At 46.9% G+C, this 108,949-nt stretch overlaps 1 protein-coding gene and 1 non-coding gene across 4 annotated transcripts; both read left to right on the top strand.

Moving 5' to 3' along the window:
- The first annotated feature begins 1,327 nt into the window (after positions 1-1,327).
- Positions 1,328-103,552, top strand: DENND2A (DENN domain containing 2A). Of its 3 annotated transcripts, XM_060108420.1 has the most exons (20): positions 1,328-1,400; positions 27,716-27,817; positions 30,815-31,978; positions 47,631-47,758; positions 49,390-49,511; positions 60,873-61,073; positions 67,294-67,387; positions 67,854-67,904; positions 69,134-69,321; positions 74,038-74,147; positions 75,097-75,166; positions 76,299-76,376; positions 80,224-80,364; positions 81,741-81,889; positions 93,781-93,958; positions 95,576-95,617; positions 99,904-100,021; positions 100,418-100,663; positions 102,295-102,381; positions 103,288-103,552. In XM_060108420.1, exons 2-20 carry the CDS (start codon positions 27,744-27,746, stop codon positions 103,317-103,319), a joined length of 3,273 nt encoding a protein of 1,090 aa, XP_059964403.1. In that variant the 5' UTR covers positions 1,328-1,400; positions 27,716-27,743; the 3' UTR covers positions 103,320-103,552. The 3 variants fall into 3 exon arrangements, with proteins under 3 accessions (XP_059964403.1, XP_059964405.1, XP_059964404.1); XM_060108422.1 differs by lacking the exon at positions 27,716-27,817; XM_060108421.1 differs by lacking the exon at positions 102,295-102,381.
- On the top strand, positions 53,834-53,906 carry TRNAR-CCG (transfer RNA arginine (anticodon CCG)). The gene has a single exon. It is a non-coding gene; the product is annotated as a tRNA-Arg (tRNA).
- Positions 103,553-108,949: the final 5,397 nt, after the last annotated feature.

Genomic DNA, 108,949 nt, shown 5'->3' with positions numbered 1-108,949 from the left:
GGGGAGGCCACAACAGTGAGAGGCCCGCATACCGCAAAAAAAAAAAAAAAAAAAAAAAGAAAGATCTTGTAGGATGAGCAAACCCCTCAGCAAAGAAGATGGAGCTTTTCTGTCTTTGTGCCTTTGATATCTGAATAAGCCCCTCAGAGCTCAGGCTCCCAGTCTGCAGGAACTGCCTAGGCAGTATCTAATGTTCCCCAGGCTCTGCAATCCTTTATTTTCTCTTTCCCCTCCCTCCTGCACACCCCTTTTCTGAATTTGTAGGCTAAGCCTCTCTCTCCCCTTTTCACCCCTTGCCTAGGCTGTAGGTCCCTCCTTCTAGGAGCCTCGTGGGCGCAAGACAAGAATGACTTTCCCGGGGGTGTAGACACGGGCCTGGAGCCTTCCCCCAACACTCATCCATCACCACTGCCAGCTCCATCTCCCTTTCAGCAGGGCACTCCTCTGCTCAAAAACTTTCCATGGTCCCCAGCTGCCCTCAGCATCAACTGCCCACAGCATTTTCACGTGTACTTTGGCAGTCCTAAATCATGCCGATCTGTGTTCCTTGATCCTTTGTCCTACGCAAGTGGGGGCAGCAGGCACCATAAAGTCACTTCTCCTCTGGGAAGCTTTTCCTGACCCCCGCCCGGTTTGGGAGTCTTGTGCCCCGCGCTCAGGGCCCCTGGGCTTTCACTGATAGTGCCAGGGTGTTGGCATCCCAGCCAGACTTGGAGATGCAAGGGGCAAGGGTGGTGGCTGCTGACTCGTTGCCTAGGGTGTCCCAGCCCCCAGCCCTGCGCCTGAGCCCTAGTAGGTGCCTCATAAACGCGTTAAAAGACTGGAGTGAATTGAGGGCCGGGAGTGTCGCCGCCACTCCGGTGCATCTATCTCAAGGTCTCAGTCGCCGGCTGAGCGCGTCGCGCGGATAAACCCCGGGCCCGGCGGAGACGGAGCCTGCCACTCGGTGGTCTCCAGCAAAAAAAGGGTTAAGCCGCCATCTCCCCACCCCCCAAAAAGGGCGAAGGGAAGAGTCCGGCAGAAGGTCCTGTTTACTGGAGCCGCTCGAGTCCGCGCGGCCCTGGGAGAGGCGTTGTCGTGGCAACGGGCCGGGCGCCCGCCAGCTGCGGATGAGCTCACTGAGCGGCGGCGGGCGGGGGCCGGCGGGGCGAGCGGCCCGGCTCAGAGCCGCCGCGCCACCGGGAGAGGAAGGGGCCGCCGGCCGAGCCCGCCCTCCACTCGCCCACAGCGGCGGCCGGGCGGCGGGGACGCGAGCGGAGGGCGCCGGGAGAGGCCCGGCCGACACGAGCGCGGGGGGCTGCGGGCCATGGCGCCCCGGGCCCTCGCCGCCCGCCGCCCCCGCCCGCCCGGGCGCCCCCGAGCTGCGCCTCGGAGCCCACGGAGCGTCGGCGCGCCAGGAGGTAGGGCCGAGCCGGGGGACCGAGGAGGGGACGCGCGGGGGAGACCGAGGAGTGGACGCGCGGGGGTGTGGGTAAGAGAGGAGACGGCCGGAGCTGCCCCAACCCGGAGCTGGGAAGTGGCTCTTTGCAGACCAAAGACTGGGTTTCCCGTGTGCGGACGTGGGGACCGAGGCGCTTGAGCCCGACCTGTGGGACTGGAGCAAAGTGCTGTCCGGACGTCCTTCCGGGAACTCGGGAGGCCGTGGTCCCGCGCCTGGGAAACCTGCAGAAACCGGGCAGAGCCCCCGCCTTGCGCCGTGCTTGTCCCAGGGGCGCGGGAGAGAGAGAGAGAGTGTGTGTGTGTGTGTGTGTGTTTACCGAAAGAAATTTGCAGTGTTGAGAAAACAGGGAGGTAAAGATGACTGCATGATCTTATTTCTCCCACTTTCCCCTCAGGATGGAGTTGGGACCAGATGGAGCCCAGGGGTAGTCTCTTAACACAGGATATAATGATATTTAGGAGGGTCAGAGGGAACTGGCTTCAATCCACTGAGGAGAGGTGGACCTCAGCGGGAGGAATCCTGTCCTTGAGGGTATCGGGTGGGAAAGCCGGACATTGCCTCCAGGGGCAGAGACTGGGATAAGGGAAGTGCACTGACTTTGTTTTTAGCCAGCTGGTGCTGGGGAAGGAGCAGACGAAGTTCTAGCTGGTGTTGAGATGCGCTTCAGGAATGCAACTTCTCTAGTGTTCTGAATGACAGAGTAATAACAGCCCCAGGGTTATAATAGGCACTCTGCAGTAATTTTGCTATTAAACTCTTACACCTGCAGTGGTTACTACATAAAAGAAAAGAACAGGGCTTTCCTGGTGGCGCAGTGGTTGGGAGTCCGCCTGCCGATGCAGGGGACGCGGGTTCGTGCCCCGGTCCGGGAGGATCCCGCATGCCGCGGAGCGGCTGGGCGCGTGAGCCATGGCCGCTGGGCCTGCGCATCCGGAGCCTGTGCTCCGCAACGGGAGAGGCCACAGCGGTGAGGGGCCCGCGTACCGCAAAAAAAAAAAAAGAAAAGAACAAAATCCTTTCGGCTTGCACCATCAAGTATCAAACACACCAAAGGAGTGGAGTTGACCCTCTTTGGGATGGGCCGCCTAGGATGAGCAGAAGTCTACAAGAAGTCAAGCGCAAACAGTAACTGTTCTCAGGAAGGGCAGTGTAAAGCCTGGCCTTCAGTCCTCCTATTCCGGAAGAGGTGAACCCTGCCTGTGTCGTGCATTCATTCACTTAACGGTTCTACAGATAGACTTGCTAGGCGTTAGGGACAGAGAGATGAATAAGATATCTCCCTTCCTTCCAGGCACTCACCATCCTTGCTGGGCAGTCAAACAAAAAATTAACTACCGTCTGCATCTGGCCTGGCCATCCATGCGTGCTGTGTGCTAGGGGAAACCAGAGCAGGGCTGCCCAGCTCAAGGGAAACCCACAGAATAGGTAAGGTCAGGCTGAGCCCTGAAAACCTTTTCACCAAGACAGCAAAGCAGAGAAGGTTGTTTCAGGCTGAGGGGAACAGCGTGTGCAAAATCACCAAGCGGGAGGGAGGAGGACAGGCGAGTGTGGGGAGAATTCATGGTTGCAGTTCCCAGAGGGAAGAAGGCTCTCGCTGAAGCAGGGGCCATGGGATTGGGCTGTATCCTAGAAAGCTCACTCTGCTTGCTGGGTGGAGGCTCAGAGGAGCATGAGACCAAGGCCTTGCAGCACCCAGGCTGTAGTTACTGACGCGCAGGATGACGGCAGTGGTGACGTGGGATGGAAAGAGCCAAGAGATAGGGAGGTGGGACCTGGTGACAGACTTGGGCACAGGGTCAGATAACTTAGAACTAAATGCAGAAAGGCTCAGGAGAAAGCAAAGCAAAGCAAAAGGAATGAATATTTTGAATGGCCTGAATTTAGCAGATTACAACACTTGGACAATGAATTTGGCTATAAGTTTTCTGGCAGCTTAGAGACAAACAAAAATACACTAGATTGCACAGTTTTGGATTTTAGACAAGAGAAAGCACACAAATTCAACACAAATTTTTTCCTGGAATTGAACACAACTGGGAATTTGTCATGTGGAAGTTTGTGTAAAGACTAAAGAGTGACATAGAAAAAGAAACTTCATGGTCAGTGTTACAAAAGATGGGAAGATAAAATTCCACATGACTCTCTTCCTATATCATCTTCCTGTTATGACTTGGGGACATACTGCATTTCTGTGGGGGGCTGAGTGCCAGCTCAGGCCTGTGGGCCGTCGTGATGCAGGGCAGTGAGGGCCTGGGGAATCCTATATGGAGGAGCCCATGGGCTCTCACGTGTAGGAAGAGGTGATACCTACTTTGATGAATGTGGAGAGCACAGCACCCCGGGTGCCCACCATGAAGGGGGAAGCAGGCACATCCTAGTATAGCCCACAGACAGGTGGGCTGAGACTGGTCTGGAGCAGGGGTCTGGTAAGGCAGAGTATTGGGAGGGTTGCCATCGGAAATCCTGACTAAAGAGAAACAGAGAATGGGAAGAGCATTTCAGGATTCCATTCAGCTGGGTGGGTCCACTTCCCCTAGTGGTCCAGGTCTTTCTGCCCTCAGACGTGATGTTAAGGCTGCTTCTAGGGGTGGGGAAAGGGTGGGACTCAAGACACCAGAGATCCATTCTACTGAGGTCAGGGAGGGTGGGAAACTTCTTCGCTGCAACGTAAGGAATGTTGCAGGAGAACCGGGAGTGAGGGCTGGGAGGTAAGGTTCTACACTCAGTCGCACATCTCCTGACCAGGCCCTTCCCATTGGTTTCTGCAGAAGGGTGAATCTGCAGAGTCTATGTCAATGCATTTCTTTTTTTTTTTAAAGGAGTTTTTAAAAATAAATTTATTTATTTATGTATTTATTTATTTTTGGCTGCATTGGGTCTTCGTTGTTGCACGCGGGCTTTCTCTAGTTGTGTCGAGCAGGGGCCGCTTCTCGCCGCGCTGCACAGGCTTCTCACTGCGGCGGCCTCTCCCGTTGTGGAGCACGGGCTCCAGGTGCGCGGGCCTCAGCAGTTGTGGCGTGCGGGCTTAGCAGTTGTGGCTCGCGGGCTTGGTTGCTCCGAGGCATGTGGGATCTTCCTGGACCAGGGCTCGAACCCGTGTCCCCTGCATTGGCAGGCGGGTTCCTAACCACTGTGCCACCAGGGAAGCCCTATGTCAATGCATTTCTGATGTGCCCTCTGAAGTTTAAACCACTTCTTGCCAGCTGTAGAAGTCTTAACACTGAATAGTTGTGATAATCTACCCCATGATGCCTCCACATCACAGTTCTTAGCATTTTAAACCCAGAGAACACATTATACATTTAAATGCTGGGGTCAGGGGGCATTTTTTAAACAAGTGATGCCTGGGCTCTGCCCCAGGCCAAGTAAATCAAAATCTCTGAGAAAGGGCCCTGGGCGTCAGTATTTTTATAAGGTGCCAGGTGATTTTAAGGTACAGCCAAGATTGAGAGCAGCTGCTTTAACAATCACCTAGAGGGCTCATTACAGCAGGGGGCAGAAACCTCAGATTCCAAAAGCAAAGACCCCATAGAATTTAAAATTTGGAAGCCTGTTACAATGAAATCAATTGGCTAGTCAGCCTTCAACATTAAGATCTAAAGCCGTCTTGAGCAGATACTGATAAGGAGGCTAGTAACAAGCACATTTATGTGAAGTTTTGTGTGTATGTGTATGAAGCACTTTTTTTGAACAGAAATTCTAAAAGCATAATTACAAGCCTTCTACAGTTAGATCTGTCTGGTCTAATACTATCATACGCAGTGCTGCACCATAGCCAAAACTGAAGAGCCTCAGAACCTTTCTCTTTTTGCCTAGGACCCACATAGGTCTATCTTCTTTGAGCGCTGAGCCTCTGAGTTTTCTTTCTACTTCCCTCCTGATAGTCAAGTGTATGTGTTCTCTGACCTCTGTCTTCCCGATTGGAAAGAAGCCGGGAGAATTCATTTGCAATTTAACTTGCCTAAAGTCTCAGTCAAAAGGAGTGAATCTCTAAGAGTTGAATTTCAGTAACTCTGACAGGATAACAGGGGAAATATTTTGAGGCTCCATGGCTTTCCCAACAACCCTCAAATATACCTCGCGGGCAGTTACTTCTTTGGCTGTGGGCAAAGTTGACTCATCCTCCCCCACTATCTCTGGAATCCAGCCCCCTTATTTTGCTTCCTGAGGGTCTGGAATGTCTGACAGTTACTCCCGAGTGACAAAGACCCCTGCTGTGCCTCATGTCACTCCCAGTTTCCTGTGTCCCCAGGGATGGTCCCTTCTTCCTTCACCAGAACCCGTCACAGGTACCCTGGGCTCTCTTTGAAACCCCTGCACTGGCCACCCAACAGAGGGACTCACAGGCACCACTGCCCATTTAATGATAGGAGGCGAGTCAGTGGCTGGAACTGAGGTGAGTGATTCTCTACATTTGACATCCAAAAGACAACAATACGTCGGGAAGCCAAAGCCGGACCATCTTTTCCCCTCGTGATAAAATCATTGTCTGATTTGGGCAAAATTTATCCAAACTCAGTTTGGCTAGAAGTTAAGCCCCTGCCAGCTGGAGCCCAGAATTGCTTTCTCTTTGGCTTCTCTTTGACACGTTCATCCTTGGCCTGTGGTTGGTTGAAAAAGGGATGAGCCCGAGACCCCCTTTTCCAACTGGCTAAACTACTAAAAGCCAAGTTATGGTTTCCCCCGCCCCCAGCCTTAGGGCAAGAAGGGGTGAGTCACCCTCGCAGCAAGCTTAGGGAAGAGGTTAGCTTCCCTCTGTATTGGGGAACCAGGAGGTTCCATGCTTCCCTTCAGAAGGAAATGAGAGCAGGATTGAGCTGGAGAATGGGGACAGGACAGGAAGCTGTGACCGTGACCGTGACCGTGACCGTGACCGTGACTGTTCTTCCATGGTACCCAGGCCTTCCAAGGGCTGCGTGTCTTATCAGGAGGGCTGTCAGACCAGTTCAAGCAGAGTATCAAACACATTTCCTTTTGTTTTGTTTTCTTTAAAAGTGTGCTTTAAAATTTTAAGATTACTTTTATATACATACTTTTATATACACATATATATTTATATGTAAATATGAAAGTTATCCTTGTTATAAAACATTTGAACAATACATAAAAAGAACACAATGAAAAATGAAAGTTTTCCCCATACTGACTCCCTCCTCAGAGGCCATCACTGTTCGGTGTATGTACCAAATCCCCCTAGACTTCTTTTCTTTACATGTAACATGTTTGTTTGTTTGCTTGTTACAAAAATGGAAGCATGCTATCATAACTGAACAGTATTTTGTGAGAATAATTCTATGTGGGACATACATAGTTCTCTCCTTTCTAACAGCTGCCTTGTCTTCCTTTGTATGGATCGATTTCATTTGTTTAACACATTATTTATTGATGAGCAATTAGTTGTTTCTGATTTTAGCCACTGCTAAGGCTCCCCAGCACTCGTTCCAACATTTCTATCAGATGAATTCCCGGAAGTGGAATTGCTAGGTTAAAAGATTTCAAAGCCAAATGCATATTGAATATATCTGTGCCCAGTAACGGATTTTTTTTTTTTTTTTTCTTTTTGCGGTATGCGGGCCTCTCACTGTTGTGGCCTCTCCCGTTGCGGAGCACAGGCTCCGGATGCGCAGGCCCAGCGGCCATGGCTCACGGGCCCAGCCGCTCCGCGGCATATGGGATCCTCCCAGACCGGGGCACGAACCCGTATCCCCTGCATCGGCAGGCGGACTCTCAACCACTGCGCCACCAGGGAGGCCCTAACGGATGTTTTAAAAATGAGATTCTGATACTCAGTCTTAAAAAAATTGTAAAATATTATTACTTCTCTCTCCCCTAACCCAAGTGTCCCCACCCTAGTTCCCCACTGAATTTACTATGAATTTCTATTTAAGATGATATGAAAATTAAAATTCATAGTGTGGTAATTCATAGAGACAATCTATTATTTTGAGTTTTGTTAAATTTAAAAAGGCAACATATTAAAACTAGAGCTTCTAAGAAATTTTTTATGGTTTATAGATTGTCATCCAACAAACTGTCCCAATATTGTCTCTTGCTGTTGGTTTCGTGTACCCAAAATCTTGATCCCATGTAACCACGCTTTCACATAAGTGTGTAGGCTGAAACCTGGGATCAGTGGGCTGGGTTATACACAAGAGCCAACCCAGGGAAATAATCCAAAGTGTCTCCCTCTTTCTCCCTCTTTCTTCCTCACTTTTCAGAAGGGAAGATGTCATAGGGTTGAATTTGATTTAGCCCTAAGTTCTCTGCAAATCCACTGCGGATAATGGATAGGGTAACCATATATACAAAGTGCGACACTTGTAAAGTAAAAAGGGAGCATGAAAGGTAATTGATATACAGCAGGCCTCTCCTGGGACTGTTCCTGCAAACTGCCACCTGGTGAAGCATTGGACATGCCCATCCATTGTCCCTGCTGGTCCAGGTGCATTGACCTAGGGACATGGCTCTGTGCCATCCCTCTGACCCCAGCCTTTCTTAGCCCCCCAAAGTAGAGGTCTGAGTACAGGGAAGGAGGAGGGGGCCAGGTGGCTAAGCCAGTGCTGTGTGTCAACTCATTCCCACTAAACGAGTCAGAGGAGACAGGCCCCACTTCCCTGCTCCCCGCAGCTCTCCTTGGGAAAAGTAACAACTGCCTTTCCCCAGCAAACTGAAACCATTAAAGCAGGACATTTCTATAATTTCATTTGTGCTTCTCACGTCCCTGGGAAATACAGGCGCCACCGCCCCAGATGACTGAGCAGAGGTATTTGTATGGAATCACACCGCAAATCAGGATTAAAACTGACCTTGCGTGGTCAGGAGAGATGTTAGCTGGGGGAGAAGCCATAGAGCACGAATTTGGTCACTGGGCAGGAGCAATGGGACAGCGTGAGACACAGAACTTGCATCCCCTACAGCTGGAGTGGGACCAGTTTCTCAGCCACAGACTTGGTCAGGGGGTGGCTGGGAAGACACGGTGGAGCTTCCCACCAAAGCAGCTTGCCGGTGCACTGGGCTTCTGCCAGGGCAACGTCTCTAGCTCACTGGGGGCTCAGAGGGATTTCTCCATTTGATACTCTGAGCTGGAGGTGAGAGTTGTTCAGATGTGAAATGAAGTGTGTGGTCATCCAACCCCAAGTATATCTCCCTGGCAGCCTGACATCCTTTACATCTGGTCCATTTCATTATCTGCGTTTGTGACAATCAACAAACATACACAAGCTCCCAGGACATCAAAAAGGGACCAGTGTTCTGTTTACCCACCAGCCAAACTGATGCATATAATGGGATAGAAAAACATCAGAGAGGAGAGGCTCCTTGATGCCTCCCAAAACGATAAGACTTGGAGATTCCGGCACTGCAGAGTCAAGAGAGGCTCCTGTTCCAGGCTCTCCTTTCACCTGAAGACAGGTCAGTCAAGATCCTTGGCCTAGGACAGGGGGAAGAGCAACAGGGAAAAGAGTCAGAGGCTGCTTCCAGGCACACACACAGCCCAGGTTCAGGCTGCCTGTTGACTGGAGGGCAAGAGAAGGGGAATGCTGCTTTCAGGACGGGGAGACGGAGCACCTTCAAGAGCTCCTGGGGCAGGTCCACAAGCTCCTCTTCACATCCCTGAGGTCTGGCCTCCATCCCTAACCATCTGTGGAGACTCTATCCCATTACTCATGATGCAGTCATTGAATAGCTAGTTTGCTGTTCTCACTGTTTTTGAGCTTCCCAATCTATGCAACTCTCCTGACCCGGGTCACAGTCGATATAAAACTGGTATGGTGACACATCTATGCCACTTGTCAAAATGCTGAAATGCTTCTCTACTGGTTGGTTAATAGTCACTCCCAGTGTCCCACAATCCTGGGAGCCCCTAGACCAGATCCAGCCATTAAAGGGTCAACAGTAAGGCCACTGCAATTGGCTGGTGTCCGAGCCCCACCTTTGTGAAGTGATTTGAAGAATCTCCTCCCCTGAGACACCACACCACCTGGGTTGTCCTAATTGTCTTTGGAAAAGGAGATCTTCACTGATTTTCTTTTCTTCTTCTCATTCAACAAGCATTCATACCACACCCACGATAGACCACGATCTGATCTAGACATTGCAGAGGAATAAAAGGAAGCCCAATGCAGGTGTTCTGCCATCAGACCTCCCTGTTCGGTTGGAAGGCCTGAATGAAGAAACATTAAAAAGAACTGAGTCAAGAGCTGGGTAACAGGGGCAAAGTGAGAGTCACCCCTACACCTCAATTCTTCACTCTCTTCTTTTGCTTCACTTCCTCAAGAGAGCTCGTTCACGCTTACTGGTTCTTCAGCTGTGTCCCCAGTTTACACCTCCAGGGTTGTGCTTTCGCCAGACTCTTAGATCTCTACCTCTGACTGCCTGCTTTACACGTTTCCTCTTTTTTTTTTAAAGGTCTATTTTAAAGATTATTTTTATTTATTAGTTTTTTTAAATTATTTATTTATTTGTTTGTTTATTTATTTAGGTTGCGCTGGGTCTTAGTTGCGGCTCGAGGGCTCCTTAGTTGCGGCACGTATGCGGGATCTAGTTCCCCAACCAGGGATCGAACCTGGGCCCGCTGCATTAGGAGCTCGGAGGCTTACCCACTGGACCACCAGGGAAGTCCCTACACATTCCCTCTTGAATGTACAAAAAGAACACGTATGTTCAACACGTCTCCTCTCTATGTTCCACGGAGAGCCAACCTTACCTCCTCTTTCTGATTCCAGAACGTCTCCAAGTCTCATCCGCCAGCCCCTTCCATCCTCCTCTCCGTGTTTCCCCATCACACGTCCCAGAGTGGCTGTCCCGCCATCAGTCTTGTCTGGGGCAGAGTGCATCGTCTCCTTTTCCTCATGCCCTGGCCTCGCCTAAACACTCTCCCAGCTGTCGGAACCCAGTCTATCAAAGGGCCACCAGATTCTACCTCTTCTCTGAAGCAGTCCACGACTCCTGACTTTCGTTGCCCGCCTCTAAATTCCTCCAGTTCTATTTACTTCATAACATTTACCACTGTAGTTTGAATTTAGTCCCTAAGCCACTTTCACATTGTGGTTTTTGTTAAACGTGTTGTCAGGCATTCCCTGGACTGCTCTTGTCTTTTCGTCTTGAACAGTTGTAGTGGTTGATCGGGTTTGCATCTTTTATCCCTGGCTCTAGGGCAGGGACCATTGTATGTATTGTGAATTTCCCAGCAGCACCTCACACTGAGTACTCAGCTCCTTGATTAATCTTACTAATTAATTTCAAATCCATCCATGCTGGCTCAGATTAGCTAAATAAAATCATAGGGGAAAGACCATTGCCCATATCTCAAAGCTTAGCTAAATAAAACCGAGCACATTCCCAGGCGTTGTGAAACTTCTAAGTATAAAACACCAAGCACAGATAGTAAACAAACAGAAACAGGGCCTCAGCTTATAAGAAGCCAAAAAACAGGGTGGGAGGGAAGAGGAGTCAGGGCGAGCAGGCCCTGCGGATTGGTGTGGGCCCCTCCTCCCGTTCACGTCTGGCCTCAAGGCTGAGCACTGACTCTACTGAAAAGGGAAGAGGGTCAGCTCCTTATCCGATTTCAAAACCGACTTTTACAGATTACATTGTAACAGTAATGATATGTTTGAGAGGTCTTACAGCTGTACCACACTTGCAAACAATTGAAGCTGGGTAAGCAGCCTTGCAGACGAGTTGAGCAGGTGGATGATGATGATTATAACAAAGTCCTGTATTTTTACTTGGATTATTTGGCAGAGTTAAGTTCGGTTCATAATAACAGAAGCCGTGTTGAGCACTTCTTACAGGACACGCACTGTGCCGGAAGTTTTACAGCTGCGATCTCCTATAAGCCTTTCAAAGCGAGCCTTTCTCGCTTCTGTCACCGTTTTACAGAGGCGAGAACTAAGGCTTAGCAAAGTAACTTGCCCAAGGTCCCACGGCTCGCAGGCTTCAGAGCTGGAATTTGCATCTGGGTCTGTCTGCTTCCAAACCCTTTGCTTTTCACGCCCACGATGTGCCATCTCTCAAGCTCGTTCCCAGAACTGGGAGCAGGGCGGGAATGGCCGCAGCCCCCTGCTCCCTCTCTGGGCTCGGGGAGCCACGGTGCTGGCCCCGGGAAAGGGGATGGGAGATGACGTCTCCCTCCAAGACTGCTGCCTTTTGTCCAAATGTGCTGGCCGGGAGCCAGGCTGGAAACTCTCTGCTCATGGAAAGAAAGAGAACAGAAGCCAGCAAAAGAGGGTGGGAAAGGGTCTGAGGGGGAGGAAGGGAAGAGGAGGGCAGGAAGGCGAGGGGAGCGGAGGTGGAGAGTGAGGACTTTGGGGCGGCACAGCTGGAGCCAGGGAGGGCTGCCGGGAAGCAAATACAGTACGGCCTTCAGGTGCATCCCCTGCAAGTGGCTGCTTCTGGTGTGCTGTGAGCTTCCAGGTGTCCGGAGGCCAGGACCCAGGACAGATGCCACAGGGGACCTTTCTCCCCCTCCTCAGTACTACCTGTCAGTGAGGCCAGGTTAAAAGAACATGAGGAAACCCTTCAGGGGGAAAAACAAACCCCAAAATGGCAGCCCAAGGGCTGCCTCTGGAAATGGAGGGCTGGCCAGGTGGTGCCCTGGTGCCACGGTGTGCCTGGAGAGGAGGGAGGGGGTGAATAAAACCCAATTGTAACAACTCCCCGAGTAGCTAGACTGTATCTGGGAGGGGAAGGCCCCTTGCCTTGCCCCCAAGGCACTCAACTTGGCATTAGGCACCTGGACTTGAATCTGACCACCTGGATTCATTCAGCATCCATGTGGCCTTGGGACAAGTTCATCTCTCCAGGCCTTGCTTTCCACATCTGTAAAGGGGAGGCAATTGTAGGCTTGGTGTGAGGACTCAGTGACACAATCTGTGTAGAATCTGGCCTAGAAAATATTAAGTGTTCGATAAATGTTAATCATTCGTTCATTGTTGCAGTTTAATTTGAGGTGTCAAACATAACTATGTGAAATCTTGGGACTTCCCTGATGGCGCAGTGGTTAAGAATCCGCCTGCCAATGCAGAGGACATGGGTTCAATCCCTGGTCTGGGAAGATCCCACATGCCGCGGAGCAACTAAGCCCGTGCGCCACAACTACTGAGCCCATGTGCCACAACTACTGAAGCCCACGCACCTAGAGCCCGTGCTTCACAACAAGAGAAGCCACCGCAATGAGAAGCCCATGCGCCGCAATGAAGAGTAGCCCCTGCTCGCCACAACTAGAGAAAAGCCTGTGTGCAGCAATGAAGACCCAACACAGCCAAAAATAAATAAATTTTAAAAATTAAAAAAATAACTATGTGAAATCTTAAATAAATAACATATAAATAACAATCAAAGCCAACCATGAAAGAGATACCACATGGTTATGCACATTTAGTAGGACTACCAAATGTAGATAAGTTAAAAATATCCGGAGAAATTCAGAAGGGAGAGGAAGAACTTCAGTTTGGGGTGGCCAGGGCTAACCTCAGAATTCTCTCCAGGTTTCTGAAAAGGTGGGCTCCTATCTGACAGAAAGGAAGAAAAGGGAAGAAAAGAAGAATATGTAATTAGTGGACCCAGGTTCTCCTGGGATAGCTTCTCCATAGAAACGTCCATCTCGGGCTTCCCTGGTGGCGCAGTGGTTGAGAGTCCGCCTGCCGATGCAGGGGACACGAGTTCGTGCCCCGGTCCGTGAAGATCCCACATGCTGCGGAGCGGCTGGGCCCGTGAGCCATGGCCGCTGAGCCTGTGTGTCCGGAGCCTGTGCTCCGCAAGGGGAGAGGCCACAACAGTGAGAGGCCCGCGTAACAAAAACAAAAAACAAACAAAAAAAGAAACGTCCATCTCTATATTTCTAGGGAGAGGAAATGAGTGTAGAGGAGGTGAATGAGCCTTGGGTCGACAGATGGGGTGACAGGAACCTTGGTTCCTGCTCCTGCCTCTGCCACCCCCCCAGACAGGTGACCGAAGCTAGGTGAGCCACAAAATCCTGGGCCACAGTGTGGTCATTTCCAGCTCTGACTTCCTCCCTGCTACCTTTGCCTGTTCATATTTGGGAGCTTCTCCATGCCAGGGGCTTTTCTAGCTTCATTATGTACCTTTTTTTCCCCCTTTCCTCTTTGAATTTCCACAATAGACTGGGGACTCTAAGAAGCACCATCGTTTACAGGCTGGCTTCCCATTGACTGACGGGGGTCAAGAGGGGAGAGCTGCCGAGGCCAGGAGGAGGATGTGGAAGGCTGGGTCAGCCAGCGCAGGCGTCACTCCCAACAGGGTCCTGGGAGAAGGGGCTCAGCATTTCCTGAAGGGAAATGACTCCCATAAATAGACAGAGGGATGGGAAAAGGATTCGTCCATCCCTTTCCTACTGTCAACTCAGCTCTTCTTCTGGTGTTCAGACAATGCAACCTCTTGTAAATGTTTTTTTTTATTCAAATGTGTCCCTGCTAGTGTATGTGGGAGAGATGCGAGATCTGCTTTCTCGTATATTGTAGATCCAAATAAGAGCTGAAGAAGGCAGACATTCCTTTATTTGTTCATTTACCCACAGTAACCTCTCATTGTAAGAGGCCCAGTGTAAGGCCACAGTTTTCTCAGGGAGATTTTATTGGGAAGGAAGGAAAGAAACTGTACACCTTCTGATACCATGTCCTATTTAAGTTCATCCAAGAGTTCAGCGGATCTTCCTGTACTAACGCTTATAATATGCTGTTCAGGTCCTTAGATAGATTAGGTCTCATGACATGGCTTTACTAAGACTTCACATGTTCCCAGCACCTCCAGTGTCATGATGACTCTCCCCAGAAAGGGAAAGGGACTTCTCAATAGGGTAATAGGAATGATTAGATCACAGACAACCTTCTGTGCCACGCTGGAGGCGAACCTAATGGGGGTTTGGTTTCCTTAGTAGCTGCAGTTGGCTCAGCTTCAGCCATATGGGTGCAGATTCATGTTTAAAACTCACACGCACACTAGCTTTCTTTTTTTGTTTTGGGAAAGTAGTTGAACATAGATTGAACATGACACTGTGTTAGTGGGGATTCTTTTGGTTGCTTAAGCAAACAAGGGTCTAAAGATATCTCGTGGAACCCGCGGGCAGGAATGCAGCCTGGCCTTAAGCGTGGATTGGACTGAGGGAGTGCAGAGCCCTCTTTCCGCCGGCGTCACTCTTCTCCCCCACAGCCCAGCTCCCTCTGTTCCTTCGTCCACAGGCGTCCACAGGCGTCCACAGGCGTCCACAGGCGTCCACAGGCTAGAAATGGCAGCCTCATAGCGCCATGTTTCCGTGTTCCAGCCACACTACCTGGAAGCAGAACCTGATTGGCCCGACTTGAGTTAGGCCTCCTCTAGAGCCAATCAGCTGTGGCTGGGGGTGGGATCCTCATTCCAACATGGCTGCCCGGGTCTCTGTGGCCTCCGTGGAGGAGGGAAGGGGCAGGTTTCAGGAAAGGGACCCTTTTGTGAGGTAGGCAAGCCCTGGATAGTGCCTGTCAGATCTACTACCTGTTATGTTTCTGTAACCGTTATGTGTTCATTTGTCTTAACCACGGTATTCATAAGAATCCTGGTTCCTCAGATTCACTCGCTACTTTGCTAGAGATAGTGCTTGTGAAGGAGGTAATGGCGTACTAGAGCGAGGGCTTTGGGGCTACACACATCTCTTAAAATCCCAGGGGTACTATTGTAACTTCCAAATATGTACCTGGTACATGCTGCCAGATGCTTAGGCTGTCTCCCTCCCTCCCTCCCTCTCTGTCTCTTCTACCCCTCTCCTTCCTGTCCCCCCTCCTTCTCCCTCCCTCCCTTCCTTCCTTCTCTCCTTCCTCCCTCCCTCCTCCCTCCCTCCCTCCTCCCTCCCTCCCTTCCTTCCTTCCTCCCTCCCCCTCCCTCCCTCCCTTCCTCCCTCCCTTCCTCCCTCCCTCCCTCCCTTCCTCCCTCCCTTCCTTCCTTCCTTCCCTCCTCCCTCCTCCCTTCCTCCCTCCCTTCCTCCCTCCCTCCCTTCCTCCCTCCCTTCCTCCCTCCCTTCCTTCCTTCCTCCCTCCCTTCCTTCCCTCCTCTCTCCCTCCCTCCCTTCCTTTTTTTGTAACAGTTTTATTGAGGTATAATTCGCATACCAAAAAAATTCATCCATTTAAAGCATACAGTTTAATGGTTTTTAGTATATTCACAGAGTGTGCAGCCGTCACCAATTTTAGAACATTTTCATCACACGGCAAAAGAAACCCACACCCCTTAGCCATCACCCCCAACGCCCACTCCATCTCCTCCAGCACTAAGCAATCATCAGTCTACTTTCTGTCCTGTAGATATCCCTGTTCCAGACATTTCATATAAATGGCCTTATACAATATGTGGCCTTTTGTGACTGGCTTCTATTCGTTTAGCATAATGTCTTCAAGGCTCAGCCATGTTGTAGCATGTGTCATCATTCCTTTGATGGCTGAATATTATTTCATTGTATGGGTATACCACATTTTGTTTATTCATCAGTCGATGGCATTTGGACTGTTTCCACTGTATGACCATCAAGAGTAATGTGCTCTGAATGTTAGTATACAAGAACATATGTGGATATATGTCTTCATTTCTCTTGGGAGATGCGTTATTTCTAAGATTATGTTGGTAAAGTGCTTAATACAGTGCCTAACAGGTCATAGGATGTAACAGTGTTCATTTCCTTACCCTGGCCTTTCCAAAGGTTATGAATGAAAGCTATTTCCTGCTTGCTGCCCTTGGAAGAAAGGGGGTCAGGCCTTCAGGTTACTGTCCCCAGGGGTACTGGCATCACTGAGTAGCAGATTCTTGCATCAGGCTTGTGAGAGGTGTTGATCGGGTGGTTCTGGTTGAAGGTACTAAGAGAACAGATAACAAGGTTTGGGGGCGAAATATAGAATTCGGAGTAGAAAGATACAAATCATAAGATTCCCTATTCTGCTCCTTAAACACTGTGATCCTGGGCAAGTCTCTGAACCTTAATCTTCTCTTCAAAAATAAGCATAACAAGAATTACATCTGGAAACTGGCAGGAGGCAGGGGGCTTACATACGTTATAATGTGTGTATGATGCGGAAATCAGGTGCTGTACCAACGTGTGATAAGCTCTAGGGCTGCCATAGGGGGGAAAATCAGAATTTTGAAATTGCGTTCAAAGCACAGCAGGTTCAGAGGGCATTTGAAGCTCTTTAGGGGATATGGCAGATACTGGTCAGGGGCTACTGTCAACCCCTCAGGGCTGCAGCCCCTCTGTGGAGCTGGTTCTTGCCTGCGGCTGGTTTTCTGTCTCTGAGAAAGACCCAAGTCATTCTCAGTTCACCAGGGCTGCAGGCACATCAGATTCACAGTGTGATCTTACTTGAACATCTTGGGGCTATTCAGTTATTCCAGCACCATTTATTAAAAAGTCCGTCTTTTCCCTAGTGATTTAAGACGCCACCTTCATCATATATAAAGTTCTATGAGTACTTAGGCCTATGTCTAGACTTTCTATTCTATCAGTCTATTTATCTATTGTGGCAGTACCACACTGTTTTAATTATAGAGGCTTTATAGTATGTTTGAATATCTGGTAGGGGCAGTCACCTCTGCCCCCCAGCTTTTTTTTATTGTTCTGTGTTTTCCTAGCTCTTACACGTTTGGTAATCTGGTTTTAAAGTGTTCTGTGTCCTCCTGGGAGGTCCTGGTGGAGGGTCAGGAGTGGGTTGGGGCTGAGTTGTCTTTTGGACCTGGGTGTGCTTACTTACTTCACTAAACTGGTTTTGTAAGACTCTATTTTCTTTTAGATTCATGAGCACTGAAGGCTTCTAGTGGCTGGATAGCACTCATTTTCCCTGAAGCTCCAAAAGCATTTTAGAATACTCTTTAATTGTGAGAGAATATTAAAACGTGGTGAATGTAGTTAAAGAGTATATGAGTTTTCTGTACTGTTCTCGCGACTGTTCTATAAACTTGAAATTATTTTGAAATTAAAAAATTTAAGGTCGCCATGCTTCTGGTAACATCTTGGTAAAAGCTTTCAGCAGTCTATACAAGTTGTGTTCAGATTCTGTCTTAGTTCACATCTTGATTGACTCCTGCAAGGAAATCCAGCAAATCAGTTGGGTGTAATTCCTTACAGAATCAGTGCTGCTTTTCATTCAGTGGTTTGTCCTTCCTTAAGCATTTAGCCATTTTGAGATTATGCAAACATCTATGCCTTTCACCCATACACCCCAAAGGAAATTCAGCCCACCTTTGAGCCCAGATCCGCAAAGGAATCTTCTGTCACCTGTTCTGCTTATCATATTGTGTTGTGTATTAAAGACATTTGTTTGCATCCCTCAGCTTTATTGAGATATAATTGACATATAACATTGTGTGAGTTTAAGGTGTACACGTGATGATTTGATATACATTTATATTGTGACATGATTACCATATACCGTTAGTGAACACATCCATCACCTCACACAGTTAACTTTTTTTTGTTTGTGTGGTGAAAACATTTAAGATCTACTCTCTTAGCAACTTCCAAGTATATAATACGGTACTGTTGTGCGCATCTTATTTTCTGTATGAGAATGAAAACTCTCAGAGGGCAAGTAAATGATTTAGTTTACATTTCTCCCAGCTTCACTCAGTTCCCTGTGTGATGTAGACACAATTATTAGTTGGAAGAATGAATTACATGACTATTTCCCTGTTAGCCATAGGTCCCCATATAATCTCTCTTTGAACCCATGGGAACATCTGTACTGGGAAGTGGTTACTGGAGACCAGGATCCAAGCCTTGGTGGTCACTAAGGGAAAGGAGGAAATGAGAATAAAGTATCACTTACCCTTTCGTTCAGGAGATACTGTGGCAAAGCCCAACAAGTAGTGGAGTGACGGGCTTAGCCGACCCGATACCCTGCAGCTGTCGTTGTAGCTGCAGAGCGACCATGTGGCCTGTTGGGGGCGCCACAGGGCAGACCCTGACTCCCGCAGGTAACAGCTGAGTTTATATTTTCCCGTTATTTGTGATAGTAATAATAATGCATGCTTATTACAAAAAAATTGGAAATCTATTTTTTGTTGTTGAAAATATAGATAAGTAGAACAGAAAAAAATAATTCCAAGATTCTTACTCGATGACAGCTACTGTTAATCCTTTGTTACATTTCCTTCCAGTCATTTTCTTATGTGTGAGATTTTGAGTAGGAATAGATTCATTCCCCCTGCCCCCTTTAAAAACATGTTTTACTCATACAGTATGCAAGCTTTTGGATCCTGTTCCTTTTGGCTAACATTACAACATGAGCATTTTTTCCATTTAGTAATAGTCTTTTTTTTTTTTTTTTTTTTTTTTGCTGTGCCGCACGCATACAAACCAGGGATCGAACCCGTGCCCCCTGCAGTGGAAGCTCAGTCTTAACCCCTGGACCGCCAGGGAAGTTCCAATAGTCTCTTTTTTTTAGCTTGACTTTTTAATTTACTTTTTAAAAATAACAGCTTTATTGAGATATAATTCACATATAGGACAATTCACCCATTTAAAGTGTACAGTTTAATGGTTTTTAGTGTATTCACAGGGTTGTTCGACCATCACCACAATCACTTTTAGAAATTTTCATCACTCCAGAAAGAAACCGCATACTCATTAGCAGTCACTCCCCATTTTCCCCACCTACCCACTTCCAACCTAGACAACCACTAATCTACTTTCTATCTCAATAGAATTGTAGTAGTCTTAAACATAATTTAATTTGCTATATATTTCACTGAAAGCTGTATTATAGTTTATATTACCGTTATATTGCTTGACATTTGAGTTATTTGTAATTTTCCGTATGATAAATAATATAGCTATGAACATTTATGTATACATTTTTCCATATTTAGGATTATTCTTTAGGATAGACTCTCAAAGTAGAGAACTGTTTAATCACAGAACCATAAAAAGAGAGACCCACAAAAAAACCTTCAGTCTCCCTCCCAGCTCACTCAATTAGCAAGTGTTTATGAAATTCAGCATGGTGTAAAAGAATAAAACAATTGCTGATCTTGAAGAGCTGAACAGCACTAAAAATAATCAGCTAGAGTCTAGTTCTCGTCTAGATTAGAAAATGTAATATGAAGCCACAGTGATACTGTATAAGGAGCACCAGGCTTGAGCTCAAAACATAGACTCATTCCTGGCTCTACCACTTAAGAGTTGTTATATGTACTTAGACAAGTGACTTAACTTCCCTTGGTTTGATTTCCTCATCAGAAGAATGGTAGGAGCATTGACATTGACTTCTGCAGAGGTTAGAAATAAGAAGTGGCTTCTGCAATCCCACTACTGGGCATATACCCTGAGAAAACCATAATTCAAAAAGAGACATGTACCAAAATGTTCATAGCAGCCCTATTTACAATAGCCCGGAGATGGAAACAACCTAAGTGTCCATCATCAGATGAATGGGTAAAGAAGATGTGGCACATGTATACAATGGAATATTACTCAGCCATAAAAAGAAATGAAATTGAGCTATTTGTAATGAGGTGGATGGACCTAGAGTCTGTCATACAGAGTGAAGTAAGTCAGAAAGAGAAAGACAAATACTGTATGCTGACACATATATATGGAATTTAAGAAAAAAAAATGTCATGAAGAACGTAGGGGTAAGACAGGAATAAAGGCACAGCCCTACTAGAGAATGGACTTGAGGATATGGGGAGGGGGAAGGGTAAGCTGTGACAAAGTGAAAGAGCGGCATGGACATATATACACTACCAAACGTAAGGTAGATAGCTAGTGGGAAGCAGCCGCAGAGCACAGGGAGATCAGCTTGGTGCTTTGTGACCGCCTTGAGGGGTGGGATAGGGAGGGTGGGAGGGAGACGCAAAAGGGAGGGGATATGGGAACATACGTATATGTATAACTGATTAAATTTGTTCTAAAGGAAAAAATAAAAAATAAAAAAATGCAAAAAAAAAAAAAAAAAAAAGTGGCTTCTGGCCTAGCCAAGAACAGAGAGAAGGAGGAGTAAGTTTAAATGTTTGAGAGTTGAAAGAAGTTAGAACCTGACTCCTCCAAGTTTGGTGACCTGTAATACCTAAAAGAAACAGAAGGAAGTGTACTTCTTTACTTAAAAGAAATATTTACCTGAATTCAGATTTTTAAACCATATTTTGGCAGTATTAGCATATTTCTTACCTCTCATAACTCCTTTCATGATTTATGGCAAACTCATGGTAACTTTTTCCAGAGAGGTGACTCTAGTAGTTACCAAGCATTAACGTGGGAGGCTGACACCACTAAAACCTTACACACACAGTAGTTTAGTGTTCACGTGCCAGATGGCCACCTAATTGTACTTTCTTGCTTTTTATCCTCCACAAAATGGTGAACCGAAAGGCAACATATGGAAGTATTTCCACACTGCAAGTGAGTGAGGGGAAACACATGACTTGCGAATATTGTCAAGGGAAAAATGTGTTTCCATCCTACGAAGGTGGCCAAATACATCTCTCTATGTAGGATTGTTCTGCAGGTGTGAAAAAATCCTTCCTGGGTATACGAAAAGTGAGAATAATAAAAATCTTTCTCTGTCTCTGGCCTCAGGAGCATCAAAAAGTGTGGTCCAGTCTACAGCCTCAGGCTGCTCAAGCCACAGATTCCCAGTGGCTTCATTTGTCAGACCACTGACAGGTGTAGGTCAAGAAAATACTGATCAAGTTGTTCAAAGAAACTATTATTGTCAGTAAGTGGGTATTCATACTCACAGAAAGTCTTAAAATGACTCAGATTATGCTCTCGGTCTTGAGGCCACTCCTTAGAGTGAAAACGAGTCTTGCTGTTGAAGCCTGCCTGTGTAGGGACGATCTATGCAACAGCATCTTGGAGCATTTACACCTGAGCTTGAGGGACAGGAGCAACCCACTGTGTGCTAATAACACCTCCATCGGATGTCAGAGATGCTCTGAAACATAGGAACAAAGAGACACACTGGAGTAAAAGACTGCCTTACAAAGGAAGAGGGCAAAGGAGAGTAGACCGGTTGCTGACTGACAATACCAGTGACAGGAAAATAAACTCTAGGGTTCAACTCTAAGCCTATGAATTCCCGGGGGAACTTATAAATGCAGATTCATAGGCCCTCTTCTAGCAGTCTGATTCACTCAGTCTGGGGTGGGGCCAGCACTTTTAGCAGCTGTCCCTGCTGATTAAAAAATAATAATAATAACAGGGGACTTCCCTGGTGGCAAACTGGTTAAGACTCCATGTTCCCAAGGCAGGGGACCTGGGTTCGATCCCTGGTCAGGGAACTAGATCCCCCATGCATGCCACAACTAAGAGTTCACATGCTACAACTAAGGAGCCCGCCTGTGCAACTAAGACCCGGTGCAAGCAGCTAAATAAATAAATAAGTAAATATTTAAAAAATAACAGCATTATTGAGATATAATTCACATACCATAAAATTCACCCCTTTAAAATATACAGTTTTTAGTGTTTTTAGCATATCAACTATAAGTGTTTTTAGCCTATTAACTATTTTGTGCAACTATCACCACTAATTTTAGAACATTTTCATCACTCTCCTCCCCTGGAAAATCCATACCTATTAGCAGTCACTCCCCACTCCCCGTCACACAGCCCCTGGCAACACTGATCTATCAATACTTTCCATCTCTATGGATTTATCTATTCTGCACATTTCATGTAGATGGAGTCATGCTATATTTCTTTTGTCTGGGCTTTTTTCCACTTAGTATTTTTTTATGGTTCATCATGTTGTAGCATGCAATAGTCCTTCATTTTTTAAAATGGCTGAATAATATTCCATTTGTATGTCTAGACCACATTTTGTTTATCCAGTCATCTGTTGAGTATAAGAAAATGGTATATGTGTTCGCTTATTCAACAAACATCTCTTTTCTTTTTTTTTTAATATTTTTTTAAATTTATTTTTGGCGCGGGCTTTTCTCTAGTTGCAGCGAGCAGGTGCTACTCTTCTTTGCGGTGCGCGGGCTTCTCATTGCGGTGGCTTCTCTTCTGGAGCACCGGCCCTAGGTGCTCGGGCTTCAGTAGTTGTGGCACACGGGCTCAGTAGTTGTGGCTCGCAGGCTCTAGAGCTAAGACTCAGTAGTTGTGGCGCGTGGGCTTAGTTTCTCTGCAGCATGTGGGATCTTCCCGGACCAGGGCTTAAACCCGTGTCCCCTGCATTGGAAGGAGGGTTTTTTTTTTTTTTTTTTTTTTTTTTTGCGGTACGCGGGCCTCTCACTGTTGTGGCCTCTCCCCTTGTGGAGCACAGGCTCCGGACGCGCAGGCTCAGCAGCCATGGCTCACGGGCCCAGCCGCTCCGTGGCATGTGGGATCTTCCCGGACCGGGGCACGAACCTGTGTCCCCTGCATCGGCAGGCGGACTCTCAACCACTGCGCCCCCAGGGAAGCCCTGGAAGGCGGATTCTTAACCACTGTGCCGCCAGGGAAGCCCCAACAAACATTCCTTGAACACGCTTATTTGAAGGGGGAATCTTCTGGGCTTAAAGCAGAACTCCTAGAAATAGGAAGACTTTGGTTATTACCAGAAAAGCCATTAACTTGGCTCTGCCACAGGCTTTACCTGGCGTGTGTACTGAGGACCTGGGGTCTGGTCGTGGTGTGCAGGCATGTGCAAGCACTGTTTAAGCATTTGGTCTGAGAGTGCAGGCTGTGATTTTGCCAAATATGGCCCCCGGGTGTGGTTCTGAGGCAGCATGTAGCCTTTGGCTTCCGTTGTTACTCACCTGCTTCAGGATCCCCCATCGTCTTCCAAATGTGAAAATATTGCTGTTTTTGTGAAAATAGTCCACCCAAAAAGCTGTTATGTAAAGAACTAGAGTGGCCTGTTTTAATTTTAAAAATTATTTTTGTTTGAAGATAATGAAAATGAAGCATCAAGAGGCTCAGGAAAGAGCTTCACTAAGCAGTTAGATGCAGCAAGAGTTGTGTTATGTGATGGTGCACTGTTTTGTTTTGTTTTTTCCTTCTCAACATATTTTCTGAAAACAAACACCTTCTGGGTATGCTTGCTAATAAGAAGAATGCTTAGGGAATTCCCTGGTGGCCTAGTGGTTAGGATTCTGGGCTTTCACTGCTGTGGCCCAGGTTCAATCCCTGGTCAGGGAACTGAGATCCTGCAAGTAGTGCAGCCAAAAAAAAAAAAAATGCTCAGTTGAGAAAATAACTATTTTTGTTCTACCATAATTGTTATAGTTTCTTCTCAGTTTTGTTGCCTGCTCTTTACAAGCTGATAAAACTAAGCTATTAGAATCATTAAAGCTGAAAAGCTTGTAGTTTTTTTGTTTTTTTAATTAATTAATTTATTTTTTAAAATAAATAAAAATTTATTTTATTTTATTTATTATTTTTGACTGCGTTGGGTCTTCGTTGCTGCATGCAGGCTTTCTCTAGTTGCAGTGAGCAGGGGCTACTCTTCGTTGCAGTGCACGGGCTTCTCACTACAGTGGCTTCTCGTTGTGGAGCATGGCCTCTAGGTGTGCGGGCTTCAGTAGTTGTGACACGTGGGCTCAGTAGTTGTGGCTCGCGGGCTCTAGAGCACAGGCTCAGTAGTTGTGGCTCATGGGCTTAGTTGCTCTGTAGCACATGGGATCTTTCCTGACCAGGGCTCAAACCCGTGTCCCCTGCATTGGCAGGTGGATTCTTAACCACTGCGCCACCAGGGAAGCCCTTGTAGTTTTATTTGCAACACAAATAAAAACCACTCAAAGTTTAATTTTATTAGTATGTAATCATTTATGATCTAAACTGTATTTTTCATTCAGTATTTCAAGTCTGACCATTTTATGAATCAAGTTATGTATCATATACATTTACCTATATTTCAGAACTAACATACTAGCCTCAGAACACTAAAGGGCACTGGAAAATTATAGTTATGTATTCCTCACTCCACCTCCTCCTCTGCCCAAATTTCATTGAATATACTTATATTGTATTTTCAGTTGAGATGCAATTCACATAAGATTCACCATTTAAAAGTGCACAATTGGGCTTCCCGGGTGGCACAGTGGTTAAGAATCCACCTGCCAATGCAGGGGACACAGGTTCAAGCCCTGGTCCAGGAAGATCCCACATGACACAGAGCAACTAAGCCCGTGAGCCACAACTACTGAAGCCCGAGCACCTAGAGCTGGTGCTCCAGAACAAGAGAAGCCACCGCAATGAGAGTAGCCCCCGCTCGCCGCAACTAGAGAAAAGCCCGCGCGCAGCAACGAAGACCCAATGCAGCACCCCCCCCCAAAAAAGTGCACAATTTAGGGACTTGTAATGTATTCACTATGTTGTGCAGCTATCATCACTATCTAATTCCAGAACATTTCTGTCATCCCCCAAAGAAACCTTTACCTGTTAGTAATCATCCCAGTGCCCCTTCCCTCTATGGATTTACCTATTCCGGACATTTCATATAAATACAATCATACAATATTCCTTTTGTATTTGGCTTTTTTCACGTAGTGTGTTTTCAAGGTTCAGCCATGCTGTAGCATGTAATGGTCCTTTATTCCTTTTTAAGATGGAGTTGAATAACATTATACTATATGGCTAGACCACATTTTGTTTGTTTATCCATTCATCCGTTGATCGACATTTCCAGATTTCATTTTTCATTTAAATCACTGTTTTTGTTTTAAGATTTCGGGAAAATCAGTTCTTCTTCCTCCCACCCCCACCACGTCCTGTGGCTTAAACATGTCCAGGGTTTTTTTATAGCAGCCCCTAAACCAGTACTATCCAAACTTCTTCTTGTAAGTGACCTTGATTGCAAAATTTCTGTAGACCATGTATCACTTCCCTGTTTGCAACGTAAAAACCCCACCAGAGCTAATAGGAAGAAGGTTATTACTGTTGGTGATAACAACAATCAATGGCATCCTACGTATATATATATATATATTTTTTTTTTTTTTGCGGTACGCGGGCCTCTCACTGCTGTGGCCTCTCCCGTTGCGGGGCACAGGCTCTGGACGTGCAGGCTCAGCGGCCATGGCTCACGGGGCCAGCCGCTCCGCGGCATGTGGGATCTTCCCGGACCGGGGCACGAACCCGTGTCCCCTGCATCGGCAGGCAGACTCTCAACCACTGTGCCACCAGGGAAGCCCCTCCCACCATTTCTTAACTTCACCTGATCCCTCCAATCAACTTGACATTGATGCCCAAAGAGCACCTTTGAGTCAAGAACAGATTTTACAGTATTCACTTTAGCAAGAAGGAAAACAAAACTTGATTATGGACTAGACTGATGAACATAATAAGCTATAGATATCAGCATTTTAAAAATATCTTCTTCAATTTGTAAGAGTTTAAAAAACTTACGGGAATGTTCGAATATTCAAAAAACATATGAACTTTCATGGACCACACTTTGGGAAACAGCTCCATCTTGTATTCCCAGACCTATAAAGTGATAGAGAAGTTTATCTTGGTAATTTAAGTCACAGAGTTCTCCCACCTAGCAAATTAGGCTAGGCTTGTCACCTAATTAATGACCTTTAAACATCAGAGACAAAAGGGAAGTGTCCATGTTTTGTGGGAGCAGCATTTTCCATTCTTCTGTGAATTTAGAAATGTTGGTGAGCTGATTGCTGAGTGTGCCTCCGGTTCTATGCCCCCTCAGTTCCAGCCCCTTAAGCCCACTTGAACTTTCTTCTCAGACTGTGGTATCAGCAGTTTCTCTAGAGACTGTGGTTTTCGGACTGGAAGTTATTACTGCCTGATGGGAATCAAGTTCACTTAAGTGCCGTGTTGTTTAAGTGCTTCTCGGGATCTTTAACCTCAGAGTTCATACATGGTTCTCTGTGCAGTAGACACAGTGCGCTTTGTGCTTTTTGAAAAAGCTATGGCTTCCTAGGAAGTATAAGGAAACCGTTCCCTTGAGGAGAGAGGGGGTTATGGGGCTGATCGTGACCCAAGCACGGTCCCGGTGCTCTCCCCGGGGGCAGACACCATGTCTTACTCATCCTTGAGTGCCCAGAGCATCCTGCACAGGGCCTGGCACCTATTCACAGAGCCAGTGGAAGAGGATGCCAGCTCGAAAGAAGAGGGTGAGTGGGGAGAGTTGCGGAGCAAGGCTGCATCACTGTGGGCTCGGTCTGTGTGGAGGCGGAGTGCAGACGTGCGGAGGGCAGCGGGGAGTGGCTGCTACCCTTGAGTCCCATGGGGCCTCTGCCAGACGCAGGACAGAAGAGCAGTGTCTGTCAGCCCAGCCGCACAGAGAGGCTCCAGAAGCTTCACTGAGTTTAGGAGAGGGGCAGTGAGTTCCTTCCTGTCCCTGAAAGGCCTTTCAGGGCCCTTTTCCCTAATGGAGGGGAGAGACCTGGGGCCTGGCTTCTTTAAAGAACTGGGCTTGCTTTCAACACTGACATACCCCAGAATGAAGGGTGCTGCTCACTGGAAAGGGGGACACCTGGGTTCCGTGAGCAGTCCCAAGCTCCGTCCTCCTCCCACAGTTTCTCTAGAGGTTTTTTCAGCTTGCCGTTTCCTAACCTCCCTCTTCTCTAATTCATTGCCCATGTTCACTCCTCTCTTTTTCTTTCTCCCTGTAGCCTCCCTCTGCTTGTCCCCAAGAGGTACACGCATGTCTTAAAGCCTAGCCCTGCGATTTCTTGGGGGGAGGGGTTGCCTAGGCCAAGAAACGATAATTAAAATACCTGCACATCCTCGTAGTTAGAAAAACTACTAGGCAGGTAAACCTTCCTGAGCGAGGGGATAGGAATCCTGGAAGCTTGAGGAGGAGGTGGGAGAGGGATTCCTGGGAGGTTCGGTGGAAAAGACGTGAATCTCTGTGCAGGGCTCCAAAGACAGTGTGGGTTTACACCCAGCATGGGGGCAGCAGAAGAATAGAGTAGCTCTGGGTAGGTATTTCCACTTTAGCAGGTGGTTTATTTCTTGTTTCAAATAAAGTAATAGCTCTTCTCTTCTTTAGGGGCTGTTAGCTCATCACAGGTTCTTACAGAGCCTTGAAAAAGTGTCAAGTTGTGCTGGTATTTATGTTTTACTTTCAAAGGTTATACGTTTTCTTAAAAATTTTGGTTACCTTATCTAAAAGACACACACACACACACACACACACACACACGAGAAGTGCTGGCATGGGGTCTGAATCTGGGTGGACCTCAGGATTCTGTGCCTTTGACCCAACCCCTTGCTGGGTCAAGGATCCTGTATGGTGCATCTCTGTCACCCCCTACTCCTAGGTGGAATCCACCAGAGATAAACAGTTTGGGGTGTGGGCCCTAGAGTTGCTGCCACGGCTCACTGAGTGTGCATCCCTGTTCCCCCAGGCGACTTGGAGCTCCTCTTGGCGCTGACATGATGACAGTGTGCAGGCCAGCCAAGGGCAGCCACAGCCAGACTGAAAACCTGGGCCACAAACTGGCTGACAAGTAAGAACTTTTCTCCCCCAGGAATGCAGAAGCTGGCCCGGATTCTCAGTCTCCTTCCTTTTTCTACTGCCTTTCCCTCCTCACTAACCCTGCCTCCCTGAAGTAAGGAGGCATTCTTTTCCAAGTCTTAGTGGTGAGCCTCCTGTAAATCATCTCCATGCACTGCGTCCAGTCAGCAACCCAAGACCAGAGTGGTCAAGGAAAGGGCTTCCTGGTGCCCAGTGTCCACTTCAGGCCCTACCCCCATGTATGCCTTCCAGTCCAGGGATTATTTGTCTAACTACTAGGATGCGCAGGTATTTCAATTATCGTTGAGCCCTAAAGCTTTGCAGCTGCATCTGTCCACATAGCGTGCTTTATATTAGCAGGGTTGTTTTCTCCCCAGATGGAGCCCTTTCCTCTGATACCCTCTCTCACATTCTGCAATGGAATTAGCAATTGCTGAGCTATTCACAGATCACTGAGCTGTTCACAACTATGCATCCCAGTCCAGAGCCCCTTCTGGGGCCACAGAAGCCTGGAAACAGGAACTCGAGAACTTCTTGGGTGCAGCGACCATGTGGAGAAGGCACTCTGCCCCTGGTTCCATCATCCTGGCCGCTCTTGCTTGAGCTTTGTAATTCCAGCGTGGTTTTCTAGCAAGCTAGCCTTTCTCCTCTTCAGCTTTTAGATGGGGCCTCAGTGATTGTGAAGCCGCTCCAGATGTCTGGGATCTTAGACAATAACTACAATCATTATAATAACACTAGTTACCATTTATTGCCATCAAGACTTACCATGTGTGCTGTGCTCTGGGCACATTACATATATTAACACAACCATTCATTCATTGACTACCTACTATGTTCTGGTCACAGCAAACAAGATAAATTTGGCCTCCACACCAATAAAATCCAGTGTTCTCATTTTAAAGTGAAAAAAAATGAAGCCAAGGTCCACACCCAGGTCCCTCTAACTCTAAAGCCATATATTTATCTACTGTCAATATTTTTTAACAGTACATAGGATATTTATGATTACATATTATGTCATCAATTCTCACTAAGTGTGAACTAACCTGAATTGTGTTTTTATGTGTCCTGTCTCTTCATCTTGCCTCTAGCACAATGAGAGCAAGGACTTAAATTTCTGTCCTTTGAACTCTCCATAAAATAACAAACTGATTCCGACTGATTCTGACTAAAATTTGAATTCATGCTAATGTCCTCAGTGGTGACAGGACCATTACAAAAGGGTTTCTTTTTTGTAAGCGCTCTGTTATGAATGCTAATTGATTATTTAAATAAGGAATTCTGCTTTGATAGCCATATTTAACATATGAAAATTTGTTTGCAATTTCACAAGCTTCTGGTTTATGCTGAGCAACCAAGAGCAACAACATAGTTTACATGTTAATGTCCCAATCTGGGGAGAAGTCTTTACATAAATAACCGTTAGTCTCTGGAATAGAAAGCTAGCTAGTAACAGTATGCATGAAATTGCTAATTATTCATCCCTCATGTGAACCTTAACTGGAGTTTCCATATAGTCAGATCTATATATTCAGAAAACATGCACCATGAAGTCAGTCCCTGTGTGTTTGCTAATCTTGGCACATTTAAGGTCCCTGTGCTCCATCATGACCTTTGCTGGTGGACGAATGCTTTGCACTTCAAAACACAGATACTCCCATTCTCATTAGAATAGCTTCAAATGTTCTGTTTTTCTTTCAAAATAATTTTTAACATCTTCGTGGCACTAACTCATCTCCTAAAGTCACGTATGGAGGCCTATATCCCCACACGTATGTGCTAGGCCAGAACTTTCTGCAATGATGGAAATGTTCTTCTGCATCCAATACAGTGACCGTTAGCCACACATGGCTACTGCGTACTTGACATATGGCTGCTGCAGCTGAGGAAGAGAAGCTTTAATTTAATTTGATCTTAGTTCAGATAGCCACGTGTGGCTAGTGGCTACTATATTGGACAGTGCAGTTCCAGGCTACGCGAGAAATCTGAATCTGCTTGTTTACTCACTTATTCATGCAACAAATATTTATTGACCACCTACTCTGCCGGATGTTGTTCTGGGTGCTAGAGATGTAGCAGTAGCCAAAACAGGCCACAGTTCAAAACAAAACAAAACACTCCCTGTCCTCACGGAGAGACCAGTCTAGTAGGGCTCACATTCTAGAGGAGGTTCCATTCAAATGCAGCCAATCATTGTGGCTTTACCCACTCAGATCAGGACAATTTATCAAGCCCAGTATTAGGAAAAACTTCATGACTTGTGGCATTGTTTTATATAGTCATTCCAAAGGATCATCTGTCGGTATAATCTTCTATCTTGTGAAACTTCTCTTGTTTTCATCAGGGGAAAAAGCAAATATGGGACTTCTCTAGTGGTCCAGTGGTTAAGGCTCCACGGTCCCAATGCAGGGGGCCCAGATTCGATCCCTGGTCCGGGAACTAGATCCCACATGCCGCAACTAAGAGCCCACATGCTGCAGCGAAGATCCTGCACGTGGCAACTAAGACCCGGTGCAGCCAAATAAATAAATAAATACATAACTAAATAAATAAAATACTAAAAAAAAGCTAATAGTAATGACAACTACCATTTACTGTACACTCACACCATACTAGATGCTTTATATGAGCTAGCTTATTAAATGTTTACAGCCACCCTGTTAGATATGTTTATTATTCCCATTTCACAGATGAGGAAACTGAGGTTTAGAGAAGTTAAGCAACTTACCCAAGGTCAGACAGCTGGTCGGTGGTTGAATTAGGATTTAAACCCAAGTCTATTGGACTCCACAATCCAATAGCTCCTTTCATTTCACCATGCAGTCTCCCCAAGAAAAACATAAAGTGATTTTTTTAATGGTGGTTTCAATGTGTGTGGCTTGCAACTAGTATGTAACATTTATATCTAAGTTCTAGCAAATCTGAATGACTAGTTAAGGACAATAATCAAGAATTCCTGCACTCAGTGTTTGTCTTTCTTGTTCAGGGTCAAGGTGGAAGGTGCAAAGGCTGGGGAAGACCCTCAAAGGCAGCCGTTTAGGTCCTGCATTCCTTTCCTAGAGACTGAGGAGGACTCACCTTTCCGAAGAAGCCCACTGGAGAGCCTCTATAACCTGATGCTAGAGCCAAGAGTGGACTGTTTTCAGCAGAACATGTTCAGCTCAAATATGATCATCAGCGACCCAGCTTCAGATCTCGGCACTAAAGGAGCCAGCAGGGCCGGCAAGAGGCAGCTAAGCAGCGTTCAGAACCCCTGCCCTCCTGCCCGAGGCGGGGCCTGGCACAAGTCCCCCAGCATAAAGGACAAGATATCAGAATGGGAAGGGAAAAAGGAGTTGCCCACTCCTGCCCCCGGCAGGAAAGCAGATGGGCAAGAGGATTACGTGACGTCATGTGTGACGGAGAGGAGAAGCAGCGATGGTTCGAGGACTCGGGTCGCAGAGGCTCAGAACGGAACAAGGCTGGACGCAGAGAGTAGAGAGGATGAGAGGAATAAAGGGGTAATGAAAGTTGGGGCACAGGATGCAGAGCAGAGGCAGGACCTGAGCCAGCCAGCCCGGGAGCTGGCTCCTAGCTTGGGAAGAGGCCGGGAGCCCAGGCTTGGCAAACAGCGCTTTCAGAATGATAGCCTCTCTGTGCTGAAGCAGGTGGAGAAACTTGAGCAGGCTCTGAAGGATGGGTCTGCAGGGTTGGATCCCCAGCTCCCTGGCACCTGTTATTCCCCACACTGCCTGCCGGACAAGGCCGAGGAGGGGCCCACCCTTCCTGAGAACCGTGGGGGCGGGAGCGTCTCGGAATTCAGGGCCCACCGCTTGGACCTGGAAGGCAGGGAGCCCGCCCCTGAGGCCGCAGAGGAAAGGAAGGGCTTGTGTGGGAGGCCCTGCGACCAGAGGCTGGAGAGTGTGTACAGGGGCTCGGAGGACTCCCCCGCAAGACCCTTCATCAGCCCCCCGCCCAAACCCCGGAGAACTTTCAAACATGATGGCGAAGGGGACAAGGATGGGAACCCAGGCATCAGCTTCCGGAAAGATAAAAGGAACCTGCCTCCTCTGCCCTCTCTGCCTGCCCCGCCCCTGCCCTCCTCTCCCCCGCCTTCCTCTGTGAACAGGAGACTGTGGAGTGGGAGACCGAAGGCCAGTGCTGACCACAGGTAGGTGACTGGTGGCTGTCAGCTGGAGCCCTTTAGGCCGCACTGCAACTGTCTGTTCTTAGCCTAATTATTTATTTTATTAAACCGTTGGATCTTGTAGTTAGTTGAGACTGTTCATAGCTTAAGATGGTTCACTGGGCTTCCCTGGTGGCGCAGTGGTTGAGAGTCCGCCTGCCGATGCAGGGGACACGGGTTCGTGCCCCGGTCCAGGAAGATCCCACATGCCGCGGAGCGGCTGGGCCCCTGAGCCTGCGCGTCTGGAGCCTGCGTGTCCGGAGCCTGTGCTCCGCAACGGGAGAGGCCACAACAGGGAGAAGCCCGCGTACTGAAAAAAAGATGGTTCACTGATTAAACCTGAAAACGTGGTAACTGATACAGGTGTTTTGTGTTAGTTCCTTGTCTTCAAAAAAGAGTATTGGCCTTGAAAAATCACCCTTTGGATGTGATGAGTGCTTGTAATTCAGACAGTAACCAAGAGTTAAATGAGAACTTGTATTGACCCTGGCCATCTACTAATTGGTGCTAACTGATGCTCATTCTGCTACTACCATCCCCACCTGGTGCGTGATGCTCGGAGTCTTTCCCGGCTCTTCCTTTCATGTTTTTTCGTGGTATGGGCTCTAGAAACACACTGCCTGGCCTACCCTGGCCCTATCATGGTCTATCTAAGTGACTTTGAACAAGTTACTTAACCTCTCGAGGCCTCAGTTTTCTCATTTATGCGTATAGATGCACACACGGTAAATACTTTATAATATTAAAATAATACCTTAGATAATAAAACATGTGAATGCTTGAAGGTAAAATCTGTGCTTTGGAAACAATTTCTTTTCTGTTTTGAAACCTAATTTCTTGTCTATTTCTGTAATGTGCTAATTGGTTTGATACCTGCTAATCTGGAAACCAGCTACTGAGAAAAACTCCTCAGAACAGTTGCCTGTACCTACTGTCACCACTTCTTCCCCTCCTGTGTTTATCTTGACTCACTGCAGTTGGGCTTTTGCCACTTAAACGCTGGAACTGCTCTAGGCCGAGTCACCTACGACCTCCATCTTGCTAAATCCAGTTGCCAGTTCTCTGTTCTTTTCTTGATTGACCTCTCTTAGCATTTGAGAACCAACTTGACTCGCACCACCTTGAAATACTATGTTCACTAGGCTTCTAGGCCACCAGCTTTCCTGATAGCCCTGCTTCATTGGCTGCTCCTCCTCAGCTCCATCTTCCTCTCCCTCTACATGTCGGAATAACACCCCCCAACCCATCTACACACTATCCCGGGATCACATCACCTCTCCTCCATTTACACTCACTCCCTTAAATGATCTCACCCAGTCCCATGGTTTTAAGTGTCAGTTACATGCTTATGATTCTCAGATATATATCTCCAGCCCTGACTCTCCCCCAGCCTCAGGTTTGTATAGTCCTCTCATGCTTGGGTCTCCATTTGGTTATCTAATAGCTTGGACTTAACATGTCTAAACCTAAATTCTCAATCCAGGCCACTACTAACGGTCTCCTCCCAAAATAGATGCTATCTTATTAAATGGTATCACCCTTTATTTTGCTTACGCCAAAAACCTAAGAGTCATGTATGATTTCTCTCTTTTTCACATGCCCCCAATCTAATTCATCAGCAAGTTCTTCGGTTCTAGTTTTAAACATTTTCTTAAAGCTGACTACATCTCCTCCACTGCCACCACCTTAGTTATTTTGTATCCACTCCCAGTGTTCTCCTCCTCAGCAGCCTGAGGAGTTTTCTAGAAATATAGATTTGATCATGTCAGTCCCCTACTCAACATGGTCTATTAGGTAGTATTCTTTGGGTGCCAGAAACGTAATGTCTTATGTTCTCTTACAGGGGAAAAAAAGTTTGGGTGTTCTAGAATTTCTAAACACACACACACATATATATTATATCCTTTATAAAATGAAATCATGCTCTATATCGACTGTTTTTTACTTAAGATCTCATTGAGATAGTTCAGTGGTTCCACTTTCCTTTTTTTTTTCACCTACTTTTTTAACTGCCATCTTTACAGCACGTGGCTAAACCATATTTTATTTAGCCATTCCCCTAGTGATTTACACCTAGGTTGTTTCCAGTTTACAGATAACGCTGTGATGAACACAATGTGGCATCAGAGAAGACTCTAGAGCCAGAGAACTTACTAGCTCTGCACCTTACTAGTTGTGTGACATTGGACAAGCTCCTAAATTTGTCTGAGCCTCATTTTACTGAGTTGTAGAATGGAGATGTATAATTATCTCCATGTGACCACTTCATAGCTTTGTTGTGAAGACTGGATGAGTAAATATTTGTAAACATAAGTTAAAACAGAGCCTGGCATATAGTAAATGATCAATAAATGTTCGCTGTTATTTTTTTCTCACTCTATTCTGTTTAATTAATCAGGGTACCTATTTCTTTTCTAGGACCAAACTGTTTTAATTATTTTAACCTCATAATCTGTTTTATTTATTTATTTTAATTAATTTTTTTAAAAAAATTTTTGGCTGCATTGGGTCTTCATTGCTGCACGCAGGCTTTGTCTAATTGCGGCGAGCAGGGGTTACTCTGTTGCAGTGTGCGGGCTTCTCATTGCAGTGGCTTCTCGTTGCAGAGCACGGGCTTTAGGCGCACGGGCTTCAGTAGCTGTGGTGCGTGGGCTCTAGAGCGCAGGCTCAGTAGTTGTGGCACATGGACTTAGTTGCTCTGCGGCATGGGAGATCTTCCCAGACCAGGGATCGAACCCGTGTCCCCTGCATTGGCAGGTGGCTTCTTAACCACTGCGCCACCAGGGAAGTCCCTGTTTGGGTATAGAATTCTTAATTGACAATATTTTTCTTTTAGCCTTTTGAATATGTGATCCCAATACCTTCTGGCCTCCATAGTTTCTATTAGAAATCAAATAATCTTTTTTTTTTTTTTTGCGGTATGCAGGCCTCTCACTGTTGTGGCCTCTCCCGTTGCGGAGCACAGGCTCTGGACGCGCAGGCTCAGGGGCCATGGCTCACGGGCCCAGCCGCTCTGCAGCATGTGGGATCTTCCCAGACTGGGGCACGAACCCGTGTCCTCTGCATAGGCAGGCGGACTCTCAACCAGTGCGCCACCAGGGAAGCCCCAAATAATCTTATTGAAGATCACTTGTATATGAGGAGTTAGGGCCTTCAGTAGTTGTGGCATGTGGGCTCAGTAGTTGTGGCTTGTGGGCTCTAGAGCGCGGGCTCAGTAGTTGTGGCGCACAGGCTTAGTTGCTCCGTGACATGTGGGGTCTTCCCGGAGCAGGGCTCGAACCTGTGTCCCTGCGTTGGCAGGCAGATTCTTAACCACTGTGCCACCAGGGAAGTCCCCTCATAATCTGTTTTAATATCTAGTAGAGCTTACAGAAATTTCTTATTGTTGCTAATAATTAGTGGATTCTTTTGGACATGCTACATATACTATCATGTAATACACACACAAATGATTATTTGGTCTCCTTTTTAATAATTATAAACCTCTTATTTATTTCCTAATTATTCTCCTTATTCAAAAAATGTCTTGAATATTCTGATGTCTTTTCCTAAATGGTCTATATTATCACTATCAAATTTCACACACACACGAAATATGTCAGCTTTTAATTGGGATTCTATACATTTGCTAAGTTTATTCCTAAGTATTTTATTCTTTTGTTGCCATTGTTAATGTAATGTTTTTTCTCATTATATGGTCTTTGTATTTAAGAAAACTTTATTTTTATATATTATTCATTTAAAAGACTTCTTAAAGAAATTTCTTATTGTTTCTAATTGTTTGTCAATTGTTTCTCTTGGACTTTCTGCGTATATAATCATATTGTCTGCAAAGAATTATCATTTTATGTTTTTCATTTTGATTTACATCTCCAAATTCTTTCTCTTACTAAAGTGCACTGACTAATATTTTCATAACAGTGTGAAATAATAGTGCTGATAGCACTGGGCAGCTTTATCTCACCCCTAACTTTAGTGGTAATGCTTCTGGTGTTACTCTCAGGCCCTCTTGTTGGAGTTATGTTTTCATGCTATCAAGGTAGTGTTCATTGGTAATCCTTTTTTTACTAAGAGTTTAAAAAATTAGGGTTGGGTTTTGTCAAATTACTTTTCAGAAACTTTATATGATTGTGTGATTCTTCTCCTTTGATCTATTAATAGTGAATTTATATTGTACTATTTGGGGGATGAACTCCCACTTTGTTCTGGTTCATTATTCTTTTAATGCACAACTGAATTCTATTTGCTAATATTCTATTTAAGATTTTTTTAAGATTTATTATATTTTATTTATTTAATTAATTTATTTTTGGCTGTATTGGGTCTTAGTTGCGGCACATGGGATCTTTTATTGCGGCGCGCAGGCTTCTTTCTAGTTGTGGCGTGCAGGTTTTCTCTCTCTAGTTGTGGCGTGTGGGCTCCAGGGTGCGTGGGCTCTAGTTTGTGGCATGTGGGCTGTAGTTGAGGTGCACGAGCTCAGTAGTTGTGGCGTGCAGGCCTGGTTGCCCTGCGGCATGTGGGATCCCAGTTCCCTCACCAGGGATCAAACCTGCATCCCCTGCATTGGAAGGTGATTCTTTACCACTGGACCACCAGGGAAGCCCCCTATTTAAGATTTTTGTACCAGTATTCTATAAATGGGACTGGTCTATACTAACTTTACCAGGCTTTGGTATCAGCGTTATGTGATATCTACAGAAGAATTTACAGGCTTCCTTCTTTATGCGCTGAGAAGGTTTGAATCCACCTCCAGTTCTAAACCCTTTCCCAAACCAGTGCCAGCCTCAGGGCCCTGAGTGCCCTCGTGACTTTTCTGCTCCTGTCCCCAGTGCTTATCCAGAGTAGCCCTTCCGTGCCCTTTCCGGGCTATTCCTCCGAAGAGGCCCACTCTCCCAGGGGCAGCTTCGTTCTGGGAAATTGGAATCTTTCAGCCGTGTCATCCCTGGGCAGACAGATCAACCTGGTGAACAGTTATTCCTATTATCTCTTCTCTCTTAGCTATCATCTGCTCTTTTCAGTCTTCCAGCATTTTCTTTAAAACCAGCTAAAGTTACTTAGTTTCAGTCCAAAGATGTAATTTTTCTTGGCCAGTTTGAATATGGTTGCATCAACTGTGTTTTAAGAATTTTGGCTTTGGATTTTTCGTTTTGTTTAAAATGGTACAACGGAGGTGATTAGGGCAAGATGTTCGCTTTCTACTCTTAACAAACAAAGTATGCTCTTTATTGTGGTCCTATCGCTTAAGAAAAAAAGAAAAGACCCAACTCTGAATTTGGCAGGCTTCCTGTCCTCTCTGAGGCAGGAAAGCCAAGCCAAGGTTGAAGAAAGAAATGATTAAGGATTTTGAGGTTATGAGGGTTTAGAATTACACGGCCAGGCTGCGCGCTCCCGAGAACGTATTCAGCTTATTTTCATAGGCCGTTAGTCCACCTCAGCAAGAGCCAAACCAACGGATTCAGATTCTCGGTTTGAGAAAATGTCTTTTTCTTTTTCTTCTCTTTCTCTCCTTCTATTTTTCCCTGCTCTTTTTTCTTTTTTCCTCTTTTCTCTTCTCTTCCTCCTTCCTTCTGTCTTTTCTCTCTTCTTGCTTCATTTCTCTAAAGCCCCAGGAAATTAACTGCAAGGACTTATGCCTTCAACCCTAAAATGGAAAATGAGAAACCCTCAAATGTCAGGAAATTCCAAAGATAAGGTTCCTACAGCAGCATTAACTTGGTTATGTATATTTTATGGCATACGTTTAACAACTTTGGCAGGAATGCCTTAAGGCTGACATTTAACAAGAAAAGTTATTATTTTTTAAGTGTTAGCAGCATCCTGAATTCACATGGGTCTGTATATCTAAAGTGTTTTCATTCAAATTCAGATTTTTTATTTTAGTTTAATTTGATCACATGACAGAGCTTTTAGATCTTTATGAAACTAAATAACTATGTTGACCAAAATTTCAACTTTTCAACTGATGATTTTGGCATCACATAGATTCAGCCTTTCCTTGGGGCTTTAGTGTAAGACTTTCAGAACTTTCTGAGGACATGAAACCTCAGTCATTATATGGCTGCCAAATCATACGGCACTGTTATTGATTCCATAATTTCCATCTACTCTAGGACTGATAGGGATCCCCACAGAAGTCTGGCTGGGCAGCAGCCCTCAGCTATCATGGGTTTAGTCGTTAAAGTTAATGTACCAGCTACGCTGTGGTCTGTCTCTGTCACTATGAGTCTGTCTCAGTCACCATGGCATCCATGAGGCAACTCTAGCTACCACGTCTAAAAACTGAATGTTTAAAATCTTCAAAGGGGCAAATTGTTTGATTAATTTGAGATTTAGAGCAAAAGTAACTTTGAAAGCAGCTGAGAAGCTTGACTTTGTAAATTCATTTATTTCGATAGTAGTTGCATTGGAAGACAAAGAGATGAGAGTAGAGAGGGTAGTTGTCATTCTACATTAGAATAGTGATTGTCATGTCTTATTTCTCATGAGAAGGTGGAAATGGTTGGATTTTAGATACAGTGGTGGCTAAGGATAGTTTTTCTTCTGACATTTCTATTTTTGCATCCAGGATAGAGATAAGTGGAAACCCAACATGCATAGTCATAGCACTGGACAGAGGAGATACCCAGTAGCAGAGTGAGAGCTAAGAGCTGACATAAACATTCTCTCATTTAGCCCCCGACTCTGATCACCTGGTGGTGAGACAGGCTGGGACCTGGGACTCTTTGCTGCAGTGCTGCAATGCTTGCACCTGGACAAACATCTCCTTGAGCAGCAAAATACAAAGAAACTATAAGGGACTAAAAATAACTGCATGCATGTGCAGTTGGGGCACATTCTGGACAAAAGATACAAAGAGACCAAAAAAACCCAACTGCCACTTTTGAAGAGCCGGCAGGGAGAAAAAGTAGGGTACTGCGCATGTCCCCTGCATACAACACCACCTAAGGGGTGGGAAACCCACCTAAGCCATCCCTCTGGCCCGACCCCTGGACACACCCCTACCCTCACCCCATATAAGGAACCAGCTCGCAGCCCCTTGAGCAAATGAGCAAGTAAGGGAACCTGTTGTTTGTTCTCGCTCCCCACTGCTGCAGCAGGGGCCCCAATAAAGTCTTGCCTGAATTTCTTGTCTGGCCTCTGATCAATTTCTATTGATTAAGGAGGCCAAGAACCCTGATCAGGAACAGTGGTATGAATGCCCTTCCCAAGGAGAAGAGCTGCCCCTGATCACCGGGATGGAGGAAAGAAGAGAGTCTCTGGCAGCTGGAGGTGGATGAGGGAATCAGAGCAAGGCATCCCCGGTTTCTAGCTCATCTGAATGGTGTTTTAGGTGGGTGCTGGGTCTCAGGCTGTCCAAGCAAATTTAAATACAGCTGAAAATAATTCTGGGGGAACTGTGTTCAAACAATTGACTAAAAATTAGCTCTCAGAATGCAGGTAAAATATTTCTTTACCTCAAAATAGGGATAAATTATAAGCAGTAAAGGTGGCCATTAAAACCAGCTTTTAAAATATTCACTCACTTACTCAACCAACAAATATTTACTATACCTATGTAGTATTATGCTATAGCAATGAATAAGACAGACTCAGACCCTGCCCTCATGAAACTTACGTACTAGTAATAGTCAGAACTATTCAACTGGTTATGTAACTAAGCGCTCTCAGGGCCATGAGGAAGCCCGTGGTGCTGTGGGAATGTTCAGCAGGGGTAGCTAGCCTGTCGTGGAAGCCGGGCCAGCTCAGAGAGGAAGTGACACTCGTGCAAGGCCTGAGGTTCCCAGGCAAGGGGGGTGGGCTGGGAACTGGGGTGTGAGTGTGTGCAGTTTGAGTGGACAAACAAGCAGAGGCCCTGGGGCAAGAAGGAATTTAGCACGCTGGAGGACTGAAAGGCAGGGGGTGGGCCAGAGGTGTAGGAAGAGTGTGAGCTGCGGCCCAGAAGCCCTCTGGAGTCAGCTCTGGAAGAGCCTTGGAGCCCAGGCGAGGGTTTTGGCCTGTTACCGAAGAGGAATGGGACGCATCTGGAAGTTTCTAAAAAGGGGAGAGACACAATCCGATTTGCGTTCCTAAGAGGTTGCCCCACCCCGCAGCTGCGGGGAGACTGGAAGGGGCACCAGTGGACAGGGTGGGTAGTTGGGGCGGGTGGGAGGGAGATCAAGGAGGTTTGGGGGTTACCCTGTGGTATAACTGCAGTGGGGATTGAGAGAAGTGGGTGGATCCCAGGGATACTTTGCAGGTAGAACTCGTTCATTGGTTAGATGTGGGCAGTGATGGAGAGGGAAGGTCGCACAGGACTTCCAGGGTTAAGGCGTAAACACTTGGACGGATGGTGATGGCCTTTGCCGAGATGGCGGCACTGGAGAGGGAGCTGGTCCTTATGAGGGAGTGGGGAATGGTGGCATGAGTTCAGGTTCGGATTTGTTCATTTTGAGCTTCTCTTGCATCCTCTAAACAGAGATGTGGGATGAGCTCTTATGTTAGTACTTCGTTTACAAAAATATGGAAAAGTCACAAATAACATTCAAAATGCTATTTGAAACTACGCTATTTTGCCGGGGGACACCACACAGCTTGCGGGATCTTAGTTCCCCAACCAGGGATCCAACCTGCGCCCCCTGCAGTGGAAGCGCAGAGTCCCAGTCACTGGACCTCGAGGAAACACATTCCCAGGGACTTCTTACCCGTGCATCACCAGCTGTGAGCTCAATTCCACCCTTTAGGAAGGTGCTTATTAAACATGCAGCTGGATGTGGAACAAACATGGAAATGTTTAAATGAGAGAGAAGCCAATTTGGATGTGGTTATCATTAACCTTTCAAGATTTCCTTTCAAAGTTAATATGTAAATAACGGTATTAAAACCTTTTTTTCAGTTAAATAATATTTTCATGGAAAATACTTAGCTAAATGATTGGATGATTAGTTTAATCATATTTCTCCTCTTTGGGACCCTAATCACCTACTTGAACCTCAGAACCAAAGGACTGCAGTCCTTGGTGGTATTTATGCAGATTATAGAAATAGTGCTGAGGAGGAACCAACCACTTAATAAAGCTAATGCTTGCAAACATGTCACCAACACAGAACAATGAGAAATCAAACTTCGTGATTGGGATTTTGTTTTCCCGCTGCCTCTAGAAGCTGGGCATGTAAGGATTTCTGGTTTCTTCTTGATCTTGGATGGACAGTAGCTTCACGTTGATTTAAAGTTTGTCTTTCAGGCTTCCTGTATAAGAATTAGCCAGCTAAAACCCGACATTTTAATACAGAAATGGAACTACTATTTAAGAAATCCTGTGATGAATTCTTTTGCAAATTAAATAAGAGTTTTGCACTGTGAATAACCATCCTCTAATCAGCTTTTTTTTTTATTAATGGAAGTTTGTAACATTTTAAAAGTGGGCTTTTCTGATACTGTTTAGACTGATGGTACCTTTGATGTGTTGGGAATCAAATGCAAAATATAGCTGATATCTTGTTTTAGCATCTCTTCTTAGAAATATGGAAGGATCATAAAAAAACATTCAAACTATAGCTTGAAATCCCAGGGTATCTGACAGCAACCATTTGGATTACAGGCTAATCCCATCCTAACAAACCCCAACAGATGATCCAGATTCTTGATTGTGCCACATATGCTCTAAATAAGTGAGCCATCATAAAAATAAATAAATAAATAAATAAATAAATAAATAAGTGAGCCATCTGCTGGGACTTGGAGAGCCTTTAGCATACAAACATCTTTATTGTTAGGGCATTTATTATTAAAACATTTGAACTATTCAGATATTATTTCATAAATATTTTATAATAATTTTATTATTTTAAAATTTGACCTATACAAATATTGCTTCACTGGTACCTCAAATGATATTTCAAAAAATAGATAATGGGGCTTCCCCAGTGGCGCAGTAGTTGAGAATCTGCCTGCTAATGCAGGGGACACGGGTTTGATCCCTGGCCTGGGAAGATCCCACATGCCGCAGAGGAACTAAGCTCGTGTGCCACAACTACTGAGCCTGTGCTCTAGAGCCCATGAGCCACAACTACTGAGCCTGCGTGCCGCAACTACTGAAGCCTGCGCGCCTAGAGCCCATGCTTCACAAGGAGGGAAGGCACTGCAATGAGAAGCCCGCGCACCACAACAAAGAGTAGCCCCCACTCGCCGCAACTAGAGAAAGCCCACGTGCAGCAACAAAGACCCAACACAGCCAAAAATAAATAAATAAATAAATAAAAATTTAAAAAATAAAAATAAATAATGATAGGGCTTCCCTGGTGGCGCAGTGGTTAAGAATCCACCTGCCAATGCAGGGGACACTGGTTCAAGCCCTGGCCCAGGAAGATCCCACATGCTGTGGAGCAACTAAACCCATGCGCCACAACTACTGAGCCTGTGCTCTAGAGCCCACGAGCCACAACTACTGAAGCCTGCGCACCTAGAGCCCGTGCTCCGCAACAAGAGAAGCCACTACAATGTGAAGCCTGCGCACCGCATGAAGAGTAGCCCCCACTTGCCTCAACTAGAGAAAGCCCGCGCGCAGCAACAAAGTCCCAACGCAGCCATAAATAAATAAATAAAATTTTAAAAATAAGTAACGATAGGGCTTCCCTCTTGGCGCAGTGGTTAAGAATCCACCTGCCAATGCAGCAGACACGGTTTCGATCCCTGGTCCGGGAAGATCCCACATGCCGTGGAGCAACTGAGCCCGTGCAGCACAACTACTGAGACTGCGCTCTATAGCCCGCAAGCCACAACTACTGAAGCCCGCGCGCCTAGAGCCCGTGCTCCACAACAAGAGAAGCCACCGCAATGAGAAGCCCATGTACCGCAGCGAAGAGTAACCCCCGTTCACCGCAACTAGAGAAAGCACGCACTCAGCAATGAAGACTCAACGCAGCCAAAAATAAATAAATAAATAAATAAATAAATTTATAATAAATAAATAAATAAATCATGATAGAGCTCTCTCCATGGCAAAGCAAGGCACAGCTGCCGCCCCTTTCTGCAATCAAAGAAAAGGCCCACCTTAGCCAAGGTCATGCTGGAATCCCAGGCAGTCAAGGCTTTAGCTGTAGGCTGTGGCCACCACCCTCTCCCTCTGCTGCTGGGAGTGGAGCTTCCCGCTATTGTGGCAGAAACTGCTCAGCTGCCAGTGAAGTGACTCCCCACCTGTCCCCTCTTTTCCCTGTGAGGGTTCATAGCATCTCTTTATCGGATAGTTTAGTTACATTATGGGAAATAGAGGGCTTGCCTGGGCAATGCTCAGTAATGTGTAATATGGTTTTATAGAGAAAATTAGTTTGGGAATTCCCTGGCGGTCCAGTGGTTAGGACTCCGTACTCTCACCGCCGAGAGCCCCTGGTTCAGTCCCTGATTGGGGAACTAAGATCCCACAAGCCGCACAGCCAAAAACAAAAACAAAAAAATAGTTCAAGTTCCTAACAATAAACTTTGGAAACTCGACCTGTTTTAATCTGGGGACTGTGACTGCAGCTTTCCTCCTGCCTTGCCTTACTTGTGTGCTCTGCATAATGCCTGTCGTTTTTTTTTTTTTTTAATTTATGTATTTTTGGCTACGTTGGGTCTTCCTTGCTGAGCATGGGCTTTCTCTAGTTGCAATGCACGGGCTTCTCATTGTGGTGGCTTCTCTTGTTGCGGAGCACAGGCTCTAGGCACATGGGCTTCAGTAGTTGTGGCACGCAGGCTCAGTAGTTGTGGCTCGTGGGTTCTAGAGCGCAGGCTCAGTAGTTGTGGAGCACAGGCTTAGTTGCTTCGCGGCATGTGGGATCTTCCCCGCCCAAGGCTTGGACCTGTGTCCCCTGCACTGGCAGGCGGATTCTTAACCACTGTGCCACCAGGGAAGTCCAGTGCCTGTCTTTTTAAGAGCACCAATCTCCAACCAGATTTCCTGGGTTCTCCCAAAGTGGCTTTCACCAATTTACCTTATGGCTCTATACCTGTTTTCTCACGCATAACATGTGCATAATAATAGTAATCTTTCACAAGGTTGTCGTAAAGTTTGAAAGTGCTGATCCAAGACAAGCACTTGGTCAGTACACAGTAAGTACTGAATGAATGATTCTGTGGTGTCTGAACAGTTTGCGTTTTCCCTACCATGTAGCGTACATGCTGAGGACTAGCTAATGTAACGTGGTTTGCTCAGCAGGGGAAACCCAGGAGTTCTGGCCCACTCCAGGCCAGTTACCTCACTCTGCTCTGGGCCACACCTCCAGCCCCAATCAGCTTGCCTGGCTGATGCCAGCCTGGGCTAATGGAAACTGGACTAGGAAATGTTCAGAGTGGGGTCACAGCACAACCCATTCCCATCTTAGAGAAAACGGCTCAGACCTGCTTTCCCCCAGGTCCCATCTGCAAAAGTGCTGAAGCTCAGTCCTTCCTCTCCCCGCTGGACACCATCTTTGTGCTCCTGTCCTAAGTGCCGCGTTCAAGTTCATAAAGGAATGAGGGTGGGGTGGAGATAAGGGGTGATGAATTCAGTTGTGTAGACATTAAAGTATAGAACCTAATGAATTCCCCGGTTGTCCAGTGGTTAGGACTCGGCACTTTCACTGCTGTGGCCCCAGGTTCATTCCCGGGTTGGGGAACTAAGATCCCGCAAGCCGTGCAGTGCGGCCAAAAAAAGAAAGTATAGAGCCTAAAGAGAAGCTTTGGGAAACACCTACAGCCCAGAAAGAGGACGAGGTAGAGAGCTGCCAAGCCCAGAAAGAGGACGAGGTAGAGAGCTGCCAGCGCAAGCCCAGGAGGAGTGGTCTGACAGGGCAAGTAGAGATAGGGCAGCCCTGCACCCGCCTCCTCAAACCGTCAGGGGGCGCTGGTTTGCAGGTGTTTCCAACCCTTTGCCAAACGATACTTTTGTAAAATATAATAAAAAAAAGAATTACCAGAGGAATGTAATGAAAAAAGACGTCAGTATACAAACCTCAGTTTTTTGTGTGTTTTTTTGTAAGTTCATTCTGTCAAATTGTTTGAAAAGTTTCTAAACGCTTTCTCTCAGTTTCTGTACTTATCTTGTCAAGGACTGGAAACGGCACCCCAGCTCTGGCCCACAGATTGCACTTTGAGCACTGCTACCTTATGCTGTAGAAACCAAGTCGTGTCCTGTAATGAAAGGACTGAGAAAGTTGTTAGGTTCTACCAGAAACTCACTAGTGACCTTTAGGAGGAATTTCAGAAAAGGGATGCACACGGACAGGTTGAGAGGGGAAGGGAAAGGAAAACGAGTGAACTATGGTAAACTAAAAGAGGAATCTCCGCTCCTCCTCCCCTCCCCCAGTTAGAAAGGTTGGCAAGGGCTTCCCTGGTGGCGCAGTGGTTGAGAGTCCGCCTGCCGATGCAGGGGACACGGGTTCGTGCCCCAGTCCGGGAAGATCCCACATGCCGTGGAATGGCTGGGCCCGTGGGCCATGGCCGCTGAACCTGCGCGTCCGGAGCCTGTGCTCCGCAACGGGAGAGGCCGCGGCAGTGAGAGGCCCGCGTACCAAAAACAAACAAACAAAAAATGTTGGCAAGGATGGTGAGAAATAGCAGAACCACAAAGGTCATTGCTCCAAATGAAAGATTTTTAAGACAGAGGAAACCTGCGCATGTTTAAAGAAGGAGAGAAAGAAGCTAGTGGAGAGGGACAGATTTAAACTGCAAGAAATCCCCAAAGCTTGGACAGCAGGCAAATGGCCTCCGCTTGGTTCCGCTGTCTCATTGCCTGGCACTCTCCACCCTGTCCCCTGCAGCCCAGCCATGCTGTCCGTCTGTCTGCCGTTTCCTGAAATGCATCGAGCTCTCTCTGTAGACTCAGGACTTTCCCACATGCTTTTCCCTCTTTTTGGAATGCTCTTCCCCCGACTAAGTTCTTTTTATCCTTCAAGGCTCAGCTTCAATGAGTGACTTTCTCATAGAGGCCTCCCTTGATGCATCCCACCACCTACATTGAGCCTTCCTCGATATCCTCGCAGCCTGTGCTTTTCCATCACTGAACTTAACCCAGTTTATAACTCTGTTTATCTGTGTGTGAGCTGGGTGAACATCTGTCTTCCTCCCTAGAATGTAAGCTCTTTGAGGCAGGGACTCTGGCTGTTTTAGTCCTTATTTTTCAAACCCTGAGCACAGTGCCTCCCACACAGTAAATGTTCTTATAAAGCACTGGCTGCATAAATAACTAATAGCACCACGACAGATAATAATAGCTAACATTTGTTGAGGGCTTATTAGGTGCCAAGGACTTTACAAACGTCCTCTGTTCTATGGACAGTTCTAAGAGGTAATTACTGTTTTACAAATCAGGACACTGAGTTTGAGCTCAGGTAGTTTATCCAAGTTGAAAAGACTTGTGAATGAGGGATTCGGGATCTGTGTCCAGATTTGTTTAATCCTAGAGCCACCAGAGGGGCACTTTCTCCCGGGGCTGGAAGTATGGATGAGGAAGCAAGGACACTCTGCATTTTGCAGCCGTTAGCTGCAATGTGCCATCTGGCATGCACAGAACACTGTGCTAGACACATGAACACAGTGAGAGAGAAGAGCAGTGATTCCTGAGCCAGAGGAGGCTTGTGAGCATCTGGACCCTGTACCAGAAGGAGTGAGGGGCCAGGACCAAGTCAGCTCAGGATGTGCCCTGTTTAACGTGGGTGGACTGCACGTTCACCTAAAGTCCATTCACAGAAGGCCCAGGTGTGTTCAGCAGAAATTCCTGATAAATCTGCGTGGGGGTAGAAGAAGGTGAGCCTCTGGAGCCTGAGTGGGCAGGACTGTTCTGCTCCAACAGGGAGAAGTTGTGGGTTACTTTGGAGAAGGCTAGGGAGAGAGAGAAGAAAAAGGGGGGAGGTGGAGTGAACCTGTGAGATGGGTGATGTTTTGTATGTTTCATAATATGACCCACCTCATGATCTCCCAAGTGTTCCATAGAGTTACAAAAGATCATAGAAACTCAAGGTGAGTGGCCGTGTGTGTGTGTGTGTGTGTGTGTGAGCTGGAGAAGGGGCTACATTTCACAGTAGAGTCAGTACCAGCAGAACAGGGACAGCCCGTGTGGATGTAAGATGGGGGGAGGGTGGTGGTGAGCCAGGCCCCAGACAGAGCCCCAGGCACATTTGCACAGATCTCAGGGTGGGGTGGGGTGCCTCAGCTGGCCCTTGGGTTTCTGATAACCACTTGGGTGAGAGAAGGAGGAGGTGCTCAGGCTTCTTGTCTGCTCTGAATTGGCCATTACTACTCCTTTGTGTTTATTAATGTGTGCTCTGTAAACACACGAACATTTGAAAAATTCAGAAAAGTGAAAGTGAAGAGAAGACACCAGTCATCCCTCAGTCCTGAGAGAGCAGCTGTATGTTTCACTTCTCTTCTTTTTATCTTCTATGTATATGTTTGCTTACAAAGTTGGGATTGTATTTTACATGTGTACTTTACTATCTTTAGCTGGCATAATAGCATAAACATTCTCACAAGTTAAAAACCACATCTCATATTTGAGGATTTTCACACTTTCTTATAAAAAACAGAGTTGATTTCAGTATTGGAAATCTTTGCAAGAAAAAAAAAACCATTTTGGCATGTATTCTCTGAACCAGCCTAATTTGATTTGAGTTCTCGGTTTTTTTTCTTCCCACCTTGTACAACCCAGAAAGTCCTATGAGTTTGAAGACTTACTGCAGTCTTCCTCTGAGAACAGCAGGGTGGACTGGTACGCACAGACTAAGCTGGGGCTCACACGCACTTTATCGGAGGAGAACGTCTATGAGGACATTCTAGGTAAGAGGCCAAAATGTTTGAGTGAGTCTGTCTATGAGAAGGAAGAGGGAGGAAATGGGGCTGGCTGCTTGAAATACACACACACACACACACACACACACACACACAGTCACACTCAAAGGCAAACATGTACTCGAATGAGAGATCAGGTAGGTGGGTGGAAGAGTGACCCATGTTGAAATACGTGAGAGAAAAATGGGCTGGAGTGGGGAGGAAGGGCTGGCGATGAACGGCCAAGGAGGCAGAGCCTGACACAGCGGGAAACACACGAGACCTGGAGCCTCAATATCCGTGACTGAATCTTGGCTTTGCTACTTGTTAGCTGTGTGACATTGAGCTGGTGACTTAACATCTCTGAACTTCAATTCTCTCATCTCTGTACTAAGGAAGATGACAGCTACCTTACAGGGTTGTTTGAGGGCTGAAGAAAATGGTATGTAAAATACCTGGTTTATAACAGACTCTCAGTGAATTGTAGGGATTACTGAATGAAAGAAAACCAAAGACCACCGTACTCTTTCCAAACCTGTAGGAATGTGGCAGTAACGATGTCACAATTCAGACTGAAATGAATGTCTTCTTTTTAAAAAGTAACTTTGGCCTTGCTCGAAAGAATTCTCTGATTCCAAAATGGGACTCAGATTCACAGAGCTTTTGTGCATTTAGATTTGGTGAGCTAAATAATCTCCAGGGAGGATCACAGTTTCAGGAAGGTGTAAACTCAGACCATGTCTGCATATGTTGAGGGTGGCAGTGGGGGAAGAAATGAGCTGAGGAAGAGACCGTTCTGTGTCCCTGTGCAAGGGGCAGAGCAGGCAGATATACACGTACTTACACGCAGGCAGTCATCAACGCCAGAAGAAACTCCATGGTAGGAGGAAACATGAGACTTAAGGAAGGGCGTATACTAAGCCGAGCTATTTGACTTGCTGTGTCCAAGCTGCCAGAGATGGGTTCCTGCCAAAGCAGTAGGCCTCCCAAATCCAAAGTGGGTATGAGATCTAGACTTCTCTTAGCAGTGTGTACCTGACAGAGAAGCTTTCAGCTACAAGGAACAGAAAACCCAGCTGAAACAACAGAGGGAGTTTGGTGGCTCATGTGACCAGAACTGGCTTTTTCTTCCTCATTTCTTATCTCTCATGTTAGCTCCATTCGCAGCAGGTTTCCCACGATCCTCATGATGGCTGCCATTGGCTCCCCAGAATCTGTGCCTTGCAGCGAGAAAGGAAAGCCTGTGTCCTGCAAGTCCCAACAAACATCCTGAGGTTCACTCTGATGAGACTGATTTAGGTCCCTTGTTCACCTTCAGAGCCCAGGAACGCCATGCAGCAATTGGCTTAGGCTTGGAATATGAGCCCTTCCCAGAGCTGGTCACTGAGGCAGGGATTCGGGATACTCAGATTGGCTTAAACCCTGAAACTGGGAGTGGAGTTAATCTCACATTTCTAAGAATGGGGAGTCAGGGAGTTACCCCAGTGAAAACCAAGGTCTGTTACCAAGAGGAAGGCTAAATGGATAGCAAGACAACAGACGTCCCCACAAGGAGAGACCTGTTAAGGTGTTGGATCAAGATCTGATAAGGAGAATTTCCTTAGTGTTCCCAGTTTCTAATCCGTTGCCTTTGACTGCAGATCCACCAATGAAGGAAAACCCTTATGAGGACGTTGAGTTACATGGTCGATGCCTCGGGAAGAAGTGTGTCTTGAACTTTCCAGGTTCTCCCACCTCTTCCATCCCTGACACACCCACCAAGGTATGAGCCCCCAGAGGAGCAGTGGGGGAGAGGGGTCCCCAGCACCATGGCCTTGAGCAGGCTGCAGTTCTGGGTTACACTGGAATGCCAGGCCACCTTCACTGCCAGGCTCCTGGATTTACACTCCGGCAGCCTGCGTCCTCTTCCTGCCTCTAGTTCTCTTGGAACCCATCTGCTCAACAAGGCTTTCTAAAGTATCAGTTTAGCTTCTAGGTCAGAATTCTCCCCAGCTGAGTAAATAAGATAGCACATCCATGTTATACAGCTATAAATAAGAATGTCCTGACATAAAACAAACTCATATATGTTTGTGAATGTATAAGAATATCTCTGTAAGGGTCCCTAAGAATGAGTAAGTGGGTACCTCTGTGGAGCTGTCTGAGTGTCTGAGTATCTGGAGGTCAGGAAAGAAGACTGACATTTTCACAGAATATCTTTTTGAACCTTTTGCAGTTTTGTACTATGTGCATACAGATAATATTACTATATTCACATACATGATAACTTCAGCACATTGCCTACAGAGCTGAGTTCATATTCTTTTTTTTTTTTTTGCACGTGTAGTTTTATTTATAATGGTCCCAACTGGAAACAACCCCAATATCCTTCAGTGGGTGAACGGTTACGTATAGTATAGTACATTCATAGGATGGAATACTATTCGTCAATAAAAAGGAATAAGCTATTGATGTATACAACAACCTGGATAAATCTCCAGAGAATGATGGCAAATGAAAAAAGCCACTCCCTTGGGGTTACATGCTACATGGTTCCGTTTATGTAGTATTTTTGAAAGGACAAAATTGTAGGAACAGAGGACAGATTAGTATGAATTCATATTCTTTAGCATAGCATTAAGCTTCCTTTATAATTGATCCCTGGTTACCATTTCCCGCAGTTTCTACGTACAAAATCTTGTCTCCAGCCAAAGCCTACTAACTGCCCCTCTGATATTGTAGCCCCAGGATCAGCAAACTTTTTCTCTAAAGAACCAGAGATCTGGTCATACACGATGATATGTGATCTCTGTTGTAGCTACTCAGCGCTGCCATTGCAGTGCAGAGCAGCCACAGACTCTATGCAAACCAGTAAGCGAAGCTGTGTTCCAGTAAAACTTTATTTATGGACACGGAAATTAGATTTTATATAATTTTCATGTGTCATGAAATATATATATATTTTTTAGCCATTTAAAAGTGAAAATATTCTTGGTTCGTGGCCTGTACAAAAACAGGTGGCGGGCCAGATGTGGCCCATAGGCCGTAATTTGCCCACCCCTGTGCTAGGTCATTTCTACCTCTGCCCTTGGCTCTTGCCTGGACCTCTCCCTTCCCATCCTTTAAGGCCCAGTTCAATCATGCCTCCTTCAGGAAGGTTCCAGGTCATCCCACTCCCTGGGACTTGTTCCCCCTGTGCTTCCCTGTAACAGTCAGTGGGCTAAGCATTCGTTTCACACCAAACTATATATACTGTCTTATGATATCTCTTACTTTGATGATTTGAATTCTGATTTAGGTCATGTAAAATATCTTAAAAACATCTCCCCAACTAGATTGTAAATTCTTCAAGGTCAGAAAGTATATATTTGGTTTCTTTGTGTCTCCCATAAGTAGCTGTTATACAATGGTTTAGTTGTTGAAGAAATTAAATAAAGGAAGACCAAATCCAGGCTGCAAGTGTCCGTTTAAATCCCATTGAAAGGATCTGTTTCCAGCCTAAGAAAAGAAGCCATCTTCCTCTCTGGGCTCCACTCGAGGTCCGGATTTGCTGGCGGGCAGGGGGGTATACACATGAGACATGATAGTCACAAAGGGAACCTTCTTCAAGAGGGTGGAAGGTAGAACTTTTCATGAAGGATGGATCTTACCCACCCAAGTCGATTGCTGCAATACTTGCCAAAACCAATTAACTGCTGCTTTCTCCTCCTATGGAAAAGAGTGTCATCATGAATAATCCATGACAACCAGTAATTAGCAAATACTTTCTACTTGCCTTTGAAATGTGTTGTTTGTATTTTCATTGGAATGTGGATATCTTCAACATTTAGGGAATCCTTCATTTCCCACAGTGGATAAGTCTGGCTTAGAAGAAGAAGACTGTCTGTAGACTTTTCGATGGTGTCCATTCTGACCGGTGTGAGGTGATACTTCATTGTAGTTTTGATTTGCATTTCTCTAATAATTAGTGATTTTGAGCATCTTTTCATGTGCCACTTGGCCATCTGTAGGTCTTCTTTGGAGAAATGTCTACAAACAATAAATGCTGAAGAGAGTATGGAGAAAAGGGAACCCTCCTATACTCTGTTGGTGGGAATGTAAATTGTTACAACCATTGTGGAAAACAGTACGGTGGTTCCTTAAAAAGCTAAAAATAGAGCTATCATATGATCCAGCAACCCCACTCCTGGGAATATACCTGGAGGAAACCATAATTTGAAAAGATGCATGCACCCCACTATGCATGACAGCTCTGTTTACAATAGCCAGGACATGGGAGCAACCTAAATGTCCATCGACAGAGGAATGGATAAGGAAGATGTGGTACATATATACAATGGAATATTAGCCATAAAAAAGAACAAAATAATGCCATTTGCAGCGACATGGATTCACCTAGAGATTGTCATACTGAGGGAAATAAGTCAGACAGAGAAAGACAAATATCATATGATATCACTTTTATGTGGAATCTAAAAAAAATGGAACAAATGAACTTATTTACAAAACAAATAGAGTCACAGATGTAGAAAATAATTTTATGGTTACCGGGGGAATGGTGGGGGGGGCATAGGGATAAATTGGGAGGTTAGGATTGACATATACACACTAGTATATATAAAATAGATAACTAATAAGGACCTATTGTATATAGCACAGGGAATTCTACTCAGTACTCTGTAATGACCTATATGGGAAAAGAATCTAAAAAAGAGTGGATATGTGTATATGTATAACTGATTGACTTTGCTGTACAGCAGAAACTTAACACAACAGTGTAAATCAACTATACGCCAATAAAAATTAAAAAAAAGAAGAAGAAGGCGGCTGTCATACCCAGTCTGCCCCCTTCGTGTCTTACTCAGTTCTACCCCACTTCATGCAGGGAGTGAACTGCATGGCCTCTTAGGAACAATGGAAAACATCTGCCCAAAGCAGCTCTGCCTGCAGAACTTGGTGCTCCTCCCTCGTACCAGAAAGTAAAGGCTTAGCAGCCCTTTTCTTCCCCTTCCTGCCAGGCTAGAGAAAACCTAGGTCCCCTGTCCCCAAAACAGTAAAACACAGTAGGTAATCATGTCAGTGAGAACTTGAAGTCCAGAGGCAGCTATCCTGCAGAAAGAGAATCCAGTTGCCCAATGCACATGTCCGATTGCCACAGATACTTGCAGGCATTTTGAGCCTTTGCAAGTCTTTAGCAAGACTCTAATGTGTCATGCTCAGTTCTCTGCCTTCCTACATCTGGGTGTCTGGTTTGTGTCCCCGTTCTGGGGGACAGCTGCAGACTTCTCCACCTCCTCCATTTAGCTCATCCATATTCATGGAGCATCTGCCACATCTGGGCTGCATCTGGGACTGAGAACTTACTGAAGCAGTCTTTCCGTGACAACCTCCTCTACCAGCCACAGAAAAGTCCTAAAACATCTTTGAGGATTTTTATTTAATTAGATTGTGCCTAGTCCCAGTAGAGAAGTAAGGGTCAACTGGACAGATTTTCCTCAACAAGGAGAGACGTGCAGCTGGGGGCAGATGCTGACACTTAGAAACACACAATGCAAGCTCCTGAGAAGGGGCAAGCTCCTGAGAAGGGGCCGTTTTCTTTTCTTGCTATGTGTCACCCACCATTCCCACACGTAGAATAGCACAGTGAATATGGTAGGAACTATTTTTTGTAATAAAGGAAATCTAGGCTAATAAGAGATACTCTTTCTTATGTATTGACACCTAAGTGGGAAAAGTCACTAATGGCATTCTCTGGTTGCCTGGGTAGCTCACCGACACCATCTGCCACCAACAAATCATCTGTTACTTAGCTGCAGCTACGTAGAGACCGTATCTGGTCAGGTGTGCAGGTTCTGTAGCCTGACTGCCTCCATTCAAAACTTACCTAGACCACTTGCTAGTTCTGTGACTTTGGGCAGATAATCTTATCTCTGTACATCTGTATGTCATTGGTAAAAATACGGAATGATAATTGTACACTCCTCTTAGGGGGTCTTATGAAGATTAATCAGATTAATTCTTGTAAACCACTTAGATTAGTGCCTGCAACATAACTACTATTTATGTGTGTTTGCTAAATAGATAGAATTATGCTTTTCCGGGACTTCCCTGGTGGTCCAGTGGCTAAGACTCTGCACTCCGAATGCAGGGAGTCCAGGTTCGATCCCTGGTCAGGGAACTAGATCCCACATACTGCAACTAAGAGCTCACATACTACAACTGAGACCCGGAGTGGCCAAATAAATAAGTAAATAAATTTAAAAAAATTTTTTTAATTAAAAAAAAAAGAATTATGCTTTTCAATATGTGTTTTTTTTTTAAATTTGGTTGCACCAGGTCTTAGTTGCAACACGTGGGCTCCTTAGTTGTGGCTCCTGGGCTCCTTAGTTGCAGCTCGCCAGCTCCTTAGTTGCGGCATGTGAACTCTTAGTTGCAGCATGTATGTGGGATCTAGTTCCCTGACCAGGGATCAAACCCAGGCCCCCTGCATTGGGAGCATGGACTCTTATCCACTGCACCCCCAGGGAAGTCCCTCAATAACGTGTTCTTTATAAAATAACCTCATTTTCTAAAAACAGAACATTCTCATTATAAAATTCTTTTTAAATACCAAGAAGTGTAATTTTAAAAAAACTCATCTGTAATTGGGAATTTTAATTTATTCTTTGTACTCACCTATATTTTTTTCTGTAATAGATTGTTATTATGTGTGTGTGTGTGTTTTTAAAGTATTTTTATAAATTGCATGTAATCCCAGCACCCAGAGAAAACCACTGTTAACACTTTGGTTTACTTCCTTCCAGACCATGTCACACTGTACATGTATGTGTGTGTGTGTTTGTGTGTGTGTACATAAAAAAAAAAAGATTTGGGATGATATTGTATATACATTTTTGCTGCTCTTTTACATTTATCATGAGTGTTTCCCCATGTCATTACTTTCTTTTTAAAAACAATTTGTATTGCCTGCATGGTATGCCATCATTTAATATAATGCCATTACTTTACATTAGTGTAATGTCCCAAGTGTTGGAACGTGTGTGTATGCTTTCCTGTGTATCTCTATGTATGTATCGTTAAGGGAGCTTCTATGTATTCGTGTGAATATGTGTACCTGCGGGCATATGTGAACAAATGCGTATGCGTGTGCGAATGGCATCTGACTACTTCCTGGGGGAGGCCTCTGTAGAAGAGAGTAGGAGTCAGGTTGAGATAGGTGAAAGAGGAGATGGGATATTTTATATCAAGGACCCTTTCAGTCTCCTGCAGTCAGTCTCCTGAGGCAGTAGGTAGGGACATTCGAGGACTGGAAGGAGTTAAGCCATCAGCCACCATTCACAGACAAGAAGGGTGAATGAACTCTGGCTGAGTCCAGGTCGGCTCCCTCTTCGAGGCACAAGGCACGTAGCTTCCTTGTTGCCCCCTCCTCGCGGTGGATGCTCCCTGGCCAGGGCGCATCATACTGTCTCCTGAAATAAGAGGTTTCAACAGAGGGTTCTTGTCTGCTTTTCCCTTTTGGACACTACAGATCTTTGGGTGAGTCCATTGCGAATGGAATGTTTCTAAGGTTAGGGAGACTCTGGGGGCTGCTGCAGCAGAGCTAGGCTCCTCCATAGAGATTACTCCATAGAGACACCATAGGACGGGTCTGTTATCATCAGGGCTTGTCGGCCTGAGGTGCTCTGATCAAAAGCTGGGATCTTCTCTGGACCATAGTCACACAATCATTCCTAGGGTCCTGTAGTGACTTTCCTTTTATACTAGTTCAAGTTCGGCAAACTGCTGTTGGTTGCCTGATTTTGTAAATAAAGTTTTATTGGAACACAGCCAAGCTCATTTGTTTACATATTGTCTATGGCTGTTTTTGCACTACAGTGGCAGCGTTGAGTAGTTGTGACAGAGACAGTATAGGCCACAAAGCATAATATATTTACTGTCTGGCCTTTTAGAAAAAGCTTGCTGATTCCTGCTGGCTTCATATCCTCACTTTCAAAGGCCTTCTACAGACAATTCTGTCTTCATTGTTGACCATCTTTCCATCTGTTTCACTGCACTGGCTGTAAACCCCGAAGATTCTCTTAGTTTTATTTGCTCTTCCTCGCCTCTATTCCTGTTCTCAGATTGTGCTTGTTATACATGATAATACTCTCTCCGACAGCCCACTAAGCCTTTTTATCAGTTAAGAAGCTAATGAGGGCTTCCCTGGTGGCGCAGTGGTCGAGAATCCGCCTGCCAATGCAGGGGACACGGGTTTGAGCCCTGGTCCAGGAAGATCCCACATGCCGCGAAGCAACTGAGCCCGTGAGCCACAACTACTGAGCCTGTGCTCTAGAGGCTGTGTGCCACAACTACTGAACCCACGTGCCACAACGACTGAAGCCTGTGCGCCTAGAGCCCGTGCTCCGCAACAAGAGAAGCCACCGCAATGAGAAGCCTGCGCACCACAACGAAGAGTAGCCCCCGCTCGCCACAATTAGAGAAAGCCCGTGTGCAGCAGCGAAGACCCAACGCAGCCAAAAATAAAAAATAAATAAAATAAATAAATGTTTTTTAAAAAGAAGAAGCTAATGAAATTCCACCCCCTCATGAAAACTCCCTGGACATTTGGTGGCTTCCTCTGGGTGCTCTGGGACACACCAGGCCCCCTCTCCAGCAGCATGACCCCTGGAAGATGCAACCCCTACACAGCCTCCACCAGGTCTCTTCACACCCTTTAGAAAGTCATGTGCCTTGTTTTCCTTCCTTTCTGTTTTCTTTGTTCTCAGCCCTTTTCATAGGTCAAAACTTCTTTGAACAAACTCTATCACAATCTAAATCTCTAATAAAAACAGATAACCTGCTTTTTGCCAACAATTTGGTATGAGATTCCAATGCAGTGAAAGAACTGGGGCCATTTCCTTGGATTTCATTGCAGATGGAGTTTGGTCTTGAAGAAAGCTTCTCATTATTCCTTCTTCTGTGCTGCTTTAATTATTAAGAAGCCCATAGAGGGCAAGTCAGGCCAGCCTCTTCTACTCAGGGCTTGCGATGCTATGCGATTGATTGCTCCCTATAGACCCATGATGACATAGGAGGAGGCCACTTGGGAAGGCTGGGAGTCTATTCCTGGAAATCTTTAAAAAGGTTTTGGAGTTATTGATACATACTGTTTGGAACTAAATAAGAATGGAGAAACCAAAGGAACAAAATAAGACTATGAGAGTTTAAGATATGATAAATGTGGTCTTATAAATTGATAGAGAAAGAAAGGCTCATTTATTAAATGGAATAGGGATAAGTTAGCTTGAAGGAAAAAATCAGTTTAGACTAACATAAAATAAACTACAAATGGATTACTGAATAAAATATATTCAAAATAAACTAAGAAAATCCAAAAGAAAATTGAATTAAATATATATTAAACCTTTAAGAAGGTATTGTTTTTCTAGGGAAAGAAAGAAGAGAGTAAATTAATCACAAAGGAAAAGATGAACAGATTTTCATACATAGAAATGCTATGTGGGGAATTCTCTGGCAGTCTAGTGGTTAGGACTCCGACCTTTCAGTGCTGTGGGCCTGCGTTTGATCGCTGGTGGGAGAACTAAGATCCTGCAAGCAGTGAGGCCAAAAAAAAAAAAAAATGCTATGTGAAAAATTCCACATAACCAAAGTAAAAAATACAAACAAATCACAAAATCACACGGGAAAAACACACTTGCAGCAAAACTGACAAATAGTTCATATCTGTTCTATATAGAGAGCTCATCCAAAATAATAAGAAAAACACTAGGATCCCAAAGAATAAATAGGAGAAGAACATAAACAATATAATAAAGAAAAGTGCAGTTAGAACATTAAAGTATGAAAAAATGTCAGTGTCGTAAGAAAGAAAAACTTATACTGAATGCCTATTGTATATCAGGTACTCTGCTAGATACCTTTATCTCATCTAATTCATTAGGTAATTTTTAAAAAGACATTGCAGCTATAATTATGGTATCATAAAGCATGCATCTGGAAGTACCTTTAGAGAACATGTGGTCAAAGTTGTTTAAAATCTTTATTAATTTTCCTTATTTTATTGAGTAGTTATTACTTCATATCGTTCAGAATTTTAGTATGAAAAGTATTAGTGAAAAGTCTTTATCTCACCCCTATCTATTTCTCTCCCCAGAGCAACCACTGTTAGTTTTTTGTGTATCCTTTCAGAACTGTCCTATGCCTATACCAGCAGAATAGCTCCCCAACACACACACACCAGCATACTATACCAGCTATTCTACACCTTACCTTTTATGCTTAACAATATATAAATGAGAGAACCTTCCATACCAGTCCATTAAGTTTTTTTATACCTGCATTGTATTCTACTTTATGGATGTACCATAATTTGACCAGCTTCCATTGATGAATCTGTAGGTTGTTTCCAGTATTTTGTGTTTACAAACCATGGCACTGTACAGTATACTTTGCATAATATGACTTTCCTTGTGCAATATAACTTTGCATAAGTATGAGCATATCAGTAGGACAAATTCCTACAGGTGGAATTACTGGGTCAAAGCATATATGTATTTGTACTTTTGTTGACACTGCTAGATTGCCCTCCGTAGAGGTGTACCAATTTCCAGTCCCACCAACAGTGTATGAAAGTGTGAAAGTGATTTTATTCCCTCACTTTCATCAATACAGTGAGTTATCAAATTTTTTAATCTTTGCTAATCTTTGAGTGAAAAATGTTTCTTTAGCACATGAAAAGATGCTCAACATCACTAATTATGAGAGAAATGCAAATCAAAACTACAATGAGGTATCACCTCACATCAGTCAGAATGTCCATCATCAAAAAACTACAAACAGGGACTTCCCTGGTGGTGCAGTGGTTAGGAATCCGCCTGCCAATGCCAGGGACACGGGTTCGATCCCTGGTTGGGGAAGATCCCACATGCTGCGGATCAACTAAGCCCATGCACCACAACTACTGAGCCGGCGCCCTAGAGCCTGTGAGCCACAACTACTGAGCACACGCGCCACAACTACTGAGCACACGCGCCACAACTACTGAAGTCCACACACCTAGAGCCCGTGCTCCACAACAAAAGAAGCCACTGTAATGCGAAGCCCGCGCACCGCAACGAAGAGTAGCCCTCACTCTCCACAACTAGAGAAAGTCCGTGCACAGCAACGATGACCCAATACAGCCATAAATAAATAAATAAATAAATTTTTTTTTTTAATCTACAAACAGTAAATGCTGGAGAGGGTATGGAGAAAAGGGAGCCCTCCTACACTGTTTGTGGGAATGTAAATTGGTACAGCCACTATGGAGAACAGTATAGATGTTCCTTAAAAGACTAAAAATAGAGCTGTCTTATGATCCAGCTATCCTACTCCCAGGAATATACCCGGAGAAAACCATAATTTAAAAAGATACATGCACCCCAATGTTCACTGCAGCACTCTTTATAATAGCCAGAACATGGAAGCAATCTAAATGCCCATCGACAGACAAATGGATAAAGAAGATGTGGGGGACTTCCCTGGTGCCTCAGTGGTTAAGAATCCGCCTGCCAATGCAGGGACACGGGTTCGAGCCCTGGTCCAGGAAGATCCCACATGCCGTGGAGCAACTAAGCCCATGCGCCACAACTACTGAGCCTGTGTGCCACAACTACTAAAGCCTGCGTGCCTAGAGCCCATGCTCCGCAACAAGAGAAGCCACCACAATGAGAAGACCACGCACTGCAGCGAAGACCCAACGCAGCCAAAAATTAATTAATTAATTTAAAAAAAAAAAAGATGTGGTACATATATACAATGGAATTTTACTTAGCCATAAAGAAGAAGGAAATAATGCCATTTGCAGCAACATGGATGGACCTAGAGATTGTCATACTGAGTGAAGTAAGTCAGACAGAGAAAGACAAATATCATACAATATTGCTTATATGTGGAATCTAAAAAAAAAGTACAAATGAACTTATTTACAAAACAGAAATAGAGTCACAGATGTAGAAAACAATCTTATGGTTACCGGGGGGGTTGGGGGGTAGGGATAAATTGGGAGATTGGGATTAACGTATACACACTAGTATATATAACATAGATAACTAATAAGGACCTACTGTATAGTACAGGGGCCTCTACTCAATACTGTATAATGAGACCTATACGGGAAAATAATCAAAAAAAGAGTGGATATATGTATATGTATAACTGATTCACTTTGCTGTACAGCAGAAGCTAACACAATGGTATAAATCAACTATACTCCAATAAAAAAAATTTTTAAATTTCTTCAGTGGAGTTTTAATTTTTTTTTCTGATTGAGTGAAGCTAAGAATCTTTTATATATATAAAAGTTGTTATATTTCCTTTCCTGTAAACTTTTTTTTTTTTTTTTTTTTTTTTTTTGCGGTACGCGGGCCTCTCACTGTTGTGGCCTCTCCCGCTGAGGAGCACAGGCTCCGGATGCGCAGGCCCAGCGGCCATGGCTCACGGGCCCAGCCGCTCCGCAGCATATGGGATCCTCCCAGATCGGGGCACGAACCCGTATCCCCTGCATCGGCAGGCGGACTCTCAACCACTGCGCCACCAGGGAGGCCCCTCCTGTAAACTTTTGATTCTCATCTTTTGCCTGTTTTTCTTCTGAGTTGTTAGTCTTCTCATGAATATGTAGCATGTATTAGAAAAATGAGTTCTATAAGTCGCAAATTTTTTCAATTGGTTTTTTGTTTGCCTTTTGACCTTAAAGCAGCTCATTTTTAGAAATAAGACACTGAGGCCCAGAGAAGTGAAATTCCTTGTATAGAAGGCACTCAGCTTACCAGTGGCAGGGACAAAGCTATGCTTAGGTCTTGTAACTCCCGGTACATTGTATCAGAAAGCCTCATTTGTAAAGTAAGGGATTGAGCCAGGTGAGTTCCCACTTGTCTAAAAAGAGACTGGATTAGACTTGCATCCTTTATCATGCTCATTTTCCATAATTGAATGATAAGTGTTTATTGAGCACTTAATAATAGCATAGGCAGACTCAACATACCCTTGGGAACATAGACCAGCTTCCCTTCTTGATCTTCTTGGTCTCCATCACTGCTACCACCAGTTACCTCTCATTTAGTCCCTTTGTATTTATTTACTCTTCTTTTTTCCTCTCCCCTCCCAGCAGTCCTTGTCCAAACCTGCTTTCTTCCGGCAAAATTCAGAAAGGAGGAACTTCAAACTGCTGGACACTAGGAAGCCGAGTCGGGATGGCACTGGGTCCCCTTCTAAAATCAGCCCTCCCTCCACCCCCAGCAGCCCTGATGACACTTTCTTTAACCTTGGGGACCCACAGAACGGCAGGAAGAAGAGAAAGATACCCAAGGTAAGGCTTGCAACAAGCTTGGTGTTCAGATTTGCACTCCCCCTTCCCTGCATAGGAAGGCTGCAGAGGAGTCTGGGCAGAGATCAAATCACTGGGCCCTTCTACCTGCTTCACCACAGGCCGGGTAGACACGGTGAAGCCAGCAGGCGGAGACATCTGGCCCTTTGTCAGAATCATTGTGGTGGTCCTGTAGCCTTCCTCTTAGCCATCCCTCTCCCTGCCTTGATCACTCTTAGGATCCCAAACTGTGCTTCCAGTACCCAGCCTCAAAGGGCTACATCTCCCTCCTTCATGGCCTCAAAAAGCAGAGCTCCATCCCTCATGCCCTGACTCAGACTCCGTCACCTCCCACTGCAGAGGTGGCACCACATAGAGCCTGTGCTCCAAGGGAGCGCTTATCAAAAATACATCTTTTCTGGCTCTTTTCAGCCCCAAAGGCAAAACGTGCCCAAGGGCTTGGATGTGCATCTCATGTGGCCGCTGTTGCTGTTACATTTCCTTTGCTCAGTCCAACCCCTGCAGTGCCTGTCATTCTTCATTGGCCACTTTGGTACCACCTTCCCACAGGAACTTTTAGAGCAGGAATTCTTCATTTCAGAGTCCATGGATGGCCTTTAGGGGATCATGAAACCCACAAAATCATGTAAAACTGTATGGATGAGTTTGGGGGGATAAAAGGAAGAGGGGGTAGGTTGTCTGTAGGTGTCATCGGATTTCTCAAAGTGACCTGTTGACCTGAAAGTCCAGGGACATTTTCACAAGCCAGTCCCTCCTGACCCAGTTTGGTTAATCAGTGTTTTGAGCCACAATATCACCCCTGCCCCCCACATTCTTATTCAAGTGAAATTAAGTCACCTGGACAATCAAGGGGGCATTCTGGGGGCTTCCCTGGTGGTCCAGTAGCTAAAACTCCGCGCTTCCACTGCAAGGGGCACGAGTTCGATCCCTGCTCGAGGAACTAAGATTCCCCAAGCTACACAGCGCAGCCAAAAAAAAAAGTGCATTCTGAAGGGTAAGGGCAGTTAGGCTCAGGTGGGCAGGAGAAGACCTGTCACCTGCAGCCCGGCAGTGGGGTTGCAGGTGGAGCAGGGGAGAAGATGTCCTGCTTTGTGTGGTTGATGGAGGGCAGGAGTCGGGCCTCGCTCCCCTTCCTGCCCTCCTGGCTCTGCCTCGCGCCACCCAGGGCACAGTGCCGGCTGCATATTGATCATTGGACGCTGGCTGAATGAGCTCCCACCAGTACATGGATCCCAGTCTCCTTCGCCCCTGGTGGAACCGCTTTCTGTCTCCCTTTGGCTGTGTTTCAGTCACTGTCTTAACTCTCCTCTTCTTGTCCTGGCATGACTCACACATACCTGTAATGTCAAAAACCTGCAATAGTGACATAATTACAAGTGGCTATTAACATCTATACAGCCTCACCGTTATTTTAGCGAATTAAACAGGAGCAGTCAGATGAATCAGCTGAGGTTAAAGAGCTTTGATACAACTCTAAGTTTGACTATGGATCTCTTAATAAGCATTGAACCTCTATCTTCCACCCCTGCGCTTTTACCCATCACTTCCCCCTTTATACTATTTTAATATTTAAAAAAGATTTTTTGAGATTGAGGGGAAGAGAATATGTGTGTGCATATTTTATATAAATATAGAGAGGTGGAGGGGGCTTCCCTGGTGGCGCAGTGGTTGAGAGTCCGCCTGCCGATGCAGGGGACACGGGTTCGTGCTCCGGTCCAGGAAGATCCACATGCCGTGGAGCAGCCGGGCCCGTGAGCCATGGCCGCTGAGCCTGCGCGTCCGGAGCCTGTGCTCCGCGACGGGAGAGGCCACAACAGTGAGAGGCCCGCGTACGGCAAAAAAATAAATAAATAAATAAATAAAATAGGTGGAGAGAAAGGTAGTACTATTTCTGCCACTTCATATGAGTTTAACTTGCAAGCAGCACTTTGTTCCCTCTTAGTTTATTGCCTGAAATTGAAGTGAGTTGCCCCACTTACATAGTGCCCAGGCACTTACTCAAGTAGGGTTTGGCAAGTGTAATCAAATCTGGAGAAAAATCAGCATGTTTTACCTGTCACTTTCACAACAACAACAACAAAATCTTATTAAAATTTTAGTCATAAAGGTGAAGTACACAATTCTTCAAAGGAATGTTTAAAAAGAAAACAAATGACTAATTACAGGGATCTCGCTGGTGGCGCAGTGGATGAGACTTCGTGCTCCCAAGGCAGGGGGCCCGGGGTTGGGTCCCTGGTCGGGGAACAAGATCACACATGCATGCCGCAACTAAGAGTTTGCATGACACAACCAAGGAACCCACCTGCTGCAACTAAGACCCGGCGCAACCACATAAATAAATAAATATTTCTTTAAAAATGACTCATTACAGTCTATTAGAAGTCTTGTGAATCCTCAGTTCTATCACTTGCTACTTAATCTTAACCTAGGCTTGTCCTTTCCAAATGCTTTGAATCCTTTACTTGACGTCAAAGTTTCTTTTTCAGGCACATTCATGACTTCCAGGTTTTGGAACCTTAAAGCGTTTGCTATCCAAAACCCTTGCTTTTGCATTTTTATCTAGCAAGAAGGACTTAATGGTCTACTCACAACTCATCAGTTAATGGGTTGGTTGGTGTTCCTTCAGCTGCCTCTGCTGTAACGTGTAACATGAGTCCCTTCTGGAAGTATGGATGCTTCCCTTGATTTCTCCCGCCTCAGCCCTAAGAGGAATGGAGGTCCCAGTGGAGGAGGGGAGAGAGAAAGAGACCATCCTTCCCTGTATTCTCCTAGCAACCCTGTACCTTCATTAACGTGGCAGCTGAAACAGAGCAGTTAATTACACAGTGGTGGGATGTCCCCAGGTTTCATGAAACATTGTGCCGTCCTTTATAATGAGAAGCGAGCTCCCCCTCAGCACTGTAGCAGGTTTATGTGGAATCCTTTGTTTCTTAGGCAGCCATCATAGGCAGAATTAGGTCCCAGATGACTCTTTCTGAAACAGACTGTCTTCCAAATGAGCTTATAGTTAAAAATGTTTGTTTTCAACTTTAAAAAAGTTTCTAAAAAGGCCAATACTTCTAGTACAGAACACTTTTATTTGTTTTTGTTTTTTTTTCAGAACACTCTTAAAACAACGAAACTTATCTCCTGTTAAAAAGTTCAATTATTTGAAAGCCTGTTTAAGTTTTTCTCCCTGGGGAAATTTTTTTTAAATAAAAAGGAACAAAGTTTTATTAACTGAAGTATATATATGGCTTCCACTTACTCCATGACCTGATTTAAAATGAGAAAAACCTTCTCTGTCATATTATTTATACTACTTACGTAGCACTCGTGAATTGTCTTATAGTTGTCTTATAATTGTCTTATATATTGTCTTATGAATGCATCTTCGTCCTTCCTATTAGCTTGTAAACTCCCTGAGAATGTGTGCCATGTCCCATATATCCTTTTATCCCTCACAGCTCCTAGCAAAATCCCTTGCACATAGGAGATGCTCAGTATTCATTCAACAAATTAATAATCAACAAATATTTATTGAGTACCTACTGTGTGCCAGGCCCTGCTCCATCCCATACAGGTACTGTGACAGCGGTAAATAAAAGTGACACAAATTCCTGTCTGCATGGAGCTTACAGTCTAGTGTTCATTTTATTTAAACAAATGGAAGGATGTTAACCATATTGTACATGTCTTCTTTCTAGTTAATTTTTGGATATTTGGGGGGGAGATTTTGAATAGGTTTAAAAATTTCCTTCTCTCCAAAAACAATTTGACCTAGCAACTCATTTGTTTATTTACCTGTATTTTTAAATTCATGATAAAATATACATAACATAAAACTTAACCGTTTTACCCTTTTTTTTTTTTTTTTTTTGCGGTACGCGGGCCTCTCACTGTTGTGGCCTCTCCCGTTGCGGAGCACAGGCTCCGGACGCGCAGGCTCAGCGGCCATGGCTCACGGGCCCAGCCACTCCGCAGCATGTGGGATCTTCCCGGACCGGGGCACGAACCCGTGTCCCCTGCACCGGCAGGTGGACTCTCAACCACTGCGCCACCAGGAAAGCCCCGTTTTAACCATTTTTAAATGTATAGCTCAGCGGCATTAAGAACATTCACATTGCTCTGCAGCCGTCACCACCATCCGTCTCCAGAACTTTCTCATCTCCCCAAACTGAAACGCTGCACCTATTAAACTTACTCCCCATTCCTCCCACCCCCCAGCCCCTGGCAACCACCATGCTACTTTCTGTCTCTATGAATTCGACTACTCTAGGTACCTCGTATAAGTGGTGTCATATAATATTTGTCCTTTTGTGACTTATTTCACTTAGCATGAAATCCTCAAGGTTCACTCACGTTGGAGCATGTGTCAGAATCTCCTTCCTTTTTAAGGTCGAATAATATTCCATTGTATGTACATGCTACATTGTGTTTATCCATTCATCCATCAGTTGACATTTGGCTTGTTTTCACTTCTTGGTTGTTGTGAATAACACTGTTGATAAGGTGTCTTCTTCCGTGGGAAATGGGGTTAGTGTTACATCCCACTAGTTAGAACATGTGGGAAAAGAAAAGAAGGCCAATTCGGGGGTGTGAGCTCTCAAGGAGATGGCTGGGTCGTGAGAGCAAATATAAAGAGCTGCCACATGGCAGGGATTTGGGGGTGAAGGCAGAGGCCTCAGTCGGGCCAGGTTCATGGTTAGGGAAGAGGAGTTCACACAGAGCTGGCAAAGCCAGGGCTGGGCCGCCCATCAGGAGCCAGAGGGCGCAGACGGCCGAGGCCACGGCAGGGCAGTGTCAGTGAGAGTCCGCAGAGCTGGGGGCACGGAACCCAGGCCGCCCACAAGGAGGCCTCGGGAATAAGCCACCCTCCTCTCTGGTGGGCCAGTGCTTGTAGAGAGGAGCTGGTGAGCTACGTTAGGGAGGAGATCCGAGGAGTAGAGGGCAGAGGTGGGTGTTGGCAACTGTCCCTGACGGGTACCTGTCCCCCAGTTTACCATAGCACATCCCCCCTGTTCTTCCCAATGTATGAAAGAATTGTAAACTTTTCCAGACAGCTCCCCTTTAAAGTCACTAGTTGGTTTGTGTCGATTATGCACGGGTAGACTTCCCTTTCTCCCAACCAGGTTGAACCCAGGAAGCTTCTACTTTTTTTTTTTTAATTTATTTTTGGCTGCCTTGGGTCTTCGTTGCTGCACGCGGGCTTTCTCTAGTTGCATTGAGCGGGGGCTACTCTTCATTGCGGTGCGTGGGCTTCTCATTGCGGTGGCTTCTCTTGTTGCGGAGCACAGGCTCTAGGCGCGCGGGCTTCAGTAGTTGTGGCTCACGGGCCCTAGAGCACAGGTTCAGGAGTTGTGGCTTACGGGCTTAGTTGCTCCACGGCATGTGGGATCTTCCCAGACCAGGGCTCAAACCCTTGTCCCATGCATTGGCAGGCGGATTCTTAAACCAATATGCCACCAGGGGGTGTCCAGGAAGCTTCTTCTCTTGAAAGTTGCAGGTGATGCCGCAAAGCCTGAGGGGAAGTGACCCAGGGCCTCAATCACCAGACGGTTCTGCTATAGTCATTCTGGAGGGTGTGCTGCTTACTAAGGTGTCTGCTGAGCAGCTCGGCTCCTGAGCGCCAGAGAGGTCATGAAAGGCCTCAGCAAGTCTGCGGCCAGTGTGTCTCTGCAGGAAGGACGGTGTGCCCGGTACACGGCACTCCTCCCTGCAGTTCTGAGCTCGGGCTCAAGAGCTACCGCAGTCCCTGGTCCCTTCCTGCTGCTCAGACACTCTTTGGCATGGTGCCCATGAAAGGGGTCCTGCCTGGGAACATTTTTTTTTTCTGTCTCTTTCTTTCCTTGTTTTGCTTTGGGGGCAAAAGCTCCTTCCCAAACCACAGTGACATTGCACTATGGCGGGGAGCAGCCATCACACCATTTAGCCAATGAAATCCTCTCCCTCTGTGTCTCAGCTGGCTGCGTTAGCATATTCAGACGACACCCGCCCATACATCAGTGAGGCTGGCAGCGTCCTTTAGTGTTCTCGACAGTCATGCTTCTATCTGGCCCAGAGGAATGACTGAAAGACGCCGGCAGGCCAGTGGGAAATGTCTCCCCCCACCCCCTTTCCCTGGCCCGCCACCCTCCTAAAAGAGAATGGGCAGCGAAGGAATCCCAGCTGCCACGGGGAGGAGACTGCTCACACTGGCTTTTCTTCTCCCCGTGTCTGGCAGCTGGTGTTGCGAATCAATGCCATTTATGAGGCCCGGAGAGGAAAGAAACGGGTGAAGAGGCTGTCCCAGTCCACGGAGAGCAACTCAGGAAAAGGTAGGGCCCCGCCACCATCCCTTCTCCCCCAAGAATCTGAAAACAGAATCTTCCTAGAAGTGGCTTCCTGTTGTTTGGGGTTGACTCAGCAAGGAGGAGAACAAGTTGGGGGCTTTGGAAATATCCCCCACCATCCTGTCTCCCTGTGTATCCATCAGGTCACCCTAGGGCTGCATGCTCTGACCTCACCATGGGAGCAACCTTCTTTGCTTAATATTCATTAAAGGGGCCAGTATCTTTTGCTGTATTTATATAGGTACCATCTGAACTGAAGCCAAATTAATTTGGAAACACATGTAGTTGGACAAAGACATAGTTTGTTCATTACATTTAAATAGACAAAAAGAAAACAGCCCCTCTGAACTAGAAGTCTTGGATTTGTGCTACCACATATAAAAAGTTTCCTGCATTAGAAAAACCCACACTTGCAACTTTCTTCCTTTTGTTGTTGTGTTTTTTTGTCTAGTGACAGATGAGAACAGTGAGTCTGACAGTGACACCGAGGAGAAGCTGAAAGGTGAGAAGAGCAGTTGCTGTGCAGGGCGCGTGCAGGTGACTGGGAAGCTGCGAAGGTAGCCCTTCCTTTTCAGTGTGAGGGACGGGATACAGTGGCCTTGCACAAGCTTGTTGGGCAAGTCGTGAAAGTCTGAGCCTGGCCAGAGTGGGCCTGTTTGGTCCCTGAGCCTACAGCTCAGTTCTAGAGACCCAGGGTGGCTACCACTGCAGTGACACCCCCTTCCTGTGCCTTTCCGTTATGTCATAGGTGTTTTTCACACCTGTGCACGGTACAGTGTGCTGGCCTGGGGCTCCAGAGACCTGGGGCTCTTGCCCTACTCCTGGCTCTGTGATCTGGAGGAAATCATTTGAGATCCAGGGCCTCTAGTTCCTCATCTGTCAAATGAAGCCGCTGAAATTATTGGTCCCTGTAGATCTAAATTTGGTGATCTCAGTCTAGGCTTTAGTGAGTTTTCCACAACTTTTCAGACCCTAAGGGGAAGCCAAAGAAAGCCATAGTCCAGGGCTGCTCAGTGAGGTGATGGGGACCCGTCTGCTCAGTGGCCCTGCTTCATTTGCCTCCAGCGCTCACCACCTCTGGAATGAAGCCAGTCACTTCCATTGCACAGAATGGTGGCAGGAGAGAAGGCAGATGGGGTTCCTGAGTTAGTCAGGTCTCTGCCAGCTGAGCCACACGGAATGTTTTCAAAGCTCCCAGCTCCAAAAGCTCTAGGGTCTGGATTTTGTCACATCCCCCAAACTGAAAGATGAAGGAAGTGAGTGAAGGGAGGAGTCCCCACCCCATGTGACAGAGGAACCCAAGGGTCACTCAAGCCGCTGCCCCAAGTCCAGACAGCAGATCCCACATTCCAGGCTCCTGCACCCCAATTAGCCTGGTGGCCTGGCGGGTGTTGCTCCAACTAGGACTCTGGCAAGAATCCCAAATAAAGAGCTTTATAGTAATTTGTTAAATGTGGGAACACTCTTTTAGGATTATAAAAAGTTCTTTGAGTTAGGAATTACACAACGGGTTGCAGCTCTGTGCAATTCCACATTGGGAGTGAGTCATTTTGAGGCGTTCTCTCCCTCCCTCCCTCTCTCTCTCTCTCTTTCCCTCCCTCCCTCTCTCCCTCCCTCCCTCTCTCTCTCCCTCCCTCTCTCCCTCTCTCCCTCTCTCTCTCTCCCTCCCTCCCTCTCTCTCCTCTCTCCTCTCTCCTCTCTCCTCTCTCCTCTCTGCTCTCCTCCCTCTAGCCCACAGCCAGCGCCTGGTCAATGTGAAGTCACGCCTGAAGCAGGCTCCAAGATACCCATCACTGGACCGGGAGCTCGTCGAGTACCAGGAGAGGCAGCTCTTCGAGTACTTTGTGGTCGTGTCTTTGCACAAGAAGCAGGCCGGGGCTGCCTATGTGCCCGAACTCACCCAGCAGTTCCCTCTGAAGGTACAGGGTGGGCCAGGCGTCTGCAGCCTGCCAGGGACTGCAGCATTCTTGACAAAATCTTACTGGGACTCACGGTTTCAGGGAGGTACAGGAGCCCAAAGTGCTTAGAATTTCAAAAATGGGTCCTAATTAAGGTATATCAGATGAAAAAAACTGCTGCTGGAGAATTTGCGAAGTCCGAGGAGGTGTGAGAGTCAAGACTCAAAGCAGGGACCAAAATACTTACCCCCTTCCTGTGGTCACTGTGCTGACTGTACTGTCCTCTTCATCCTCCCCATCTCCTTATCCAGCCACGTCTCTTCCCAACCTGTCCTAGAAGCTTCTTTCCATCAGCCGCACAACTCTTCCTAAGGAATGTCATGTTTGTGTCCATGCTACACACCCCTATGTGCCCTGTGTGCCTCTGTATGTGTGTATGCACGAGAATCCTGTTCTGTTCTCACATGGGTCATGGCTGTGTGGATGTGGCTTTACCATATATTAACTCATGGCTCCTAAAATGAAACGGCGCTCAATAAAGCCGAAAATGACATGGCCTAGAATATATAAATTATTCTTAGCCTTTGACATCTGTAATAAAGAGCTTCCACCGCATTCTAATTCAGTTCAGCCAGAATTTACTGAGACCCTTTTACTTTCAAGCTGTTTTCTGCTTGGCCCCAGGGCATTACAAAGATAAGCAAAATGTGTTTCCTGTCCTCAAGGAGCTTACACTCTGATAGGAGGGCATGAGATAAGCCTACAAAGACTCACGAGGTACAATGTGACAGTCTCTGTACAGTTCATACAGTGCAGGTGCTCAGGGACAGGAACAGGGGAGGGCGCTCATGTCCTAGTCCCATCAGGGCCTCCCTTTGCTGCCACCACCCAAGCATTAATCCCAGCATCTACCAAGACCTAGGTTCCAGCTGTCCCTCTCCTCCTTTCTCGGGCCAGCCTTCCTTCTGTCCTGCGCACTGGGTTCCAGCACAGCAATCAAGTCCTCTGCTTGGAGTTTAGGATGGAAATAGGTATAACTGAAATAAACCACAGGCACCAGCCCTCCACACCGGCACTTATTCCACTTCCTCTATCTCAGCTCCAGGGATGATGCTGTGAAAACCCCAGTGCTATGGGCGTGCCCGTATTTAGTTGAGAACCACACTTGCACCAACGGATGAAGGACTGTCCTATTATTTTATTTACTTCCTTTGGGGCGTAGCACAATGTTATACATATAGCAATACTTAACCAGTGTTCCAGGAGTAAAAGCGTTAATTTGTGAATGAATTAATGAATCAACCTAACTAACGAATGCTTGAGTTTCCAACATGGAATCTCCAGACTCCTAGACATCACATTAAAACTTTTTTTGAGTGGAAAGTTACATAGTCACTGTTGAAAGGGGGACTAATCCAGAAATGTATAAAGAAAAAAGTCATCTGTAATCCCACAGAGATCATCACTGTTAGCATTTTATTGTGTTTTCTTCCAGTCTTTTCTCATAATATAATTTTCTTACAAAACTGAGATCATACATTGTGTAATTTCCGTGCCATGTTTTATAAACCTGTCATTGTTTATAAACATATTTAATACAAATTCTAAAACATCATTTTTGAAATTACATAATGCTGCGTTCTGTGGGTATACCCTAATCTATTATTTTTTTAGTAAATTTATTTATTTATTTATTTTTGGTTGCATTGGGTCTTCGTTGCTGTGCGTGGGCTTTCTCTAGTTGCAGCAAGCGGGGGCTACTCTTCATTGCGGTGCGCGGGCTTCTCATTGCAGTGGCTTCTCTTGTTGCGGAGCATGGGCTCTAGGCGCGCGGGCTTCAGTAGTTGTGGCATGTGGGCTCAGTAGTTGTGGCTCACGGGCTCTAGAGCTCAGTCTCAGTAGTTGTGGCTCATGGGCTTAGTTGCTCCACGGCATGTGGGATCTTCCCAGACCAGGGCTCGAACCCATGTTCCCTGCATTGGCAGGCGGATTCTTAACCACTGTGCCACCAGGGAAGCCCCTACCCTAGTCAATTTAACCACTCTCTTTCTGTTGGAAATGTATCTTGCTGCCAGTATTCCTTTAGATGTATATTTTTAATGTTACGCTGATCATTCTTCATATGCATTTTTGCATGCCAGGCTGCTTTATATCTCCTTTCCTTCACTTGCTCCCTCTGTCAGAAGGCCCCTTTTCTCCTTCAGCCTACTCATTTTTAACTCTTCATGAGTTTTATCCTCCACCCCTATAGCCACTTTCATCAAGGTTTACACTCCATATTTGCACACTAGAGATCCTGCCTGCCGTATTCCATTAAATGCTTGATATCTTGCAGTTATCTTTATGACAACTCATGGAGGCCAGGCTGTTTTCCAGCCATCTGTGATTGTTTGTATTTGTAAGAGAGATCTCCGTGTGCCACTTCCTATAAATGTGCTCCTGTGCATGTAAGAGCATGTATGTGCACATACGGGTTGATAACTCATACACTGATGACAGTGTGTGTAAGCACATGTGTATATACACATATTTATGGGTATCGTGCATGTGGTCTGAGGGTGGGTTCATCCAAATGGTGACTGGGCCACGTTGAAAAGCGCTAGAACTCATTTCCCTACGAGGCCTACGCTTCAGTTCTCTAATGCCGTTTCCACTGTGGAGAAATGTCATTGTTCCTTCCTTTTGTATTATTTATAGTTTGGGGTCCTTCGCTCTGTGATGATTAATGACCCCTTCCAACAACTACACCCAGCTGGTATTTGCTTCTCTGCAAGACTGTCCAAGGGTAATCAAAAATTATTGCTTTGGCAACAGTCTGAGCTAGTGAATTATCAACTCAAAGACTGTTCCAGGACCATCTGGAATCCTCTGAGTCATGGATAGAAGAGAGAACAATTATACAGAAAAGAAAGAGTGACTATTTATTCTGAAGAAGAAAAACTAAAGGACAAGTAATGACTGGCTTTCAGTCTACATATGGTGACTGTGTTTCACTCATTGATAGTTGTCTCAACCATTAATAGTAGTAGCAGCTTTAGTTAAATTTGATCTAGCCTAAGGGGAATCATACTAGAAGTGGGTTTTCAAATTGAAAGCCATCAGCCCGGTGCTCTGTTCCTTTGGATGCTCCCTTCAGAGACCTCTTTTCTCTGACATTTCATGGCCTTGGGAAGGCTTGTAGATCCTCTGTGAAGGAGTCAAAGGTACTGTTGGCCTGCAGATGTCAGAAACTCTCTGCCAGCCTGGTTTAAGGTGGAGGCCAATGGCAAACTATGAGAAACAGAATAAGAAACTATGGAAAATATTATAGTAAGAATTTAGGTTAGACATTACAATTTCGTAACTTTAGAAATTCATACTCCACTCACTTCAAATATCTGATATTTCAAATGACTGACGATAATTTTAGCATAATTTTTTTTTCTTTAACTGTTTATAAAGGAAATTTAACAAGTGTAAACCTATCATCAACAACACAACAAAAGCCAACAATTCTTCCCAACACGTTAGAAGTACCAATTTATAAGCTAACTGTGCTAATTATAAACTATTCCTTTTTGTGTCCCGAACTTATACCTAGAGTGCCTTTGTTTTTCAATTGAGACAAAAAAACACACACAACATAAAATTCTCCATCCCAACATCTCCCAGTGTACAGTACAGTATGGTTAACTGTATGTGCATTGCTGTCCAACAGATTCCCCAGGATGAGATGCTTTTTTTTAGCACAGATAACCTGTTCAGACACAGAACAAGCAGACTCATGGCTTTAAATATCATCTCTAAATCAGACTTCATTGATTCATTCCATTTTGAAATGAGATGATATTCATCCAGTCTGTGATATGTCAGATAAATCAGAGAGAGAGAGAAAGACAGACAGGCTAGAGATTAAGATCATTTTGATTCTTTACTAGATTCCATACTACCTGTGTGATCATGGACAAATCACTTAACTTCCTGGGGCTTATTTTCTTATATCTAAAATAAGAAGGTCAGGCTGGATGATATCTAGTTTTCCTTTAGTTCTGACATTCAATGACTTCCTGAGGGCTTCCCTGGTGGCGCAGTGGTTGAGAGTCTGCCTGCTGATGCAGGGGACATGGGTTCGTGCCCCGGTCCGGGAGTATCCCACATGCCGCGGAGCGGCTGGGCCCATGAGCCATGGCCGCTGAGCCTGCGCGTCTGGAGCCTGTGCTCCGCAACGGGAGAGGCCACAACAGTGAGAGGCCCACGTACTGCAAGGAAAAAAAAAAAAAAAAAAGACTTCCTGAAATGAGTTAAATTTCACCATATAATGTAATTTAGCTGGATGTAGTCACTAAAAAGTGTTATCTTTGCCTAGATCAAGGAGGGGCACATTTGCCTGGGCCCAGAGGTCAGAAGACTGGATTTGAGGCTCTGCCTTGCAGATTCATGAGTCTCCGATTTGGAAGGGATTGCTATGACAGCGTTTCCTTATTGATTAGAATACTTACATTCCAGAATGTTCTGCATAGAGAACATTTCTCTAAAGCACACTTTTTTTCCTCCTCACTTCCCCCATAAGATTATAGTTGAAACTGCCCTGGGGACAAAAAGCCTCAAGCAGACTGAGCTGCAGACCCTCCTCAAAGTGGAGATTAAGGTGGCAGTCATGACTTCAGGAAGGTGGGAGATGGGCTCTTGCCAAGCACCTGCCTCACTCTCCAGTGCTGGGGTCTATTCTCCAATCTTCTCTCGCTCTTCTCCCTGCAGTTGGAAAGGTCTTTCAAGTTCATGAGAGAAGCTGAGGACCAGCTGAAGGCTATCCCCCAATTCTGTTTCCCTGACGCCAAGGACTGGACTCCTGTCCAGCAGTTTACCAGGTATGTGCTGGCATCCCCCTCCCCTCCTGCAAAGACTAAAGCAAGAACCCGAGGGGGTCATAGATGGTAGACCCCATAAGTCGGTCCTACTGTTGAGTGATCCTGGTGGGCCCGAGTGTAGCAATTTCCTCCACAGATGTTTTTAAAACCTGCCTGAAGACAAGAATCACCTTGCTAAGTTTGCAGATTCCCAGACCTCTCACTCCACCTGGGAGTGTGTTTCATAAGCTGACGTGATGGGCAATAAGGTAATTCATAGCCTAGGAAAACATTGCCCGTCACTAATACTTGTCCAGCGCTCTGGAAACATTTCTTCAGTAGCCCATCCAGCTGTTACTTGGATTGTGATAAGTTTACATTTCTGCTTTAACCCATGTTGTTGGATACCAGTATTTTTTTATCAGATATTTCAGTAACTAACCAAACTCAGGAGGCTCCAAATCCTAAGTGTTTGAGGGATACTGAGTTCCTTGAAGTTGGCCCAGCAGTCTTTAGGGACGGTCCAGGCCTCGGGCTGGCCTGCAAAGACAGTGCCTAGGAGAGCTGCGCAAGGGGCAGTTCTGAGAGGGGCACAGAAGTGTCCTGCTCTTCCACTGCTCCCTCGCTGAGGCACATCCCTAGATCAGCAGATGCCACCGCACTCCCGGGCTCAGATAACGACTGCTGTGTGCATGCAATGGGATGGCCCAGGTGATAGGATTATATGAGGGCTCAGGGTGAGAAGAAAATTCCTCACTTCCTCTCAGGACACAGCGACACTTTAGATCTCCCTGTCCCTGACACACACTCCAAAGCTGTAGGTGACCAGAGCCCCAGCCCAGAGGTGGACAAGCCAGACAGCGAGCAGCCCTTTTGGACAGCCTCCTCCAGAATGTCCCCTGGTTGCTCAACGCGATGTGACTTTGGTTTTGTTTTGCTTTGTAACGTGCTTTTGTTTTCCCAACCACAGTGAAACATTCTCGTTTGTCTTAACTGGAGAAGACGGGAGCAGGAGGTTCGGTTACTGCCGAAGACTGCTGGTCAGTACGCTCTGCTCTCAGGCAGCAAGAGCTCTGTGCAGAGCCGGCGCTGGCTTCCTGAGGTCCCACTCACCACGTGCCACACGAGTAGGGGCAGGAGGTGTAGCAAGTTCACTGGGGCAGTTAAAACCAGGGAGGAATATCCGGGGGTCCACGTTGAGTCTTACGGGTAGACGGGAACATTGTCTGTCTCCTTTGGAAAGAAAATACTTTCTGCATTGTTTTCCCTGCCAAATAAATGACCTTTCTCTCCTCAAGCCAAATGTCCTTTCTAATAAAGTGTGCTAAACAGACTTTGAGAGCTTACAGAGAACATTCATAATAGTTGTTAGGGCAGAAGAAGGATGGCTTTATTGTTGATGACGCAGATAATTTAAGTGTCTCCTTGAGAACATTAACCTTTAAAAGTCAGAAACTTATTTCAATGAAGTGATTATGCCAAAACACTAAAGAACGGGTCTTTTTGAGGCCCATTTTGGGGACAGTCTTCTGTAGTGGCAAATCATTTTCCACCGAGAGTGTATTTTAGTCTTTTCATAAATAGGCTAATATAGTCAAGAATAATGCATGGCACATAGTGGCTGTTTAGTAGTTAGTGAAGAAAAAGTATGGATAATAATCAAAAAAGTTAAGTGGGATAATAAATTTTGTTGATATAATTACTTTAGAGTTTAAGTGTTGAGATTGTTTTCCTTTTTTGTTTTGAAAATTAAAAGTCAAAAAAAAAAAAAAAAGAAAATTAAAAGTCAGTTTCCAAAAAGGATTTTCAGAAATGATTTCTCATTCGGAATTATTATAATAATGATAAAGAATAAATAATTTCCTTGAGAGGAATTACAGTGATGTGGGTAAACAAGTTGAGATTCCTTATTTTATGGTTCTATAGGCCATATTGAACACCTGCTATGTGCACAACACCCTTGATTTGGTCCCTTTGGGAGAATTAAAAAATATGTCTACGTAACCAGAAGTGCTTTCACCTGTAAGACGGGGTATTGGTAACTGCTTACCTCACTGATTTTCAAAAGCTATGGTGTATGGAAACAATAGGCACCATGTTAAAAACATTTGGGATCTTTCCTCCCCTGAGATTGGTAACACTCATGATTTCCTTGTGTTTCACTCCAAAAAGCCTGGTGGCAAAGGAAAGCGTCTCCCTGAAGTTTACTGCATCGTGAGCCGCCTGGGATGCTTCAGCCTCTTTTCGAAGGTGAGGACTTGGGCCTCTGAGGAGGGAGGGAGGGAATGCAGGGCAGGGTCCAGGAGGACACAGGACACACCCTAACCACCCCCACCCCGTGACTTTTTTTTTTTTTTTTTTTGCTGTTCGAGGGCCTCTCACTGTTGTGGCCTCTCCCTTTGCGGAGCACAGGCTCCGGACACTCAGGCTTAGCGGCCATGGCTCATGGGCCCAGCCCCTCTGCGGCATGTGGGATCTTCCCGGACCAGGGCACGAACCCGTGTCCCCTGCATCGGCAGGCGGACTCTCGTCCACTGCACCACCAGGGAAGCCCCCACCCCGTGACTTTTATCCTCTTATTCCCCCACCCGTTTTCCTTCCCACTTCTTCCTCCTCCCTTCCTTGAGCCTCATCTATTCTCTAATCTTTAGGACAGGAAATGAGTTGATGAAGGTTGTGGCCCAGAAAGCAGGGGAGGGGAGAAGGTCAAAGTCATTGCAGTTGAGGATGGGAGGGGCAGAGAACCCCAGAATGTTCCATACGTTTTACTTTCCTTCTCTTAAGCATTATCTTTTGTCACATTATGTGTTGTGTATATGTGTCGTGTGTATATCTGTTGTGTGTGTGCAAGATTTGTTATCTCAAGACTGCTCTATCAAAATCTTAGTATAATTTGGTCCTTCTTTTTGGAAAATGAGCCAATATATCAAGACATAGGGATTGCCGTGGTGAATTGGCTCACCCACCCCAGTATTCCGGAATGGTGTGTAGGAGATAATTACTATGCTCTATGATGCCAATCTCAAAAGTTAGGTATAATTCAACTTTTTTTCCTGTGTTAACCAGATGTGAATATATAATCCATAAATTTTTTTTTTTTGGCCACACCACACAGCATGCAGATCTTAGTTCCCCAACCAGGGATCGATCCCATGCCCCCTGCAGTGGAAGCCTGGAGTCTTAACCACTGGACCGCCAGGGAAGTCCCTCCATACATTTTTTTTAAATCCTTCTTGAGCACGTATTTCAGTCTGAGCTTTCTTTTAGAGAATTGAAGTCCTACATCTGCTGTCCACGGATGTAAGCAGCACTCCCTAAAAGCATTCCGACACAAAAGTCTCCCTCCTGCCCACCCTCCTCCTGAACTCAGAGGAAGCCTGAATTATACTGATGTAGTGTGACCTCTTGCCACGGTAGAACTTGTATGCAAGTCTGAGGTAATTAATGTTATCAGTGTAATCTGAGTCATGGTCTTAACCTCCACTCCACCTGAAGTGGTAATCATTGTACATTAAAGTCAGTCATTTACAAGCTGTAGCACAGATATGCATTGCTGCTCATGCCAGTCTTCCACATGGGTTTGTTTAAGCATGGAAATAAGGCTGTAGGTCGTAGCCCTTGTTGTTGTAAGATTGCTTATGAATCTAGGAGTAAACAGCTGATGTGAGGTAGCCCAGCACCCAGTGGCAGCTTTGGAGTTCACATAAGCTGCATTGCTATGTCACGGGCAGGGGGTGCAGGGCAAGTTAACATCCTCACATACTCGTGTGATGCACAGTCCTGCATTTTCATGTCAGTTTTGTGACAGCGTATTTTTTTAGACCATAGTATGAAGACTTGCCACAGATCACACAGGACATATTCAGCACAGAACCACAGACAGAGCTTTGGCTAAATGATTCCAAGATCTCAAGCTATTTCTAGGTGAGGGACAAGGATAACTAAAATGGCAAATTGTCCTTTAGTACAGAAAGAGGAATCATGGATAAGAACAGCTCTCAGAATCTCTGAAGAAAGGCAGAAGTATTGCTACAATAATGCTATGTAACAAACCACCGTGGCGTAAAGCAGACATCATTTCCTCTCACAGAGGGGCGGGCAGCTGGGGTCCGGCTCTGCCGGTCGCCATGGGCTCACTCATGTGCTGCGAGTAGGCTGGGGGTTGTCTGATCTAGGCTGGCTGTGCTGTGCTTAAGGCTGCAAGTCTGGGTGCGGGTCTGGCTCACACATCTGTCACCTCCCTTAGACAGTAAGCTGTCGCATGCGTGCTCTTCTCGCAGCTGTGGCAGGGGCATGAGAGGGTGAGCAGAAACACATAAGGCGGGCCTCCTAAAGCCTGGGCTTAGAACTGGCACACGGTCACTTCAGCCTTATTCTGCTGGCACAGTCGTCCTCAACCTTTTTCTCATTATCAATCCCCTAAGCAGCCTTTTTAGATATTTTTTTCTCAATTGCCTCCCCTCCCCATGGAATTATTTTTAATTTTTTGTCTTTTTATTGTGCTAAAATATACATAACATAAACTTTACCATTTTAGCCACTGTTAAGTGCCCCACTGATTGGCATTATGTTTATTCACATTGCTGTGCAGCCGTCACCCCCATCCGTCTCCAGAACTTTTTCATCTCCTCAAACTAAAACTCAGTGCCCGTTAAACACTAACGCTCTGTCCCCTCCTCCCCCAGCCCCTGGCAACCACCACTCTACTCTACTGTCTGTCTCTTTTATGAATTCGACTCTAGGATCTCATGTAAGTGGAATTATACATTAGTTGTCCCTTTGTGTCTGGCTTATTTCACTTAGCAGTGTTTTCAAGGTTCATCCATGTTGTAGCACGTATCAGTATTTTATTCCTTCTTATGGCTGAATAATATTCCACTATATGGATATCACATTTTGTTTATCATTCATCAGTTGATGGGCATTTAGGTTATTTCCATTTTGGGGCTACTATGAATAATGCTCTGTGAACATTCATGCACAAGTTTTCATGTGAACACGTTCTCATTTCTCTTTGTTAAATACCTAGGAGTGGAATTGCTGGGTCATATAGTAACTCTATGTTTAACTTTCTGAGGAGCTGCCAGACTGTTTTCAAAAGAAAAACTTCACTAGTTTACATTCCCACCAGCAGTGTATGAGGGTCCCAATTTCTCCACTTCCTCACCAATACCTGTTACCTGTGTTTTATTTCAGCCATCTTAATGGGTATGAAGTGGTATCTCATTGGTTTTGGTTTGTGTTGCCCAAATGGCTACCCACCAGGGAAACTTCTGTTTTAATTTATTTTATTTATTTATTTGGCTGCATTGGGTCTTTGTTGCTGCGTGCGGGCTTTCTCTAGTTGTGGTGAATGGGGGCTACTCTTCGTTGCAGTGTGCGGGCTTCTCATTGCGGTGGCTTCTCTTGTTACAGAGCACGGGCTCTAGGCGCACGGGCTTCAGTAGTTGTGGCACGTGGGCTCAGTAGTTGTGGCTTGTGGGCTCTAGAGCGCAGGCTCAGTAGTTGTGGCGCACGGGCTTAGTTGCTCCGCGGCATGTGGGCTCTTCCCGGAGCAGAGCTCAAACCCATGTCCCCTGCATTGGCAGGCGGATTCTTAACCACTGCGCCACCAGGGAAGTGCCCCCCCCAGAGAAATTTTAATTCCATAGATACATCGCATATCTGTTTATGTACTATGGCACCTTAGAAGGCTATAAACCCTCACAATATCTAAGTTTTTCACCACCAACCCCCAAACCAATTTTTACCTCTTTGGGGGTGCTATTCTTCCCATTGAGAATGCATATATCAATCCAGTAAGTCACATGGCCATACCCGTGTGACAAACAGGACAGTTTTCAAAGTCAAGGGGGCAAGAAACTGTACTTCACCCCTTTAGTGGGAGAAATTACAGAGTCACGTAGAAAAAGAGTGGCTGCATAGAGGAGAGAATTGGGGCCCTAACACACAAGGTGAAAGAGACTTTGGCCTGCTGAGGACAACGGGCTTCCCCACAATGCCTCAGCCTCTGTGGCAGGCCCACTTCATCTGGAACAGAGCTACACCCTGGTGACCTGACTTCAGGATAGCTGAGCTGCTTTTCTGCCCCTTGCAGATCTTGGATGAGGTGGAAAAGCGACGAGGCATCTCTCCCGCCCTGGTCCAGCCTCTCATGAGGAGTGTCATGGAAGCCCCTTTCCCAGCCCTGGGCAAAACCATTGTTGTCAAGAACTTCTTGCCAGGATCAGGAACTGAGGTAAGCCATCAGAGTCCTTTCCTATCCTGGGGGGAGTAGCCCAGACAGTGGCCAAGTCCCAGTGGTCCCAGGGGCTGGCTTCCAGTGGGCTGTCACATTCAGTGATGTCCTCTTGCTCCTCAGCCTGGCCCAGGTCACCCATCTCTAAGAGTATCATAAATTCCACCCTAAGTCCAGTCCATCCAGCCCAGGATTCTGGCTCAGAACTATGCCAGGGCAGTGAACATCTTTAGCTTCTCTTATTAGCCTACTACCTTCATAAATAGTATTTAAACCTATTTAGGTTTTTGGTCTGCATCATCTCTACCACTTTATAGTATAAAGCAGATTCTTTTCAGGGAAGATAAGCTCAGGTACTACTTTTTATTCATCCTAGACTTTGAAGCACGTCCCTTTCCTTGGCTGGGCTGGGATTTGATGCCAGAGCTTGTTTTCATCCTTCCCATTCCCTGTGTGTGACTCTGTGGATATCAGAGGGCAGATCCCATTCAGTCTTGAGTCTCCAGTTCTAAAGGCCCTCGGAAGAGCAGGTCACCTCTGGGGACAGGGGAAGGATGAGGATGTGTCTGGGATCTTCTGGAACAACCCAACTTCCCAGCACAGAGAGGAGCAGTCTCCCTGTTGCTGGAGAATCCTCAACCACCCCTACAGACGCAAGTGGCTTGGCTATGGGGGTGTCACCCTTAGTGAGCCCCACTGTGTGGGCAGCACCGGGCAGGTGCCGTGCTGAGAGTAGAAGCCAGTCTCTGCTCACCAAGAAGGAGTCAGCTATTGAAAAAGAAAAACCTGCACATGAGTAATGACTTGAACTCAAGAACATTTCAACAAGTACAGAGTGAGAATATACACACACTAAGCATACAAGCTGAAAGAGCCGTCATTGGGAAGGGGCTGGAATGGGGTTGAGTTCATTACGGATCGCCTTCTAGAGGAGGTGAGTCTTGAAAGAGGTGCTTGGATCTGCTGGTCCTCCTGCGTGAGCCTGTGATTCCCATGTGAGGCGGAGACGCTTTGCTGTGGGGCTGCGAGGGACAGGACCTCAACAGTCATAGAACTCCCTGTGTGGGCTCCAGATATGTTATCGACAAGGAGGGTCTCCAACCATCCTGGGCCGAGGGCCTCTTGTTCTGCAGTCCTCTCTCCCCACCTCCGTCCAAACTGTCCTCACACACAGCCGTGAGACTGCGTCCCTACCAAACACACCTCCTTCCCCAGTCTCCTGCGATCTTTCTTTCCCCAGTCCCTTTTGTTTTCCTTTTTTTCTCTTTCCCTTTTCCACTGGCAGTGGGCCACCCCTGCTGCAGATTGCAGAGCCCCAGGGCTGCACTGCGTGTGAGAGGCCTGGACCCCCTCATGCTGCTCCTGTTCCCCGGCAGGTGATTGAACTGTGCCGCCCTCTGGACTCCCGGCTCGAACACGTGGACTTTGAGTCTCTCTTTTCCTGTCTCAGCGTCCGACACCTGCTCTGTGTTTTTGCCTCCCTGCTTCTGGAAAGGAGGGTCATCTTCATCGCGGACAAACTCAGGTACCACCCGTGGCTACTCCTGCTAAGGTGTTTGAGCGGCGGGCGTCTCACACTGTCTGGAATCTGTAGGGTGGGGACTGCCTGGGATTGCAGAGGCAGCTCCTCTGAAGAAGGGGTGTGAGTCAGTGGGCAACTAAGGCTGGAGGTTTGTGAGGCACACCAGTTGTGTAAAGTGAGGTGAGCCTGCACTTCTGTGCACTACTTTTCTGGTACTTGGTCTACTCTTCACTCATTCTGCTTTGCACTGGGCACCCTTCCATGTGCTAAGGAAAGAGGCATAAAAGACACAGAGCTGTCCTCAAAGAGGCCTCAATCCAAGGCGGGGAATGGAGAAGTAAACAGACCACCCAGCAGCATGTTGTAAAGGCTGACTAGAGGGCAGAGCGTTCTGGAGTTCGCGGAGGGTGCTCATTCCCAGAGGGGGCGAGTTCCCTGTGTCTCAAGATGAAGAGCAAGTAGAAAGCCCATTCCGGGCAAAAGGAGCTTTCTGTACAAAGGCAGGGAGATGGGAGGCCAAGAGCATCGCCTTCAGGAACTTGCAAAGCAGCTCAGTGTAGCTGAGCGGAGAGGAAAGCCCAGAGGAGAGCCAGGAACTGGCAGAGATGGGCAAGGCCCGGTGCATGGAGGGCTGCAGGACCACGGTGGAAAGCAGAGACAGAGCCTAAGGCACCCCTTCCTCTCAGTACTAACGTAAATCACACACAAACTCACTGCCCAGTGGGATGCACCCACATCCTCGTGGTCACATTCGGTGATTCGCAAAGCCCAGGCCACAAATCAAAGAAGATCCTGAAAGAGATGCAGGTAGGGATTTGGGTGAATTCTGAACTTTAAAAAAGAAAAAAAAAAAAATTCCTGGCATTTTCATCATTTCAAAGTACCGAATCAGAGCCTTCCTCTCTTTGGAACTGAGGACATAGTTGCACCAGTGACGGCTGCAGTTCCAGGAAGGGCTGAGACACGGGGCCCAGCTAGAGACGGGCCAACCGACCAGGAGAGGCAGGGAGGCCCGCTGAGAGTCCATCTGGAAAGAAGAAATGCCAAAACGCGAAAACTGGAGGACTGTGGTTTGGAGAGGAAACATGACTCTCAACTCGAGTAAACAAAAGGGAGGAAGACGAAAGGGGAAAGAAGAATGGAAAGGGCAAAGCGTGTGAATGTGGGACCCATCAGGAGGCGTGGCGGGAAATGGAGCCCAGCCCCCGCTCCGCCGCAGCCCATCTGGTCACCTTGATGATGCTACTCTTTGGACAGCAGCCACTTGGCTACTCCCAGGCTGCTCCCACCCTGCCTTTGAGCCAGCTATTCACTTTTAATGTCATAGTTATTGTACTCCCTGTGTCCTTTTGTCAGCTCAGGAAGCAGGCCCTGCCTACAGCCTGCAGCTGGTGCTGGGCGCCGGGCAGCTCTCCAAGCTCCCTAGGCACTGGGGAATTCGGACCAGAGAGTTCTCCGGGTTAGGGCCCTGGAAGCTAAGGATGAGAAATAACCCTTCTGTGACCAGGATGGGATTTCATCGGCACTCGGGTAACTGTCTGTATTCTCTGGAAGCCCTACCATCCCCCACTCCCCCACCGTCTTTAGTGGTCGAATTCTCAGGCTTTCCTTTAGGGGAGGGGAAAGTGATGGATCTCAGAAAGACCTAGGCAAGGAGTAGAAGGCCTACCAGGCGTGGAGATGGGGCAAACAGTCCCCTGAGGCGCTTGCTTCTGGTTTAAAGATGCTAGGCTCCGGAAGGGTCCAGCCTGAGAAAATGTCTGAGAAGGTGGGCGTGGCTCGAGAGGAGCGGCCACCAGGGCCTGTGGCCCCCGCCCTAACCCAGGCTTTCTTCAGGGGGAAGGAGAACAGAAAGTATCACCTGTCTTTCTCATGAAGGTACAATGAAAGACAAGCTGGGAACAGAAAGGGAGGGGAGCCTCATCAAAGTCCAGTGCATCCCTGCAGGGCAGCAGAGGGCGTGTGTCAGAGGTTCAGGGCACCGAGACACCGGGAAGTACTTAGGACAGAGATGTCTGGGAAGGGCCTTGGCCACCTCTCCCTTGTCCCTGGACAGATTTCTGGGTTGACAGGTTGAACTCTGGGCATCCCCTCACACAGAGCTGCTGTAATGAGAGACAGTGGATGGTGAAGGGACCCCATCCCTGAGAATGGAGCCTGCCCTGCCCTGGGTCTTGGTCGGTCCTCCCAGCCCCCTCCCCTCCTGCTCTGGCAGGAGACAAGTCACCGCGGTGTTCTGATTAGAGGGACTTGGGAGTTTCTCTCGTCACCCCACCTGCCATGGTGCCTGGCACTCTGCCCTGAGAGATTTAGTCTCTTTAAGCAGCAAACACCCACGAGAGCGTAAAATGCCAGCTGTAGCCGCTGCACGCCGTTCTCGCCCTAGGGCCCTTACTGCCCACTGGCTGTTTTCTTTTGCAGCAGCTGCCAGACGTGGGGCACTGAGGAGGCAGCGTTTTTGTAGGGGAGGAGGCGGGGGCAGGGACATGGATAATTCTGGCGCCTTCTTTGCATCCGGAGCCAGGCCACGGTGCACTAATTAGTGTGTGCCTGTGCATGCATGTGCATATAAAATACCTGAATTACATGTTTAGACCCTTTACAACATTCAGGCTTGCACGTCCATCTCTCATCACACAAGAGGGGTCTTCCCGGATAGGGAGGAGGCCTGAACATCCTCAGCTGTTGGCCCCGGGTGTCCTCATTTAGGAAACAAGGGCTTGTCTGTGACCGGCCCCTCGGAGCTCTGACTTGCTAGGGCTTCAGTGTCTCATGGTCCCCAGAAGCAGCCCATGATTGTCCTGTTAAAAATGGCTCAAAGTGTTCTCCCTCTTGCCCAATAAATTATCTTTCCACCCAACACTAGTTCCATGTGGACCTGAAGAGGTGGGGAAATAAAGAAAGAAAGGCCCTGAGAGCTCTGAGGCAGGAAGAGAAGGAAACGCAGCGTGAGCGAACCTGATGAGAATAACAACAGCGCAAGCGTGAGAGCAGGGAACGCTGGAAGCTGCCCTGGGCCAGGCTCCTCTAAGGGTTTGGCCTGTATTCTCTCAGGCTCTTGACAGCTCATCAGTTAGGTTCTATTAGTAGGAAGCTAAAAAGCACACGGAGGTTAAGTCACTTTGCTCAAGGGAGGGGTCAGTGGGAGAGCCGGGATTCAGACAAGGTCAGCTGGCTCCAGGGCAAAGGAGGAAGCGGAGCAGGCCTCCGTGGTCTGGGGTGGGGGGGTGGAGGTAGTGTCTGTGAGGCTGTCCGTCTACAGTCTTCTTAAAAACATGCCATTAGGACACCCTTGGTGCTTGGCAATCAGGCCAGAATTGTCTCCTGAAGATGCTAAGACATCTGTGCTTTTCTCCCCAGGGCCCACCCTCCCTTACAGCCTTCAGCCTTCCAGCCGGGCCCCCAGTGAGGCAGGTGGACTGGGTGACCTCCAAAGTCTCTCCCAGCTATGATATTCTCTGACTTTGTGGGCCAGGGCGCCCCAGGCCTCCTGGCACTGTGATCGCTGGTGTCTGCCCTCCCAGCGATCTTACCCCAGGACTTACTAAGGTCCCCCCACCCCAATTCCTGACCCAGGACTCATCCTCCTCAGGCATCCTGTGACTTTCAAAGTGCCCCAGGGGGGACTTCCCTGGTGGTCCAGTGGTTAAGACTCCGCGCTCCCAAGGCAGGGGGCCTGTGTTCGATCCCTAGTCAGGGCACTAGATCCCACATGCATGCTGCAACTAAGAGCTCACATTGCTGCAACTAAAGATCCCACATGCCGCAACTAAGAACCCACATGCCGCAACAAAAGATCCGACATGCTGCAACTAAGACCCTGTGCAGCCAAATAAATAAATAAATATTTTAAAAAACAAAAAAAGGGGCTTCCCTGGTGGCGCAGTGGTTAAGAATCGCCTGCCAATCAGGGGACACGGGTTCGAGCCCTGGTCCAGGAAGATCCCACATGCCGCGGAGCAACTAAGCCCGTGTGCCACAGCTACTGAGCCTGCGCTCTAGAGCCCGCAAGCCACAACTACTGAGCCTGAGCGCCACAACTACTGAAGCCCGTGCGCCTAGAGCCTGTGCTCCGCAACAAGAGAAGCCACCGTAGTGAGAAGCCCGTGCACCACAATGAAGAGTAGCCCCTGCTCTCTGCAACTAGAGAGAGCCCGCGTGTAGCAACGAAGACCCAATGCAGCCAAAAATTAATAAATAAAATAATTTTTTTTAAAAAAAGTGCCGCAGGGGACACCCACCTCATCTGCCCAGCTGTGAAGTGGGAGAGTAGACTGTAATTCCTGCGGGACCCGTCTAGCTCAAATGCTCTGGGATTCTATGAAGGCACTACTGAGGGAAAGTCAGCCCTATAACCAGACATCTGCCCCTCCCCACCCTCACGGAGGCCCACTCCCCTCCCGGGGGATCTGGTTCAGTAGAAACCATCTAGATAGTGTTTCCCTTAGAGGGATTCTAATCGTGGGCCCTTCAGGGTGGGGAGATGCTGAGGTGACTCACTGTGAGTGCTCCGCTAGTGGCCCGCTTCACCTTATGTGGGTTAAAGATAAATATACACCTTGTTGTGGATCTGTTCTCATGGGATCCCCAGGCCTCTGCTCTAGCCTGTGTTCAGCAGTTGGGGGCACCCTCTGCACTTCCTCTTGCAGCTTTAACTGCCCTCTTCTGAGGGGGCCTCAGCGCGGCCTTCTCTTTTGGAGCCTCTCTGACCCTCAGATGTGCCCCCTCCCCTAACAGGGAGCGCGCACAGGAAGTCTGCCTCACCTGAGAGGCAGAGACCTAGCTAATGATCGAAGCACAGAAATGCCACCAAAAAGCATGGTGGGTGTGACGTCACTGAGGGAGAAAGCCAGAACCCTCCTTCTCTCCTCCGCTCCGCCTAAGGGTACTCCTCTGGGAGGCATCAGCCCCCATCTAGTTCTGATTTACGGGAAAATAGCTAGAGGGGATTGAAGTGTTTTTCAGCCAGGCCATGACAAACAAGTAGCTGGCCGCAAGCTGTCTGACCTGGCAAAGTCTATGAAGAAAGCCTTCAGCCTAAGTTCAGCTGGTACTTTGATCCTCATCAGCTGGCACCGCTCTCTACAGGCTGCACATGCACTGAGTTCCAGCCCTGCTTAGCGAGAAGCAGGCCTCTCCCGATTCCGTTCGTAGCCCCAGTCTTCTTCTTAAGACCACAGAGCAGGGCATGAGAACAGGGCATGCCGCAGACTCAGGGAGTGGCCCCGTGACATCGCGGGGTGGACATCAGCCTGCTTGAGGCCTGTAGTCACTGCCACCAGCACCCTCTGCATCGCACGACTCATCTGCTCAGCACCGCGGCTGCGGCTGCCCACTGCACAAGGGAAGAGCTGGGAGCCGTGGCAAACACCGTGTGAGTTACAGAAGGGTTTTAAGTTGAGCCAAAAATCTATCGAATTTAGAATAACATTTCTGCTCCGTTTCATCTCTAGGGTGGACACTGAGTGTTTCTTAAGGCTCTGTCAAGCCAAAGTTTAGCAGATGAAAAAGAAAGAATGTTGTTGTGATGGCTTGTTCTGTTGTCATAACAACCCAAATAAATATTTCCCTATACCCCTTTCTTCATTCCCCTGATGATAAACATTTTGTTTTTCAGTTTATTAATTTCAGTTCCCAAAGTTTTGGCCAAATCTACAACTAGGCTGAATAATAAAGTCAGAGCTGCACATAAACAATTTGTACAAAAGTTGTAGACAGGTTGAAGTTTCTATTTATTTATTTATTTATTTTTATTTATTTTCTGGCTGCATTGGGTCTTGGTTGCGGTGCGTGGGCTTCTCATTGCGGTGGCGTCTCTTTGTTGTGGAGCACAGGTTCTAGGCATGCGGGCTTCAATAGTTGCAGCACAAAGGCTCAGTAGTGGTTCATGGGCTCTAGAGCACAGGCTCAGTAGTTGTGGCGCACGGGCTTAGTTGCTCCACAGCATGTGGGATCTTCCCGGACCAGGGCTCGAACCCATGTCCCCTGCATTGGCAGGCAGATTCTTAACCACTGTGCCACCAGAGAAGTCCCAGGATGAAGTTTTTAATATTCAAGAAATTTACTTCTTATCTTTTTGTAGTGCATTAAGACCAGAAGCCAAATGACAGACTTCTAGCTAATGATAAGTAGGATTAGGTGGTCAGATCTTGACAAATTTAGAGTTTGAACCTTGGCCTTGACATGGGATAACTAAACTAATAAGTCCATGTGTAGCTGTGCGCCTTCATCTTGTTGTGTGTTCCTTTTGGTTCTTTTTTTTTTTTTTTTTTTTTTTTTTTTGCGGTATGCGGGCCTCTCACTGCTGTGGCCTCCCCCGTCGCGGAGCACAGGCTCCGGACGCGCAGGCTCAGCGGCCATGGCTCACGGGCCCAGCCGCTCCGCGGCATATGGGATCCTCCCAGACCGGGGCACGAACCCGTATCCCCTGCATCGGCAGGCGGACTCTCAACCACTTGCGCCACCAGGGAGGCCCCCCTTTTGGTTCATTTTTAATCAGTTTCTGTAAGCTTAAATGGGGTCCCCTATCTTGTCTGGAATCAGTTGCACCAGCAATGTTTGCCATCTCAGAAAAAGGTTGGGTTCGTGGCATGCCCTCTCCAGGCAGGTGAGCTTGCCAAAGCCTACCCAAAAGTGTGAGTAGCTGCCATCTTGGTGGTCTGGCACTCAGAATACTACTTCAGAGGTCCTCAGAGTGGCTGACAGGGAGATACCTACATTTAATTCAGCAGAGTGCTATGAAAAATGCAATTTTAATAGCACAATGCCGTCAGACTGATTACATATTAACTGCCTATTTTTGCCTATAAACACCAAGAAGATAGCATTTGAAGCAACATTTAGACAGTAGCATAGCCACAATCTACTCCAAACCCATCACTGACAGAATCTCGGGCTGGAAGCGTACTCCACTTCTTCCCTCGGGTTCAGATCCCTCCCGGGCTGTGCTGGCTTTGTGTGTAGTCTTTTGGGGCCTTACTGCAGCAGTTTAAAAACTCTCCAACCCTTGTATCCATTAGTTGCTCAGAGTGAGGTGTCGCCGTTGCTCTTCTGTCCTGTCTCTGCTAATGAGCTATAGAATCACCCTCCGATGACAGGCCTTGGTTCTTTTCAATGTCACTATTTCCAGCTCCTGGCTCCTATTTCCACTTCCTGGCTTTCTCTCTTTCTTTCTTCCTTCCCTTCCCTTCCCTCCCCTCCCCTCCTTTCTTTCTTGCTTTCCTTTCTCTTTCCTTCCTTCCTTCCTTCCTTTCTTTCTGTCATTTTTTGGCTGTGTTGGGTCTTCATTGCTGCATGCAGGCTTTCTCTAGTTGCGGAGAGTGGGGGCTACTCTTCATTGCGGTGCACGAGCTTCTCATTGTGGTGGCTTCTCTTGTGGAGCACGGGCTCTAGGCGTGCGGGCTTCAGTAGTTGTGGCTTGCGGGGTCTAGAGCAAAGGCTCAGTAGTTGTGGCGCACGGGCTTAGTTGCTCTGCGGCATGTGGGATCCTCCCAGACTAGGGCTCGAACCTGTGTCCCCTGCATTGGTAGGTGGATTCCTAACCACTGCACCACCAGGGAAGCCCTCTCTCTCTCTCTCTTAGTTCATCGTTTGTAGATGTTAAAGCTGGAACGTCCACTTTCCTCATGTCAAAGATGAGGAAGCTAAAGCCTGGAGAAGGGCTTTACCTGAGATCACACAGAGAGTAGCAGACCCAGTTTTCTTGAGGCCCAGCCTGTGTTCTTTTTAACTCGGTGACACATTACTCCAAGGTTTGAAAGTATAGTAAGGGAAATACGGCAGCCACCTCCTACTAGGTCTCACCAGGCCCCAGACTAGATCCGAGTTACCTTTCACTCATGTTCCTGGGATTGATGCACAGTAGGAGAAACGCTTTGCTTGGAATGCTGGAGGATGCTGATGGGCTCATCCTTCAAATTCCTGGGGTCTATCCAACTCTGGAAACTCATCATTTACTTTTCTGGTAGCATCTTAGAGAAAGCTCTGTGCTTGATTCTTACTGCTTGCTAAGTGAGTTGGGAGGCAGCCCAGCACAGTAACCCCAAGTAGGGCACAAGGGCTTTGTAGCAACCAGAACCATAGTGTCTTCTCCAGGAGAACTTAAGCAGTCACAAGTGTATCCTGATGTCTCTGGACTGATGCTTCAACCCTCAGGAAACACCACAGAATTGCAAAGCATTCTGAGACCTGACCCTTCTCCCCTGTGCCCATCTTTTAACCTTGTGGCCCAGGCAACCTCCCACTGGGGCATCTCCCCCCCAACCCTCGCTTTTGTACAAATTGATCACAGCTGCGGGCCCTGTCCTCTACCCGCACTGTAATGTGAGCCAGCTTCCAGGGCTCTCTTCCTAGGACTTCCTTCAAAAACACTGCCTGTTGTCCTCCAACCAGCAGATGCTCAGTAAGGCTACACATTAAGGGGCGAGCGAACTTGAAGAGTCATCCTTAGCATCCCCAGAACCATAGACTGTTCTTTGCATGTTCCTAAGAAACCACCAATCCCAGCAGGGCCCACCCCCACGGGAGGCTCCTCTAGCCTTCACGAGTCGGGGACTAAAATTTCGACAGGCTACACTCAGAATAACCCCTTCTTGGGCTTCCCTGGTGGCGCAGTGGTTGAGAGTCCGTCTGCCGATGCAGGGGACACGGGTTCGTGCCCCAGTCCGGGAAGATCCCACATGCCGCGGAGCGGCTGGGCCCGTGAGCCATGGCCGCTGAGCCTGCGCGTCCGGAACCTGTGCTCCGCAACGGGAGAGGCCACAACAGTGAGAGGCCCACAAAAAAAAAAAAAAAAAAAAAAGAATAACCCCTTCTTTTCTCTTCCACCATTTATTTTGGGGGAAGAGCTGCCACTAGCTGTATTATTTACCGAATTTGACCTTTCCTCACAGTGTTTCAAGAGGCAGAACTTTTGCTTAGAATGTTGGTGGGGCTGGAGAGCAAGAGGGATGTGACGGTGCCAGCACTGCCCCCCTGCCACGTGGCTCCTGACACTCTGGGCTCCACAGGTGCCAGCTAACGAGGTGGCAGTGGGAACCAGGGGTGGAACATCGGGACCAGCTGCAACAGCGAATCGGACTATTCAAAAAACAAACAAACAAACACCACTTGTTAGGAGAAATCACAAACGGTGGCAGCACCTAGCTCCATGGCCAACAGGTGACGCAGCTGAGTTGGCATCGAACTGAGTACAGTTGTCCTTTAGCTCCCTGCGATCCAGTTAAATGAATGAATTTCTTCTGTCTTTCCGTGACATCTATTCACCGGCCCGATGTATCTAGCGCCGGCGTTGCTCATCATTGTCTTCTCAACTTGTTCCAACGCCTTCCGTGTCCAGCTGGTTCACACTCACTGCACCTAAGCCGGGCACACCCTGTCCCCCAACCCCGGCCCTGCAGGGCTTCAGCCAGGAGACACAAAGCGCTGCAGCAGCACAGAGAAGGGAGAACCCATTAGACTTTCTCCTTCTAGGGGTGAGGCCAAAAGCAGAAGGGCGGGAGGCCTTTTCTTTGAGTTGGGAAAAAAACAGTTGAACGGTTGTAGTTTTCTGTTGCAGCGACTGAGAAAAACCCAGAGGCTTCTGGCCGTGCCTTTCGTACGTCCATTCCTCAGTCTGTATCTCTTTACCACCCCACATCTGCAGGACTCCTCTATCCCCACCCTGCCCCCATCCTGAATGCAGAAGTTACTTTAACCTCTTTTATTTATTTTATTATTATTTTAATCGTATTTATTTATGTGTTTGTTTGTTTATTGGCTGCATTGGGTCTTCGTTGCTGTGCACGGGCTTTCGCTAGTTGTGGCGAGTGGGGGCTACTCTTCGTTGTGATGCGTGGGCTTCTCATTGCGGTGGCTTCTCCTATTGTGGAGCACAGGCTCTAGGTGCACAAGCTCCAGTAGTTGTGGCTCGTGGGCTCTAGAACGCAGGCTCAGTAGTTGTGGTGCATGGGCTTAGTTGCTCCATGGCATGTGGGATCTTCCTGGACCAGGGCTGGAACTCGTGTCCCCTGCAGTGGCAGGCAGATTCTTAACCAATGTGCCACCAGGGAAGCCCTGCTTTTTTTATTGCAGTAAAATATACATAACCATAAAATTTACCATTTAAATTATTTTTAAGTGTATGATTCAGTGGCATTAAGTACATTCACGGTGTTTGCAACCATCACTACTATCCCTTTCCAGAGCTTTTTCATCATCTCAGCTGTGACCCTGTACCCTTTAAGCAACAATGCAACACTCTCCCTTCCGCCGGCCCCTGCTAACCTCTATTCTACTCTGTCTCTATGGATTTGCCTATCCTAAGTCCGTCATATAAGTGGAAGCATACAATATTTGTCTCTTTCTGCCTGGCCTAATTCATTTTTTTTTTATATTTATTTTATTTATTTATTTTTTAGGCTGTGTTGGTCTTAGCTGCGGCTAAGACGCAGGATCTTCTTTGAGGCATTGCAGGCTCTTCGTTTGGGGGGCGTGTGCTTCGCTCTAGTTGTGGCGCTTGGGCTCTCTAGTTTGTGGCACACGGGCTCTCTAGTTGAAGTGTGGGAGCTCAGTAGTTGTGGCGCGTGGTCTTAGTTGCCCCGCGGCATGTGGATGTTAGTTCCCCGACCAGGGACCAAACCCACATCCCCTGCATTGTAAGGCGGATTCTTGACCACTGGACCACCAGGGAAGTCCCTAGCCAATATCTTTTAATCCACCTCTTTTCTCCTTAAGTAAACCAGAGCTAAGTGATTTTTTTTAAACGGCCTCAGGAAAGTTTTATGACAATGAGATTATAGGTGCCTGACATCATGGGAACCTAGTAAAGGAGCATTCATCTATCCAGAACTCAGCTTCCCTGCAACTTAATGTAAACAGAGCATAGCTGAGAACCAGGGCAAATGTTCAAAAGATGTCCTAACACATGAAATGCTGGTTACAGGGCCCTGAAGATGACTTGGTATACTCACAGACACATCCACTGGGCCCTCACTTTTGTTTTCTTCTTACCTTAGACATTTCTAAAGTTTCCAATCCCATAGCATTTTAGAAACAGCGTATTAGAATGAGAGGAGAGGGGAGCTGCTGCGAGCAGGCTCAGTAGCGATAAGAAACGGCTGCCAGGAAGAAGAGAAAGTCTGCTCTCACTCCTTTCGGAAGGCCGCCAGTCATCACTGTGCTGCGGCTCCGCTCGCAGAACTGACATCAAGGTGATAATCCCAAATAATCCACCCTTCATTCAACAAACTGAGCCTGAATCCAGGCACTGAGCAAAGCGCTGTGGAGCACGCACGATTAATAAGGCCCAGCGTTTGCCAATAAAAGGCTACGTTTTGGGACTTCCCTGGTGGTCCAGTGGGTAAGACTCCATGCTCCCAATGCAGGGGGCCTGGGATCGATCCCTGGTTAGGGAACTAGATCCCACATGCATGCTGCAACTAAAGATCCCCTGTGCCACAGCTAAGACCCAGCACGGCCTAAATAAATAAATATATATATCTATTTTTAAAAAGGCTACATTATGATCATTCTGCTTTAAGAGAGACTATTTCTCTGAATGTTGTTATTTTTCTGTGTTTTGGATTCTGGGCAAGAAGCAACTGTATGTGAGTTTCACTTTTACACAAACCGAGCCGTTTGGAGCGGACAGCTGCACGTGAATACTGAAGGACTTACCCTGTTTTCCCTTGATCACACCTAGGCTTTCATGCTTGGCGGAGAGACTGTGTGTTTGCATACAAAGCATCTTCAATAAGAGAAGGAATACCCATGAGAAAAGAGGCTTTTGTTGTTGGGGGGTGTCTTGGGAGGGAGGGGGAATGGGAGCTGGGGTGTGAACGGCTCTCTCCGGCTTCCCCGTGGAGGCTGCCCCCCTCCCCTAAATCGGCCCTTTCTCCCCTCTCTCCCCGCTGCAGCACGCTGTCCACGTGCTGCCACGCCATGGTGGCGGCCATTTACCCCTTCACCTGGCAGCACACCTACATCCCCGTGCTGCCGCCCGCCATGATCGACATCGTGTGCTCGCCAACCCCCTTCCTCATTGGGCTGCTCACCAGCTCGCTGCCGCTGCTCAGGGAGCTGCCACTGGAAGAGGTGAGCTCAGGGAGGTCCCCTGTGCCCTGCCTGTGGGGCGGGGCGGAGGGGAGGTGCTGGCTGTGGCTCTGCCAGCAGGCAGGGTCGGGGAGCAGGGGGACCCCACAGCTTTGTCTGGGAGTTCGCCGCCCCAGGTCGGCTTCAGTAGACCCTCAGTGACTGCAGACTTGGTTTCCCCTCTAAACGAACCTACTGCCATGTATACCCACTGAGAGGGTCAGCACTCAACAATTTACCCAGATTTTAATCCACCTAATCCGTCAATAGCCACCCACCCTCTCCTCCCCTTCTCCACCCGCAGCACCGAGGGAAGAAAGCACACAAAGAGCCAACAATAACTGGAAATTATCTTTGGGCTAATAACGAAGTCTTGACAAAGGCTGTGCTCCTACAAGGAGGTCCTTTTTCATATCAGTTAAAAAGACAACAACCAAGATGCTTTTAATGATCGAGTTCTGGATTTTCAAGTTAGCATCCAAGTGAGGAAAGCCCTTGGCATTTCTGTGATTATTTAGTCCCAGCCCCTTCCTCTAAATAGTCTCTGTCCCCCTGTACTGAGAACTTCCAGCAGCCAGAGCAGAACCGTGGGGACTGAATGAGGCTGTGCAGTCCTGAACCCCCAGGGAACCCCTGGCCCTGAAATCCTCCCCGTGTCCCCAGATGCAGCTCCTCTAATTGCCCAGATAGTCCTAAAGTTCCGTTAAATATTAACCATCAGACTCAGGTCTTCAAGTGTGGGTTTGTGAACTGCAAAGAGTTTGCCTGGGCACCCTCGATCCCGCAAATGGCTCAGTTCCACCGCAGGAGAAGGTGTGAGAAGGAAGGAGAGCGCTCCCTTAACTCTGGGGCCATGTGTCAGAGCCCATGATTCCCGCTGCTGGTGCAATCATGGTGGCCGTCCAGGCCCCCAGCTCATCCTCCATCAGAGACAGTGGCCCAGGCTGAGGCCTGGGGCTCGGCCACTTGCGTGATCCTATGAGTGAGCACCTCCTTAAGTTTCGCGCCCTAGGCCCTTCACTTGCTTCACCCTAGTTGTGGCTCTGGGTCTCAGCCTCACTCTGAGGAGGGAGGTGCTTTAGCCTGAAAGCCTTGACTCATGGAAGCCCAGCACCTGTAGCTTGACTTACTCTCCCGTTGGGTCCAGTCCTCTGGGTCTCTCCCCTCCTACCCCATTAATACAAATGACAGGGCTAAGTGTGTCACTGGGAGGTAGGAGGAGGGAGGCTTGGGGGGTGGGTGGGGTGGCAGAACCGAGTGGAATGGGAACGATGGGGGGCTGTAGCCTCTGGCACCTCCTCAGTGACCCACACGCTAAAAAACGGTCTGAGCGGCTTTGCCTCAGCCAGTCCGGGAACAGGGCAGGGAGTCCAGCCTGTGGCCCACACATGTCCCAGCCTGCAGTCACAGTGTTGAAAGTGTGCGTTTCTGGAAAGCCCTTTGCCCCACCTCCCCTCTTCATCATCTGTGGCTACAGTGGCAATGTCAGGACACCACAAATGGCCCCCTCCACCCCCAGCCCTGCTGCTACTCTGGGTGCCAGGAAGGAAGAGGGCTGAGTCCACCTCTGTATCCCGGAAGCCCTGGTAACAATAACAGTCCCTTTTCCTTACCTCATAGGTCCTTGTGGTCGACCTGGTCAACAATCGGTTCCTCAGACAGGTGAGTAAGAAGTGCAGCTTCAACCCACTGCTCGCTCTGTTTTCAGCTCTTTGTTGTTTGGAGCTCAGCTTTCCAGCTAGGGAAAGGCTCCCTCGTGTGCCTGAAATTGCACAACAGGCCAGGGGGCTAGGGCAGCCCCTGGCCAGGGCTCGACTGAGGATAGGACAGAAGACGGGGTCAAAGAGGAGGGCTTTGGACAAAGGATTGATTCCCACGTGTTCTGTCACAAAACGGTTTAGAATTAGACAATTGACAATTGAATTGTCAATTCAATTAGAATTGAATTAGAATCTGACAATTAGAATCTTTGTATAGGTTATAACTATAGACACTTGTCTTTTTTCAACATGCTTTTCAGTAATATTTGATAACAAATTTCATGACATAATATGAAGTGGAAAAATCAGGATGCAAAATTGTATGCACTATTTTGCTGACCTTGTTTTTTTAAAAAAGAATAGAAACAAGAAAGAAAGAAAGAAAAAAAATGTATATATATATATATATATATATATATATAACTCTAAAAAAGATTGAAAGGAAAACTCACCAAAACATTAATTCTGGTTGTCTTGGGATGGGAGACTGAAAAGGAGACAGATTATGAGTGATTTTTAATTGTTTTGATACTTTCATATATTTTCTATAATGATTATAAACTACTTTCATTATCAGAGAAAGTAATACACAGTTAGTTTCTTGTTATCACTTGCCAGAAAGGCCTGACTCCTATCAGATCTTGCAAAGAATCATTACATAAAGGCTTTCTGGGCATTCTGAAGGACTGCTTTTACACTTGGAATGGCCACTGAAAAGTTATATATGTTAATGCCTTTTTTTTTTATCATTAGTTCCATCTACTTTCACTTCCCAAAGGCCCTCTGGGTAGGCCCATCCCAAGGCCTTCCTGCTTTGAGACCCAGATCATAAAGCCAGCTTTAAATAATACTGGTCATCTGCCCTGACCCGAGTCCCCGGATTAGAACTAGCCACCCCATGGGGTGGGAGTTAGGGGACAGTGGGAAACATTGACTGAGGAGCCACTAGGTGCCAAGCACTTTCACAAATTAATTGTGTTGCATTTAATCTCCTCCCCCAGCTTTATTGAGATATTATTGACATATATCATATGTAAGTTTTAAATGTACAGCACGATGATTTGATGTACATACACGCTGAGAAATTATAACCACAGTATGGTTAGTTAACCCCCCATTGCCTCACATAATTACCTTTTTTGTGTGGTGATAACATTTAAGATCTACTGTCTTAACAACTTTCAAGTATATGTTAACTATGGTCACCAAACTGTACATTAGATTCCCCAGAATTTATTCATTTTATAGCGGGAAGTTTATACCCTTTGACCAACATTTCCCCATTTCCCTCACCCCTCAGCCCCTGGTAACCACCATTCCACTCTTTATTTTTATGAGTTCAGTTCATATATATATATATAACTTTTTTTGGCTGTGCTACGGGGCTTGCAGGATCTTAGTTCCCTGGCCAGGGATTGAACCCGGGACCCTGGCAGTGAGAGCCCTGAGTCCTGACCACTGGACGACCAGTGAATTCCCTGAGTTCAGTTTTTTTAGATTCCACACATAAGTGAGAACATACAGTATTTACCTTTTGCTGTCTTATCTACTTCACTTAGTATTAGTCTATCCATGTTATCACAAAAGTCAGTATTTCTTTCTTTTTTTTTTTTTTTTTTTTTGCGGTATGCGGGCCTCTCACTGTTGTGGCCTCTCCCGTTGCAGAGCACAGGCTCCGGACGCGCAGGCTCAGCGGCCATGGTTCATGGGCCCAGCTGCTCTGTGGCACGTGGGATCTTCCCGGACCGGGGCACAAAACCGTGTCCCCTACGTCGGCAGGCGGACTCTCAACCACTGTGCCACCAGGGAAGCCCAGTATTTCTTTCTTTTTTATGGCTGAATAATATTCCATTGTGTGTATGTGTATCTATGTGTATATATGCACATACACATGTATATACACGTACATACACATCTATAAAAATGTCTATTCGGGCTTCCCTGGTGGCGCAGTGGTTGAGAGTCTGCCTGCCGATGCAGGGGACGCGGGTTCGTGCCCTGGTTTGGGAGGGTCCCACATGCCGCGGAGTGGCTGGGCCCATGAGCCATGGTCGCTGGGCCTGCACGTCCGGAGCCTGTGCTCCGCAACGGGAGAGGCCACAACAGTGAGAGGCCTGTGTACCGCAGAAAAAAAAACAAAAAAACGTCTATTCATGTCCTTTGCCCATCTATTTTTTCTATTGAGTTGTATGAGTGCCTTATATATTTTGGATAGTAACCCCTTATCAGATATATGCTTTACAAATATATTCTCCCATTCTGTAAATTGCCTTTTCATTTTGCTGATTGTTGGTTTTATTGTGCAGAAGCTTTTTATTTTTTTTATTTTTTATTTTTTTTAATTTTATTAGTTACTGCTTTATAACAAAGTGAATCAGTCATACATATACATCTGTTCCCACATCCCTTCCCTCTTGCGTCTCCCTTCCTCCCACCCTCCCCATCCCACCCCTCCAGGCGGTCACAAAGCACCGAGCGGATCTCCCTGTGCTATGCGGCTGCTTCCCACTATCTATCTACCTTACGTTTGGTACTGTATATATGTCCATGCCTCTCTTTCGCTTTGTCACAGCTTACCCTTCCCCCTCCCCATATCCTCAAGTCCATTCTCAAGTAGGTCTGTGTCTTTATTTCTGTTTTACCCCTAGGTTCTTCATGACATTTTTTTTTCTTAAATTCCATATATATGTGTTAGCATACGGTATTTGTCTTTCTCTTTCTGACTTACTTCACTCTGTATGACAGACTCTAGGTCTATCCACCTCATTACAAATAGCTCAGTTTCGTTTCTTTTTATGGCTGAGTATGTGCAGAAGCTTTTTAGTGTGATGTACTCTCACTTGTTTACTTTTGCTTTTGTTACTTGTGCTTTTGGTATCAGATCCCAAAAAATTGTTGCTAAGATCAATATTAAGGAGCTTTTCACCTATATTTTCTTCTAGTAGTTTTACAGTTTCTGTTCTTACATTTAACTCTTCAATCCAATTTTTTTTAATCCACATAATTTTTGAGTCATATAAGATAGGGGTCCAATTTCATTCATATAAGATAGAGGTCCAATTTCATTCCTTCGTATGTGGATGTCCAGTTTTCCCAACACCATTTATTTAAGAAACCATCCTTTCAGACTTCCCTGGTGGCACAGTGGTTAAGAATCCGCCTGCCAGTGCAGGGGACATGGGTTCGATCCCTGGTCCGAGAAGATCCCACATGCCGCAGAGCAACTAAGCCCATGTACCACAACTACTGAGCCTGTGCTCTAGAGCCCACGAGCCACAACTGCTGAACCCCCATGTCACAATTACTGAAGCCCATGCACCTAGAGCCCGTGCTCCACAACAAGAGAAGCCACCGCAATGAGAAGCCCACACACCGCAAGGAAGAGTAGCCCCCACTCGCCGCAACTAGAGAAAGCCCACACACAGCAATGAAGACCCAGTGCAGCCAAAAATAAATAAATAAATAAATTTATTAAAAAAAAAAAAAAGAAACCATCCTTTCCCCATTAAATATTCAGCTCCCTTGTCAAATACTAGCTGACCATATATGTACGCGTTTATTTCTGAGCTCTCAATTTTGTTCTGTTCATCTATATGTCTGTTTTTTTTGTCAGTACCATACTATCTGATTACGGTAGCTTCGTGATAAAGTTTGAAATCAGGAATTATGATGCCTCCAGCTTTGTTCTTCTTCCCCAAGATTGTTTTGGCTATTCAAGGTCTTTTGTGGTTCCATACAAATTTTACGATTGTTTTTTCTATTTCTATAAAAAATGTCATTGGAATTTTCATAAGGATTGCATTGAATCTATAGATGGCTTTGAGTAGTATGGACATTTTAACAGTGTTTATTCGTTCAACCCATGGGCACAGAATGTCTTTCCATTAATTTATATCTTCTTCAGTTTCTTTCATCACCATCTTACATGGTGCATTTAATCTTCATGGTGAGATAGATACTGATTGGTAGCCCATTTTACAGATGGGGAAACTGAGGCTCACATAGCTTGTAAAAAGTGGAATCAAGGTTCAAACCTCAGACCTCTAGTTCTAAGTTGTGTTCTTTCCACTAAACCAGGAACTGTGCCAGGCCTGCTCTGCAGTGTCCAATGTGTCCTGCTGGCCAGGATGCAGCCACCATCCCCAGAAGCACTGGGGCGATGGCCCACCTGTTTTTTCTGCTTTACAGATGGATGACGAGGATTCCATTCTGCCCCGGAAGCTTCAGGTAGCCCTGGAACACATTCTGGAACAGAGGAATGAGCTGGCTAGTGACCAGGATGACAGGTCCCCAGACTGCAAGCGTGGTAAATGCTCATCCACCTCCCAGACCGCACCCCCTCTTCCATCATTGGAGTCAGGGAGCAAATGGACTATGAGCATCGGTCCCACTTGGCACTGGGTTAAGCAGGAAAATAGGCAAGGGAGGTACACAAGGAGAGAGGCTGTGGCTCATCCCCTTTATCAGGACCTCATTCTAACAGTGAGCTGTGGGGAAGACTTTTCCCACCCCATTTTGGCCCTAAACTGTCTGTTTAAAGGTGGGGAAGAAACGACGTGCTCACTGTGGGTACTCTTTTTTGTGCATCACTGCAGTTTGCCACCAGGGGGCTAGCATCCTTGTCGTAGTAACTGGCTTGTCCCAAAGGCTCTGCCTCCGCCCTCCGCCCTCACCGGTCCCGGTCCTTCCCCATTTTGCTCAGGCCCCGAGTCCAGCCCCTTGAACGAGGTGGTGTCCGAAGCCTTCGTCCGCTTCTTCGTGGAGATCGTGGGCCACTACTCGTTGTTCCTGACAGCGGGCGAGCGAGAGGAGAGGACCCTGCAGCGAGAGGCCTTCCGCAAGGCCGTCTCCTCCAAGAGCCTCCGCCGGTTCCTGGAGGTCTTCATGGAGACCCAGACGTTCCGGGGCTTCATCCAGGAGCGGGAGCGGCGCCGGCAGGATGCCAAAGGTCAGGAGGCATGTTCCCTGCAGGGGGCTGAGGCAGCCAGAGATGCCCAGACCCCGGGTGGGTGTTGAGCAGGGCCGAAGGTCGGGGGCCAGGGCACGGATGGGAACAGCGTGCAGCCTCCTCTGGAGGACGTTCATTCTCACCACCTCTAAGCTGGGGGAACTGCCCCTACGTCCTGCCGTCCCCTCAGGCGTCGCTTCCCCTCTGCTTCCCATTCCCAGAACCACACTGCAGGTTCTGGCGGCAAGTTCCCTCCTGTTCTGTTCTCCGCAGCAGGACGAAACTCTCAAGGACACCCTGCCCTTCCCCTCTCTGTGGCGCCTCATCTCCTTCTCCTCAGGCCTCCTCTGGCTCTCTCTACCCTGCTTCCTCAGCCTCTCCGCCGGGACCTGGGGATGGGATAGAGGAGGAGGAGAGGACGGCCCCACACCCCCTCCGCTGTACGTGGTGCCACTGAGCCCAGCGGGCTGGCCACGGGGGAGGCGGGACAGCAGAGACTCCCCCAACCTGCGGAGTTTGTGGGTCATCGCCCCACGAGCCCGCCCAGCCCCGCCCCAGCCCTCGCTCCGCGAGGTTCCCCTGTCTCTCCTAGTCTCCCTGTCCCTGTTGCTGGACTCCATCATGCTTCTAGTGATGGAGGAGCAGGGAGTGCACACCAGGAGGATGAAACCATTCCCATCTCTTCCTTACATCGTTTTAAGTCCTTCTGGGAATCTAAAAACTAGAAATGTCAGTAAAGGCTATCCCAGATGGGAGCTAGACCCGAGAAGGGGAAAGATGCTCAACACTGAGGAGATGCCTCACAGTGACCAGGGGTGGGGCCCAGGGAAGCAGCTGGCCCAGGCCTTGGTGTCCTCTGGGGCTGCGATTGCAGAGACTGATCTGAGGAACCAAAGCTCTACATTCCCAGAGCTCTTGGCAAGGCAGAAAGGGAGTCTGTCACACTCCAGGTGTTCTGATGAGTGCTATCTGAAGAGACAAAAGAAAATGGATTAGCGAGTATGAGTCCCACAACTGATGAAAGGATTCCTTTTAATAGAAGACCTGCTGGGTACACAGATCACTCTTTGATAGAGAGAGCAGGACATAAGGCTTAAAAGTAGCACAGAAGGAGCCCCCTGTCTGTGGAAGATCAGTAGGAGATGAAGACAGCGTGCCTGAGGCTCCAGTCCCGGGTGAGAACTGAAGGGCCCTCAGAGGTGGCCTGCCCGCCCTCCCGAGTCTGTAGATGGCAGCCAGGTTCCCAGGAGGCCAAACCACTTGGCCAGGGGCCCTCTTGTGGGAGAATGCGAGGAAAAGGGAGCCCTCAGGAGCTCCCGAGCCAAGGCCTTCTGGTTCATCTTTGAAACCGCGGGCCTGGCACAGTGTACATGCTTACAAGGCGTTTGTGCAGTAAAGATAGGATTTCACATACGAGCTAGCTTTACAGCTTTCCAAAGACACTTATTGCACAGGTTGGACAATTATAAGGGCAGTAAAAGTCCTTATAAATCTCATGATTCAGAGCATGTTTATAGGAGCAACTTCATCTCAGAAGCAAGGTTTCTCTTTCCTATGGCAGTAAGGAAATGGATATGTCTAGAAGCACAAAGAGAAGGAACTAAAATAGCTGGGATTTCTCTTGTCAACAGGTCTTTTTGAGGTCCGAGCCCAAGAGTACCTGGAAACACTCCCCAGTGGAGAACACAGTGGTGTCAACAAGTTCCTGAAGGGACTAGGTGAGGCCTAGGGGTCTCGGTTCCCATCAGCAGCCTCCAAGCCATGGGGTCTTGGCCAGTTCCCTCCCCTAGAGCCGGGGCCTAATAATGCAGAGCTCTGAGGCCTGCACCGAGTGGGCCAAGTCAGCATTTAACCCACCTGTTCTAATCTGTCCCCAGATCGTAAGCAAAGGACACAAATGGCCCCCTCCCTGCTTTCCTGGGCCCCTGGCTGTCTTGCTGTTCTTTCACTATTATCTCCCACACTCTTAAATCTTCTGGGGTATTGGGCTTAGAAGCATGATGAATGGAACCAGAGAAAGGTGTCTGGCAGTAAAGACCTGGACCAGCCTCCAAATGATGCCCCTAAAAAGTGGAAATGTAAGCATTTTAATAAGGACTGCAGTTTAATCAGGAAAAAGGCCCTTACTAGGAAAGGGAGGAGGAGAAGAAAGCGAAAAAGGTGAAGGAGGAAGCAGGCCCCAGTAAGGAAGAACTGCGGTGAGGAGGACCCCACGGAGGACTTGCAGGGGGCGTGCCGGTGCCTCAGCCAGGATGGCCAGCTGCCTGGGAAGGGACCGCCTACCTCCCGCGCTGCTGGGAGTTTTCCCCTCACTTGGCTCTCAGGGATGTGTTACAGTCAGTGTTTCCTGTATCATCGTTTCAGAAGCAACATCTACAGCTCTGACATGCTTCCTTTCAAAACTCCCCAAGTCTGAGGAAGATCCCTTTTTATGGGGAGGTGCACGAGGAGGGCAGCCAGGCAGGGCGAAGTCCCCCAGCTTCTGAGCTCTGGGGTGAAGCTCTTGGGGGTGGAGTGGGGGGTGGGAGGCCACACTTGTCTGCACTGCCTCTGGGGTGAAAAGGACAGGATTTAACTCAGCCCCTTTGTCTGCCTGGTGAAATGTTCTCACTTTCTTTTTTTAGGCAATAAAATGAAGTTTCTCCACAAGAAATAGCCCTCAATCCAGCCTCCAGGGAGAACTTTTCCTAGGGCAACCGCGTGTTTTAAAAACAGTCCTGATGGTCTTTCTGAAATGTTGGGTCCTTGGTTGTCCCAGGGGCTGGGATAAAGGCCGGGATGATTTCCGGCCACCACTAGGCTCTCCCCAGGACCCGGGACCCCCCGAGCCACCGGAGGGTGCCGCTTCTTTAGAACAGCACTGGAAATGGGACCTGAGACCAGACACATTCAAACGGATTGTTTTGGTTGTTGGTTTTGGGTTTTTTAAATTTTTTTTTATCTTAGATATTAAAAAAAAAAAAAAAGAAAAGTGTTTGGGTTTTCCTTTTATTATGCCAAGGCTAAGACAACTGTCCTGCCCTGTGTCATCTCTCCCTGGCTCATCCTGCCTGGCAGTTGTGCTCTGGAGCCAAGAGGAGGAGATGGGAAGGGGCGGCCCCCAGGTGCTCCTCTGGGCAGAACTGGGGACAAGTGCGGGGCTGAAGTGGGGAGCACTGTGGCGACGCCTACAGACACTACAGACACCACACCACAGGTGTTGGGACGGGAGTCCTCTTGGGGAAAGGACTGGCAGGTAGAGTGGAGTCAAATCTGTGCTGAAAAGGAAGAAAGAACAGTAAAAGGATTTGGTTTCCTGGGATGAGCTGTGCTTTCAGGCTGGCTGGTGATGCCACCTGGTGGCCAAGGCCACTTGCTGTCATGCCACTGATGACTCTGGTCCCAAATGGACCTGACTTTTCTGGACGGCCTCTTTCCTCTTAGAAGCCATAGAGCTGTCCCCTGCCCAAGCAGCCCATGACTTTTAGAGGTACACACAAAAAGAGGAAATCTCCTCGTAAGATCTGTTAATAAAATATTCTTAGGGTCCTGAAGTTTATGATGCTGCCTAGAGCCCATCTTAAAACATGTGAGCCAATGCTTTGAGCCCATTCCTATTTATACTATATGAAATTTTCCGATCTCAGTGTAGGGACCCAGAGCAGCGTACATGAACTAGTACATGTGCAGGATGAATGCAGGGACTTCTGTTGTTGATGTTATCAAGGCGCATCCAAACTCTGGGGACAGCTTCCTCAGACTTGTGCGGCCAGAGGGGAGGAAGCGGGGGTGCAGGAGAAGGCTGCATTCCGGGGGGCGCTGTCCTGCAAAGCCTGCCGCAGGGCGGCAGGAAGAGAACAGTCGGCAGCACAGGCACATTCTCAAAGCAGGCCTCCGGGCCACCCCCCGGCCAACCCACTCACTGCCTGCACATCCCAGTGGTGGATTCCCTCTGGTGGCACCAGGAACCCTGCAAAAACACATGAAAGGGATGTGCTCTGACCTTGGCAATGGCCCAGGGGCCTGTGCTGCCTGGCAGAGGTTTTGTTTGTTTGTTTTTAATTTTTTGGCTGTGTTGGGTCTTCGTTGCTGCGCGTGGGCTTTCTCTAGTTGCGGCGAGCGGGGGCTACTCTTTGTTGCGGTGCGCAGGCTTTTCATTGCGGTGGCTTCTCTTGTTGCGGAACACGGGCTCTAGGCGCACAGGCTCAGTAGTTGTGGCGCACAGGCTTAGTTGCTCCATGGCATGTGGGATCTTCCCGGACCAGGGATCGAACCCATGTCCCCTGCATTGGCAGGCGGATTCTTAACCACTGCACCACCAGGGAAGTCCCTTGGCAGAGGTTCTTGACCTTTAGGGAGTTGGGAGCAAGGGGGTCTTTTGAGGAAAAATAAGAAAAAGAGGAAAATAAAGAGAGGTTGACCTCTCATTGTACATTAGGGGTTCTTAACTAAAGTCATGGACCCCCCAAATTGTATCTGAGATTTGGTGTGTCCATTCGTTTTTGGGGAGAGAGGATACATAGTTTACATCAGATTCTCAAAGGGGTCCAAGGCCCCCCGAAAGGGTAAGAATGAGACTACGCATAACAATTAATCTGGGTAGATATGTGTGTTGGGGGTTGGGGGAAGACTGAAAGAGACTCTCTGAGTGTTTGGACTCAGGAATTTGTAACTAACAAGCTCCTCAGATTAGCTAACTCTACTAATACCAATATTCTACCCAGAGATGATCACTTTTAATATTTTATAATCTACCTTCTTTTCTAACTTATTTCATATTATATTGTTTACACCTCCAAGTGAATAAATATACATCTTTTCAACACCTCTAATGGTCACATAATATTCTATTTTATAGGTATACTAAAAGTTATTTTACCAATCCTCTCATGCATGCAATGTATTTCCAATTTTTAATATCATAAGGAGCATTGAGAAAAGCATCTTTGTAAAAGTATCTTAGTGCAGGGACTTCCCTGGCAGTCCAATGGTTAGGACTCTGTGCTTCCACCGCAGGGGGCATGGGTTCAATCCCTGGTCGTGGAACTAAGATCCTACAAGCCACGCAGCGTAGCCAAAAAAAAAAGTATCTTAGTCCATTTGCCCTATTTTCATTTTCATTTTTGCTTGAAGTAAAATATACATACAGAAAAGTGCACAGATTATGAAATATACACAGCCTGACAAACTTTCACAAATGATCACATCTGTGTAACCACCACCCATATCAAGAAGCAGAACATCATCGGACATGGTTCAACTTCCCAACATCCCCCCCATCCTACTCTAAGTTGAAATTAAATCAACTAACAAATTGTCTACATTTTGCAAAGTGGTAAATTGGGCTGGGGAGGATCAGAGACAAAAGTGGAAAGTAGGTTTGTGATCCTTGCTCACAGTCTAGGGTAGATCTCGATGGATCACGCTATTTGGGTTCAGAAACAAAGCATGTCCATAAAACATGGGTGTGTTAGACCAGATCACGACCATTCAACCTTTGTGTCTTGCCTCACACCAACCATCTGTCAAAGAACCAAGTCCTCTAATTCCAGTAAAACTCACACATTTTCCATAAAGAATATGTGTTTAGGGCTTCCCTGGTGGCTCAGTGGTTGAGAGTCCGCCTGCCGATGCAGGGGACACAGGTTCGTGCCCCGGTCCAGGAGGATCCCACGTGCCGCGGAGCGGCTGGGCCCGTGAGCCATGGCCGCTGAGCCTGCGCGTCCGGAACCTGTGCTCCGCAACAGGAGAGGCCACAACAGTGAGAGGCCCACGTACCGCAAAAAAAAAAAAAAAAAAAAAAAAAAGAATATGTGTTTAGAAGCATTCCATTATTGTGTTTCAATTCATGGTCAATTACCTGGCCACGAAAAACCGTTGGAGCAGGCTTGCTCGGTGGGTTTTATTGCTATGGAATATCAGAGACACTGGTGGGCAAGGGAAGGGGTGAGTGGGAGCAGGTACAGCTGGCATGTCTTGGGAAGAGGCCGGAGAGGGCGAATCTGAGCGAGAATGCAGCTGTCACCACTGCTGAGACAAGGGAGAAGGAAGTCTTAGGAATTACCACACAAACCTCTTCTCACTCAGACCAAGAATAATGATAAGACCTGCCCTTTACTGAGCACTTCTTTTTGCCCATTACTATGCTGAGTTCATCACGTGTTATTTGATCACAAGAATGTAAGCCCCACGAGGGCGGGGACTATGTCCGTCTTGTTCACTGCTGAATTCCCAGAGCCGAAAACCAGCGCCTGGCACAGAGTTGTCTCTCAGTAAATGTTTGCTGACCAAAGAAACAATTCCCACAGCAGTACTAAAAGTGGTACTCGGATGCTAACGCACATATATGGAATCTAAAAAAATGGTACTGATGAACCTAGTGGCAGGGCAGGAATAAAGACGCAGACGTAGAGAATGGACTTGAGGACATGGGGAGGGGAAGGGTAAGCTGAGATGAAGTGAGAGTGGCATGGACATATATACACTATCAAAGGTAAAATAGATAGCTAGTGGGAAGCAGCCGCATAGTACAGGGAGATCAGCTTGGTGCTTTGTGATCACCTAGAGGGGTGGGATAGGGAGGGTGGGAGGGAGATGCAAGAGGGAGGGGATATGGGGATATATGTATACGTATAGCTGACTCATTTTGTTGTACAGCAGAAACTAACACAACATTGTAAAGCAATTATACTCCAATAAAGATATAAAAAATAAAAATATACGGATAAAAAATTTAAAAATATAAAAAATAAAACTGGTACTATACTGTCTCTATCGCAGGCAGCAAGCTCAGTAGAGATGGATGCATACCCCACAAAGCCAAAGGAGTACTTCATCAAGGGGAGGCAGCCTGCTACTGACCGTAACAGCCATTCCTGGCATCTCAGATAGCTTGTTTTCAGCACAAGCACCAAGCTCCTAGGAGACCACATTAATAATCAGAAGGTTGCTTGGTGAGTAGGAAGTCAGAGCAAAGGGTGTTGGAGAGTCTGGAGGGACGTCTCCCCAGGAGGGGCGGGGAGCCCAACAGACTTTCCCACCTCACAGAGGGTCTGCTTCCCTGGGCAGTGCTCCATCCACCCTGCCCTGCTGACTCCTGGATCCTTGGCACTTCCCCTGCCCCCGCCCCCTGCCCTATATTTCTTTTTTTTTTTTTCCTCTTTATTTTATTGGGGGGAAATTCACATAACATAAAAGTCCATTCATCCATCGATGGACACTGGGGTTGTTTCCCCCCTTTGGCTATTGTGAATAGTGCTGCAACAAATAGGTGTATGCATGTATTTAAGTACCTGTTTTCAATTTCTTTGGGTACATACCTAGGCGTGGATTGCTGAGTCATATGGTAATTACTACATTTACATTTTTGAGGAGCCATCCAACTGTTTTCCACAGAGGCTGCACCATTTTATACTCCTGCCCACAATGTAGGAGGGGTGCCCCCTTTCCTATGCTGCCTTCCTTTCTTCAGAGAGATTCCAGCTTTCTTAGGTATATCCTTCACCTTCCAGCCATACCTCTCAAAGAAGCCCCATGTTTCTCAGGGGTGACTGGCATCAGCTGCATCAAATCTGCCTGGGATACTAGTTTAAAACGCAGATGCCTGGGATCCACCTTGACTTATCTGGGGCTAAGGCCCTAGAACCCTTGATTGATTGGGAGTTCCCCAAGTATCTTCAGACACGTACAGGTCTCTGTCTTAGGTGACTCGCTTCTTCAGGTGACCCGTCTCCTCCCTTATATGCAAATTCTCCCTTGAGTTTCACTGACAGAGAGTAATCTTAGCGCCAAGTTTTTTTTTGTTTGTTTTGGTTTTTTGCGGTATGCGGGCCTCTCACTGTTGTGGCCTCTCCCGTTGCGGAGCACAGGCTCCGGACGCGCAGGCTCAGCGGTCATGGCTCACGGGCCCAGCCGCTCTGCGGCATGTGGGATCTTCCCAGACCGGGGCACGAACCCATGTCCCCTGCATCGGCAGGCGGACTCTCAACCACTGTGCCACCAGGGAAGCCCCAGCACCAAGTTTTGGAAGTAAGACTTTTGCACGCATGGCCTGAGTTCAGCATTACATAAGAGCTCCTAAAGTGCTTTAGAGGATAAAAGCAGTGATGAAAGCTTGCAAGAGCCCACAGACTTGGTGAATTCAGGTTTGTTTGTATGTTTAAAAAAAAAAAAAAAGGTCCCATTACTCTAGTTACCTTGCCTCGGCTTAAAAGCCAACCCAAGGCAGCGCAGGTTAGGCTCCCAAAAATCCTGAGGAGAGATCGCTGTGGGTGTGAACTCAGAGGAGGGCAAGGCGGGCCGGAGCTG

The sequence above is a fragment of the Mesoplodon densirostris genome, chromosome 9 (genome assembly GCF_025265405.1).
Source record: "Mesoplodon densirostris isolate mMesDen1 chromosome 9, mMesDen1 primary haplotype, whole genome shotgun sequence".
Lineage (NCBI taxonomy): Eukaryota > Metazoa > Chordata > Mammalia > Artiodactyla > Ziphiidae > Mesoplodon > Mesoplodon densirostris.
The sequence above is the reverse complement of the archived record's forward strand: the minus strand, read 5'-3'. Positions and strand labels throughout refer to the sequence as shown.

Bases quoted from the DNA above. Each gene is read 5' to 3' on its own strand.
- DENND2A (XM_060108420.1), top strand. From the start codon at position 27,744: ATGATGACAGTGTGCAGGCCAGCCAAGGGCAGCCACAGCCAGACTGAA. The intron at 47,759-49,389 runs GTAAGAGGCCAA...CTTTGACTGCAG, and splicing joins CGTCTATGAGGACATTCTAG to ATCCACCAATGAAGGAAAAC. The intron at 61,074-67,293 runs GTAAGGCTTGCA...CGTGTCTGGCAG, and splicing joins AGAAGAGAAAGATACCCAAG to CTGGTGTTGCGAATCAATGC.